The sequence below is a fragment of the Oncorhynchus gorbuscha genome, linkage group LG16 (assembly GCF_021184085.1).
Source record: "Oncorhynchus gorbuscha isolate QuinsamMale2020 ecotype Even-year linkage group LG16, OgorEven_v1.0, whole genome shotgun sequence".
Classification (NCBI taxonomy): domain Eukaryota; kingdom Metazoa; phylum Chordata; class Actinopteri; order Salmoniformes; family Salmonidae; genus Oncorhynchus; species Oncorhynchus gorbuscha.
Genome location: NC_060188.1, coordinates 6,384,685 through 6,528,863, shown reverse-complemented (window position 1 = coordinate 6,528,863; position 144,179 = coordinate 6,384,685). Strand labels below are relative to the sequence as shown.

At 44.8% G+C, this 144,179-nt stretch overlaps 4 protein-coding genes across 5 annotated transcripts in view; all 4 read right to left on the bottom strand.

The window, feature by feature from the left end:
- Nucleotides 1-36,943: 36,943 nt before the first annotated feature.
- Nucleotides 36,944-72,650, bottom strand: cacng1b (calcium channel, voltage-dependent, gamma subunit 1b). The gene is made up of 5 exons (XM_046306805.1): nucleotides 72,266-72,650; nucleotides 42,409-42,483; nucleotides 41,527-41,528; nucleotides 40,019-40,154; nucleotides 36,944-39,806 (listed from the first exon to the last, which is right to left on the bottom strand). The coding sequence occupies exons 1-5, from the start codon at nucleotides 72,504-72,506 to the stop codon at nucleotides 39,565-39,567; spliced, it is 696 nt and encodes a 231-aa protein (XP_046162761.1). The 5' UTR covers nucleotides 72,507-72,650; the 3' UTR covers nucleotides 36,944-39,564.
- A 17,893-nt stretch (nucleotides 72,651-90,543) lies between these two features.
- cacng4b (calcium channel, voltage-dependent, gamma subunit 4b) lies at nucleotides 90,544-110,158 on the bottom strand. The gene is made up of 4 exons (XM_046307007.1): nucleotides 109,599-110,158; nucleotides 92,969-93,052; nucleotides 92,204-92,344; nucleotides 90,544-91,772 (listed from the first exon to the last, which is right to left on the bottom strand). Exons 1-4 carry the CDS (start codon nucleotides 109,819-109,821, stop codon nucleotides 91,237-91,239), a joined length of 984 nt encoding a protein of 327 aa, XP_046162963.1. The 5' UTR covers nucleotides 109,822-110,158; the 3' UTR covers nucleotides 90,544-91,236.
- A 7,587-nt stretch (nucleotides 110,159-117,745) lies between these two features.
- aimp2 (aminoacyl tRNA synthetase complex interacting multifunctional protein 2) lies at nucleotides 117,746-123,119 on the bottom strand. 2 transcript variants are annotated; one of them, XM_046305189.1, is made up of 4 exons: nucleotides 122,846-123,119; nucleotides 121,214-121,429; nucleotides 120,722-120,956; nucleotides 117,746-118,694 (listed from the first exon to the last, which is right to left on the bottom strand). In XM_046305189.1, the coding sequence occupies exons 1-4, from the start codon at nucleotides 122,972-122,974 to the stop codon at nucleotides 118,306-118,308; spliced, it is 969 nt and encodes a 322-aa protein (XP_046161145.1). In that variant the 5' UTR covers nucleotides 122,975-123,119; the 3' UTR covers nucleotides 117,746-118,305. The 2 variants fall into 2 exon arrangements, with proteins under 2 accessions (XP_046161145.1, XP_046161146.1); XM_046305190.1 differs by having other exon boundaries at nucleotides 122,960-123,115.
- Nucleotides 123,120-141,388: 18,269 nt separating this feature from the next.
- The window catches only part of pvalb8 (parvalbumin 8), a 4,721-nt gene continuing 1,930 nt past the window's right edge, over nucleotides 141,389-144,179 (bottom strand). Inside the window, exons 3-5 of the mRNA XM_046305700.1 lie at nucleotides 143,730-143,862; nucleotides 142,263-142,372; nucleotides 141,389-141,741 (exon numbers count right to left, since the gene is read on the bottom strand). Of these exons, the coding sequence (XP_046161656.1) occupies nucleotides 141,716-141,741; nucleotides 142,263-142,372; nucleotides 143,730-143,862 (269 nt within the window). The 3' untranslated portion in view covers nucleotides 141,389-141,715. The remainder of the gene's footprint in view (nucleotides 141,742-142,262; nucleotides 142,373-143,729; nucleotides 143,863-144,179) is intronic.

Here is a 144,179-nt window from a genome sequence, read left to right as displayed (position 1 = left end):
AGACTACTCACCATGTGTCCATAGTGTTTTCAGACAGACTACTCACCATGTGTCCATAGTGTTTGCAGACAGACTACTCACCATGTGTCCATAGTGTTTGCAGACAGACTACTCACCATGTGTCCATAGTGTTTGCAGACAGACTACTCACCATGTGTTTATAGTGTTTGCAGACAGACTACTCACCATGTGTCCATAGTGTTTGCAGACAGACTACTCACCATGTGTTTATAGTGTTTGCAGACAGACTACTCACCATGTGTCCATAGTGTTTGCAGACAGACTACTCACCATGTGTCCATAGTGTTTGCAGACAGACTACTCACCATGTGTCCATAGTGTTTGCAGACAGACTACTCACCATGTGTCCATAGTGTTTGCAGACAGACTACTCACCATGTGTTTATAGTGTTTGCAGACAGACTACTCACCATGTATTTATAGTGTTTGCAGACAGACTACTCACCATGTGTTTATAGTGTTTGCAGACAGACTACTCACCATGTGTTTATAGTGTTTGCAGACAGACTACTTACCATGTGTTTATAGTGTTTGCAGACAGACTACTCACCATGTGTCCATAGTGTTTGCAGACAGACTACTCACCATGTGTTTATAGTGTTTGCAGACAGACTACTCACCATGTGTCCATAGTGTTTGCAGACAGACTACTCACCATGTGTTTATAGTGTTTGCAGACAGACTACTCACCATGTGTTTATAGTGTTTGCAGACAGACTACTCACCATGTGTTTATAGTGTTTGCAGACAGACTACTCACCATGTGTTTATAGTGTTTGCAGACAGACTACTCACCATGTGTCCATAGTGTTTGCAGACAGACTACTCACCATGTGTTTATAGTGTTTGCAGACAGACTACTCACCATGTGTTTAAAGTGTTTGCAGACAGACTACTCACCATGTGTTTATAGTGTTTGCAGACAGACTACTCACCATGTGTTTATAGTGTTTGCAGACAGACTACTCACCATGTGTCCATAGTGTTTGCAGACAGACTACTCACCATGTGTCCATAGTGTTTGCAGACAGACTACTCACCATGTGTTTATAGTGTTTGCAGACAGACTACTCACCATGTGTCCATAGTGTTTGCAGACAGACTACTCACCATGTGTTCATAGTGTTTGCAGACAGACTACTCACCATGTGTTTATAGTGTTTGCAGACAGACTACTCTCCATGTGTTTATAGTGTTTGCAGACAGACTACTCACCATGTGTTTATAGTGTTTGCAGACAGACTACTCACCATGTGTCCATAGTGTTTGCAGACAGACTACTCACCATGTGTTTATAGTGTTTGCAGACAGACTACTCACCATGTGTTTAAAGTGTTTGCAGACAGACTACTCACCATGTGTTTATAGTGTTTGCAGACAGACTACTCACCATGTGTTTATAGTGTTTGCAGACAGACTACTCACCATGTGTCCATAGTGTTTGCAGACAGACTACTCACCATGTGTCCATAGTGTTTGCAGACAGACTACTCACCATGTGTTTATAGTGTTTGCAGACAGACTACTCACCATGTGTCCATAGTGTTTGCAGACAGACTACTCACCATGTGTTCATAGTGTTTGCAGACAGACTACTCACCATGTGTTTATAGTGTTTGCAGACAGACTACTCACCATGTGTTTATAGTGTTTGCAGACAGACTACTCACCATGTGTTTATAGTGTTTGCAGACAGACTACTCACCATGTGTCCATAGTGTTTGCAGACAGACTACTCACCATGTGTCCATAGTGAAGAGGGGTGCATCCCATCACCTGGTGATGTCTGTAGGGTTGTTGCTTAAGCCATGTTCATTCTACACTATTTTAAAGTGGGTGTAGTGACAGAGACTTATTCTATATAAACACAACTACTAATTAGATCAATATCTTTCAATGTCATAAATAAACAACTCAAGATGTTATATTGAAATAAAATAAAAAACATTTACTTTCAAACATGAAGTTTAGGAGTCAAGGTTTGGGACAGTAATCTCTCAATAGAAAAACAGTTGTACTTTGTACTATATTAATTTAACATTATGTTTGTTATTGCCTTTGATTGACAATATCCTGATGTAAATACATTTGGAAACTGTTCACCCAACAGCAGCACATCTATCCCCTAGAGCCTAGACCATTGTTTCCCAATCCTGTTCCTGGTCCTTGTTGTGGTGTTGCGTCCCATATGGCACCCTATTCCCTAATAAAGTGCACTACTTTTGACCTGAGCCCAATGGGCCTCGGTCAAAAGTAGTGTTCTACAATAGGATACCATTTGAGATGGAGCCTGGTGTCCTGGCCAGAGATGACTAATCCTTTAAACTGTGATGGATCTCTTCACTGTGTCGTTCCTCTAGGTACACACACACACACACACACACACACACACACACACACACACACACACACACACACACACACACACACACACACACACACACACACACACACACACACACACACACACACACACACACACACACACACACACACACACACACACACACACACACACACACACACACACACGCTGAATACCGCGCCCTTTATCAGTCACACACACCTTCACCCTTCACACCAACTCCTATTGTTTGAGTGGAGGCACGATTGAGAGATGACAATAACACATTGGAAGATGGAACACCTCTCCAACCTGTAATAGAAGTGTCAACACTGCAAATGAATGCCGCCAAGCCCGCCCTGTTACTGTTGCTAAGGTAGCAGGGCAAAAAAGTACTTTTATAGTAGCTTAGCATCGGTTAGATATCTGAGGTCTCAAATCTTTGGAAGGCGAATGAAAGGAGTGGAATTAATTAAGTAAATGACCTTGATGTGTCTTCTTAAGTGTTTAAATGTTAATTAATACGGAGATATGGAGAGTTCTGTTCAAAAATACACAGAGCATCTGTTTCTGATGAATCGTTTAGCATAATATCTACATACATTGTCCTGCCACAGATATCTATGCATTTCCTAGTTGAGCTGATTTCCCAGTAAAATTCATTAGATGGTAGATTCTCTTTACTTTTATTATTGCATAATTATGATGCAATTGAGCAATTTCTTTAAAGAAAGGAGTCAAAGTAGAGAGGAAGCTTAGCATCATAAGTGTGTGTGTGTTTGCCTGTGTCTGTTTGTGTGTATGTTTGTGTGTGTGTTCGTACATGCATGTGTGCGTGGGTGGGTGCATGAGTGTGTAAGTGCAGTGTGTGTGTGTTAATCTTTATTAAACATGCAGATGTGACCTTTTGAAGAGTGATTGAAGCTAGAAGTTGGCCCTGTTGCCATGGTTACATATCAGCACCCGTTCTAACAGGGAAAGCATCCCTGCTGATTCAGGACCAAAACCATCATAGACAGGGGTCAATCAGAACCTCTATACACAGAGGTCAATCAGAACCTCTACACACAGGGGTCTATCAGAACCTCTATACACAGGGGTCTATCAGAACCTATATACACAGGGGTCTATCAGAACCTCTATATACAGGGGTCAATCAGAACCTCTATAAGCAGGGGTCAATCAGAACATCTACACACAGTTAGATAATAAGAATAACAATGCTGTTGTGAATGCAGCAGGTTAGCCAACCATGTATCACGCATGCCCCCCCCCTCCACACACACACACACACACACACACACACACACACACACACACACACACACACACACACACACACACACACACACACACACACACACACACACACACACACACACACACACACACACACACACACACACACACACACACACACACACACACACACACACACACACACACACAAACAAACAAACATATAGTTAGAGAGCCCAATATTGTCCCCTTTGTAATATATCATGAAACCTGACCTGGTTGCCAGCAAGGAGATATTGCTGCAAGGGAGGTGAGATTTCTCTGAGTCCGAAACCTCGACCCAGGTTGCCTTGGTGATTAAACTAAATCCATTCAATATTGCTGCAATTATGCACTCCTGTTTGGAGAGTGAACCACTTATCATGCTCAGGTGGGACCGCAGATGTGGTGTGGAAACCTCTGGGCCCTCGAGGCCTTTCCATCAGCTCCCTCTGCTCCCCACGCACATCTAAACCCAACTGCAGCTCGCTGGTCTCCATGGAAACATAGATTGCCTCGCATCAGCCTTTCGTTGCAGGCCAGGAAATGTCACCAGCAGACAAGGCCGACCATGTAATCAGTCTGCGTGACTGTTAGACTGTAAGTGGGAGGACTGTGTCTGTGGCTTTGACTGGCTGTGGCTTTGGCTAGCTGTAGCTTTGGATGGCTGTAGCTTTGGCTGGTTGTGGCTTTGGCTAGCTGTAGCTTTGGATGGCTGTAGCTTTGGCTGGCTGTGGCTTTGGCTGGCTGTGGCTTTGGCTGGCTGTAGCTTTGGCTGGCTTTAGCTTTAGCTGTATCTACATCTATGGCTATATCTATGGCTGTAGCTGCATCTACGTATGGTTAGCAAGCATCATACCACACTGCATCACACTGCTGACTTGCTTCTGAAGCTGAGCAGGTTTTTTTCCTGGTCAGTCCTTGGATGGGAGACCAGGTGATGTTGGAGGGCCAATAGGAGGCACCCTTTCCTCTGATCTAAAACAATATCCCAATTCCCCAGGGCAGTGATTGGGGACATTACCCTGTGTAGGGCATTGTCTTTTGGATGGGACGTTAAACGTGTGTCCTGATTCTCTGCAGTCACTAAATATCCCATGGCATTTATTGTAAGAGTAGAGGTGTTAACCCCGGTGTTCTTGCTAAATTCCCAATCTAGTCCTCATACCATCATGGCCACCTAATAATCCCCATTAAACAACTGGCTCATTCATCCCCCTCCTCTCCCCTGTAACTATTCCCCAGGTTGTTGCTGTAAATGAGAATATGTTCCAGTCATTTTACCTGGTAAAATAAGGGTTAAATATGGCTGTAGATGTATCTATGGTTGAAGCTGTGTCTGTAGATGTATCTATTGTTGAAGTTGTGTCTGTAGATGCATCTATGGTTGTAGATGTATCTATGGTTGAAGCTGTGTCTGTAGATGTATCTATGGTTGAAGCTGTGTCTGTAGATGTATCTATGGTTGAAGTTGTGTCTGTAGATGCATCTATGGTTGTAGATGTATCTATGGTTGAAGCTGTGTCTGTAGATGTATCTATGGTTGAAGCTGTATCTGTAGCTGTGTCTATGGTTGTAGATGTATCTATGGTTGTGGTTGTGTCTATGGTTGTAGATGTATCTATGGTTGTGGTTGTGTCTATGGTTGTAGTTGTATCTATGGTTGTAGCTGTGTCTATGGTTGTAGCTGTGTCTATGGTTGTAGCTGTATCTATGGTTGTGGTTGTGTCTATGGTTGTAGCTGTATCTATGGTTGTAGCTGTGTCTATGGTTGTGGTTGTGTCTATGGTTGTTGCTGTATCTATGGCTGTGGTTGTGTCTATGTTTCTAGCTGTATCTATGGTTGTAGCTGTATCTATGGTTGTGGCTGTCTCTATGGCTGTGACTGTATCTATGGTTGTAGCTGTATCTATGGTTGTAGATGTATCTATGGTTGTGGTTGTGTCTATGGTTGTAGATGTATCTATGGTTGTGGTTGTGTCTATGGTTGTAGCTGTATCTATGGTTGTAGCTGTGTCTATGGTTGTAGCTGTATCTATGGTTGTGGTTGTGTCTATGGTTGTAGCTGTATCTATGGTTGTAGCTGTGTCTATGGTTGTAGCTGTATCTATGGTTGTGGTTGTGTCTATGGTTGTAGCTGTATCTATGGTTGTAGCTGTGTCTATGGTTGTGGTTGTGTCTATGGTTGTTGCTGTATCTATGGTTGTAGCTGTATCTGAAGCTGTGTCTATGGTTGTAGATGTATCTATGGTTGTGGTTGTGTCTATGGTTGTAGCTGTATCTATGGTTGTGGTTGTGTCTATGGTTGTAGCTGTATCTATGGTTGTGGTTGTGTCTATGGTTGTAGCTGTATCTATGGTTGTGGTTGTGTCTATGGTTGTAGCTGTATCTATGGTTGTGGTTGTGTCTATGGTTGTAGCTGTATCTATATATGTGGATGTATCTATATCTGTGGCTGTGTCTATGGCTGTGGTTGTGTCTATGGTTGTAGCTGTATCTATGGTTGTAGCTGTATCTATATATGTATCTGTATCTATGGTTGTGGTTGTGTCTATGGTTGTAGCTGTATCTATGGTTGTAGCTGTATCTATATCTGTGGCTGTGTCTATGGTTGTAGCTGTATCTATGGTTGTGGTTGTGTCTATGGTTGTAGCTGTATCTATGGTTGTGGCTGTGTATATGGTTATAGCTGTATCTATGGTTGTGGTTGTATCTATGGTTGTAGCTGTATCTATGGTTGTGGTTGTGTCTCTGGTTGTAGCTGTATCTATGGTTGTGGCTGTGTCTATGGTTGTAGCTGTATCTATGGTTGTGGTTGTGTCTATGGTTGTAGCTGTATCTATGGTTGTGGCTGTGTCTATGGTTGTAGCTGTATCTATGGTTGTGGCTGTGTCTATGGTTGTAGCTGTATCTATGGTTGTGGCTGTGTCTATGGTTGTAGCTGTATCTATGGTTGTGGCTGTGTCTATGGTTGTAGCTGTATCTATGGTTGTGGTTGTGTCTATGGTTGTAGCTGTATCTATATATGTGGCTGTATCTATGGTTGTAGCTGTATCTATATATGTGGCTGTGTCTATGGTTGTGGTTGTGTCTATGGTTGTAGCTGTATCTATATATGTGGCTGTGTCTATGGTTGTAGCTGTATCTATGGTTGTAGCTGTATCTATATATGTGGCTGTGTCTATGGTTGTGGTTGTGTCTATGGTTGTAGCTGTATCTATATATGTGGCTGTGTCTATGGTTGTGGTTGTATCTATGGTTGTAGCTGTATCTATGGTTGTAGCTGTATCTATATATGTGGCTGTGTCTATGGTTGTGGTTGTGTCTATGGTTGTAGCTGTATCTATGGTTGTAGCTGTATCTATATATGTATCTGTATCTATGGTTGTGGTTGTGTATATGGTTATAGCTGTATCTATGGTTGTGGTTGTGTCTATGTTTGTAGCTGTATCTAAGGTTTGTGGTTGTGTCTATGGTTGTAGCTGTATCTATGGTTGTGGTTGTGTATATGGTTATAGCTGTATCTATGGTTGTGGTTGTATCTATTGTTGTAGCTGTATCTATGGTTGTGGTTGTGTCTCTGGTTGTAGCTGTATCTATGGTTGTGGCTGTGTCTATGGTTGTAGCTGTATCTATGGTTGTAGCTGTATCTATATCTGTGGCTGTGTCTATGGTTGTAGCTGTATCTATATCTGTGGCTGTGTCTATGGTTGTAGCTGTATCTATGGTTGTGGCTGTATCTATGGTTGTAGATGTATCTATGGTTGTGGTTGTGTCTATGGTTGTAGTTGTATCTATGGTTGTGGTTGTGTCTATGGTTGTAGTTGTATCTATGGTTGTAGCTGTGTCTATGGTTGTAGCTGTGTCTATGGTTGTAGCTGTATCTATGGTTGTGGTTGTGTCTATGGTTGTAGCTGTATCTATGGTTGTAGCTGTGTCTATGGTTGTGGTTGTGTCTATGGTTGTTGCTGTATCTATGGCTGTGGTTGTGTCTATGTTTCTAGCTGTATCTATGGTTGTAGCTGTATCTATGGTTGTGGCTGTCTCTATGGCTGTGACTGTATCTATGGTTGTAGCTGTATCTATGGTTGTAGATGTATCTATGGTTGTGGTTGTGTCTATGGTTGTAGATGTATCTATGGTTGTGGTTGTGTCTATGGTTGTAGCTGTATCTATGGTTGTAGCTGTGTCTATGGTTGTAGCTGTATCTATGGTTGTGGTTGTGTCTATGGTTGTAGCTGTATCTATGGTTGTAGCTGTATCTATGGTTGTAGCAGTATCTATGGCTGTGGTCGTGTCTGTGGGTGTAGCTGTGTCCATGGTTGTGGCTGGGTATGTGGCTGTCTGTAGCTATGGTTGTGGTTTTGACTGTGTCTTTCGCTGTCTGTAGCTGTGGTTGGGTCTGGGGTTGTGCCTATGGCTGTGTCTGTGTCTGTGTCTGTGTCTGTGTCTGTGTCTGTGTCGGTGTCGGTGTCGGTGTCGGTGTCGGTGTCGGTGTCGGTGTCGGTGTCGGTGTCGGTGTCGGTGTCGGTGTCGGTGTCGGTGTCGGTGTCGGTGTCGGTGTCTGTGTCTGTGTCTGTGTCTGTGTCTGTGTCTGTGTCTGTGTCTGTGTCTGTGTCTGCGTCTGTGTCTGCGTCTGCGTCTGTGCTGTGTTGATGTAGATGAGGGATACTCCTTCTCATGTGGTCACACCTGAGGCCACATAGATTCTCAATCAGGAAACACTGCCTCTCTCTCTCTCTCTATTCAATTCAATTTGTTTTATTGGCATGATGTAACAATGTACATATTGTATATTTACAATATGAAAATAATAATAATCAACATTGTCAACGGGACAACAGTAACAACAATAACCAAGGGTCAAAATAACCTTACATTGAATGATAACAATAAGCATACAGTAGAGGACATGTGCAGGTTGATTGGTCTGTCAGACACTGTGCCTTACCTTATGGCAGGCAGCAATGCAGTGTGCTGCCAACCCACTGCTCTCTGCGTCCTCCCCCAACAGGACCGGTAGCCTACTCTTATCAGAGAGGTCTTTGAAACCTTGAATAATGGTTTCAAATTTGGGGAAATGACACTCACTAATTGTTTTATATATTTTTTACATTTTGTCAGGAAAGGCAGCTCTGTCTCAGGTTCTGCTGTTGTGCAGTGGTTGCACAGCCTTTCCTCTACAGGGAGCCAGGTTTTCCTGTGTCTACCCTTCTCAATGGCAAGGCTGTGCTTGAGCCTGTACTTTGTCATGGTTTTTCTAAGGTCTGTGTCTCTAGAAATGGTCTATGACTCTGTCATACAGTACACACTTTTAGTTTTTGTTGTCCTAGGCTACATGGCTAAAATGCTTGCTCGCTGGCATAACTTCAATTCATGGACAATGTTAGCTAGTTAACATTAGCCTTCTACATCTAGCTACATATAGAACTTCCATCCTCTCAGGCCAGGGGCACAATGTATGAATTAATGGATGGATCAGAATCGCCTTTATAATCATTGGCCAGTACGGAGAATTAAGTAAAACCACAAGTCCAAATCCCTATCTCCATCCATGGCTAATTTAGGAAAGGGACAATTTTAGCTAGCTCGCTAGCCATCGGAGGACAACACAACAAGATGCAACAATTACATCTGTCAATTACATTTTGTTCTCGATGTGATGTGATTGGTGAGAAGCTAAATCCAAGCTGGCTTCCCTTGGTGTGCCAGGACCAATCACAGTTGTGCTCCCTCAGTTTAACTCAATGCTGATTGGCTATTATTGACTACTCTTTTATTTGTATCATTAGAGGTCAAATGCTCGCTGGCTTCCCTTGCATTCAATGCTACGGGCGGCAACAATATCATACTCTTTTGACCAGACAGCATCAGATAGATGGCTACACATATAGAGGCAGAGGGGAGCTGTTTCACTGGCTCGGATGAATTCTCCGGTGAGATACATTCAGCCTCTTCTGAATTGAAGAAAAACTATGAAAACACAAAGAGACAGTTAAATCATTTTATGAAAGTTACGTTATTTTATGTTTAATTATTTTCTTAGTAAATGTTTTGGGGAAGCCTGGCTTCTATTACATTACTCTGGAGGAGGTCAAGCCATTATTACATTACTCTGGAGGAGGTCAAGCCCCTATTACATTACTCTGGAGGAGGTCAAGCCATTATTACATTACTCTGGAGGAGGTCAAGCCATTATTACATTACTCTGGAGGAGGTCAAGCCCCTTTTACATTACTCTGGAGGAGGTCAAGCCATTATTACATTACTCTGGAGGAGGTCAAGCCATTATTACATTACTCTGGAGGAGGTCAAGCCATTATTACATTACTCTGGAGGAGGACAAGCCATTATTACATTACTCTGTAGGAGTTCAAGCCATTATTACATTACTCTGGAGGAGGTCAAGCCATTATTACATTACTCTGGAGGAGGTCAAGCCATTATTACATTACTCTGGAGGTATGTATGCACACACTACTGTAAGTCACTTTGGATAAAAGGGTTTGCTACATAGTATAAATAATTATTATGATTATAATATATGAGTACATTTTTTTCAATTACTTTGGTGCTATTTTCACAAGTATGCGGTTAAGTACAAAGTGTAAACTGGTAACACTGGTTATGACCCCTATCTCATGTTCAAAACCTTTGATTGTTCTTTCATTGGGGTTTCACACATCTTTCACCCCTGAGTCATTCATGCAAAATCAGTTTCAACCGTGAAAAACCATGAGAACATTTCATTTAGTCACCAATACATCAGATAATGACAGGCTCACCATTCAGTCACCAATACATCAGATAATGACAGGCTCACCATTCAGTCACCAATACATCAGATAATGACAGGCTCACCATTTAGTCACCAATACATCAGATAATGACAGGCTCACCATTTAGTCACCAATACATCAGATAATGACAGGCTCACCATTTAGTCACCAATACATCAGATAATGACAGGCTCACCATTCAGTCACCAATACATCAGATAATGACAGGCTCACCATTTAGTCACCAATACATCAGATAATGACAGGCTCACCATTCAGTCACCAATACATCAGATAATGACAGGCTCACCATTTAGTCACCAATACATCAGATAATGACAGGCTCACCATTCAGTCACCAATACATCAGATAATGACAGGCTCACCATTTAGTCACCAATAAATACATCAGATAATGACAGGCTCACCATTTAGTCACCAATAAATACATCAGATAATGACAGGCTCACCATTTAGTCACCAATAAATCAAATCAAATCAAATCAAATCAAATGTATTTATATAGCCCTTCGTACATCAGCTGATATCTCAAAGTGCTGTACAGAAACCCAGCCTAAAACCCCAAACAGCAAACAATGCAGGTGTAAAAGCACGGTGGCTAGGAAAAACTCCCTAGAAAGGCCAAAACCTAGGAAGAAACCTAGAGAGGAACCGGGCTATGTGGGGTGGCCAGTCCTCTTCTGGCTGTGCCGGGTAGAGATTATAACAGAACATGACCAAGATGTTCAAATGTTCATAAATGACCAGCATGGTCAAATAATAATAAGGCAGAACAGTTGAAACTGGAGCAGCAGCACAGTCAGGTGGACTGGGGACAGCAAGGAGCCATCATGTCAGGTAGTCCTGGGGCACGGTCCTAGGGCTCAGGTCCTCCGAGAGAGAGAAAGAAAGAGAGAATTAGAGAGAGCATATGTGGGGTGGCCAGTCCTCTTCTGGCTGTGCCGGGTGGAGATTATAACAGAACGTGGCCAAGATGTTCAAATGTTCATAAATGACCAGCATGGTTGAATAATAGTAAGGCAGAACAGTTGAAACTGGAGCAGGAGCATGGCCAGGTGGAATGGGGACAGCAAGGAGTCCTCATGTCAGGTAGTCCTGGGACATGGTCCTAGGGCCCAGGCCAGTTGAAACTGGAGCAGCAGCATGGCCAGGTGGACTGGGGACAGCAAGGAGTCATCATGTCAGGTAGTCCTGGGGCATGGTCCTAGGGCTCAGGTCCTCCGAGAGAGAGAAAGAAAGAGAGAAGGAGAGAATTAGAGAACGCACACTTAGATTCACACAGGACACCGAATAGGACAGGAGAAGTACTCCAGATAAACAAACTGACCCTAGCCCCCCGACACATAAACTACTGCAGCATAAATACTGGAGGCTGAGACAGGAGAAATACATCAGATAATGACAGGCTCACCATTTAGTCACCAATAAATACATCAGATAATGACAGGCTCACCATTCAGTCACCAATACATCAGATAATGACAGGCTCACCATTCAGTCACCAATACATCAGATAATGACAGGCTCACCATTCAGTCACCAATACATCAGATAATGACAGGCTCACCATTCAGTCACCAATACATCAGATAATGACAGGCTCACCATTTAGTCACCAATAAATACATCAGATAATGACAGGCTCACCATTCAGTCACCAATACATCAGATAATGACAGGCTCACCATTCAGTCACCAATACATCAGATAATGACAGGCTCACCATTCAGTCACCAATACATCAGATAATGACAGGCTCACCATTTAGTCACCAATACATCAGATAATGACAGGCTCACCATTTAGTCACCAATACATCAGATAATGACAGGCTCACCATTCAGTCACCAATACATCAGATAATGACAGGCTCACCATTTAGTCACCAATAAATACATCAGATAATGACAGGCTCACCATTCAGTCACCAATACATCAGATAATGACAGGCTCACCATTCAGTCACCAATACATCAGATAATGACAGGCTCACCATTCAGTCACCAATACATCAGATAATGACAGGCTCACCATTTAGTCACCAATACATCAGATAATGACAGGCTCACCATTCAGTCACCAATACATCAGATAATGACAGGCTCACCATTCAGTCACCAATACATCAGATAATGACAGGCTCACCATTCAGTCACCAATACATCAGATAATGGCAGGCTCACCATTCAGTCACCAATACATCAGATTGACAGAGCGACTTACAAATTGGTGCATTCACCTTATGACATCCAGTGGAACAGTCACTTTACAATAGTGCATCTAAATCTTAAAGGGGGGGATTACTTATCCTATCCTAGGTATTCCTTAAAGAGGTTTCAGCAATTTGATTGAACATGTATCCAAATTGAAAGAGTGATTCGGTGCAGTGAACAAGTTACTTTGTGAATTTGTTTTTCGTAGTCAGTCGATTGAAAGTGTGCTTAGAGTTTTGATGTGTTTTGATTTTTGTGCTTAGAGTTGTGAAAATGTACCACCAAAGTGATAAAATAAATCAAGGTGACAGAAAAGGTGATGGATAACAAGAACAGGCATCATTCTCTCTACCTCGACCCATTTGAGAAGAGAAAAGATAGAAAGTGTAGAGGTGAAGGTGTAAGGGAGGAAGAGAGAGTTGGATAGAGAGACAGAGAGAAGAACTGAGGAAGAGAGGGGCAGCAGAAAATAATGGAGGGGGGGAAAGGAGGGGAGACAGAGAGAGAGACACAGAGCAAGAAAGAGAGACAGAGAGAGAGAGAGAGAGAGAGAGAGAGAGAGAGAGAGAGAGAGAGAGAGAGAGAGAGAGAGAGAGAGAGAGAGAGAGAGAGAGAGAGAGAGAGAGAGAGAGAGAGAGAGAGACAGAGACAGAGCGAGAAAGAGAGACAGAGCGAGAAAGAGAGAGAAAGAGAGACAGAGAGAGAGAGAGAGACAGAGAGACAGAGAGAAAAAAAGAGAGGGAGAGACACAGAGCGAGAAAGAGAGATACAGAGAGAGAGAGAGAGAGAGAGAGAGAGCGAGAGAGAGAGAGAGAGAGAGAGAGAGAGAGAGAGAGAGAGAGAGACAGAGAGAGAGAGAGAGACAGAGAGAGAGAGAGAGACAGAGAGACAGAGAGAAAAAAAGAGAGGGAGAGACAGAGCGAGAAAGAGACAGAGACAGAGAGAGAGAAGAGAGAGAGAGAGAGAGAGAGAGAGAGAGAGAGAGAGAGAGAGAGAGAGAGAGAGAGAGAGACAGAGCGAGAAAGAGACAGAGACAGAGAGACAGAGTGAGAAAGATAGAGGAGAGAAAGATAGAGAGAGAGAGAGAGAGAGAGAGAGAGAGAGAGAGAGAGAGAGAGAGAGAGAGAGAGAGAGAGAGAGAGAGAGAGAGAGAGAGAGAGAGAAGAGAGAGAGAGAGAGAGAGAGAGAGAGAGAGAGAGAGAGAGAGAGAGAGAGAGAGAGAGAGAGAGACAGAGAGTAGAACTGAGGAAGAGAGGGGCAGCAGAAAATAATGGAGGGGGAAAGGAGGGGAGACAGAGAGAGAGACACAGAGCAAGAAAGAGAGACAGAGAGAGGGACAGAGAGAGAGAGAGAGAGAGACAGAGCGAGAAAGAGAGAGAGGGAGAGAGAGAGAAAGAAAGAGAGAGACAGAGAGAGAGAGAGAGAGAGAGAGAGAGAGAGAGAGAGAGAGAGAGAGAGAGAGAGAGAGAGAGAGAGAGAGAGTGTGTGTGTGTGTGTGTGTGTGTGTGTGTGTGTGTGTGTGTGTGTGTGTGTGTGTGTGTGTGTGTGTGTGTGTGTGTGTGTGTGTGTGTGTGTGTGTGTGTGTGTGTGTGTGTGTGTGTGTGTGTGTGTGTGTATTAATACTGTAATACATGGATTAATACTGTAGACGGCTCTCTCCTGGGGGACCCTCGTGACTGGATGGAAATAAGTGTATCGCTTGAGGTCCTCAGACCCCACTGTGCAAAAGTCCAATTAAACACACGGCGGTGGTCTAAAATACTCAAGTAAAAAAACTTTTAAGTACTACTTAAGTATTTTTTTAGGTACCTGAACTTGACTTTACTGTTTATATTTTTGACAACTTTTACTTCACTAGATTCCTAAAGAAATGATGTACTTTTTGTTTTTTACATTTTCCCTGACACCCAAAAGTACTCGTTACATGTTGAGTGCTTAGCAGGACAGGAAAATGGTCCAATTCACACACTTATCAAGAGAACATCCCTGGTCATCCCTACTGCCTCTGATCTGGCAGACTCACTAAACACAAATGCTTAGTTTTTTAATTATGTCTGAGTGCTGGGCCCCTTGCTATCAGTAAATCTTAAAATCAAGAAAACCGTGCCATCTGGTTTGCTTAATATAAGCAATTTGAAATTATTTGTACTTCTAATTTTTCTTTTGATACTTAAGTATATGTTACCAATTGCATTTACTTTTGATACTTCAGTATATTTAAAATCAAATACTTTTAGACTTTTACTCAAGTAGTATTTTACTGGAGGACTTTCACTTGAGTCATTTTCTATAAATAAGGTATCTTTACTTTTACTCAAGTATGACAACCGGGTACTTTTTCCACACACACACACACACACACACACACACACACACACACACACACACACACACACACACACACACACACACACACACACACACACACACACACACACACACACACACACACAAATACATAAACAAGCATGAACACATGCAGGCACACCACACACATGCAGGCACACCACACACACACACAAACAGACACATACATAAACAAGCATGAACACATGCAGGCACACACCAACACAAGTATGTCACGTCCGTCATAAGGAGGAGACCAAGGCGCAGCATGGTAAGCGTATATTCTACATTTATAAAAGAAATGCAGACAGGCAACTAAACATAGAATACGAACCCACCAAATACCCAAGGAATATGGCTACCTAAATATGGTCCCCAATCAGAGACAATGATAAACAGCAGCCTCTGATTGGGAACCAATTCAGGCCACCATAGACATACATATCCCTAGACTTACAAAACCCTTAGATATACAAAAACAACCTAGACCAGACAAAAACAAACATACCCACCCTAGTCACACCTTGACCTAACCAAAATAATAACCAAAAGAAAACAGAGACAACCAAGGTCAGGGCGTGACAGCGTATAACAGCCACTGGAGCTGACTGACTGACCTAATGGTTGTCCTCATCATTTGTCCCAGTAACACAAGCCTGTGCCGATAATGACACAAAGGACTATAGTTCACCACATATCTCCACGCATCTCTTTACAAACCAGAGACAGCAGAGACATTCATACTGTCTCTGATTAAAGAGCTAGAGCTCCCACAGCTCTCATACCAAATAACTGAAAATATATATTTTTCTCCCATGGCTCTCATACCAAATAACTGAAAATATATATTTTTCTCCCATGGCTCTCATACCAAATAACTGAAAATATATATTTTTCTCCCATGGCTCTCATACCAAATAACTGAAAATATATATTTTTCTCCCATGGCTCTCATACCAAATAACTGAAAATATATATTTTTCTCCCATGGCTCTCATACCAAATAACTGAAAATATATATTTTTCTCCCATGGCTCTCATACCAAATAACTGAAAATATATATTTTTCTCCCATGGCTCTCATACCAAATAACTGAAAATATATATTTTTCTCCCACGGCTCTCATACCAAATAACTGAAAATATACATATTTTCTCCCACAGCTCTCATTTCCACACCCTGATCTGTTCCACCTGTCTATGTGATTGTCTCCACCCCCCTCCAAGTGTCGCCCATCTTACCCATTATCCCCTGTGTATTTATATCTTTGTTGTCTGTTTGTCTGTTGCCTGTTCGTCTTGTTCGTCAAGTCAACCAGCGGTTTTATGTCTCAGCGCCTGCTTGTCCCAGTATCTCTTTTTCGTGCCCTCCTGGTTTTGACCCTTGCCTGTCCTGACTCTGAGCCGACCTGTACCTTTGTCCCACCTCTGGATTATTGACCTCTGCCTACCCAGAGCCTGCCTGACCACTCTGCCTACCCAGAGCCTGCCTGACCACTCTGCCTACCCAGAGCCTGCCTGACCACTCTGCCTACCCAGAGCCTGCCTGACCACTCTGCCTACCCAGAGCCTGCCTGACCACTCTGCCTGCCACAGAGCCTGCCTGACCACCCTGCCTGCCCCAGAGCCTGCCTGACCACTCTGCCTGCCCCAGAGCCTGCCTGACCACTCTGCCTGCCCCAGAGCCTGCCTGACCACTCTGCCTGCCACAGAGCCTGCCTGACCACTCTGCCTGCCCCAGAGCCTGCCTGACCACTCTGCCTGCCCCAGAGCCTGCCTGACCACTCTGCCTGCCCCAGAGCCTGCCTGACCACTCTGCCTGCCCCAGAGCCTGCCTGACCACTCTGCCTGCCACAGAGCCTGCCTGACCACTCTGCCTGCCCCAGAACCTGCCTGACCACTCTGCCTGCCCCAGAGCCTGCCTGACCACTCTGCCTGCCCAGAGCCTGCCTGACCACTCTGCCTGCCCAGAGCCTGCCTGACCACTCTGCCTGCCCCAGAGCCTGCCTGACCACTCTGCCTGCCCAGAGCCTGCCTGACCACTCTGCCTACCCAGAGCCTGCCTGACAACTCTGCCTACCCAGAGCCTGCCTGACCACTCTGCCTACCCAGAGCCTGCCTGACCACTCTGCCTGCCCAGAGCCTGCCTGACCACTCTGCCTGCCCAGAGCCTGCCTGACCACTCTGCCTGCCCAGAGCCTGCCTGACCACTCTGCCTGCCCCAGAGCCTGCCTGACCACTCTGCCTGCCCAGAGCCTGCCTGACCACTCTGCCTACCCAGAGCCTGCCTGACCACTCTGCCTACCCAGAGCCTGCCTGACCACTCTGCCTACCCAGAGCCTGCCTGACCACTCTGCCTACCCAGAGCCTGCCTGACCACTCTGCCTACCCAGAGCCTGCCTGACCACTCTGCCTACCCAGAGCCTGCCTGACCACTCTGCCTACCCAGAGCCTGCCTGACCACTCTACATACCCAGATCCTGCCTGCCGTCCGGTACCGTTGCCCCACTTCTGGTTCACTGATCCCTACCTGCCCCTGTTGGATTATTAAACCATTGTTAATTCAACGTTGTCTGCATCTGGGTCTTACCTTCATACCTGATACTCAAACCAAATCACTGAATATATATATATTTTTTTTTTCTCCAACAGCTCTCATACATATGTATATATTCCAGATGTGACTATCTCACCTCCCTTTAATTTTGCATATATTTGATGAAGCCCATTCGAAAACAGTACAGGACTTGAACCAGGAAGTAGGCAGACGTTCATAGGGTATAGAGAATAGTGCCATTGGGATGCAACCTATGGTAGTTGTTCAGCACAAAATGAGGACAATAGCTGTTGTAGCTTAAATGGCTGGCTTATGGTTGGCTGGTTTGATGACTGTAATGTGCTGTTTTCTGTAAAGCGCTGACTGTTGTCTGTTGGAGGCCTCTCATTGACCTACTGTATACTGGGTGTGTGTTGCTGTACTGAGTGTTCTGTCCGTCCTTCCTCCCATCTGTCAGGGGAGCAGCGGGCTGCAGGGCTTCATCTCTGGGCTGACCTGTCCCCAGGCTGCAGGGGTTAATCTCTGGGCTGACCTGTCCCCAGGCTGCAGGGCTTCATCTCTGGGCTGACCTGTCCCCAGGCTGCAGGGCTTCATCTCTGGGCTGACCTGTCCCCAGGCTGCAGGGCTTCATCTCTGGGCTGACCTGTCCCCAGGCTGCAGGGCTTCATCTCTGGGCTGACCTGTCCCCAGGCTGCAGGGGTTCATCTCTGGGCTGACCTGTCCCCAGGATGCAGGGGTTCATCTCTGGGCTGACCTGTCCCCAGGATGCAGGGGTTCATCTCTGGGCTGACCTGTCCCCAGGATGCAGGGGTTCATCTCTGGGCTGACCTGTCCCCAGGATGCAGGGGTTCATCTCTGGGCTGACCTGGACCCAGCTAGAGGCCCCTGAGCTGGACACAAGCTAGGATCCAGGAAGGAACAAGCAAATATGCCTCGTCATATTCATTAGGGTAAAACCTCACAAAATGTGGGTGGACTCAGACTTTGTGATTATGTACACTATGTTGTAATATTTGAAGCAGGGAGGCATGTTTGTGAGGGAGCAATGTCTTACAGGCTTGGTTGCTAATCCAGTCATCTTGAATAGAGCAAGTCAAGTGTGTAAGTCAGCGGAGGCTGCTGAAGGGAGGACAGCTTATAATAGATGCTGGAATGGAGTCAAACATATATGGTTCCATTTGGTTGATACCATTCCACTGACTCCATTCCAGCCATTACTATGAGCCGTCCTCCCACAACAGCCACTTGTGTATGTGCGTATGTGTGTGCTTGTATGCATGCGTATGTCCTTGTGCATGCCAGAACGTGTGTGTGTGTGTGTGTGTGTGTGTGTGTGTGTGTGTGTGTGTGTGTGTGTGTGTGTGTGTGTGTGTGTGTGTGTGTGTGTGTGTGTGTGTGTGTGTGTGTGTGTGTGTGTGTGTGTGTGTGTGTGTGTGTGTGTGTGTGTGTGTGTGTGTGTGTGTGTGTGTGTGTGTGTGTGTGTGTGTGTGTGTGTGTGTGTGTGTGTGTGCGTATGCCTGAGTGTGTGTGCGTGTTTGTAAGAGCCTGTCAATCTGAATCAGCATCGGTACTGATAATGTCAGCTAGAGACCGAACCGTTTTAATCAGTGGAGGACATTGAAGTGGATTGGTGTGAGCGTTTCACTCTCCAGTAGATATTTACTTTAGTGGGAGCATCAATCTGAGCAAGCTGCATTCAACAGCCGTGAGGAGGGAAAATTGTCCATTTTCCAAACAGTTGTCAACTCAGGTGTCAGGTGATAAACATGATAAATACTAGTACTGTCTCTGACTTACGATACTAGTACTCTGTTACGGATACAGGTATCCTGTGTGTGTGTGTGTGTGTGTGTGTGTGTGTGTGTGTGTGTGTGTGTGTGTGTGTGTGTGTGTGTGTGTGTGTGTGTGTGTGTGTGTGTGTGTGTGTGTGTGTGTGTGTGTGTGTGTGTGTGTGTGTGTGTGTGTGTGTGTGTGTGTGTGTGTGTGTGTGTGTGTGTGTGTGTGTGCGTATGCCTGAGTGTGTGTGCGTGTTTGTAAGAGCCTGTCAATCTGAATCAGCATCGGTACTGATAATGTCAGCTAGAGACCGAACCGTTTTAATCAGTGGAGGACATTGAAGTGGATTGGTGTGAGCGTTTCACTCTCCAGTAGATATTTACTTTAGTGGGAGCATCAATCTGAGCAAGCTGCATTCAACAGCCGTGAGGAGGGAAAATTGTCCATTTTCCAAACAGTTGTCAACTCAGGTGTCAGGTGATAAACATGATAAATACTAGTACTGTCTCTGACTTACGATACTAGTACTCTGTTACGGATACAGGTATCCTCTGTGTGTGTGTGTGTGTGTGTGTGTGTGTGTGTGTGTGTGTGTGTGTGTGTGTGTGTGTGTGTGTGTGTGTGTGTGTGTGTGTGTGTGTGTGTGTGTGTGTGTGTGTGTGTGTGTGTGTGTGTGTGTGTGTGTGTGTGTGTGTGTGTTTCTCTCCTTCTCCCCTCACAGGTGAAATCACTCTCTCGTTGTGTATTAACCTCTCTTTTGTTTGAGCACCTCCATAGCACTTTGTCATCACCTGTGAGGATTGTTTTTGCTTATGGTGTTTGCTGGTGGGAAAAGGGGAAACCAAGACAAGTCGCCCATGGGAACACTACCCGTAGGTAGACTTTGTTAAATACACTAGTTAGAACTTGGCGGACCACCCACTGTATTTTTGGTTAGTTAGTTGGCTATTGTTGAAGTAGGCTAGTCTAGCTTAGGGGTGTTTTTGAAGACTTATTGTTTCTTTCCTTGGGTCCAGCTCAGCCCCTTTTCCTGCTCCCCCCATTACCGTGTGTTTTACAATAAACCCTGAGTTTGACGGTAGATTTCAGTTGTCGTGGTTATTTCGTTCTCACTTTTACTTTGTCCCAATTAGAATTTGCATGAGTTATGTTACGGGTCTCATTACCATCCCCCCCCTAGACTGTCGGGCCAAAAGGGATTCGTAACAACTCTCTCTGACTTACGATACTAGTACTCTCTCTGACTTACGATACTAGTACTCTCTCTGACTTACGATACTAGTACTCTCTCTGACTTACGATACTAGTACTCTCTCTGACTTACGATACTAGTACTCTCTCTGACTTACGATACCAGTACTCTCTCTGACTTACGATACCAGTACTCTCTCTGACTTACGATACCAGTACTCTCTCTGACTTACGATACCAGTACTCTCTCTGACTTACGATACCAGTACTCTCTCTGACTTACGATACCAGTACTCTCTCTGACTTACGATACTAGTACTCTCTTTCACGCGCTCTCATTATCTCTCTCTCTCTTTCACACTATCTATCTCTCTCTGGTTCAATTTGTTGACCCTACACTCTGGATGCTGTAGACGTCACAGGCTGTGTCTGCTCCTCTAATTAGTGCGAGATACTCCGCCAGACGACTAGGAATAACCCATAAAACACACACACAAACTCATGCAGGGAGGCATTTACACATACCTGACACACGCACACACAAACACACAAGCAAGCACAAAGACACACACGTTTGTTTTACTATCCTTGTGGGGAACAAACAATTGATTCCCATTCAAAATCTTATTTTCCCTGACCCCTAACCTTAACTCCAAACCCCTAAACCTAACCCCTAATTCTAACCCTAAATGTCCCCACAAAATGTCCCCACTTGTCAGAATTGTCCTTGTTTTACTATCCTTGTGAGGACTTCAGGTTCCCAAAAGGATAGTAAAACACACACACACACACATCTGCCCACGATGTGCTTTCCCAGCCCCGACAAGGCAACAACCAGAGGAAGGCCACAGCAACAGGTCCCGCACCACATATCTGATTTGATTTAACAGTGAAAGCTCTCTGTTGTCATGGCAATGGACATCCTTTCTTTTGTGAAAGGCAAGGCACCTTTTGAAAGTAGAAAAATAAAGGTATGAATGGAGAAACATTGGCACGAGATTGTCTCTTTTACTCCCACATGGGTATTAGTCACTTAGAGAGAGTAGATTAGTTAGCCTGGTTAGTGGAGCTTGATCGTATACTGTACTTAGCACATGAGTTATTCTGCGAAACAAAAACCAAACAACCTCTGTCAATCACTGGTTACGTCCCGAATGGCACCCTATTCCCTACATAGGGCTCTGGTCAAAAGCAGTGCACTAAGCAGTGTATTATTTGGGATGCAGGATGATGATTCTGGTAAGTGGAAGTGAATATGTCCACATTGACGAGGGCAGTTATCAGAAGGCATTATCAAATTCTAATAAAAGCAATATCAACTAGCTCCTCCGCCATCTCCTCCTCCTCCCTTTCCTCCTCTCTCCTCCATCTCTTTCTCCACCTCCCTGTACTCCTTCTCCCTGTGATCCTCCTCCTCTTTTCTCTTCCTCCCTCCATCACCTCATTACCTTCTATCGTTTCATATGTCACCTGAGACGATTTGTTGTGAATACATCTTAGCAATGGCTTCTTATGAGAGCATGACTCAGGAGAGGAAGAGGGAGATGGAGGGGAAAGGGAGCGAGGGATAGGAGAGAGAAGGGGAAGAGAGAGAACGTACATGTGTGGTAAGAGAGAGGAAGACAGAAAAAGAAGTGAGAGAGAGAGAGACTATTATGAGCCGTCCTCCCCTCAGCAGCCTCCTCTGTGTGGGTGCGTGGGTGGATGTGTAATGGCAAGGCAGTTAATCCTCTCACAGTGTGTAATAGAAAAAACATAATCATCAAGCACAAATGGATCTTTCCACAAGGGCTGGATTGAATAACGCCCCCATGCTCATCAGAACATAAACCTTGTTTCCTTTCTGGAACATGTAAGTGCAGCAATCACAGCTCCTTACTTCCACCACTCTTCTCTGTGAAGACTGCGGATGTACAAACTGTTTTAGAAAATTGATTACATTTGAATGGACAGTTTACCAAGAGGCATACAAACACATTAGCCTTTCTGAGAATTCACGGTCGCCCTTAGCAGCCAGTGTGTTTAGGAGGGAGCTTGTGTGTGTGTGTGTATACAGTAAGATGTAAGTCTGTATCTAAAGCGAGTTAGTCCCCCTCTCCTCTCCCACTTTCCTCTGCTCCCTCCTCTTCCCCACCTCCCTCCACTCTCTCCCTCTGGTAGTGCTTCAGTTACTCTCCTGCTCTGACAGATAGAGGGTACTGGACCTACACTGTCACTGTATATACTCTCACACTCTGACAAACAGACGCTCTTTCACCCCTCTCCCCTAACCAGAGAAAAAAGATCCAGTCAGACTACCAAGAAATGTATTGGTGAATTATATGATTCATGTATTGAACTGCATCCATCCATTCTGTCAATGCCTTAGTGTACATAATGGAATGCTGAGTCAAATAGAGCCCATTTCTAAAACCTCTTATAAAGTGGGTTTTGTAGCATAAACCAGGAATTTGATCTTTTTGACTGATATTACGATTGTCTGTTTGTTTCATATCTGCAGAGTTGTTAAAACGCTGTCAGTTCCACTTTAAACTTTAGATCACCGGTTACTTTGTGTGCTAATCATGAAATATTGTTTTGTAATTGGAAGTCATTGTTGTACATTTCAATTGGGAAATGCTTAATGCTTGTTTCTGTATCATAAGCTGCAAGGTCTTTTCCGATGTCATTCTTCAGTGAGCTGCTTCAGGCCTCAACCAGTTGAGAGCTGCAGGCTCTTGCTGCCTGCAGAGGACAGTCCACTGAAACTAGGCTGTGTGCAGCACGAACGGCAATATTTTTCACATACTTTGTGATTGTGTAGGCTACCTTGTGCATGATTTCTCTGTTGCTCTACATCATTGAGAAGTCGTATACCTCCACTACACTACTTTGATATGCATCAGAAGGGATTAAGATGTGGGGATAAGCAATGCCCACTGAAAAACATGGCCTCTCCTACATGAGTGTGCTGATATTATAGTTGCTGTCCTTTAAGAATCCCAAACCTGTCACACACGGAAGGCATATAGGTTGTGAAACTGTTTCATATTACTAGTTAGATATTACTGCATTGTCGGAGCTAGAAGCACAAGCATTTCGCTACACCCGCAATAACATCTGCTAAACACGTGTATGTGGCCAATACATTTGATTTGATTTGACTTTATAGGTTCGCAACTGCACAAACATTTATATTATAGACATAAAGACTGTTAAGATAATCACGTTTCAAGAAAGGAGTGTATATAATTGGCCTGGTCAAAGTGGTTTTATCTGCTGACTGAATGGAAGATGATGATTAGAGGTTTTTTCCGCTGGTCTCGACCGAGTCAAGACCCAGTATAAATGTATCCGACACCCCCGAGACGAGGCCGAGACAAGACCCAGTATAAATGTATCCGACACCCCCGAGACGAGGCCGAGACGAGACCCAGTATAAATGTATCCGACACCCCCGAGACGAGACCGAGACAAGACCCAGTATAAATGTATCAGACACCCCCGAGACGAGGCCGAGTCAAGACCCAGTATAAATGTATCCGACACCCCCGAGACGAGGCCGAGTCAAGACCCAGTATAAATGTATCCGACACCCCCGAGACGAGGCCGAGACAAGACCCAGTATAAATGTATCCGACACCCCCGAGACGAGGCCGAGACAAGACCCAGTATAAATGTATCCGACACCCCCGAGACGAGGCCGAGTCAAGACCCAGTATAAATGTATCCGACACCCCCGAGACGAGGCCGAGTCAAGACCCAGTATAAATGTATCAGACACCCCCGAGACGAGGCCGAGACGAGACCCAGTATAAATGTATCCGACACCCCCGAGACGAGACCGAGACAAGACCCAGTATAAATGTATCAGACACCCCCGAGACGAGGCCGAGTCAAGACCCAGTATAAATGTATCCGACACGCCCGAGACGAGGCCGAGTCAAGACCCAGTATAAATGTATCCGACACCCCCGAGACGAGGCCGAGACAAGACCCAGTATAAATGTATCCGACACCCCCGAGACGAGGCCGAGACAAGACCCAGTATAAATGTATCCGACACCCCCGAGACGAGGCCGAGTCAAGACCCAGTATAAATGTATCCGACACCCCCGAGACGAGGCCGAGTCAAGACCCAGTATAAATGTATCAGACACCCCCGAGACGAGGCCGAGACAAGACCCAGTATAAATGTATCCGACACCCCGAGACGAGGCCGAGACAAGACCCAGTATAAATGTATCCGACACCCCCGAGACGAGGCCGAGACAAGACCCAGTATAAATGTATCCGACACCCCCGAGACGAGGCCGAGTCAAGACCCAGTATAAATGTATCCGACATCCCCGAGACGAGGCCGAGTCAAGACCCAGTATAAATGTATCCGACACCCCCGAGACGAGGCCGAGTCAAGACCCAGTATAAATGTATCCGACACCCCCGAGACGAGGCCGAGACAAGACCCAGTATAAATGTATCCGACACCCCCGAGACGAGGCCGAGACAAGACCCAGTATAAATGTATCCGACACCCCCGAGACGAGGCCGAGTCAAGACCCAGTATAAATGTATCCGACACCCCCGAGACGAGGCCGAGACAAGACCCAGTATAAATGTATCCGACACCCCCGAGACGAGGCCGAGACAAGACCCAGTATAAATGTATCCGACACCCCCGAGACGAGGCCGAGTCAAGACCCAGTATAAATGTATCCGACACCCCGAGACGAGGCCGAGTCAAGACCCAGTATAAATGTATCCGACACCCCGAGACGAGGCCGAGTCAAGACCCAGTATAAATGTATCCGACACCCCCGAGACGAGGCCGAGACAAGACCCAGTATAAATGTATCCGACACCCCCGAGACAAGACCCAGTATAAATGTATCCGACACCCCCGAGACGAGACCGAGACACTCAATAAGTGGTCTCTAGACCAGACTACAACACTGCCATTAGGGGATGGAAATAGCTGCCCCTGTATCAGTGGTTGGTGTAAACATACTCAACAGTGTTCCCTTCTCTCTGCTAGTTCAGAGAGCTGTTTAGCAACCAACCAAGCCACACCAAGATACTCTCCTCTATATGAAGAATGTAGAAGTAGTGTTGTCCTCTTGATGTTTTTGGTCCCTAACCTACAGGTCATATTAGATAGCATGTGACAGTTCGCCCAAGGCCGTGGAGCATTTGATAAAGGCCCAGTGTAGTCAAAAACGTGATTTCCTGTGTTTTATATATATTTCCACACTATGAGTTTGGAATAATACTGTAAAATTGAAAATAAATTATAATAATGACCTTTGTGTAAGAGCTGCTTGAAAAGACTGCCTGAAATTTCAGCCTGTTATGGTGGGATGGAATTATGGCCTTTCATGGTGAACTGTGTTAATAGACCACGCAATAAGAAAGACAGTTCCAACCCTTTCTGCCAATAACAGGACGTTTTCAGTCCCCACTCAGACCACGCCCAGATAGTCCTGGAAAAATTATTTATTGAGAAATTGCTCTTAGCTAAGAAGCTACTCTTATTTATTTTTGACCATACGTACCAATAAGGTACTTCCAGTGTTGGAAAAAGTTTCCAATTATCATACTTTAGTAAAAGTAAAGATACCTTAATAGAAAATTACTCAAGTATAAGTGAAAGTTACCCAGTAAAATACTACTTGAGTAAAAGTCTAAAAGTATTTGGTTTTAAATATACTTGAGTATAAAAAGTACATGTAATTGCTAAAATATACTTAAGTATCATTTCAAATTCCTTACATGAATCAAAGCAGACGGCACCATGTTCTTGTTTTTAAAATGTTGTGATATCCAGGGGCACACTCCAACACTGGTTTAGTGAGTCTGCCAGATCAGAGACAATAGGGATGATGCTCTCTTGATAAGTGTATGAATTGGGCCATTTGTCTCTCCTGATAACCATTTATATTTGTATTTATTAAGGATCCTCATTAGCTGCTGCCAAGGCAGAAGCTACTCTTCCTGGGGTCCAGCAACATTAAGGCAATTATATCAAATGTAAAATATTACATGACATTAAATTTCATAACACTTTTCACAACACATTAAGTGTGTGCTCTCAGGCCACTACTCTACTATCACAAATCTGCAATACGAAATCCATGTGTATGTGTGTATAAAGATAGAGAGGATGGAGACAAAGCCATGGTTCACTGTCAGTCAGAGAGAGAGATAGCTTTGTCTCCACCCTCTCTATGGTTTACTGTCAGTCAGAGAGAGAGAGATAGCTTTGTCTCCACCCTCTCTATGGTTCACTGTCAGTCAGAGAGAGAGATAGAGAGGGTGGAGACAAAGCCATGGTTCACTGTCAGTCAGAGAGAGATAGAGAGAAAAATTGAAACAAAGTGTTTGTTCAGTCTCACTCAGGCCCAAGGGAGAGAGATTAAGAGGGAGAATGATGACACTGAAACAAAGTGTTTGTTCAGTCTCACTCAGGCCCAAGGGAGAGAGATTAAGAGGGAGAATGATGACACTGAAACAAAGAGATAGTCAGAGAAAATGAAGAGATACAGAGATACAGAGAAAGAACAATGAGAGAGGGACAGCAAGAGGGAGAGAGAGTTGGTGTACTGAAGATAATGAGAGAAAGACAGTGAGAGAGAGAGAGCCTAGCCTTGGTATTGAGAAAGGCCACCGTAGGCAAACCTGACTCTCAAGAGAAGACAGGCTATGTGCACACTGCCCACAAAATGAAGTGGGAACTGAGCTGCACTTCCTAACCTCCTGCCAAATGTATGACCGTATTAGAGACACATATTTCCCTCAGATTACACAGATACACAAGGAATTCGAAAACTCTCATATCTACTGGGTGAAATACCACAGTGCGCCATCACAGCCGCAAGATTTGTGTCCTGTTGCCACAAGAAAAGGGCAACCAGTGAAGGACAAACACCATTGTAAATACAACCCAACCAGTGAAGGACAAACACCATTGTAAATACAACCCAACCAGTGAAGGACAAACACCATTGTAAATACAACCCAACCAGTGAAGGACAAACACCATTGTAAATACAACCCAACCAGTGAAGGACAAACACCATTGTAAATACAACCCAACCAGTGAAGGACAAACACCATTGTAAATACAACCCAACCAGTGAAGGACAAACACCATTGTAAATATAACCCAACCAGTGAAGGACAAACACCATTGTAAATACAACCCAACCAGTGAAGGACAAACACCATTGTAAATACAACCCAACCAGTGAAGGACAAACACCATTGTAAATACAACCCAACCAGTGAAAGACAAACACCATTGTAAATACAACCCAACCAGTGAAGGACAAACACCATTGTAAATACAACCCAACCAGTGAAGGACAAACACCATTGTAAATACAACCCAACCAGTGAAGGACAAACACCATTGTAAATACAACCCAACCAGTGAAGGACAAACACCATTGTAAATATAACCCAACCAGTGAAGGACAAACACCATTGTAAATACAACCCAACCAGTGAAGGACAAACACCATTGTAAATACAACCCAACCAGTGAAGGACAAACACCATTGTAAATACAACCCAACCAGTGAAGGACAAACACCATTGTAAATACAACCCAACCAGTGAAGGACAAACACCATTGTAAATACAACCCAACCAGTGAAGGACAAACACCATTGTAAATACAACCCAACCAGTGAAGGACAAACACCATTGTAAATACAACCCAACCAGTGAAGGACAAACACCATTGTAAATATAACCCAACCAGTGAAGGACAAACACCATTGTAAATATAACCCAACCAGTGAAGGACAAACACCATTGTAAATACAACCCAACCAGTGAAGGACAAACACCATTGTAAATATAACCCAACCAGTGAAGGACAAACACCATTGTAAATACAACCCAACCAGTGAAGGACAAACACCATTGTAAATACAACCCAACCAGTGAAGGACAAACACCATTGTAAATACAACCCAACCAGTGAAGGACAAACACCATTGTAAATACAACCCAACCAGTGAAGGACAAACACCATTGTAAATACAACCCAACCAGTGAAGGACAAACACCATTGTAAATACAACCCAACCAGTGAAGGACAAACACCATTGTAAATACAACCCAACCAGTGAAGGACAAACACCATTGTAAATACAACCCAACCAGTGAAGGACAAACACCATTGTAAATACAACCCAACCAGTGAAGGACAAACACCATTGTAAATACAACCCAACCAGTGAAGGACAAACACCATTGTAAATACAACCCAACCAGTGAAGGACAAACACCATTGTAAATACAACCCAACCAGTGAAGGACAAACACCATTGTAAATACAACCCAACCAGTGAAGGACAAACACCATTGTAAATACAACCCAACCAGTGAAGGTGACAAACACCATTGTAAATACAACCCAACCAGTGAAGGACAAACACCATTGTAAATACAACCCAACCAGTGAAGGACAAACACCATTGTAAATACAACCCAACCAGTGAAGGACAAACACCATTGTAAATACAACCCAACCAGTGAAGGACAAACACCATTGTAAATACAACCCAACCAGTGAAGGACAAACACCATTGTAAATACAACCCAACCAGTGAAGGACAAACACCATTGTAAATACAACCCAACCAGTGAAGGACAAACACCATTGTAAATACAACCCAACCAGTGAAGGACAAACACCATTGTAAATACAACCCAACCAGTGAAGGACAAACACCATTGTAAATACAACCCAACCAGTGAAGGACAAACACCATTGTAAATACAACCCAACCAGTGAAGGACAAACACCATTGTAAATACAACCCAACCAGTGAAGGACAAACACCATTGTAAATACAACCCAACCAGTGAAGGACAAACACCATTGTAAATACAACCCAACCAGTGAAGGACAAACACCATTGTAAATACAACCCAACCAGTGAAGGACAAACACCATTGTAAATACAACCCAACCAGTGAAGGACAAACACCATTGTAAATACAACCCAACCAGTGAAGGACAAACACCATTGTAAATACAACCCAACCAGTGAAGGACAAACACCATTGTAAATACAACCCAACCAGTGAAGGACAAACACCATTGTAAATACAACCCAACCAGTGAAGGACAAACACCATTGTAAATACAACCCAACCAGTGAAGGACAAACACCATTGTAAATACAACCCAACCAGTGAAGGACAAACACCATTGTAAATACAACCCAACCAGTGAAGGACAAACACCATTGTAAATACAACCCAACCAGTGAAGGACAAACACCATTGTAAATACAACCCAACCAGTGAAGGACAAACACCATTGTAAATACAACCCAACCAGTGAAGGACAAACACCATTGTAAATACAACCCAACCAGTGAAGGACAAACACCATTGTAAATACAACCCAACCAGTGAAGGACAAACACCATTGTAAATACAACCCAACCAGTGAAGGACAAACACCATTGTAAATACAACCCAACCAGTGAAGGACAAACACCATTGTAAATACAACCCAACCAGTGAAGGACAAACACCATTGTAAATACAACCCAACCAGTGAAGGACAAACACCATTGTAAATACAACCCAACCAGTGAAGGACAAACACCATTGTAAATACAACCCAACCAGTGAAGGACAAACACCATTGTAAATACAACCCAACCAGTGAAGGACAAACACCATTGTAAATACAACCCAACCAGTGAAGGACAAACACCATTGTAAATACAACCCAACCAGTGAAGGACAAACACCATTGTAAATACAACCCAACCAGTGAAGGACAAACACCATTGTAAATACAACCCAACCAGTGAAGGACAAACACCATTGTAAATACAACCCAACCAGTGAAGGACAAACACCATTGTAAATACAACCCAACCAGTGAAGGACAAACACCATTGTAAATACAACCCAACCAGTGAAGGACAAACACCATTGTAAATACAACCCAACCAGTGAAGGACAAACACCATTGTAAATACAACCCAACCAGTGAAGGACAAACACCATTGTAAATACAACCCAACCAGTGAAGGACAAACACCATTGTAAATACAACCCAACCAGTGAAGGACAAACACCATTGTAAATACAACCCAACCAGTGAAGGACAAACACCATTGTAAATACAACCCAACCAGTGAAGGACAAACACCATTGTAAATACAACCCAACCAGTGAAGGACAAACACCATTGTAAATACAACCCAACCAGTGAAGGACAAACACCATTGTAAATACAACCCAACCAGTGAAGGACAAACACCATTGTAAATACAACCCAACCAGTGAAGGACAAACACCATTGTAAATACAACCCAACCAGTGAAGGACAAACACCATTGTAAATACAACCCAACCAGTGAAGGACAAACACCATTGTAAATACAACCCAACCAGTGAAGGACAAACACCATTGTAAATACAACCCAACCAGTGAAGGACAAACACCATTGTAAATACAACCCAACCAGTGAAGGACAAACACCATTGTAAATACAACCCAACCAGTGAAGGACAAACACCATTGTAAATACAACCCAACCAGTGAAGGACAAACACCATTGTAAATACAACCCAACCAGTGAAGGACAAACACCATTGTAAATACAACCCAACCAGTGAAGGACAAACACCATTGTAAATACAACCCAACCAGTGAAGGACAAACACCATTGTAAATACAACCCAACCAGTGAAGGACAAACACCATTGTAAATACAACCCAACCAGTGAAGGACAAACACCATTGTAAATACAACCCAACCAGTGAAGGACAAACACCATTGTAAATACAACCCAACCAGTGAAGGACAAACACCATTGTAAATAAATGTATGTTTTTTTATTTTCCCTTCTGTACTTTAACCATTTGCACATTGTTACAACACTGTATATATATGTAATATGACATTTGTAATGTCTTTATTCTTTTGGAACTTCTGTGAGGGTAATGTTTACTACATTGGTATTGTTTATTTCACTTTCGTTTATTATCTACTTCACTTTCTTTGGCAGTGTAAACCATGTGTTTCCCATGTCAATAAAGCCCGAGAGAGAGAGAGAGAGAGAGAGAGAGAGAGAGAGAGAGAGAGAGAGAGAGAGAGAGAGAGAGAGAGAGAGAGAGAGAGAGAGAGAGAGAGAGAGAGAGAGAGAGAGAGAGAGAGAGAGAGAGAGAGAGAGAGAGAGAGAGAGAGAGAGAGAGAGAGAGAGAGAGAGAGAGAGAGAGAGAGAGAGAGAGAGAGAGAGAGAGAGAGAGAGAGAGAGAGAGAGAGAGAGAGAGAGAGAGAGACAGAGAGAGAGAGAGAGAGAGAGAGAGAGAGAGAGAGAGAGAGAGAGAGACAGAGAGAGAGAGAGAGAGAGAGAGAGAGAGAGAGAGAGAGAGAGAGAGAGAGAGAGAGAGAGAGAGAGAGAGAGAGAGAGAGAGAGAGAGAGAGAGAGAGAGAGAGAGAGAGAGAGAGAGAGACAGAGAGAGAGAGAGAGACAGAGAGAGAGAGAGAGAGAGAGAGAGAGAGAGAGAGAGAGAGAGAGAGAGAGAGAGAGAGAGAGAGAGAGAGAGAGAGAGAGAGAGAGAGAGAGAGAGAGAGAGAGAGAGAGAGAGAGAGAGAGAGAGAGAGAGAGAGAGAGAGAGAGAGAAAGAGAGAGAGATATGAGGTCAGTGGAGAGGATAAAAATGAGGCAACATGCAAACTGGATAATAACTGAAAACGACTTGTAAGGCTATAGAATGTTATAGAAAAACACCACCAACGCAGTCAAAACAAAAACATGGTGGAGAGTAAACATGGAAAGAATGGAGAACCCAACTCTAAAAGAAAACTAAGATAGTGTTTGACTGACATGGACAACCTATTCTCACCAGCCTGTACGGTCAGCGTGCAACTGCTCAAATCTACACATGATCAATTAGGTGTACTTGAGTTATTGTACATATCTCCCCGGCATATGACATTGTTTATGCAGCAGCATACAAGACATTTCTGGACTCACCTCCTTGTGCTGTGCTCACTTGAACAGGAAGGGGGCGCGGCAGTCCTTCGTGGACAAGTTTTGTCATCAAACTTTGTCATCAAAGTCTGGCATTCCCTGGATTTATGGTGCTTTCAAGACAACTGGGAACTTTCAAAATAACAAGGTTGAATCATGATGATTCATTTATCTTTAGGTCGTAGCTCTAGAAAGGGGCCCGAGGTCCCGACATACAAACCGAGTTGGATGACAGTTCAAAACCGATTTCCAGTCGGAGCTCAGGTTTCCCAGTTCCGAGTTAACAGTTGTTTTGAGGGCAGCAGAAATCATGCTGGATTGACCAATGTTGAATGTTTATCATTTTAAGCTTGAAAAAGAGACCCTTAAATCCAGACTTGGGACCACACATCCATGCCTGCAGTTAGCCACGGATTCCTTCCAAACCACTCATTGTTGAACTTACCTGTTTCTATCCAATGGCCGATGAGCACCGGTACGTTTTAGCTATAAGTTCTCTTCATTATTTCTCTTCATATGACGAGGATTGAAAAGGATTTGCCAATAGATTGTCGACGTGATTCATGATGACTGCTAGCTAAGTTTTTGAAAGTATGATGTTGACATGATCAGTCCAATCAAAGCTATTGTACAGATAATGTGATTTGACATAATTTTATCTGTGGCTAATGACCTTGAGCTTTAGGTTGCTTGATGGTTTCAATGTGACTGTTTGTCCTTCTAATGGGGATGTGATATGAAATACAACTTGATGGTTTCAATGTGACTGTTTGTCATTCTAATGGGGATGTGATATGAAATACAACTTGATGGTTTCAATGTGACTGTTTGTCATTCTAATGGGGATGTGATATGAAACACAACTTGATGGTTTCAATGTGACTGTTTGTCATTCTAATGGGGATGTGATATGAAACACAACTTGATGGTTTCAATGTGACTGTTTGTCATTCTAATGGGGATGTGATATGAAATACAACTTGATGGTTTCAATGTGACTGTTTGTCATTCTAATGGGGATGTGATATGAAATACAACTTGATGGTTTCAATGTGACTGTTTGTCCTTCCAATGTTGATGTGACTCGTTCATAGGACATAGGATTTCTCTTGACTATTAAATCCGTACTGTGTACTGTACTGTACCATGTTTTCACACTTGATTTGTTTGAATCCACAGCTAGTTGATACCTGTCGTGTTTCCTGAATAAAAGCATAATCAGCTGAAAGTGAAGCTGATGAATCACCCAAAATAGTTTTGGGACCAACGTCTAAATAATTGAAAAATACAGTACATCAGATCTTGTCTGATTGTTCTCTAACTCCATCAAGAGATCTGAAGTATAGTATTGTGTGTGTGTGTGTGTGTGTGTGTGTGTGTGTGTGTGTGTGTGTGTGTGTGTGTGTGTGTGTGTGTGTGTGTGTGTGTGTGTGTGTGTGTGTGTGTGTACATGTGTGTGTGTGTGTGTTGTGTGTGTGTGTGTGTGTGTGTGTGTGTGTGTGTGTGTGTGTGTGTGTGTGTGTGTGTGTGTGTGTGTGTGTGTGTGTGTGTGTGTGTGTGTGTGTGTGTGTGTGTGTGTGTGTGTGTGTGTGTGTGTGTGTGTGTGTGTGTGTGTGTGTGTGTGTGTGTGTGTGTGTGTGTGTGTGTGTGTGTACGTCCGTGTGTCTCTCAGAATGTGTATCTCTTGTTCAGGTTCTCATATCTCCTCAGTCAGTCTCTGTCAAAGCTAGTCTTTCCACTAAAGACTTCAAACTGCTCTGGTGTCAATTTTGGATCTGTCAAAACCATGTCAGTTGATACCTGAAAAAGACCTGCAGAGTACTTATCACACTCATGGCAATTGGTTTTCTGTGAATCCATTTCTCCCAAACCTCTTTACAAGTTTACATCATGTCTATCTCTGTTACAGATCACTGATGTCTCTCAGCCAGTTAGTTGTGTGTTACCTGACATGGCCTTCTGATTTTACTGAGAAGCTCACTGTGATGCAGAAAGGGCAGCTCGGGCAAATACAAGATGTACAGATTCATCTGTAACTCAGTGTGCTGGTCTACACAGGTTCATCTGTAGCTCAGTGGGCTGGTCTACACAGGTTCATCTGTAGCTCAGTGGGCTGGTCTACACGAGTTCATCTGTAACTCAGTGGGCTGGTCTACACTGGTTCATCTGTAGCTCAGTGGGCTGGTCTACACCGGTTCATCTGTAACTCAGTGGGCTGGTCTACACCGGTTCATCTGTAGCTCAGTGGGCTGGTCTACACAGGTTCATCTGTAGCTCAGTGGGCTGGTCTACACCGGTTCATCTGTAGCTCAGTGGGCTGGTCTACACAGGTTCATCTGTAGCTCAGTGGGCTGGTCTACACCGGTTCATCTGTAACTCAGTGGGCTGGTCTACACCGGTTCATCTGTAGCTCAGTGGGCTGGTCTACACAGGTTCATCTGTAGCTCAGTGGGCTGGTCTACACCGGTTCATCTGTAACTCAGTGGGCTTGTCTACACTGGTTCATCTGTAACTCAGTGGGCTGGTCTACACCGGTTCATCTGTAGCTCAGTGGGCTGGTCTACACCGGTTCATCTGTAACACAGTGGGCTAGTCTACACAGGTTCATCTGTAGCTCAGTGGGCTGGTCTACACCGGTTCATCTGTAACTCAGTGGGCTGGTCTACACCGGTTCATCTGTAGCTCAGTGGGCTGGTCTACACCGGTTCATCTGTAACTCAGTGGGCTGGTCTACACTGGTTCATCTGTAACTCAGTGGGCTGGTCTACACCGGTTCATCTGTAGCTCAGTGGGCTGGTCTACACTGGTTCATCTGTAACTCAGTGGGCTGGTCTACACCGGTTCATCTGTAACTCAGTGGGCTGGTCTACACTGGTTCATCTGTAACTCAGTGGGCTGGTCTACACCGGTTCATCTGTAACTCAGTGGGCTGGTCTACACCGGTTCATCTGTAGCTCAGTGGGCTGGTCTACACCGGTTCATCTGTAGCTCAGTGGGCTGGTCTACACCGGTTCATCTGTAACTCAGTGGGCTGGTCTACACTGGTTCATCTGTAACTTAGTGGGCTGGTCTACACCGGTTCATCTGTAGCTCAGTGGGCTGGTCTACACCGGTTCATCTGTAACTCAGTGGGCTGGTCTACACTGGTTCATCTGTAACTCAGTGGGCTGGTCTACACCGGTTCATCTGTAACTCAGTGGGCTGGTCTACACTGGTTCATCTGTAGCTCAGTGGGCTGGTCTACACCGGTTCATCTGTAACTCAGTAGATACGTACGCTCTGTTGTGATGGGGAACAGGTACGTACTCTCTGCTGTGATGGGGGACAGGTACGTACTCTCTGTTGTGATGGGAAACAGGTACGTACTCTCTGTTGTGATGGGGAACAGGTACGTACTCTCTGCTGTGATGGGGAACAGGTACGTACTCTCTGTTGTGATGGGGAACAGGTACGTACTCTCTGTTGTGATGGGGAACAGGTACGTACTCTCTGTTGTGATGGGGAACAGGTACGTACTCTCTGTTGTGATGGGGAACAGGTACGTACTCTCTGTTATGATGGGGAACAGGTACGTACTCTCTGTTGTGATGGGGAACAGGTACGTCCTCTCTGTTGTGATGGGGAACAGGTACGTACTCTCTGTTGTGATGGGGAACAGGTACGTACTCTCTGTTGTGATGGGGAACAGGTACGTACTCTCTGCTGTGATGGGGAACAGGTACGTACTCTCTGTTGTGATGGGGAACAGGTACGTACTCTCTGTTGTGATGGGGAACAGGTACGTACTCTCTGTTGTGATGGGGAACAGGTACGTACTCTCTGTTGTGATGGGGAACAGGTACGTACTCTCTGTTGTGATGGGGAACAGGTACGTACTCTCTGTTATGATGGGGAACAGGTACGTACTCTCTGTTGTGATGGGGAACAGGTACGTCCTCTCTGTTGTGATGGGGAACAGGTACGTACTCTCTGTTGTGATGGGGAGCAGGTACGTACTCTCTGCTGTGATGGGGAACAGGTACGTACTCTCTGTTGTGATGGGGAACAGGTACGTATTCTCTGCTGTGATGGGGAACAGGTACGTACTCTCTGCTGTGATGGGGAACAGGTACGTACTCTCTGTTGTGATGGGGAACGGGTACGTACTTTCTGTTGTGATGGGGAACAGGTACGTACTCTCTGTTATGATGGGGAACAGGTACGTACTCTCTGCTGTGATGGGGAACGGGTACGTACTCTCTGTTGTGATGGGGAACAGGTACGTACTCTCTGCTGTGAGGGGGAACAGGTACGTACTCTCTATCCATGGGAAAATACAAATAAAGTGATTACGTGGTTCTGTGCATTTAATGCTGTGGTGTTTATGAGTACATGAATCATTCATCAATGAATCCACATGGCACTAATCATTCATAAAGCTCCATTTTATTAAGTTGTAATCAAGTGGGGGAGTTTGATCATAAACACCTGAAGAACTGAAGCTTGGTTTTATCATTATTTTAGACAAACCAAATACTTGTGTGTATGACAGGGATGATGTGTTGGAGGCTGACAGGGTACACTTTAAGAAAATAAGGTGCTACCTAGAACCAGAAAAGGTTCATCCGTTGTCCCCATAGAAGAACTCTTTGAAAATAACTATTATTGGTTCCAAGTGGAACCCTTCCACTAATACCTTTCCACTAAGGTTCTATGTGGAACATTTTCACCACTAACAGGTTCTTAGTAAAACCTCTTTCACTCCAAAGGGTTCTACCTTGAACCAAAAAGTGTTATCTATGGGGACAAACAATGAACCCTTTAAGAACCCTTCTGTAAAGGTACAGAGACATGTGTGCTGCTGCTTGGGTTCACTGCAGACAGAGGCTGCGTACCAAATTGCACTCTACTCCCTATATAGTGGACTACTTTTGGCCATGGACCCCGGTCAAATTGAATGCACTATGAAGGGAATAGGGTGCTACAGCAGCTAGAGGGTTAAAAGTAGAGCGGCGTGTTCTGCTGCCTGGGTCCACTGCAGACAGACAGAGACACAGCCTACTACTTTAAGCTGTCTGTCTGCCGGTGAACATTGGCTCTGAGGGGAGCAGAGCTAGAAATGATTTGTGAGCTCAGTGTGCTGGTTCCCAAATGGCACCAATTGGGCTCTGGACAAACGTAGTGCACTATATAGGGAATAGGGTGCCATTTGGGATGTCGATCAGTGTTCTGCATCCATTACGGCTTCTTCTCACAGAAGCCATGACCTCAAAGACGCCTTGTCTACGGAGCATTTAGAAAACATTTGTCTCTCAATTTAGAACAGATTTCTGAATGAAATAGAAGGGGAAGCGTGTCATGGTGGGTTAGAGATGAAGCTGTGGGGTTTCTGGCTGAGGGAAGGGAATAAAAGGTCTATGTCAAATATATCTCTGCTTAAAGGGGCAATCTGCGATAGCGACATCCGTTATTATGATGATTAATTCCCATTGAAATGCCTCATTAGCTTGGTTCAACTGTCATACCACATCAGAACCCAAAATATAAGCTTTTTTTCACTCCAGAGAGAGAGAGAGAGAGAGAGAGAGAGAGAGAGAGAGAGAGAGAGAAAAAATACAATATGAGGAGAGGTACACAATCGGAGATATTGCCATTCAGTGAAGACAATGTATCTGTCCAATAATCACTGCGGTGGGCTTGAATGTTTTGTGTTCAAGCTAGATTGCAATGGATTGTTTGATGAAGCCACTATTGAACAAAAACCAACATAATATCTATCATCTTCATAGGCCCATGTTTAAAACATACAAGTACTGTATACACACTGTACATTCTAGGTTTCCTCTGTAAACAACAAGCAGCAGTGTAGCTCCCTAACTAATACAGTAGATCTGTGTACAGGCATTGCACTGGAGCTTCAATACGGTTTCATCCATTGATACATGTTAAATAAATACACATTGTTTGTAGCTGCCTGAAGGGGTGAACATTTACAATGCAACGTTCATTAAAGCATTAACTTATTTCATTACAAAAATGTAGATTGCTAGAGCGGAAATGTATATTAGAAGTGTACAAGACAGCTCAAACTATATTAAATTACAGTAGTAGCAGCTCACTATGTTGCCATGTTCTTTAGCTCTTTCTGTCTCTGTGGTCATTTTATAGCAAAAGCCACATTTTAATACTGTACATTATAGGTGCGTTCGTGAATTCACTTTAGAGTGTCAGAGTGCACTCGGAGTGTGCTCACCCTTGCAGAGCTGCTATTAGTGCTAGAGTGTTTCCATGTTATCAAGAGGGTTAGTGACTGTAACTGTGTTACTGGCAACAATTTAATTCAGTTTTTTACCCGATGTTTACTTAAATCTGTCATAGCAACCGAGTTTAGGCAGTTCGTAAATTCATAAATTATTCTGCGCTCTGGCACTCTCCAACCAGAGTGTTCTGAAATCGAAGTAAGTTGCCATGGTGAATTTACTAACGCACCCTATATAAGGGCAGTCCTCAAGTGCCACAGTGTCTGTTGCTTAGTAACGGATGATATGGACCAGGAGAGCGGACACTCTGTAATCAATGATAGAAATGTATCAGTTAAGGACCAAAGAAAGGAAAACCTGTGGCCCTCGAGGAACTGCTCAGAGATCCTGCCTTAGATCTTTATCTGTACACTTAAAACCAAGCAGTGTAGTGCAGTGTTTCCCCTTCTACTATTACTTAGGCGGGGTGCCCCACTCTCATTCATCTGTATCCTTAACTCTGTTGCCCCCACCACCAGCCTCAATTTAGCTTATCTTCAGTTGGATTCTATAAAAACATGTATGGTTTTGGCAGCCTTTGTTGAAGATTCCCCTGGTCTAGACTAGTCTGGTCTGTTCTAGTGGAGTCTACTACCAGTCTAAGGGCTCCATGGAGTCTGGCTCTGCGTCCATACAGGTCTCCCAGGGGTTGATCTGGGCAGGTCTAATCTGATCTACTGCTAGTCTAAGGGCTCCATGGAGTCTGGCTCTGCATCCATACAGGTCTCCCAGGGATTGATCTGGGCAGTTCTAATCTGATCTACTACTAGTCTAAGGGCTCCATGGAGTCTGGCTCTGCATCCATACAGGTCTCCCAGGGGTTGCGTGGCATCTGGGGCATGGAGATGATCAACAGGCTGAGACCACTGAAGACCAGGAGGACGAAGGAGGTGCAGGCACATTCAAACGACCAGGAGTAGTAGTACTGTTCCCAGACGGTCTCCTCGCTGTCAATCATCCGCTTGGTGGAGTTCCGCATCACCTCAACAGAGATGATGATGCAGAAACCTAGAGGGAGAAGGGTTACAGGTGAGGATGGATGGATGGGCAGACGGACGGACAGATGGAGAGACGGAAAGGACAAACTAATTAACAAAGTAACGAACAAATGAACAAATATCTGATGAACCTGGATGGACAGACAGAAACATGTATAATGTTCGTTGTAGTCATGCCTGATGTATGACGTGAATATCTCAGTCAAAGTAGATGTGTCTGACCTGCGAAGGCAAAGAACATCCCAGCAGGCCTCAGCAGGTAGTCCCTCCCCTTACCGAAGGAGCACACGACACACAGCAACCCCAGGGTCATAAAGGCCAGGCTGAACACAGCAATGGCCGCTGCTGAGAGGTTGTACTGAGAGAGAGAGAGAGAGAGAGAGAGAGAGAGAGAGAGAGAGAGAGAGAGAGAGAGAGAGAGAGAGAGAGAGAGAGAGAGAGAGAGAGAGAGAGAGAGAGAGAGAGAACCTGGATTTTTTTCAGTAGAGAGAAAATGTTCTGGAATGGGGAGATACTACCTCAACTTGTCCAAAAAGAACACATATTCCCATTTTTCTGTTGCAAAATGTTTTGCTACGTTTAACATTGTTTATGACAGTGATAATGAGTCAACTTTGAGGTTTTGTATTGTAATGTTGTGTATTGTAATGCTAGAAAGAAGGATCTTCAAGTCAAGCATTTCAGAGGATCAGGGGCCTTCAATCTGTTAATCTTTCCATCTTGATTTCAAACAGAAAATCATTCAGTTCTTACTGTAACCCATCTCCCATTCTAAGGCATTGGAACTCCCACTAACCCATCCCCCCTCCACTTAACCTTAATCAGCATGAAGAGAATACAGCAGAGAGCCCTCTTGAACAGTGTCTTCGTTAACCATCACTGACTATATAGTTAGCCTGGTTGAACCAGCAGACTGAATGGTGCGACCCCCACTGTTTCACTGAGCTCAGCATTCAGTCTGGTTTAACCATGCTACAATACACTAAAACCGTCTATTAGCACTGCTTCTAGGAGAGGAGTGATGACGAAAGAAGCCTTGTCTCCAGGTGACTCATCCGACTCTCCTCTCTAACCCCCCTCCAATCCTCCAGGCCCATTGTACAGATTACGATAAGCCAGGGCTCACTTTCCCGTCGTAACGCCCTGACTGAGCAGCAGGAGAGCATGGAGCATGAAATAAGCGTTATCGTTCCACTCAAGTAGCTACTTTTGTCATGGTTTGTCTATGGAGAGACACAGAGGGAGACATACAATCTGTGTCTACATGCATAACCTCAGACGTTACGGTGGGCTGCCTCTGCCTGTGATACCGACCTGCTAGGGATTCTTATGGAAGCGTCCCAAATGGCACCCTATTCCTTATATACAGTAGTGCCCTACTTTTGACTAGAGTCCGTAAAGAGACATTTGGGACATAGGCACAGCCAATAGGTCCACAGGTCAAAGGGACGTTTTCAACTAAATTCACACAAGCAGGGATGAGAGGGGACGGAAGCAACCTTTCCTCCGTTAAAAGCGGTGCAGAATCCTGATTTCAACCAATCAGTGTAACGTCTGCTTCCAGCTCACACTCTCAAACACATAGATCCCCTGAACGCAGCTCACTCTCCAGATCCCAATCACCTGAATTCTGATCATCTGTTCACACACCTGTATGTCAGTATCACACACTATTTAGTTCAGTTATTTGCACCCAATCATTGTGAGGTATTGTTTGTTTCGTGACACACTTCTATATGGCGCTCTGGTTTCCCCATAATGTCCTCCTCCTGTGTATGATAGTGTTGCCTGCCTCCCTCAAAAGTTACTTCACCTTCAACCAGTAAATTCTGCTGATGGCTAGCCATGCTAACTTTCTACCTGTCTGTCTTAATGAGTGTTGTCATGCTTACAGCATACTCTGCACTCAACAATGTATATTTGTAAGGGGTCTGCAGTAGTCTCCTAGAATTGCATCTGTTTTGAGGAGAGCAATGTGAGATGCAGAAAGATCTAGTTTTTTCCCCTGACGCGGGGATAATAACTAATAGCAGGCACACACACGTGTGTGTGTGTGTGTGTGTGTGTGTGTGTGTGTGTGTGTGTGTGTGTGTGTGTGTGTGTGTGTGTGTGTGTGTGTGTGTGTGTGTGTGTGTGTGTGTGTGTGTGTGTGTGTGTGTGTGTGTGTGTGTGTGTGTGTGTGTGTGTGTGTGTGTGTGTGTGTGAGAGAGAGAAAGGGAAAGGGAAAGGGAAAGGGAGAGAGAAAGTGTTAGCCAATCACAGAGTGTACCATTCATGTCTGTGTTTTGACTGAATGTGTTTTATTGTCATGCTGAGAACCCAATGAGCAGTCCCATAGACACATAGTATACATCTCATTCCTATTCACCATGCCTCCCCCTCAACAGCATAGGCCCCTCATTGCTTGAAAACAAGGATTAACAGTTCTGATATTTAAGGAAATGCACCATATTTGAGGGAATTGTACTCATGATTACTCAATTTACAACTCAAAACTCAATTTGTAAATTGATTAAAATCGCCACAGTGGTGAATCTGACCGAATGTATTTAAAAAAATGTTGCACTGTGGCTCATTCACCGGAAGCCTGTAACGAAGGAGAGAGAACTCACCTTTCTGAGTTTTGGCTTCGAACCCTTTGGCCTCTTCTTCCTTAGTGAAGTGTTTGAAGTAGGAGCAGTTCTTGGCTGCGGAGGGAAAGAGATGAAAACATTTATTGAAGTCAGCCTCCCAATGCTCCAGCACTACCAATGAGCCTGGCAGCCATTTTATTTTTTCAAAGACCACTTCCGTGGTTGCCGTCACACCGTGAGGTCTTCTAGGCAGAGAGCTCTGTAAATCTCATTATTAAAATCCATTTGGGGGGTTTGACTCCTCTGGGGGTTGATCACTTACATCTTGTGATCTTGACTCTCAAAGTTGAAGAATTGGGATGAAAAGTCTATATTTTTGGCTTCTAGCTAGCTGGCTGTTTGGATTGAAATGGTTATTGTTTCATCTGTCAGGAAGAATAACAACAGGTACAGCATGCTGTGTCCAGAGATGACAGAAGAGTTTGGATCATTTCATCATGAATAAACATTACTTCAAAAAATGTGCCTAAAATCCCCTGTTTCTGTGTCAAACGTTTTTAAGTCCATAACCATGTGTGTGAGGTTTTTACTTTTGTTTCAAAGTAGATTTATTTAAGAAAACCAAGAAACACTCTGCGTGGCCCTGATTTAGCCCACTGCAGTAAAAGTTTAACTGCTGCCAAGATGTGGAGGCTTTCGTGCGCTTTTCACCAGCCGTGGCATCACCCAAGGTGGGTGCTATATGATTGGCAATGTAAGACCAGTATCTACGGAGGAGCGGGTCCTATTGCAGACCAGTACCTACAGAGGAGCGGGTCATGTGAAGCACCAGTACCTACGAAGGAGTGGGTCCTATTGCAGACCAGTACCTATGGAGGAGCGGGTCCTATTGCAGACCAGTACCTACGGAGGAGCGGGTCCTATTGCAGACCAGTACTTACGGAGGAGCGGGTCCTATTGCAGACCAGTACCTACGGAGGAGCGGATCCTATTGCAGACCAGTACCTACGTAGGAGCGGGTCCTATGGAAGACCAGTACCTACAGAGGAGCGGGTCCTATTGCAGACCAGTACCTACGTAGGAGCGGGTCCTATGGAAGACCAGTACCTACAGAGGAGCGGGTCCTATTGCAGACCAGTACCTACGTAGGAGCGGGCAGACCAGTACCTACGGAGGAGCGGGTCCTATGGAAGACCAGTACCTACGGAGGAGCGGGTCCTATTGCAGACCAGTACCTACAGAGGAGGAGCGGGTCCTATGAAGACCAGTACCTACAGAGGAGTGGGTCCTATTGCAGACCAGTACCTACGGAGGAGCGGGTCCTATTGCAGACCAGTACCTACGGAGGAGCGGGTCCTATTGCAGACCAGTACCTACAGAGGAGCGGGTCCTATGGAAGACCAGTACCTACAGAGGAGTGGGAGAAGACCAGTACCTACGGGTCCTGGAAGACCAGTTGCAGACCAGTACCTACAGAGGAGAGGGTCCTATGGAGGAGCGGGTCCTATGGACCAGACCAGTACCTACGGAGAGGAGCGGGTCCTATTGCAGACCAGTACCTACGTAGGAGCGGGTCCTATGGAAGACCAGTACCTACGGAGGAGCGGGTCCTATTGCAGACCAGTACCTACAGAGGAGCGGGTCATGTGAAGCACCAGTACCTACGAAGGAGTGGGTCCTATTGCAGACCAGTACCTACGGAGGAGCGGGTCCTATTGCAGACCAGTACCTACGGAGGAGCGGGTCCTATTGCAGACCAGTACCTGCAGACGGAGGAGCGGGTCCTATTGCAGACCAGTACCTACGGAGGAGCGGGTCCTATTGCAGACCAGTACCTACGTAGGAGCGGGTCCTATGGAAGACCAGTACCTACAGAGGAGCGGGTCCTATTGCAGACCAGTACCTACGTAGGAGCGGGTCCTATGGAAGACCAGTACCTACAGAGGAGCGGGTCCTATTGCAGACCAGTACCTACGTAGGAGCGGGTCCTATGGAAGACCAGTACCTACGGAGGAGCGGGTCCTATTGCAGACCAGTACCTACAGAGGAGCGGGTCCTAGGAAGACCAGTACCTACGGGTCCTATGGAAGACCAGTACCTACGGAGGAGCGGGTCCTATTGCAGACCAGTACCTACAGAGGAGCGGGTCCTATGGAAGACCAGTACCTACAGAGGAGCGGGTCCTATGGAAGACCAGTACCTACAGAGGAGTGGGTCCTATGGAGGACCAGTACCTACGTAGGAGCGGGTCCTATGGAAGACCAGTACCTACGGGAGGAGCGAGGAGCGGGTCCTATTGCAGACCAGTACCTACGGAGGAGCGGGTCCTATTGCAGACCAGTACCTACAGAGGAGCGGGTCGTGTGGAGGACCAGTACCTACAGAGGAGCGGGTCCTATGGAAGACCAGTACCTACAGAGGAGAGGGTCCTATTGCAGACCAGTACCTACAGAGGAGCGGGTCCTATGGAAGACCAGTACCTACAGAGGAGCGGGTCCTATGGAAGACCCAGTGCAGACCAGTACCTACAGAGGAGCGGGTCCTATGGAAGACCAGTACCTACAGAGGAGCGGGTCCTATGGAAGACCAGTACCTACAGAGGAGCGGGTCCTATGGAAGACCAGTACCTACAGAGGAGAGGAGCGGGTCCTATGGAAGACCAGTACCTACAGAGGAGTCCGGGTCCTATGGAAGACCAGTACCTACAGTAGAGGAGCGGGTCCTATGGAAGACCAGTGGAGGACCAGTACCTACAGAGGAGCGGGTCCTATGGAGACCAGACCAGTACCTACAGAGGAGCGGGTCCTATGGAGGACCAGTACCTACAGAGGAGTGGGTCCTATGGAAGACCAGTACCTACAGAGGAGCAGGTCCTATGGAGGACCAGTACCTAGCGGGTCCTATGGAAGAGAGGAGTGGGTCCTATGGAAGACCAGTACCTACAGAGGAGCGGGTCCTATGGAGACCAGTACCTACGAGGAGCGGGTCCTATGGAAGACCAGTACCTACAGAGGAGCGGGTCCTATTGCAGACCAGTACCTACAGAGGAGCGGGTCCTATGGAAGACCAGTACCTACAGAGGAGCGGGTCCTATGGAAGACCAGTACCTACAGAGGAGCGGGTCCTATGGAAGACCAGTACCAGAGGAGCGGGTCCAGAGGAGCGGGTCCTATGGAAGACCAGTACCTACAGAGGAGCGGGTCCTATGGAAGACCAGTACCTACAGAGGAGCGGGTCCTATGGAAGACCAGTACCTACAGAGGAGCGGGTCCTATGGAAGACCAGTACCTACAGAGGAGCGGGTCCTATGGAAGACCAGTACCTACAGAGGAGAGGGTCCTATGGAAGACCAGTACCTACAGAGGAGCTGGTCCTATGGAAGACCAGAGGAGCGGGTCCTATGGAAGACCAGTACCTACAGAGGAGCGGGTCCTATGGAAGACCAGTACCTACAGAGGAGCGGGTCCTATGGAAGACCAGTACCCAGAGGAGCGGGTGGAAGACAGTACCTACAGAGGAGCGGGTCCTATGGAGGACCAGTACCTACAGAGGAGCGGGTACTATGGAAGACCAGTACCTACAGAGGAGAGGGTCCTATGGAGGACCAGTACCTACAGAGGAGAGGGTTCTATGGAAGACCAGTACCTACAGAGGAGCGGGTCCTATGGAAGACCAGTACCTACAGAGGAGCTGGTCCTATGGAAGACCAGTACCTACAGAGGAGAGGGTCCTATGGAAGACCAGTACCTACAGAGGATTGGGTCCTATGGAGGACCAGTACCTACAGAGGAGCTGGTCCTATGGAGGACCAGTACCTACAGAGGAGCGGGTCCTGTGGAGGACCAGTACCTACAGAGGAGCGGGTCCTATGGAAGACCAGTACCTGCAGAGGAGAGGGTCCTATGGAAGACCAGTACCTACAGAGGAGTGGGTCCTATGGAGGACCAGTACCTACAGAGGAGCGGGTCGTGTGGAGGACCAGTACCTACAGAGGAGCGGGTCCTATGGAGGACCAGTACCTACAGAGGAGCGGGTCCTGTGGAGGACCAGTACCTACAGAGGAGCGGGTCGTGTGGAGGACCAGTACCTACAGAGGAGCGGGTCGTGTGGAGGACCAGTACCTACAGAGGAGTGGGTCCTATGGAGGACCAGTACCTACAGAGGAGCGGGTCCTGTGGAGGACCAGTACCTACAGAGGAGCGGGTCCTATGGAAGACCAGTACCTACAGAGGAGCGGGTCCTATGGAAGACCAGTACCTACAGAGGAGCGGGTCCTATGGAAGACCAGTACCTACAGAGGAGCGGGTCCTATGGAAGACCAGTACCTACAGAGGAGCGGGTCCTATGGAAGACCAGTACCTACAGAGGAGCGGGTCCTATGGAAGACCAGTACCTACAGAGGAGCGGGTCCTATGGAAGGCCAGTACCTACAGAGGAGCGGGTCCTATGGAAGACCAGTACCTACAGAGGAGCGGGTCCTATGGAAGATCAGTACCTACAGAGGAGTGGGTCCTATGGAGGACCAGTACCTACAGAGGAGTGGGTCCTATGGAAGACCAGTATCTACAGAGGAGAGGGTCCTATGGAAGACCAGTACCTACAGAGGAGAGGGTCCTATGGAAGACCAGTACCTACAGAGGAGAGGGTCCTATGGAAGACCAGTACCTACAGAGGAGAGGGTCCTATGGAAGACCAGTACCTACAGAGGAGTGGGTCCTATGGAAGACCAGTACCTACAGAGGAGTGGGTCCTATGGAAGACCAGTACCTACAGAGGAGAGGGTCCTATGGAGGACCAGTACCTACAGAGGAGAGGGTCCTATGGAGGACCAGTACCTACAGAGGAGAGGGTCCTATGGAGGACCAGTACCTACAGAGGAGCGGGTCCTGTGGAGGACCTGACCGTCGGAGAAGCAGATGTGGTGCCCTGATTAAGCACTACAGATCTATTGGTCAGATTGTCTTTGTTTCTCTCTGGCTGGACCATCGATGTCCCCTCCCCTGAAGGTACACTGCATTTCCAATACAAACTGCCTCAACTCACAGCCTTTCATCACAAACCAAATATAGACATTCAATCTCCATCTCTACTATCTCAATTTAAATGTGTTGTTTTCGGTTTTGATTTTTATGCACTATGAGATTATTTTCTGAAAATTAAATAAATAATTATTTTTATTAAACCCATAGAAAATTCAAATCCAATTTGAGATCTCTTCTTTATCACCTCTAATTCGCATAGCCAACATTTTTGATTATTTTGTCATACTCATGTTACTTTGATTACTTGATTACTTTGTCATTCTCATGTTTTGCTCCTCATTATTAAAATCCATTTGGGGGGTTTGACTCCTCTGGGGGTTGATCACTTACATCTTGTGATCTTGACTCTCAAAGTTGAAGAATTGGGATGAAAAGTCTATATTTTTGGCTTCTAGCTAGCTGGCTGTTTGGATTGAAATGGTTATTGTTTCATCTGTCAGGAAGAATAACAACAGGTACAGCATGCTGTGTCCAGAGATGACAGAAGAGTTTGGATCATTTCATCATGAATAAACATTACTTCAAAAAATGTGCCTAAAATCCCCTGTTTCTGTGTCAAACGTTTTTAAGTCCATAACCATGTGTGTGAGGTTTTTACTTTTGTTTCAAAGTAGATTTATTTAAGAAAACCAAGAAACACTCTGCGTGGCCCTGATTTAGCCCACTGCAGTAAAAGTTTAACTGCTGCCAAGATGTGGAGGCTTTCAGAGGAGCGGGCGCTTTTCACCAGCCGTGGCATCACCCAAGGTGGGTGCTATATGATTGGCAATGTAAGACCAGTATCTACGGAGGAGCGGGTCCTATTGCAGACCAGTACCTACAGAGGAGCGGGTCATGTGAAGCACCAGTACCTACGAAGGAGTGGGTCCTATTGCAGACCAGTACCTATGGAGGAGCGGGTCCTATTGCAGACCAGTACCTACGGAGGAGCGGGTCCTATTGCAGACCAGTACTTACGGAGGAGCGGGTCCTATTGCAGACCAGTACCTACGGAGGAGCGGATCCTATTGCAGACCAGTACCTACGTAGGAGCGGGTCCTATGGAAGACCAGTACCTACAGAGGAGCGGGTCCTATTGCAGACCAGTACCTACGTAGGAGCGGGTCCTATGGAAGACCAGTACCTACAGAGGAGCGGGTCCTATTGCAGACCAGTACCTACGTAGGAGCGGGTCCTATGGAAGACCAGTACCTACGGAGGAGCGGGTCCTATTGCAGACCAGTACCTACAGAGGAGCGGGTCATGTGAAGCACCAGTACCTACGAAGGAGTGGGTCCTATTGCAGACCAGTACCTACGGAGGAGCGGGTCCTATTGCAGACCAGTACCTACGGAGGAGCGGGTCCTATTGCAGACCAGTACCTACGTAGGAGCGGGTCCTATGGAAGACCAGTACCTACAGAGGAGCGGGTCCTATTGCAGACCAGTACCTACGAGGAGCGGGTCCTATGGAAGACCAGTACCTACAGAGGAGCGGGTCCTATTGCAGACCAGTACCTACGAGGAGCGGGTCCTATGGAAGACCAGTACCTACGGAGGAGCGGGTCCTATTGCAGACCAGTACCTACAGAGGAGCGGGTCATGTGGAAGCACCAGTACCTACGAAGGAGTGGGTCCTATTGCAGACCAGTACCTACGGAGGAGCGGGTCCTATTGCAGACCAGTACCTACGGAGGAGCGGGTCCTATTGCAGACCAGTACCTACAGAGGAGCGGGTCCTATTGCAGACCAGTACCTACGTAGGAGCGGGTCCTATGGAAGACCAGTACCTACAGAGGAGTGGGTCCTATGGAGGACCAGTACCTACAGAGGAGCGGGTCCTATTGCAGACCAGTATCTACAGAGGAGAGGGTCCTATGGAAGACCAGTACCTACAGAGGAGAGGGTCCTATGGAGGACCAGTACCTACAGAGGAGCGGGTCGTGTGGAGGACCAGTACCTACAGAGGAGCGGGTCGTGTGGAGGACCAGTACCTACAGAGGAGCGGTTCCTATGGAGGACCAGTATCTACAGAGGAGAGGGTCCTATGGAAGACCAGTATCTACAGAGGAGAGGGTCCTATGGAAGACCAGTACCTACAGAGGAGAGGGTCCTATGGAAGACCAGTACCTACAGAGGAGAGGGTCCTATGGAAGACCAGTACCTACAGAGGAGTGGGTCCTATGGAAGACCAGTATCTACAGAGGAGTGGGTCCTATGGAAGACCAGTACCTACAGAGGAGTGGGTCCTATGGAAGACCAGTATCTACAGAGGAGAGGGTCCTATGGAAGACCAGTACCTACAGAGGAGTGGGTCCTATGGAAGACCAGTACCTACAGAGGAGAGGGTCCTATGGAAGACCAGTACCTACAGAGGAGTGGGTCCTATGGAAGACCAGTACCTACAGAGGAGAGGGTACTATGGAAGACCAGTACCTACAGAGGAGTGGGTCCTATGGAGGACCAGTACCTACAGAGGAGCGGGTCCTATGGAAGACCAGTACCTACAGAGGAGAGGGTACTATGGAAGACCAGTACCTACAGAGGAGTGGGTCCTATGGAAGACCAGTACCTACAGAGGAGCGGGTCCTATTGCAGACCAGTACCTACAGAGGAGCGGGTCCTATGGAAGACCAGTACCTACGTAGGAGCGGGTCCTATGGAAGACCAGTACCTACGGAGGAGCGGGTCCTATTGCAGACCAGTACCTACAGAGGAGCGGGTCATGTGAAGCACCAGTACCTACGAAGGAGTGGGTCCTATTGCAGACCAGTACCTACGGAGGAGCGGGTCCTATTGCAGACCAGTACCTACGGAGGAGCGGGTCCTATTGCAGACCAGTACCTACGTAGGAGCGGGTCCTATGGAAGACCAGTACCTACAGAGGAGCGGGTCCTATTGCAGACCAGTACCTACGTAGGAGCGGGTCCTATGGAAGACCAGTACCTACAGAGGAGTGGGTCCTATGGAGGACCAGTACCTACAGAGGAGAGGGTCCTATGGAAGACCAGTATCTACAGAGGAGAGGGTCCTATGGAAGACCAGTACCTACAGAGGAGAGGGTCCTATGGAGGACCAGTACCTACAGAGGAGCGGGTCGTGTGGAGGACCAGTACCTACAGAGGAGCGGGTTGTGTGGAGGACCAGTACCTACAGAGGAGCGGTTCCTATGGAGGACCAGTATCTACAGAGGAGAGGGTCCTATGGAAGACCAGTATCTACAGAGGAGAGGGTCCTATGGAAGACCAGTACCTACAGAGGAGAGGGTCCTATGGAAGACCAGTACCTACAGAGGAGAGGGTCCTATGGAAGACCAGTACCTACAGAGGAGTGGGTCCTATGGAAGACCAGTATCTACAGAGGAGTGGGTCCTATGGAAGACCAGTACCTACAGAGGAGTGGGTCCTATGGAAGACCAGTATCTACAGAGGAGAGGGTCCTATGGAAGACCAGTACCTACAGAGGAGTGGGTCCTATGGAAGACCAGTACCTACAGAGGAGAGGGTCCTATGGAAGACCAGTACCTACAGAGGAGTGGGTCCTATGGAAGACCAGTACCTACAGAGGAGAGGGTACTATGGAAGACCAGTACCTACAGAGGAGTGGGTCCTATGGAGGACCAGTACCTACAGAGGAGCGGGTCCTATGGAAGACCAGTACCTACAGAGGAGAGGGTACTATGGAAGACCAGTACCTACAGAGGAGTGGGTCCTATGGAAGACCAGTACCTACAGAGGAGCGGGTCCTATTGCAGACCAGTACCTACAGAGGAGCGGGTCCTATGGAAGACCAGTACCTACAGAGGAGAGGGTCCTATGAAAGACCAGTACCTACCGAGGAGCGGGTCCTATGGAAGACCAGTACCTACAGAGGAGAGGGTCCTATGGAGGACCAGTACCTACAGAGGAGAGGGTCCTATGGAGGACCAGTACCTACAGAGGAGAGGGTCCTATGGAGGACCAGTACCTACAGAGGAGAGGGTCCTGTGGAGGACCTGACCGTCGGAGAAGCAGATGTGGTGCCCTGATTAAGAAACTACAGATCTATTGGTCAGATTGTCTTTGTTTCTCTCTGGCTGGACCATCGATGTCCCCTCCCCTGAAGGTACACTGCATTTCCAATACAAACTGCCTCAACTCACAGCCTTTCATCACAAACCAAATATAGACATTCAATCTCCATCTCTACTATCTCAATTTAAATGTGTTGTTTTCGGTTTTGATTTTTATGCACTATGAGATTATTTTCTGAAAATTAAATAAATTATTATTTTTATTAAACCCATAGAAAATTCAAATCCAATTTGAGATCTCTTCTTTATCACCTCTAATTCGCATAGCCAACATTTTTGATTATTTTGTCATACTCATGTTACTTTGATTACTTGATTACTTTGTCATTCTCATGTTTTGCTCCAGAGAAACAACCATGTATAATCTTAGATTTGAATCACTCTGATCAAAATATGTCTAAATTCTCTTAATCAAAAAAAATTATCTTTAAAAAAAGCATACCTGTATGTATCTCCCTGGACTGAGTGATGGAGAGGTATGGTCTGTTTCCTATCTCCCTGGACTGAGTGATGGAGAGGTATGGTCTGTTTCCTATCTCCCTGGACTGAGTGATGGAGAGGTATGGTCTGTTTCCTATCTCCCTGGACTGAGTGATGGAGTGGTATGGTCTGGTTCCTTTCTCCCTGAACTGAGTGATGGAGAGGTATGGTCTGTTTCCTATCTCCCTGGACTGAGTGATGGAGAGGTATGGTCTGTTTCCCATCTCCCTGGACTGAGTGATGGAGAGGTATGGTCTGTTTCCTATCTCCCTGGACTGAGTGATGGAGAGGTATGGTCTGTTTCCTATCTTCCTGCACAGAGTGATGGAGAGGTATGGTCTGTTTCCTTGGGCAGAGTAATGGAGAGGTATGGTCTGTTTCCATGGACAGAGTGATGGAGAGGTATGGTCTGTTTCCATGGACAGAGTGATGGAGAGGTATGGTCTGTTTCCATGGACAGAGTGATGGAGAGGTATGGTCTGTTTCCATGGACAGAGTGATGGAGAGGTATGGTCTGTTTCTATGGACAGAGTGATGGAGAGGTATGGTCTGTTTCCATGGACAGAGTGATGGAGAGGTATGGTCTGTTTCCATGGACAGAGTGATGGAGAGGTATTGTCTGTTTCCCTGGACAGAGTAATGGAGAGGTATTGTCTGTTTCCATGGACAGAGTGATGGAGAGGTATGGTCTGTTTCCCTGGACAGAGTGATGGAGAGGTATGGTCTGTTTCCCTGGGCAGAGTGATGGAGAGGTATGGTCTGTTTCCCTGGACAGAGTGATGGAGAGGTATGGTCTGTTTCCATGGACAGAGTGATGGAGAGGTATGGTCTGTTTCCATGGACAGGGTGATGGAGAGGTATGGTCTGTTTCCATGGACAGAGTGATGGAGAGGTATGGTCTGTTTCCCTGGACAGAGTGATGGAGCGGTTTGCATGTATAGACCAAGGAAACCCCTCTTCCTCTCTCCCTCTATCCCCTCCTCTACCTATCTCCCTTTCTTGCTCCCTCCCTTTCCCCTTTCCCCTATCCTCTGCTCCCAGCTAGATATCATATGGTACAAGCAGCTGAATGTTGTCTCTTTAACCAGCTAGATATCATATGGTACAAGCAGCTGAATGTTGTCTCTTTAATGCAGCTAGATATCATATTTTACACACAGCTGAATGTTGTCTCTTTAACCCAGCTAGATATCATATTGTACACACAGCTGAATGTTGTCTCTTTAACCAGCTAGATATCATATTGTACACACAGCTGAATGTTGTCTCTTTAACCAGCTAGATATCATATTGTACACACAGCTGAATGTTGTCTCTTTAACCCAGATAGATATCATACTGTACACACAGCTGAATGTTAGCCTGGTCTCAGACCTGTTGGTGCTGTAAAGCCAACAATTGTGGCCACTGTGGTACAGGAGCACAAACAGGTATGGGATCAGGCTACATGTATACCTCTCCTGGGACTGGAACTAGGAGAATGACTAAACATACTCAACTGTTTAAAGTAGAGAAGGTAAAGAAAGGCAGTTTCATCAGGCTATAGAGCCCTCAAACTCACCTCTGAACCTGGAAGCCAGTTCCGCTGTGTTTTTTTATTGTTGCTCTCCAACCAGGGACTGATTTAGACCTGGTAAACCAGGTGTGTGCAATTACTTATCAGGTAGAACAGAAAACCAGCAGGCTCCGGTTTTTGTAAGGTAAGTGATGAATAGCCCTGCTCTAGAGGCACCCTTGCTTTGTGTTGCCAACCACTGAGAGAGATACTCTTTGCCAATACAAGAGCACTCAACACATATACTGTACATAGGCTGTGAAGACTCACATGCTGCTGATATGTGAGATTCTGGGGATAATATTTGGGGCCGTATCATTGACCTTGTGGTTAATAAGGGAACTTCATTCCAGTGAAGTAGGCAATTAGGAGGTGGTCTCGCCTGTCAGTTTCGGTTTTCATTCCTCCATTAGACCTCATCCTCTTCTTTCTCTATCCTCCCTATTCATCTTCCTCTGTTTCTTCTACACCCTTCTCCAGGCTGTATCATATCCGGCCGTGATTGGGAGTCCCATAGGGCGGCACACAATTGGCCCAGCGTCGTCCAGGTTTGGCCGGGGTAGGCCGTCATTGTAAATAAGAATTTGTTCTTAACTGACTTGCCTAGTTAAATAAAGATTTAAAAAATATAATCCTTCTTCTCCTCCCCCTCCTATCCTCCCGATATTCCTCTTCATCTCCCTCTTCCCCCTCCTTCCCGCATCCTCCCTTCTTCTTTCTTTCCTCTCCTCCTCATCCATCTACTTCCTTCATCCTCTTCACTCACCCTTCCTCCTCTTCACTTGTCCTTAACCCTCTTCACTCATACTACATCCTCTTCCTCTGCCTCTGCCTCTCTCCACAATGGATGTGGTGTCCTAGACATGAGGTAATGGTCTTCAAAATGAATGGACTTTTAACAGGAGGTTTACTTGTGTTTTCTACTCTTTCCAATCAAAGAGGAAAGAAGTCCACTACCTTTCTGCCCTCAATTTAACCCCTGGAAATGGCTTCCTTCTGGTAGCAGTGCTTAAGGGGAGATGGCCTTGTCAACAGGAGAACAGTGGCTGTATGCGAGGGAATGGTGAGGGGAAAATGGTTATTTTTAAGTCCAGGTGCAGAATGACTATCAGATTCTGGGTCAATGTGAATCGGGGTGCTTTTAAAAAGGCTGACCCGCAGCAAGCATTCATAACTGGGTCGCAACGGCCTAGGATGGTACTCAGGGGTGTGTGTGTCTGTGCATGTGCGTGCGCGCGTGTGTGTAATTTTAATGGCATGACCCTGCTCAGAGAACAAAGTTACAATCTATGGTTTAGTTCAAAATAAAAACAAGTCCCATTACTACAGTTGTCCTGTTACTATCTTACTTTATCACCACCACGGTCATCATTACCATCACCACCACCACCACCATCACCCACACCGTCACCATTACCACCACCACCAAAATCACCGTCACCATCACTGAATCCACACACCTGCCAGGTTGTTTTCTGAATGCTACAGTATGTTGCTCACACACACACACACACACACACACACACACACACACACACACACACACACACACACACACACACACACACACACACACACACACACACACACACACACACACACACACACACACACACACACACACACACACACACACACACACAACCCCCTGCTGTCAGCTAGTCTTGGCTCCGTGCCAAGAACCAGGACAAGCAACCACAAAGCGGAAACACAGATTAGGTGTTTAAGTGCCAACGTGTTTGCTCAAAGCTACATCTGGGCATTTAAAGAAACTCACCACTTTAGCCCTCACTCACCCTCAACTGAGGAGGCTGAGAAACTGGTGTGAAATTGGGGCCCACTGTCTCATGGCACGTGGGGTGAAGGTGGATGTGGAGGGGGAGGGGGAGGGGAACAAGGATCTGGAGGCAGGGAGGTTCTGTCTACCTGACTGTCTGGGGGAAGGCTTACCTTTTGGAAAGCTGAGGATGAGGGAGGGAGGGAACTGCTAGGGAGAAAGGTACGGGGAGGGAGGGATGGAGGGAGGGAGGGAGTGAACTGGTAGGGGAAAGGTACAGGAGGGAGGGAGGGAACTGGTAGGGAGAAAGGTATGGGGAGGGAGGGAGGGAGGGAGAAAGGTGAACTGGTAGGGAGAAAGGTACGGGAGGGAGGGAGTGAACTGGTAGGGAGAAAGGTACAGGGAGGGAGGGAACTGGTAGGGAGAAAGGTACGGGGGGGAGGGAGGGAGGGAACTGGTAGGGAGAAAGGTATGGGGAGGGAGGGAGGGAACTGGTAGGGAGAAAGGTACGGGGAGGGAGGGAACTGGTAGGGAGAAAGGTACGGGGAGGGAGGGAGGGAACTGGTAGGGAGAAAGGTATGGGGGGGAGGGAGGGAACTGGTAGGGAGAAAGGTATGGGGAGGGAGGGAGGGAGAACTGGTAGGGAGAAAGGTACGGGGAGGGAGGGAGGGAACTGGTAGGGAGAAAGGTACGGGGAGGGAGGGAACTGGTAGGGAGAAAGGTATGGGGAGGGAGGGAGGGAACTGGTAGGGAGAAAGGTATGGGGAGGGAGGGAGGGAACTGGTAGGGAGAAAGGTACGGGGAGGGAGGGAACTGGTAGGGAGAAAGGTACGGGGAGGGAGGGAGGGAACTGGTAGGGAGAAAGGTATGGGGAGGGAGGGAGAGGAACTGGTAGGGAGAAAGGTATGGGGGGGAGGGAGGGAACTGGTAGGGAGAAAGGTATGGGGAGGGAGGGAGGGAACTGGTAGGGAGAAAGGTACGGGGGGGGAGGGAACTGGTAGGGAGAAAGGTACGGGGGAGGGAGGGAGGGAACTGGTAGGGAGAAAGGTACGGGAGGGGGAGGGAGGGAGAGGGAGGGAACTGGTAGGGAGAAAGGTACGGGGAGGGAACTGGTAGGGAGGGAGGGAGGGAGGGAACTGGTAGGGAGAAAGGTATGGGGAGGGAGGGAGGGAACTGGTAGGGAGAAAGGTATGGGGAGGGAGGGAGGGAACTGGTAGGGAGAAAGGTACGGGGGGGGAGGGAACTGGTAGGGAGAAAGGTACGGGGAGGGAGGGGGAGGGAACTGGTAGGGAGAAAGGAACTGGTAGGGAGGGAGGGAGAGAACTGGTAGGGAGAAAGGTACGGGGGGGAGGGAGGGAACAGGTAGGGAGAAAGGTATGGGGGGGAGGGAGGGAACTGGTAGGGAGAAAGGTATGGGGAGGGAGGGAGGGAGGGAACTGGTAGGGAGAAAGGTACGGGGGAGGGAGGGAACTGGTAGGGAGAAAGGTGGGGAGGGAGGGAGGGAACTGGTAGGGAGAAAGGTACGGGGAGGGAGGGAACTGGTAGGGAGAAAGGTACGGGGGAGGGAGGGAACTGGTAGGGAGAAAGGTATGGGGAGGGAGGGAGGGAACTGGTAGGGAGAAAGGTACGGGGAGGGAGGGAACTGGTAGGGAGAAAGGTACGGGAGGGAGGGAGAGGACTGGTAGGGAGAAAGGTACGGGGGGGGAGGGAACTGGTAGGGAGAAAGGTACGGGGAGGGAGGGAGAGAACTGGTAGGGAGAAAGGTACGGGGAGGGAGGGAACTGGTAGGGAGAAAGGTACGGGGAGGGAGGGAACTGGTAGGGAGAAAGGTACGGGGAGGGAACTGGTAGGGAGAAATGTACGGGGAGGGAGGGAACAGGTAGGGAGAAAGGTACGGGGAGGGAGGGAACTGGTAGGGAGAAATGTACGGGGAGGGAGGGAACAGGTAGGGAGAAAGGTACGGGGAGGGAGGGAGGGAACTGGTAGGGAGAAGGACATTAGATACTCTAGTGGTGCAGGACATTAGATACTCTCGAGGTGCAGGAGGTTAGATACTCTAGTGGTGCAGGACATAAGATACTCTCGTGGTGCAGGACGTTAGATACTCTAGTGTTGCAGGACGTTAGATACTCTAGTGGTGCAGGACGTTAGATACTCTAGATGTGTAGGACATTAGATACTCTAGAGGTGTAGGACGTTAGATACTCTAGTGGCGCAGGACGTTATATACTCTAGTGGTGCAGGACATTAGATACTCTAGAGGTGTAGGACGTTAGATACTCTGGTGGTGCAGGACATTAGATACTCTAGAGGTGTAGGACGTTAGATACTCTAGTGGTGCAGGACATTATATACTCTAGTGGTGCAGGACGTTAGATACTCTAGTGGTGTAGGACGTTAGATACTCTAGTGGCGCAGGACGTTAGATACTCTAGTGGTGTAGGACATTAGATACTCTAGTGGTGCAGGACGTTAGATACTCTAGTGGCGCAGGACGTTATATATTCTAGTGGTGCAGGACATTAGATACTCTAGAGGTGTAGGACGTTAGATACTCTGGTGGTGCAGGACATTAGATACTCTAGAGGTGTAGGACGTTAGATACTCTAGAGGTGTAGGACGTTAGATACTCTAGAGGTGTAGGACGTTAGATACTCTAGAGGTGTAGGACGTTAGATACTCTAGTGGTGCAGGACGTTAGATACTCTAGTGGTGCAGGACGTTAGATACTCTAGTGGTGCAGGACGTTAGATACTCTAGTGGTGCAGGACGTTAGATACTCTAGAGGTGTAGGACGTTAGATACTCTAGAGGTGTAGGACGTTAGATACTCTAGTGGTGCAGGACATTAGATACTCTAGAGGTGTAGGACGTTAGATACTCTAGAGGTGTAGGACGTTAGATACTCTAGAGGTGTAGGACGTTAGATACTCTAGAGGTGTAGGACGTTAGATACTCTAGAGGTGTAGGACGTTAGATACTCTAGTGGTGCAGGACGTTAGATACTCTAGTGGTGCAGGACGTTAGATACTCTAGTGGTGTAGGACGTTAGATACTCTAGAGGTGTAGGACGTTAGATACTCTAGTGGTGCAGGACGTTAGATACTCTAGTGGTGTAGGACGTTAGATACTCTAGTGGTGCAGGACGTTAGATACTCTAGTGGTGCAGGACGTTAGATACTCTAGTGGTGCAGGACGTTAGATACTCTAGTGGTGTAGGACGTTAGATACTCTAGTGGTGCAGGACGTTAGATACTCTAGTGGTGCAGGACGTTAGATACTCTAGTGGTGTAGGACGTTAGATACTCTAGTGGTGCAGGACATTAGATACTCTAGAGGTGTAGGACGTTAGATACTCTAGTGGTGCAGGACGTTAGATACTCTGGAGGTGCAGACAGTATCGTCAGTGGAAGAGGAGAGAGAGTGTTAAGTGACACACACAGCGTTTGATTTCCTCCCTGACATCGCTCGTCCATATGTATATAGTCTTAATTCATTCCTACTTAGATTTGTGTGTCTTGGGTGTAATTTTGTGGATATTACTTGTTAGATAATACTGCATTGTCGGAGCTAGAAGCACAAGCATTTCGCTACACCCGCAATAACATCTGCTAATCACGTGTATGTGACCAATACAATTTGATTTGATTTGAGCTGCCGGGGATGGGCAAAATTCACAGGAGGTATGTTTTTAAATGAATTTGATCAAGCTTTGTAGCCTATTGACCCCTTCTTGATGGATGAATACATTTAAATAAAATGAATTGTTTCTCTGTAATAACTAGTAATTTAATTAAATTGGCTTTAGCTAGCCAGCTAGATAGTTATGAGTTTGGGGAATTGGGAACCTAACTATGAAGCCATTTCAGGCTGTCATATAAAATAATGGGTGTATGACACCCTGTCTACATCACTTGCCACAACATGGCTTTTTGATAGCGTATTTAGTTCATCCCAGTTTACACTACTGTAATGAATTTCCTCCTCTTCTTCCGAAGAGGAGAGGCGAAACGGATCAGAGGACCAATACGCGGTGTGGTAAGTGTCCATGGTTCTTTTTAATACGTTAAGGTACACATGAACAACTGACTACAAAAAAACAAGAAATGTGAAAACTCAAAACAGTCCTATCTGGGACAGAGACAGGAACAATCACCCACAAACACACAGTGAAACCCAGGCTACCTAAGTATGATTCTCAATCAGAGACAACTAATGACACCTGCCTCTGATTGAGAACCATACTAGGCCGAAACATAGAAATACCCAAATCATAGAAAAACAAACATAGACTGCCCATCCAACTCTTGCCCTGACCATACTAACTAAATACAAAACACAGGAAATAAAGGTCAGAACGTGACAACTACAGTGTCAAGACCAAGGTGCAGCCTGAGTAGAGTTCCACATTTGAATGATAGTGAAACTTCCAAAAACAACAAAGATGTAGCGATCATGAAATACGTAGCGCATAGAGTCACTCATCAAAAACAATATCCCAAATAGCAGGTGGGGAAAGGGACACACTAAGTATGATCCCCAATTAGAGGTAACGATTATCAGCTGCCTCCAATTGGGAACCATACACACACCAACATAGAAATATAATACCTAGAAACCCCCTAGTTACGCCCTGACCTATTACACCATAGAGAAACCCGAGGGCTCTCTATGGTCAGGGCGTGACATACAGTTATAGAACACCAGAGTTGAGAGACATTACAAATCCAAAACACTGAGGTTGAGAAACACTACAAATCCAAAACACTGAGGTTGAAAAACACTACAGTTATAGAACACAGAGGTTGAGAAACACTACAGTTATAGAACACTGAGGTTGAGAAACATTACAAATCCAAAACACTGAGGTTGAGAAACACTACAGTTATAGAACACTGAGGTTGAGAAAACACAGTTATAGAACACTGAGGTTGAGAAACACTACAGTTATAGAACACTGAGGTTGAGAAACACTACAAATCCAAAACACTGAGGTTGAGAAACACTACAGTTATAGAACACTGAGGTTGAGAAACACTACAGTTATAGAACACTGAGGTTGACAAATCCAAAACACTGAGGTTGAGAAACACTACAGTTATAGAACACTGAGGTTGAGAAACACTGTTATAGAAACTGAGGTTGAGAAACATTACAAATCCAAAACACTGAGGTTGAGAAACACTACAGTTATAGAACACTGGGGTTGAGAAACATTACAGTTATAGAACACCGGGGTTGAGAAACACTACAGTTATAGAACACCGGGGTTGAGAAACACTACAGTTATAGAACACTGAGGTTGAGAAACACTACAGTTATAGAACACAGAGGTTGAGAAACACTACAGTTATAGAACACAGAGGTTGAGAAACATTACAAATCCAAAACACTGAGGTTGAGAAACACTACAGTTATAGAACACTGAGGTTGAGAAACACTACAGTTATAGAACACTGAGGTTGAGAAACATTACAAATCCAAAACACTGAGGTTGAGAAACACTACAGTTATAGAACACTGAGGTTGAGAAACACTACAGTTATAGAACACTGAGGTTGAGAAACATTACAAATCCAAAACACTGAGGTTGAGAAAAACAGTTATAGAACACTGAGGTTGAGAAACACTACAGTTATAGAACACTGAGGTTGAGAAACACTACAGTTATAGAACACTGAGGTTGAGGTTGAGAAACAGGTTGAGAAACACTACAGTTATAGAACACAGAGGTTGAGAAACATTACAGTTATAGAACACAGAGGTTGAGAAACACTACAGTTATAGAACACCGGGGTTGAGAAACACTACAGTTATAGAACACAGAGGTTGAGAAACACAAATCCAAAACACTGAGGTTGAGAAACACTACAGTTATATGAGAAACACTGAGGTTGAGAAACACTACAGTTATAGAACACTGAGGTTGAGAAACACTACAGTTATAGAACACTGAGGTTGAGAAACACTACAAATCCAAAACACTGAGGTTGAGAAACACTACAGTTATAGAACACTGAGGTTGAGAAACACTACAGTTATAGAACACAGAGGTTGAGAAACACTACAGTTATAGAACACTGAGGTTGAGAAACACTACAGTTATAGAAAATCCAGTTAAAACACTGAGGTTGAGAAACACTACAGTTATAGAACACTGAGGTTGAGAAACACTACAGTTATAGAACACAGAGGTTGAGAAACATTACAAATCCAAAACACTGAGGTTGAGAAACACTACAGTTATAGAACACAGAGGTTGAGAAACACTACAGTTATAGAACACTGAGGTTGAGAAACACTACAGTTATAGAACACAGAGGTTGAGAAACACTACAGTTATAGAACACTGAGGTTGAGAAACACTACAGTTATAGAACACAGAGGTTGAGAAACAACAGTTATAGAACAAAGGTTGAGAAACACCAGTTAAAACACAGAGGTTGAGAAACACTACAGTTATAGAACACTGAGGTTGAGAAACACTACAGTTATAGAACACAGAGGTTGAGAAACACTACAGTTATAGAACACTGAGGTTGAGAAACACTACAGTTATAGAACACAGAGGTTGAGAAACACTACAGTTATAGAACACAGAGGTTGAGAAACACTACAGTTATAGAACACAGAGGTTGAGAAACACTACAGTTATAGAACACCGGGGTTGAGAAACTACAGTTATAGAACACCGGGGTTGAGAAACTACAGTTATAGAACACCGGGGTTGAGAAACACTACAGTTATAGAACACCAGAGTTGAGAAACATTACAAATCCAAAACACTGAGGTTGAGAAACACTACAGTTATAGAACACAGAGGTTGAGAAACACTACAGTTATAGAACACGGGGTTGAGAAACACTACAGTTATAGAACACCGGGGTTGAGAAACACTACAGTTATAGAACACAGAGGTTGAGAAACATTACAAATCCAAAACACAAACACACAGTTATAGAGGTTGAGAAACACTACAGTTATAGAACACTGAGGTTGAGAAACACTACAGTTATAGAACACAGAGTTGAGAAACATTACAAATCCAAAACACTGAGGTTGAGAAACACTACAGTTATAGAACACAGAGGTTGAGAAACACTACAGTTATAGAACACAGAGGTTGAGAAACACTACAGTTATAGAACACAGAGGTTGAGAAACACTACAGTTATAGAACACCAGAGTTGAGAAACATTACAAATCCAAAACACTGAGGTTGAGAAACACTACAGTTATAGAACACAGAGGTTGAGAAACACTACAGTTATAGAACACAGAGGTTGAGAAACACTACAGTTCCAGAACACCGGGGTTGAGAAACACTACAGTTATAGAACACAGAGGTTGAGAAACACTACAGTTATAGAACACAGAGGTTGAGAAACACTACAGTTCCAGAACACCGGGGTTGAGAAACACTACAGTTATAGAACACAGAGGTTGAGAAACACTACAGTTATAGAACACAGAGGTTGAGAAACACTACAGTTCCAGAACACCGGGGTTGAGAAACACTACAGTTATAGAACACCGGGGTTGAGAAACACTACAGTTATAGAACACAGATGTTGAGAAACACTACAGTTCCAGAACACCGGGGTTGAGAAACACTACAGTTCCAGAACACAGAGGTTGAGAAACACTACAGTTATAGAACACAGAGGTTGAGAAACACTACAGTTCCAGAACACCGGGGTTGAGAAACACTACAGTTATAGAACACCGGGGTTGAGAAACACTACAGTTATAGAACACCGGGGTTGAGAAACTACAGTTTGCACCCATCTCCATTTATCCAGCTGTGTCTCATCCTGATCTAATTGCCTTGCTCAGGGACTCCAAAAATACATTTACATTACATTTACATTACATTTAAGTCATTTAGCAGGCTCTTATCCAGAGACTTACAAATTGGTGCAATCACCTTATGACATCCAGTGGGACAGTCACTTACAATAGCATCTAAAACTTAGGGGGTGGGGTGAGAGGGATTACTTAACCTATCCTAGGTATTCCTTAAAGAGGTGGGGTTTCAGGTGTCTCCGGAAGGTGGTGATTGACTCCGCTGTCCTGGCGTCGTGAGGGAGTTTGTTCCACCATTGGGGGGCCAGGGAAACAGTTTTGACTGGGCTGAGCGGGAGCTGTACTTCCTCAGTGGTAGGGAACAGGCCAGAGGTGGATGAACGCAGTGCCCTTGTTTGGGTGTAGGGCCTGATCAGAGCCTGGAGGTACTGAGTTCCAGAGCACCATGGTCTTGTAGCGGATGCGGCTTCAACTGGAAGCCAGTGGAGAGAACGGAAACGTGAGAGAACTTGGGAAGGTTGAACACCAGACGGGCTGCGGCGTTCTGGATGAGTTGAAGGGGTTTAATGGCACAGGCAGCCCAGCCAACAGGAGTTGCAGTAATCCAACGGGAGATGACAAGTGCCTGGATTAGAACACACTCTGCGGATGTTGTGCATGAAACAGGAACGGGCCACCGCCTTGATGTTAGTTGAGAACGACAGGGTGTTGTCCAGGACACGCCAAGGTTCTTGGCGCTCTGAGGACACAATGGAGTTGTCAACGTGATGGCGAGATCATGGAACGGGCAGTCCTTCCCGGGAGGAAGAGCAGCTCCGTCTTGCCGAGGTTCAGCTTGAGGTGGTGATCCGTCACACACTGATAGTTGCCAGACATGCAGAGACACAGCCACCTGGTTGAAGAAACACTGCATAGCAATGATAAGAGAGACCATGTGAGGTTAACAGAGCCAAGTGACTTGGTGTATAGCGAGAATAGGAGAGGGCCAAGAACAGAGCCCTGGGGACACCAGTTGAGAGCGCGTGGTGAGAACACCGCCACGCCACCTGGGGAGCGACCTTGAGCAAAACATGCCCAACTCGGAGAGGGTGGAGAGGAGATCTGATATAGAACGATAGATCTAGAAGGATGAGAGCAGAGGAGAGAGAGTTAGCTTTAGCAGTGCGGAGCGCCTCCGTGATACAGAGGAGAGCAGTCTCAGTTGAGTGACTAGTCTTGAAACCTGACTGATTTGGATCAAGAAGGTCATTCAGAGAGAGATCGGGAGAGCTTTATCCAGTTCAAGAGTTTTGGAGAGAAAAGAAAGAAGGGATACTGGTCTGTAATTGTTGACATCGGAGGGATCGAGTGTAGGTTTTTTCAGAAGGGGTGCAACTTGCTCTTTGCGGTCAGGGATGAGTTGATGAGCAGGAGAAGGTCTCCGGAAATGGTCTGGAGAAGAGAGGAGGGGATAGGGTCGAGCGGGCAGGTTGTTACCCGAGATTTCATCTCAGAGCACAGGGTAGGGCAGTTAGCAGAACCAGCGGTGTCGTTTGACTTAGCAAACGAGGATCGGATGTCGTCGACCTTCTGTCGTACTACCCTCCTGAGAGTTAAGCCAATAACCATCTGGTCCCTTCCTTCCAAATGAACAGGTAATTCAACTGCCTACTATCTACTGTCTATCTGTCTGTGAGCCACTTACATTCCTCCCAACACACACACACACACCACAGAGATACACACACACACACACACACACAGAGAGATAGAGCGAGAGAGAGAGACACAGACAAAGACACACACATGAAAGCATCCATCACTCCAACAATATGCCCCTAGTGTTATTTCCTGGCTGACGTGATGGTGGTGTTCATTAAAGTGTTTGTTTTATTTAAAACCAGTCAAGAAGTCATGCGTCATTTATAGAGAAGGCCGTTTTCAAATGTCATCAAGGCATCTTGTTGCGGAAGACAAATGCCTTGTAATTACGGCGGTAAATGACAAAAGTGTACGGCGAACAGGAGTGAACGGAAATGAACGGGAGCGCATGCCACGCGGTGATCAGCTCCAATCGGTTTGGAATGCAGAGCATGTTATTAAGGTGAGTCACCCTGACTCCCACCACGGGTAGACATTTAGGCGTGTATGATCCTGTGGTGTTTTTCACACAATGTAATATTCTTTGCTGTGTTGATGTATTCTGCCTCACACCCAACCCCTGTCCAACCCCCAGCCCCAACAGTGTGTCTTAATGAGCAGCTAACACATAACATCAGGTGACTGTGTGGCTGGAAACCTGGATAAATCCCATTATGCCTCACTCTCACTAACAGCCCGTAATCTAACAGGAGGATGACGAAATGTGGCCTGTCTCTAAGGGCGCTTGCTGTGTTCTACAGGAGCACCATCGAGAGCCTACTGACCGGGCTGTATCACAGCCTCGTACGGCAACTACACGCAACACACTGGCCAATAGCTTCTAACCCCAGACCATCACTAGTCAGCTACCTGAATTTCACTGTACCCTGTAATACATCTGTAACCCTGTACATGTGACTATTAAATTAATCTAATCTAGTAGCTTAACCACTGATCAAAACATTATGGACTAAATGTTCAATTCCTGTTGCTGCAGGATTATTTTTGATGTGACAAAATAGGTCAGATTATGATCCTACATCAAAACAAATCAAATCAAATTTTATTTGTCACATACACATGGTTAGCAGATGTTAGTGCGAGTGTAGCGAAATGCTTGTGCTTCTAGTTCTGACAATGCAGTAATAACCAACATGTAATCTAGCTAACAATTCCAAAACTACTACTTTATAGACACAAGTGTAAGGGGATAAAGAATATGTACATAAAGATATATGAATGAGTGATGGTACAGAGCGGCATAGGCAAGATACAGTAGATGGTATTGAGTGCAGTATATACATATGAGATTAGTATGTAAACAAAGTGGCATAGTTAAAGTGGCTAGTGATACATGTATTACATAAGGATGCAGTAGATGATATAGAGTACAGTATATACGTATACATATGAGATGAATAATGTAGGGTATGTCAACATTATATTAGGTAGTATTGTTTAAAGTGGCTAGTGATATATTTTACATAATTTCCCATCAATTCCCATTATTAAAGTGGCTGGAGTTGAGTCAGTGTGTTGGCAGCAGCCACTCAATGTTAGTGGTGGCTGTTTAACAGTCTGATGGCCTTGAGGTAGAAGCTGTTTTTCAGTCTCTCGGTCCCAGCTTTGATGCAACTGTACTGACCTCGCCTTCTGGATGATAGCGGGGTGAACAGACAGTGGCTCAGGTGGTTGCTGTCCTTGATGATCTTTATGGCCTTCCTGTGACATCGGGTGGTGTAGGTGTCCTGGAGAGCAAGTAGTTTGCCCCAGGTGTTGCATTGTGCAGACCTCACTACCCTCTGGAGAGCCTTACGGTTGTGGGCGGAGCAGTTGCCGTACCAGGCGGTGATACAGCCCGACATGATGCTCTCGATTGTGCATCTGTAGAAGTTTGTGAGTGCTTTTGGTGACAAGCCGAATTTCTTCAGCCTCCTGAGGTTGAAGAGGCGCTGCTGCACCTTCTTCACGATGCTGTCTGTGTGGGTGGACCAATTCAGTTTGTCTGTGATGTGTACGCCGAGGAACTTAAAACTTACTACCCTCTCCACTACTCTTCCACCAATGTGGATAGGGGGGTGTTCCCTCTGCTGTTTCCTGAAGTCCACAATCATCTCCTTAGTTTTGTTGACGTTGAGTGTGAGGTTGTTTTCCTGACACCACACTCCGAGGGCCCTCACCTCCTCCCTGTAGGCCGTCTCATCGTTGTTGGTAATCAAGCCTACCACTGTTGTGTCGTCCGCAAACTTGATGATTGAGTTGGAGGCGTGCGTGGCCACGCAGTCGTGGGTGAACAGGGAGTAGAGGAGAGGGCTCAGAACGCACCCTTGTGGGGCCCCAGTGTTGAGGATCAGCGGGGTGGAGATGTTGTTGCCTACCCTCACCACCTGGGGGAGGCCCGTCAGGAAGTCCAGTACCCAGTTGTACAGGGCGGGGTCGAGACCCAGGGTCTCGAGCTTGATGACAAGCGTGGAGGGTACTATGGTGTTGAATGCCGAGCTGTAGTCGATGAACAGCATCCTTACATAGGTATTCCTCTTGTCCAGATGGGTTAGGGCAGTGTGCAATGTGGTTGAGATTGCATCGTCTGTGGACCTATTTGGGCGGTAAGCAAATTGGAGTGGGTCTAGGGTGTCAGGTAGGGTGGAGGTGATATGGTCCTTGACTAGTCTCTCAAAGCACTTCATGATGACGGAAGTGAGTGCTACGGGACAGTAGTCGTTTAGCTCAGTTAGCTTAGCTTTCTTGGGAACAGGAAAAATGGTGGCCCTCTTGAAGCATGTGGGAACAGCAGACTGGGATAGGCATTGATTGAATATGTCCGTAAACACACCAGCCAGCTGGTCTGCGCATGCTCTGAGGGCGCGGCTGGGGATGCCGTCTGGGCCTGCAGCCTTGCGAGGGTTGACACGTTTAAATGTTTTCCTCACGTCGGCTGCAGTGAAGGAGAGGCCGCAAGTTTTAGTTGAAGGCAGTGTCAGTGGCACTGTATTGTCCTCAAAGCGGGCAAAAAAGTTATTTAGTCTGCCTGGGAGCAAGACATCCTGGTCCGTGACGGTGCTGGTTTTCTTTTTGTAATCCGTGATTGACTGTAGACCCTGCCACATACCTCTTGTGTCTGAGCCGTTGAATTGAGATTCTACTTTGTCTCTATACTGACGCTTAGCTTGTTTGATTGCCTTGCGGAGAGAATAGTTACACTGTTTGTATTCGGTCATGTTTCCAGTCACCTTGCCCTGATTAAAAGCAGTGGTTCGTGCTTTCAGTTTCACGCGAATGCTGCCATCAATCCACGGTTTCTGGTTTGGGAATGTTTTAATCGTTGCTATGGGAACGACATTTTCAACGCACGTTCTAATGAACTCGCACACCGAATCAGCGTATTCGTCAATGTTGTTGTCTGACGCAATACGGAACATATCCCAGTCCACGTGATGGAAGCAGTCTTGGAGTGTGGAATCAGATTGGTCGGACCAGCGTTGAACAGACCTCGGAGCGGGAGCTTCTTGTTTTAGTTTCTGTCTGTAGGCAGGGATCAACAAAATGGAGTTGTGGTCAGCTTTTCCGAAAGGAGGGCGGGGCAGGGCCTTATATGCGTCGCGGAAGTTGGAATAGCAATGATCCAAGGTTTTTCCAGCCCTGGTTGCGCAATCGATATGCTGATAAAATTTAGGGAGTCTTGTTTTCAGATTAGCCTTGTTAAAATCCCCAGCTACAATGAATGCAGCCTCCGGATATATGGATTCCAGTTTGCAAAGAGTCAAATAAAGTTTGTTCAGAGCCATCGATGTGTCTGCTTGGGGGGGGAATATATACGGCTGTAATTATAATCGAAGAGAATTCCCTTGGTAGATAATGTGGTCTACATTTGATTGTGAGGAATTCTAAATCAGGTGAACAGAAGGACTTGAGTTCCTGTATGTTGTTTTGGCCACACTGTCTCTCTCTCTCTCTCTCTCTCTCTCTCTCTCTCTCTCTCTCTCTCTCTCTCTCTCTCTCTCTGTCTCTGTCTCTGTCTCTGTCTCTGTCTCTGTCTCTGTCTCTGTCTCTGTCTCTGTCTCTGTCTCTGTCTCTGTCTCTGTCTCTGTCTCTGTCTCTGTCTCTGTCTCTGTCTCTGTCTCTGTCTCTCACTCTCACTCATTCAATTCAAGGGCTTTATTGGCATGGGAAACATGTGTTAACATTGCCAAAGCAAGTGAGGTAGACAACATACAAAGTGAATATATAAAGTGAAAAACAACAAAAATTAACAGTAAACATTACACATACAGAAGTTTGAAAACAGTAAAGACATTACAAATGTCATATTATATATATACAGTGTATATGTAACAATGTACAAATGGTTAAAGGACACAAGATAAAATAAATAAGCATAAATATGGTTTGTATTTACAATGGTGTTTGTTCTTCACTGGTTGCCCTTTTCTCGTGGCAACAGGTCACAAATCTTGCTGCTGTGATGGCACACTGTGGAATTTTACCCAGTAGATATGGGAGTTTTCAAAATTGGATTTGTTTTTGAATTCTTTGTGGATCTGTGTAATCTGAGGGAAATATGTCTCTCTAATATGGTCATACATTGGGCAGGAGGTTAGGAAGTGCAGCTCAGTTTCCACCTCATTTTGAGGGCAGTGAGCACATAGCCTGTCTTCTCTTGAGAGCCATGTCTGCCTACGGCGGCCTTTCTCAATAGCAAGGCTATGCTCACTGAGTCTGTACATAGTCAAAGCTTTCCTTAATTTTGGGTCAGTCACAGTGGTCAGGTATTCTACCGCTGTGTACTCTCTGTGTAGGGCCAAATAGCACTCTAGTTTGCTCTGTTTTTTTGTTAATTCTTCACTCACTCTCTCTCTCTCTCTCTCTCTCTCTCTCTCTCTCTCTCTCTCTCTCTGTCTCTGTCTGTCTCTCTCACCTCTCTGTCTGTCTCTCTCACCTCTCTGTCTGTCTCTCTCACCTCTCTGTCTCTCTCACCTCTCTGTCTCTCTATCTGTCTCTCTCACCTCTCTGTCTGTCTCTCTATCTGTCTCTCTCACCTCTCTCTCTGTCTCTCTATCTGTCTCTCTCACCTCTCTGTCTCTCTCACCTCTCTGTCTCTCTATCTGTCTCTCTCACCTCTCTCTGTCTCTCTATCTGTCTCTCTCACCTCTCTCTCTGTCTCTCTATCTGTCTCTCTATCTGTCTCTCACAGTTCTCTGTCTCTCTATCTGTCTCTCTCACCTCTCTCTCTGTCTCTCTATCGGTCTCTCTCACCTCTCTGTCTCTCTCACCTCTCTGTCTCACCTCTCTGTCTCTCTCACCTCTCTCTGTCTCTCTATCTGTCTCTCTCACCTCTCTCTCTGTCTCTCTATCTGTCTCTCTCACCTCTCTGTCTCTCCATCTGTCTCTCTCACCTCTCTGTCTCTCTCAACTCTCTGTCTCTCTATCTGTCTCTGTCTCTCTTATCTCTCTGTCTCTCTCACCTCTCTGTCTCTCTATCTGTCTCTGTCTCTCTATCTGTCTCTCTCACCTCTCTGTCTCTCTCACCTCTCTGTCTCTCTATCTGTCTCTGTCTCTCTCACCTCTCTGTCTCTCTCACCTCTCTGTCTCTCTATCTGTCTCTGTCTCTCTATCTGTCTCTCTCACCTCTCTGTCCCTGTCTCTCCCTCACAGTTAAACCTGTCTCTCTCTCTCTCAATTTCAATTTAAATGACTTTAGTGGCATGGGAAACTTATGTTAACATTGCCAAAGCAAGTGAAATAGAAAATAAACAAAAGTGAAATAAACAATCAAAATAATAGTAAACATTACACTCACAAAGTTACAACAGAATAAAGACATTTCAAATGTTATATAATGTCTATATACAGTGTTGTAATGATGTGAAAATAGTTATAAATAAACCTAAATATAGGATGTATTTACAATGGTGTTTGTTCTTCACTGGTCGCCCTTTTCTTGTGGCAACAGTTCACAAATCTTGCTGCTGTGATGGCAGGGTGTTCTGCATGCAGAGTCTCAATTTGGTCCCATTTTGTGAATTCTTGGTTGGTGAGCAGACCCCAGACCTCACAACTATAAAGTGCAATGGATTCTATAACTGATTCAAGTATTTTTAGCCTGAACCTAATTCGTATGTCAAATTTTATAATTTTATGTTCCTTTTTCATGGCAAAGAAAACCCTCTGTCTCTGTCTCTCTGTCTCTCTCTCTCTCTCTCTCTCTCTCTCTCTCTCTCTCTCTCTCTCTCTTCTCTCTCTCTCTCTATATGCCATTTCTATATATCTCTCTCTCTCTCTCTCTCTCTCTCTCATACATTCTACGTATCTCTCCGGGATCGAACCCTCTCTCTCTCTCTCTCTCAACTCTCTCTCTCTCTCTCTCTCTCTCTCTCTCTCTCTCTCTCTCTCTCTCTCTCTCTCTCTCTCTCTCTCTCTCTCTCTCTCTCTCTCTCTCTCTCTCTCTCTCTCTCTCTCTCTCTCTCTCTCTCTCTCTCTCTCTCTCTCTCTCTCTCTCTCTCTAATTCAATTTCAATTCAATTCAATTAAGGGCTTTAATGGCATGGAAAACATATGTTTACATTGCCAGAGCAAGTGAAACACACATAGTTAAATCTGTCTGTCTGTCACACACACATGCACACAGTAACTCTGGGGGGCTGTCTGTCTGTCATGCACACACAGTAACTCTGGGGGCTGTGTGTGTGTGTGTGTGTCTATTTAAGTGGAAAAAACATGTATATATATGTCACTCTCAGCTCTCTCTCCTCTACCCTCTGACATCTGCAGAGATGGAAGTGGAGAGGGGCAGGTCTACTGTACGCTCAGACAGAAAAGCAGGGGGAGAGTCCCTGAATCCCTGACAAGTTAGCCAAATTCTAATTGGAAGGCCGCATATTGGTAACGACCCCCACCAGCCCGTGTAACCGCTCACCCTTACTGTAGCTCACTAATAGAGACAGATATGGTCAATCGCCCCTTGCCTCTGGGGAGACACTACTAGACAGAGAAAGGGGTTAACCGTGTTCTTTTAGCCTCAGAAGAAACAGGGTTAGAAACAAACACCTTCCTGGCAAGCAGACATTAACACAGAGACAGGAGAGCAAAGAGACATTTACTGCTCTGCTAGTTGTTCATCTCTGTCTGTGTCCCAAATGGCACCCTATTACCTATGTCGAACTGTCAATCACACTGCACCACCTGCAGGTTGGCATTTATTGGGATGACTCATGTACTGGAGGCAGCTCTGCAGAGTGGTCACCAGCTGGCATAGCCACAAAGTCATAAATTCAATTTGAAACCTAACCCTAACCTGAACCCTAACATAAACCACACTGCTAACCTTATGCCAAACCCTAACCTTAAATTAAGAAAAAAAAGCTCATTATAGTTTTCATACATTTTTACAATATATAGCCAATTTAGACTTGCTGGCCAAACAAGTGATCACTCAGTTCTGCCTCCAGGACAAGATTAATCCCAATAAACATCAACCTGCGTACCACCTGGAGGATATACAGTAAAGGACCCCTAGCTCTGGGTAGACTCCCTGACCCTAACAGAGACGGAGGGTAGAAGCAGCCCTTACCTCCGGGCAGACTGATGGGGCCACAGCCCTGGCCCTCAGGGTCCTCCTGCACCATGAAGATGGTCTTCATGCAGAGCTTCCAGAGGCCAAAGTGGGCCGTCTCACAGGTGGCGTTGAACTTGTCGAACGGCGGGCTCAGTACAGTCCAGTGGTCCGTCACCATGGCAGCCAGCATGCAGGAGATGCCCACCAGGATGACGAAGAATGTGATCTTCACCTTGGTCTTCTTCTCCTCCAACATGGTGCTGAGAGAGTGTATGAAGTGTGTGTATGTGGTTGTGTATTATAGTAAAGGTCCCTGTGAGATTGTCTAGCTCCTAGAAAGGAGTATTAAGAATTAGTCTTCTCCAGCAGCCTCAATAAACCATGAAATATCTCCTCTCTCTCTCTCTCTCTCTCTCTCTCTCTCTCTCTCTCTCTCTCTCTCTCTCTCTCTCTCTCTCTCTCTCTCTCTCTCTCTCTCTCTCTCTCTCTCTCTCTCTCTCTCTCTCTCTCTCTCTCTCTCCAGTTCTCTCCATCCACAGATCTCTGCTTTTGCTGGAAGAAAGGGGCCAGATAACAGTGCCCTAGATTCCGACTCTCCCTCTCAGGAACATGTTTACAGTGTTTAGCCCGAGTCTATACAGCACTGCTGTGAAGGATGTGAAATATTTGCCAACTTCGACCAGTCTGAGCTACTTGGGGTCAGGGGTTATGTGCTGTGATGGGGTACGATGGAACCAGACGGGTTGAGGGCTCGACCTGGTTTAAGCTTTCATACGACATTGACGATTCAGAATATTGTACACATTCTGTAGATATTGTTGTTCGAGATACCCTTGAAATCAAATGTGAATATTTAGAACATGTTCTTTTTAATAGATTCCCGTGTTATTTCTACCTATCAGAATGTGTCTTGTTGCTCTCTGGTTCCATTTTAAGGGGCTCATGGGAGAGTTCCTTTTTTACGAGCTGATCTATTTCTCCACCAATCACTGAGGGACCTGAGACACGGGGGCCCCACCTGACTGCTGCACCCAATCCAAATTTGGGAAAAGGAAGGATATATTTAAATCTAACAGAGGACTACAGAGGACTAAAGATAATATATATTTACACCTTAATAGTTGACAGTGAAGGAATCATGAAAGGATTGTATTTAATCCACTGTCTAGCGATATACATCCTTTGTTATTCAAGTACATCCACTCTGCAGATGAATGGGTTAAGTCCTTGAAAGGGCATGTAGTTGTATAGCAACAGGTGTCTCCACATGTTCCTCTGCTGATTCATATTATTTTGGTTGTTGTGTTTTAAGTGTCTGCTATTCTATATGTATAGCTGCTTGAAGATGCTACTAAATCCACCATTTATACTATACTGGAATATAAATGGAATGAATCCTCAGACTAAATAGTGAAAAAAGAGATTATCTTGGACTTAATGAATGAAACAGAATCAGAGAGAATGTGTGATGAAATCTTCCTCCACCATGAAGATGGTCTTCATGCAGAGCTTCCAGAGGCCAAAGTGGGCCATCTCACAGGTGGCGTTGAACTTGTCGAACGGCGGGCTCAGTACAGTCCAGTGGTCCGTCACCATGGCAGCCACCATGCAGGAGATGCCCAACAGGAGGTCGAAAACGTGATCTTCACCTTGGTCTTCTTCTCCTCCAACATGGTGCTGTGAGTGTGGGGTGTGTGTGTGTGGGTTCAGTGGGTGTGGGTGGGTTCAGAGGGTGTGTGTGGGTTCAGAGGGTGTGTGTGGGTTCAGAGAGTGTATGGGTTCAGTGGGTGTGGGTGGGTTCAGAGGGTGTGTGTGGGTTCAGAGGGTGTGTGTGGGTTCAGAGGGTGTGTGTGGGTTCAGAGGGTGTGTGTGGGTTCAGAGGGTGTGTGTGGGTTCAGAGGGTGTGTGTGGGTTCAGAGGGTGTGTGTGGGTTCAGAGGTTGTGTGTGGGTTCAGAGGGTGTGTGTGTGGGATGAAACAGAATCAGAGTGTGAAATAGTAGAATCGTCATTAGACACCTTTCATACTGTATTTCAATGTAAGACATGAGGGTACAGATGTCTGGGCTTTTTATAAACTACTGTGCCTAACTTTAGGCAGGATCCATTTTCTGTAGTGTCAAGTCTCTCACAGCCCGCAGTTTTAACACAATAAATGGAGGGTGACGATGTGACAAAAGGGGAAAAGGGCACACTCTGCGGTGTGTGTGTGTGCGTGCAATTGTGTGTGTGTGCAATTTGTGTGTTTATGTGCACGTGCACGAATGTGCGTGTATGTGCTTAAAAAGCCGCAGAGAATCATAATGTTTCACACTTACAGAAAAAGAATGCACTCTGATAGAACTAGCGTGCTCTTCAGAAGTACAATCAGAAGCCTACTGAACCAGCAGATGGACAGTAATCAGCAACACTGGAAGACAAACTAAGGCCCATGGAGTTGAATCAAGACCTTTGTGTTCATTAGCACTTTTGTTCACCTGGATTCATTCTCTGTGAAACCTCTCTCTTTCTCAACCCAACCCCAAACCTCCTCCCACCCTTCTTGAGAGAAAGATTAGCAATTTCTCTCTCTCTTTTGAGCTCTCTCCCTTTCCTCCTCTCACTTTCGCTCTCTTTCTCTCCCTTTCTCTCTCTCTCCTCCCTCCCTCCCTCCCTCCCTCCCTCCCTCCCTCCCTCCCTCCCTCCCTCCCTCCCTCCCTCCCTCCCCTCTCTCTCTCTCTCTATCTCTGATGACATGTCAGTTGGGAGACCTTTCTATATTTGTAATAATGGTATATTTCTGTGCCGCCTGTCTCCCCAACTAACCTCCTATCTGTTTCGGTGTAGAATCAAACACCATCCACCTGCGGTGTCGCCAAGCAACAGCCAACAGCGACAACACATGTCCCCAGCATCCCTGGCAATGATGATCAACATCATCACACCACAGAACCTCTGTCAACCTGTGAAGGATGAGAAACAGTGAATAGGCTCAACACCGTCCGGCAGGAGACCGTCTGTCTCTGTCTCTCACCTGGGAGTGTTACTCAGTGAACTCCGAGGCCATTTTCCTTTAATAGCGGATCTCCTTAATGTTCTCCCTTAATCGTTTCTGAGTTATCCATTTTTTTCTTTCGAAAAAAAAAGCCTTAATTGGTGGCTCATTTTACCCAGTGCAGATCATAATTTTAGGGCCTTCTGAGGGAGCGATTGTATTTTTTTGCTAATGACAGACAACATTACTCAAGATAAATTAGATTAGCCCGGCCCCAGGCCATGTCTAGGAGGGTCATGTTAATACTCAGCTATCATACAATGAATCAACAAGCGTTTATAGTGCTAGTTTACACTAATGTGCCACGGATCAGAACAGAATTCAAAACAGGAACATTATGAGGTGCAATTATGCAATCATGAGGGCTGGCAGTTAATGAGTGCAATATCATACAAAAACTCAATTAAATGTAAATGTTCAAGGGCTCGCATCGCCTTGGTAGTCTGGTATCAGATATTCATATCCAAGGATCATTTCCCCTGCTAGATCAATTGCGCTGATGCCTCTTTATTATAAATTACATTCTACAACATCAGTAAATGTGAACTAGACAGTGAGGAAGAGTGTCAATCCACTATGGTGTTCATACAGTTTCTACGTCTATTGCAGTGAGTGTTAATCCACTATGGTGTTCATACAGTTTCTACGTCTATTGCAGTGAGTGTCAATCCACTATGGTGTTCATACAGTTTCTACGTCTATTGCAGTGAGTGTCAATCCACTATGGTGTTCATACAGTTTCTACGTCTATTGCAGTGAGTGTCAATCCACTATGGTGTTCATACAGTTTCTACATCTATTGCAGTGAGTGTCAATCCACTATGGTGTTCATACAGTTTCTACGTCTATTGCAGTGAGTGTCAATCCACTATGGTGTTCATACAGTTTCTACGTCTATTGCAGTGAGTGTTAATCCACTATGGTGTTCATACAGTTTCTACGTCTATTGCAGTGAGTGTCAATCCACTATGGTGTTCATACAGTTTCTACGTCTATTGCAGTGAGTGTCAATCCACTATGGTGTTCATACAGTTTCTACGTCTATTGCAGTGAGTGTCAATCCACTATGGTGTTCATACAGTTTCTACATCTATTGCAGTGAGTGTCAATCCACTATGGTGTTCATACAGTTTCTACGTCTATTGCAGTGAGTGTCAATCCACTATGGTGTTCATACAGTTTCTACGTCTATTGCAGTGAGTGTCAATCCACTATGGTGTTCATACAGTTTCTACGTCTATTGCAGTGAGTGTCAATCCACTATGGTGTTCATACAGTTTCTACGTCTATTGCAGTGAGTGTCAATCCACTATGGTGTTCATACAGTTTCTACGTCTATTGCAGTGAGTGTCAATCCACTATGGTGTTCATACAGTTTCTACGTCTATTGCAGTGAGTGTCAATCCACTATGGTGTTCATACAGTTTCTACGTCTATTGCAGTGAGTGTCAATCCACTATGGTGTTCATACAGTTTCTACGTCTATTACAGTGAGTGTCAATCCACTATGGTGTTCATACAGTTTCTACGTCTATTGCAGTGAGTGTTAATCCACTATGGTGTTCATACAGTTTCTACATCTATTGCAGTGAGTGTCAATCCACTATGGTGTTCATACAGTTTTTCTACCTGTGTTTCTATTGCAGTTAAAGTGAGTGTTAATCCACTATGGTGTTCATACAGTTTCTCACGTCTATTGCAGTGAGTGTCAATCCACTATGGTGTTCATATTCAGTTTCTACATCTATTGCAGTGAGTGTCAATCCACTATGGTGTTCATACAGTTTCATTACGTCTATTGCAGTGAGTGTCAATCCACTATGGTGTTCATACAGTTTCTACGTCTATTGCAGTGATTGTCAATCCACTATGGTGTTCATACAGTTTCTACGTCTATTGCTTCAATGAGTGTCAATCCACTATGGTGTTCATACAGTTTCTACATCTATTGCAGTGAGTGTCAATCCACTATGGTGTTCATACAGTTTCTCAACCTCTCGTCTAATTGCAGTCATTCTTCAATCCACTCAATGGTGTTCATACAGTTTCTACATCTATTGCTCTCAGTGTCAATCCACTATGGTGTTCATACAGTTTCTACGTCTATTGCAGTGATTCTTCAATCCACTATGGTGTTCATACAGTTTCTCCGTCTATTGCAGTGAGTGTCATTCCACTATGGTGTTCATACAGTTTCTCATCTAATTGCAGTGAGTGTCAATCCACTAATGGTGTTCATACAGTTTCTCAACCGTCTATTGCAAGTGAGTGTCAATCCACTATGGTGTTCATACAGTTTCTACATCTACCTCTCCTCTCATTTGCAGTGAGTGTCAATCTCATTCTTATGGTGTTCATACAGTTTCTACATCTATTGCAGTGAGTGTCAATCCACTATGGTGTTCATAACAGTTTCTCATTCGTCTATTCAGTGAGTGTCAATCCACTCTCATGGTGTTCATTCTTTAAGTTTCTACATCTATTCTTCACCTCTCCTCTCATTCTTCAACCTCTCCTCTCATTCTGTAACCTCTCCTCTCATTCTTCAGTCAGTGTCAATCCACTATGGTGTTCATACAGTTTCTACGTCTACCTGTGTTTACCCTTTTAGAACAGTTAAAGGTCGATTAGAATCTTAGATAACATGATTTTTCCACTGGAGTAATGGAACTGTAAGCATTTTTCTCCAAATAAAGTATTTTCAGTTGATTGATTGGCTATAGATTTGATGCGCAGATCCTTCACAATTTTGTATGAATAGGCATTTCAAAGACCACATCACGCCTCTGAATGTCTCCTTCTATTGTGAAAGGTCAATTACAACGTCATGGGATTGCATCATCATGTGGTGTGAACGGCCTCCCAACAGAAGTTGGTCATTTGACACGCTGCTTTTTCGGCCACTGGTGATTGGCTAGTTTCAGAGACAGGTCTGACGTCACAACTGAGGTCATCTAAACTCACTGCCTCCGACTCCATCTGCAGCCTGTGACTCCTCTCATTCTTCAACCTCTCCTCTCATTCTGTAACCTCTCCTCTCATTCTTCAACCTCTCCTCATTCTTTAACCTCTCCTCTCATTCTTTAACCTCTCCTCTCATTCTCATTCTTAACCTCTCTCTCTCTCATTCATTCAACCTCTCCTCTCATTCTTCAACCTCTCCTCTCATTCCTCTCCTCATTCTTCAACCTCTCCTCTCATTCTTCAACCTCTCCTCTCATTCTTCAACCTCTCCTCTCATTCTTTAACCTCTCCTCTCATTCTTTAACCTCTCCTCTCATTCTTTAACCTCTCCTCTCATTCTTTAACCTCTCCTCCCATTCTTCAACCTCTCCTCTCATTCTTTAACCTCTCCTCTCATTCTTCAACCTCTCCTCATTCTTTAACCTCTCCTCTCATTCTTTAATCTCTCCTCTCATTCTTCAACCTCTCCTCTCATTCTTCAACCTCTCCTCTCATTCTGTAACCTCTCCTCTCATTCTTCAGCCTCTCCTCTCATTCTTCAACCTCTCCTCTCATTCTTCAACCTCTCCTCTCATTCTTGAACCTCTCCTCTCATTCTGTAAACTCTCCTCTCATTCTTGAACCTCTCCTCTCATTCTTTAATCTCTCCTCTCATTCTTCAACCTCTCCTCTCATTCTTCAACCTCTCCTCTCATTCTTCAACCTCTCCTCTCATTCTTCAACCTCTCCTCTCATTCTTCAACCTCTCCTCTCATTCTATCACTCTGTTATTTTATTCATGCTTTTATAGAACAATGTAGGGAAGGACAGGAGGGGAAATGGTTCAATTGATTGATTGGTCCAATGTGGTTGGTATGTTGATTGAGTGAATCCAACCACCACATCACTTTCCTTTATATGACACTGCCCACCGAGCAAAAACTGGTTGAATCAACGTTGTTTCGACATCATTTAAAAACAATGTGATGACATTGAACCGATGTGGAAAACTGATTGAATTTGCAAAAAGGAATTTCATATTTTTTTCACCAAACTTTTAACCTAAATCCAATGACATCGTGAAATATTTTGTTGATTTCACATTGAATTCACTTTAGTTGAAATGTAAATCAAAATTAGACTTTGAACTGACGTCTGTGCCCAGTGGGTGACTGATCTGAAACCAATCAGTTGATTGGTGGAAATGGAGCCACTCTTTGTTAGTTTTTGTCTGTGGGCCAAGGTGACTGTGTTTTAACATTTTGATCTAAGAGCAGTGCCATTCCTTAAAAACAGGTATATCCATGTACCTCTGCAAACAATGTCTCAGAGCAGAGGCCAAAGTGAGTCATATTTCACTCTAAAATGACAGAGTTTGGTTCTGAACAAACCAAGTAAAAAGACTATAAAAAGTGTCTTCAACCCACTGGGTGCCTCAGCTGCAAGCACACTCTGCACATGATCAAACAACCATTTATATGTCAGGACAAGAGTAGGGGTACTCAACTTAACCATGTATATGTCAGGGCAAGAGTAGGGGTACTCAACTTAACCATTTATATGTCAGGACAAGAGTAGGGGTACTCAACTTAACCATTTATATGTCAGGACAAGAGTAGGGGTACTCAACTTAACCATTTATATGTCAGGACAAGAGTAGGGGTACTCAACTTAACCATTTATATGTCAGGACAAGAGTAGGGGTGCTCAACTTAACCATTTATATGTAGGGGTACTCAACTTAACCATTTATATGTCAGGACAAGAGTAGGGGTACTCAACTTAACCATTTATATGTCAGGACAAGAGTAGGGGTACTCAACTTAACCATTTATATGTCAGGACAAGAGTAGGGGTACTCAACTTAACCATTTATATGTCAGGACAAGAGTAGGGGTGCTCAACTTAACCATTTATATGTCAGGACAAGAGTAGGGGTACTCAACTTAACCATTTATATGTCAGGACAAGAGTAGGGGTACTCAACTTAACCATTTATATGTCAGGACAACCATTTATATGTCAGTAGTAGGGGTACTCAACATTTATATGTTAACCATTTATATGTCAGGACAAGAGTAGGGGTACTCAACTTAACCATTTATATGTCAGGACAAGAGTAGGGGTACTCAACTTAACCATTTATATGTCAGGACAAGAGTAGGGGTATGTCTCAAACCATTTATATGTCAGGACAAGAGTAGGGGTACTTAACCATTTATATGTCAGGACAAGAGTAGGGGTACTCAACTTAACCATTTATATGTCAGGACAAGAGTAGGGGTACTCAACTTAACCATTTATATGTCAGGACAAGAGTAGGGGTACTCAACTTAACCATTTATATGTCAGGACAAGAGTAGGGGTACTCAACTTAACCATTTATATGTCAGGACAAGAGTAGGGGTACTCAACTTAACCATTTATATGTCAGGACAAGAGTAGGGGTACTCAACTTAACCATTTATATGTCAGGACAAGAGTAGGGGTACTCAACTTAACCATTTATATGTCAGGACAAGAGTAGGGGTACTCAACTTAACCATTTATATGTCAGGACAAGAGTAGGGGTACTCAACTTAACCATTTATATGTCAGGACAAGAGTAGGGGTACTCAACTTAACCATTTATATGTCAGGACAAGAGTAGGGGTACTCAACTTAACCATTTATATGTCAGGACAAGAGTAGGGGTACTCAACTTAACCATTTATATGTCAGGACAAGAGTAGGGGTACTCAACTTAACCATTTATATGTCAGGACAAGAGTAGGGGTCAGGACTCAACTTAACCATTTATATGTCAGGACAAGAGTAGGGGTACTCAACTTAACCATTTATATGTCAGGACAAGAGTAGGGGTACTCAACTTAACCATTTATATGTCAGGACAAGAGTAGGGGTACTCAACTTAACCATTTATATGTCAGGACAAGAGTAGGGGTACTCAACTTAACCATTTATATGTCAGGACAACTCAACTTAACCATTTATATGTCAGGACAAGAGTAGGGGTACTCAACTTAACCATTTATATGTCAGGACAAGAGTAGGGGTACTCAACTTAACCATTTATATGTCAGGACAAGAGTAGGGGTACTCAACTTAACCATTTATATGTCAGGACAAGAGTAGGGGTCAACTCAACTTAACCATTTATATGTCAGGACAAGAGTAGGGGTACTCAACTTAACCATTTATATGTCAGGACAAGAGTAGGGGTACTCAACTTAACCATTTATATGTCAGGACAAGAGTAGGGGTACTCAACTTAACCATTTATATGTCAGGACAAGAGTAGGGGTGCTCAACTTAACCATTTATATGTCAGGACAAGAGTAGGGGTACTCAACTTAACCATTTATATGTCAGGACAAGAGTAGGGGTACTCAACTTAACCATTTATATGTCAGGACAAGAGTAGGGGTACTCAACTTAACCATTTATATGTCAGGACAAGAGTAGGGGTACTCAACTTAACCATTTATATGTCAGGACAAGAGTAGGGGTACTCAACTTAACCATTTATATGTCAGGACAAGAGTAGGGGTACTCAACTTAACCATTTATATGTCAGGACAAGAGTAGGGGTACTCAACTTAACCATTTATATGTCAGGACAAGAGTAGGGGTACTCAACTTAACCATTTATATGTCAGGACAAGAGTAGGGGTGCTCAACTTAACCATTTATATGTCAGGACAAGAGTAGGGGTGCTCAACTTCTTGGAAATCCTTATCTGTTGCCCAACATGGCCTAACTGTTGTGCTGTTGTCTTCGGGTCGGGCAGTCTGGTAGCAGTTGTTCTTTCTCTAGTCACTTCTCCATAATGTTTATCAGTGACCTCCTGTTCACCTTCCTCAACATACCTGGGTCATATACTCTGTTCCCCTTTTCTCTCACAGTAACTTTCCATTCACAAAGTTCTGCTTCACCCTTCATTGACCTCTAACATGTTGATTTCTTGTTCATGAAACATAATCAATCAGTTCTAATGTGGTGACAGGAAGAAGCAGACGCAATAAAGCACAAGGGGGTGTGGTATGTGGCCAATATACCACAACCACCGGAGGAGCTTTATTGTTATTATAAACTGGTTACCAACGTAATTAGAGCAGTAAAAATACATGTTTTGTCATGCCCGTGGTATATGGTCTGAAATACCAGACCTGTCAGCCAATCAGCGTTTAGGGCTTGAACCACCCAGTTTATAATTCAAGTTAGAACCCAACAATCACATGAAGTAGAGTTAAAGGGGCACTTCAGATTCTTTAAGGAGCACAGTTCCATGTCGTGTTCAGTTACGGATCCTTCTGGAAGGCATATATTGTGAAGAGCAGACATGTCTTTCTTGTGGAATATATCAGCTCCATTACATCTATCCTGTTAAAAACATTACACCTGCATTATTTTCCTGGATTGATTATATTTCCCCTGACAGTGTGATAGAAGGACATATTGTTAGCATGTGCACTGCTGCTTGTATTGAATGCAATATGACTGATGGATATTTGTTAGCATGTGCACTGCTGCTTGTATTGAAAGCAATGTGACTGATGGATATTTGTTAGCATGTGCACTGCTGCTTGTATTGAAAGCAATGTGACTGATGGATATTTGTTAGCATGTGCACTGCTGCTTGTATTGAAAGCAATGTGACTGATGGATATTTGTTAGCATGTGCACTGCTGCTTGTATTGAAAGCAATGTGACTGATGGATATTTGTTAGCATGTCTGCTTGTATTGAAAGCACTGCTGCTTGTATTGAAAGCAATGTGACTGATGGATATTTGTTAGCATGTGCACTGCTGCTTGTATTGAAAGCAATGTGACTGATGGATATTTGTTAGCATGTGCACTGCTGCTTGTATTGAAAGCAATGTGACTGATGGATATTTGTTAGCATGTGCACTGCTGCTTGTATTGAAAGCAATGTGACTGATGGATATTTGTTAGCATGTGCACTACTGCTTGTATTGAAAGCAATGTGACTGATGGATATTTGTTAGCATGTGCACTGCTGCTTGTATTGAAAGCAATGTGACTGATGGATATTTGTTAGCATGTGCACTGCTGCTTGTATTGAAAGCAATGTGACTGATGGATATTTGTTAGCATGTGCACTGCTGCTTGTATTGAAAGCAATGTGACTGATGGATATTTGTTAGCATGTGCACTGCTGCTTGGAAGAATGTTACATTTATGTGAAATCTGGAGAAAAAGCATCTGGAAGTTACATACTGAAACAACAATCATAAAGTTAAACATTTACCAAACAGAGAGAAAGTAACTTTTGAGGAGTTGTTATATTGCACCGAGCCAGGACAAGTGATGAGTGTTAGGTCAGCCTGTGGAAGAAAGATTTCTTATCTTATCTTACCTTTTCATGTCCATAACGTCCTTGTCAAGGTCATTAAAACATACAAATGATTGACCATTTACTGGAATATAGAATACAAAGAGTTTCACTGCAGAGATTCAAACATCTCGTGTCAACCTTCAGTACAGGTCAGTGATTCACTATTTGACAGGCTGTGCATTTGTATGCCTGTCTTTGGACCAGGCTTAGTAAGACCTAGATCCTTGTTGAAATAAGACCTTTCTTGACTAAGTTACTTCTAATCTTTAAATGTGTGAGGTGAACCTTTGCCACCGTTCTCTCTCGTTATAGATATGGGGTGTGACTGTGACTGTGAGAATAAGAAAGGATGGCTGGTTGGTGTCTCTTTTTCACTTTGCTGGTGTTGATCCCCTCGCCCCTCAATCCCATCGCTCCATCATACAATTCATCCTGGGGTAGCCAATCCATCGCTCCATCATACAATCCATCCTGGGGTAGCCAATCCATCGCTCCATCATACAATCCATCCTGGGGTAGCCAAGCCATCGCTCCATCATACAATCCATCCTGGGGAGGCCAATCCATCGCTCCATCATACAATCCATCCTGGGGAGGCCAATCCATCGCTCCATCATACAATCCATCCTGGGGTAGGCCAATCCATCGCTCCATCATACAATCCATCCTGGGGTAGCCAAGCAATCGCTCCATCATACAATCCATCCTGGGGCCAATCCAGCTCCATCATACAATCCAAGCCAATCGCTCCATCATACAATCCATCCTGGGGTAGCCAAGCAATCGCTCCATCATACAATCCATCCTGGGTAGCCAAGCCATCGCTCCATCATACAATCCATCCTGGGGTAGCCAAGCAATCGCTCCATCATACAATCCATCCTGGGGTAGCCAAGCAATCGCTCCATCATACAATCCATCCTGGGGTAGCCAAGCCATCACTCCATCATACAATCCATCCTGGGGAGCCAAGCAATCGCTCCATCATACACAATCCATCCATCCATCGCTCCATCATACAATCCATCCTGGGGTAGCCAAGCAATCGCTCCATCATACAATCCATCCTGGGGTAGCCAAGCCATCGCTCCATCATACAATCCATCCTGGGGTAGCCAATCCATCGCTCCATCATACAATCCATCCTGGGGTAGCCAAGCCATCGCTCCATCATACAATCCATCCTGGGGAGGCCAAGCCAAATCGCTCCATCATACAATCCATCCTCCCCACAACTATGCAAATGTGATTTCAAGTGATGAACTGTTTCCATAGAACAAAAATCTGCCTTTGGATGTGGAGACCAGGCATGTCTTTATTTGACACTATGAAATGTTGTTCTTACACTCCAAGCCGTTCGCACTGGACATGGCCCCAGATTCTGTTGATGACAAATATGAAAGTTGCACAAGAAAATGTACACTAAAGCGGCCAAGTGTCTCAAAGTTCGATGAAGCCTGGAAGATAGCCGAACAAAAAGCAAAGTCACCTAAACGTGGTCTGAACAGAGAGCATTCTGATGCTATGTATTTATACACAAATAACAAACCCAAAACCAAATCTAAATCACAACAAAGTGGTTAGAAATGGCAAATCACTTCTATCTGACGGATGCCATTCACACCCTTAAACTAAGTCAAACAACATGTAGGACCACCTACCGCAGAACTGCCATGTCTTTTAATCAGTGTTGTTGACAAAGAGATCCGTTTTGGTTCTTTCACCTCAAGCTATCAACTCAAAACCTTCTACATTTTCGGTAACGTTTCCTGCTTTGAGATCAAAACATGTTTCGGGGGTAACCTGACATATTACTCTGCCTATGTAAATGAGAGTGAGGTTTTAATTCTGCCCTATGAGGTATTCAAAGTCACTGAAGTCCAGAAGAACCAGTGGTGTGAGGTTGTCTACAAGGTAGAGAGCACTAGATCTCAGAGCAACCTGAATTGTAGATTGCTAAATGGAGTGGAATCAACCCAGAGGTAGCTTTTTTTTCCATTCAGCAGAATATCAGAGGAGCCTGCAGGCTTCATAATGCTCCATTGTATGTTCATATTTACTGTATATTACTGATCATTCCCCAGCAATGTACAATGATACGTCATCTGAAAGAAAGAAAACAGTTTCATCTGATTTGTGCTTTTAAAAAGGTACAGCTCTCAGATCAATAGTAAAAGCCTGTTGACAACCTGCATTGCTTGTTCAGTTATGATTGGTGTTTTATGTTCCTGACATTGTACAGTTCATCTGTGGATAGAAAAAAGAACGAGGCTTAACATGAATTGCAGCTTCTATTGAAACCAATAAATAAAACATAGAGAATGAATGCATGAATACTGACACTTTGTATGTGCTATTATGCCTCTGCATTAGATTTGAGATGTGATACGTTTTATACTTGTCTAGCCTGAAAGAGAATAAACAATAGGGAAGCTGAAGGGAATCAGACACAATAGAATGACAGACCAAACAAGAGGTTGTACCCCAATTTGATTTATTCTCATTCATATTAACAACTTTATGTTGACTGTTGGATGGAGACTGAAAGAAATATAGAGAACAGCAATATCAGCTAACGGAGATGTGATGAGAATAAGCAAGTAGTTCCTCAGAGTTAGGAGAGGAGAAGAGTACAGGTGTGTGTGTGTTTTATTGTTATTACAGCAAGGTTCAATAGTAGTCCTGTTTAGAACATTGAAAGCACATTAAACTGTTGAACACAGAGTCATAGAAAAGATGTGTTCCTCTCGAATGTGTTTTCAGTTGTCACGAATATTACCGAAGGTGGCTCCCCTTCTTGTTCGGGTGGCGCTCGGCGGTCGTCCTCGCCGGTCTACTAGCTGCCACCGATCCTTTGTTCTGTGTTCGTTTGGTTTTGTCTAATTGGTTTCACCTGTTCATTGTTTGGTTGTTAGGGTGGGGTTATTTAAGTTCGTTCAGCCCTCTTCTGTTTGTGCTTGTTCTCCTGTATGTCTGAGAGGTGTTAGTGTGGGGTTATTTAAGTTCGTTCAGCCCTCTTCTGTTTGTGCTTGTTCTCCTGTATGTCTGAGAGGTGTTAGTGTGGGGTTATTTAAGTTCGTTCAGCCCTCTTCTGTTTGTGCTTGTTCTCCTGTATGTCTGAGAGGTGTTAGTGGTTTTTGTTGGGTTTTCTCGCTGTCCTAGTATTTCACATCAGGGGACTATTTTGTTTTATAGTTACACCTGTGTTGGGTTACTATTTTTGTTCCTGTTAATTTTTGGACATTAAAGCGTGTTTTTCCCGAATCCTTTGCTCTCTGCGCCTGACTCCACACCCATTCACTCATTGACTGTTACATCAGTGTATTAAATGGTATCCCAGACAGGAACAGTGGTATCCACCTCCATGAGTAAAAAGCGACCGATGCAACAAACTATCAAAGTATTTTGACCGTCTTCACATCTTGTTTGATATATTATTCTATTAAAAGATGTGAATTCAGCAATACTCTCTCTATACATGGTTTGTGTTGGCTTGACTTATGTATATACATTTTCACATTTCAAACCACCACACGTTTGTTTCCAACTGTAACCGATGAGTAAGAACAGAGTTAGAACTACTCTCAATGGCCCACAATGATATCAGCATTTCCTGTTTACGGTGGCCCCTCAGGGACAAACATCCACTTTGAAATCCCCCGCACATAGTCCAGTTCTCTTCCTCACAACAATGGCAATGAAGCAGTGAATCATTTAATCTCCAAACCTCAAGGGGTTGAACTGTAGAAACTATAATGGAATAGGAAATATTCCATTATAGTTTCTACAGTTCAACCCCTTGAGGTTTGGAGATTAAATGATTCACTGCTTCATTGCCATTGTTGTGAGGAAGAGAACTGGACTATTTCCTGAGAAATGAAAATGGAAGAGAAGTTTGGAGGACAATGATGCCATGTATGACTGGAGCTTCAGGTTACAGATGTGGACTGTCACAAGGCCTCTCGAGAGATGGCTCACTTTCTTTTCTCCCAACCTTCAGATCGACTTCTCTGATCTGCACTGGATGGTGGAGATCTAGAAAACATCTACCCAGACAGAGAGCAGAAATACAGGTAGGCAAGCAGACAGACAGACAGACAGACAGGTAGCCTTTCAGCCAATTCATTCTCTGTCGGTCCTCGATCCTTATCCAATCAGCTGCCTGGCTGTTGAAAAGCTGAAAGACGTCCTGTGCGCTCTCAATTCCTGGGCGAGTCGGGTTTTGTTAGCTGCTCTTTTGCTGTGACCAGTGCCCCCACAATGTCAAATCTCAGTAGGGTTTTTGATTAGGACACTGAAGGAAGGGGACTGACAGAAATAAATAAAGATTGCAGAATGTCCATAGGTGTTCCACTGACAATATCAGGTCGGCCATATTGGACTGGACTCTATGGGGACTGAGCAGTAGGAATGATCTTTGACACAGAGATGTCATGAGATGAGATGGGGATGAATTGAGATTGCTATAGGATGAAGGGTATCAGAGATAAGTTTTAAGACAGCTGGTTAGACTTAGCAGTTATGGTTGAAATGTCATCAATCCAGTATCAAATTTAAAAAATAATTAAACATACACTAAGTGTACCAAATATTAGTAACAGCTTCCTAATATCAAGCTCCACCCCCTTTTGTCCTTTTTGAACAGCCTCAATTCGTCAGGGCATGGACTCTATAAGGTGTCGAAAGCGTTCCACAGGGATGCTGGCTCATGTTGACTCCAATGCTTCTCACAGTTGTCAAGTTGCCTGGCTGGTTGACCATTCTTGATACACATTGGAAACTGTTGAGCATGAAAAACCCAGCAGCATTGCAGTTCTTGACACAAACCGGTGTGCCTGGCACCTACTACCATCAAATACACCTTTGTCTTGCCCATTCACCCTCTGAGTGGCACACATACACCATCCATGTCTCAATTGTCTCAAGGCTTAAATCCTTCTTTAACTTGTCTCCTCCTTTTCATCTACACTGATTGTAGTGGATTTAACAGGTGACATCAATGAGGGATCATAGCTTTCACCTGGATTCACCTGGTCAGTGTATGTCATGGAATATTGTACATTCAGTGTATACACATTCAAAGGTGCTATTTCCCTTCTAAACTTGAAAATGTACAACAACACATTCTTAATCCGGAAATTAGCAGTCGTTTGGATGTGTTTTTTTTATATAACAGATGATAGAAGTGTCTAGAATTAAATGACTATGGTTGCAGGAAAAAAGGGGCATGATATAACATACAGTGGGGCAAAAAAGTATTTAGTCAGCCACCAATTGTGCAAGTTCTCCCACTTAAAAAGATGAGAGAGGACTGTAATTTTCATCATAGGTACACTTCAACTATGACGGACAAAATGAGGAAAAAGATCCAGAAAATCACATTGAGGATTTTTTATGAATTTATTTGCAAATTATGGTGGAAAATAAGTATTTGGTCAATAACAAAAGTTTATCTCAATACTTTGTTATATACCATTTGTTGGCAATGACAGAGGTCAAACGTTTTCTGTAAGTCTTCACAAGGTTTTCACACACTGTTGCTGGTATTTTGGCCCATTCCTCCATGCAGTTCTCCTCTAGAGCAGTGATGTTTTGGGGCTGTTGCTGGGCAACACAGACTTTCAACTCCCTCCAAAGATTTTCTACAGGGTTGAGATCTGGAGATTGGCTAGGCCACTCCAGGACCTTGAAATGCTTCTTACGAAGCCACTCCTTCGTTGCCCGGGCGGTGTGTTTGGGATCATTGTCATGCTGAAAGACCCAGCCACGTTTCATCTTCAATGCCCTTGCTGATGGAAGGAGGTTTTCACTCAAAATCTCACAATACATGGCCCCATTCATTCTTTCCTTTACACGGATCAGTCGTCCTGGTCCCTTTGCAGAAAAACAGCCCCAAAGCATTATGTTTCCACCCCCATGCTTCACAGTAGGTATGGCTGCAACTCAGCATTCTTTGTCCTCCAAACACGATGAGTTGAGTTTTTACCAAAAAGTTATATTTTGGTTTCATCTGACCATATGACATTCTCCCAATCTTCTTCTGGATCATCCAAATGCTCTCTAGCAGACGGGCCTGTACATGTGCTGGCTTAAGCAGGGGGACACGTCTGGCACTGTAGGATTGAGTCCCTGGTGGCGTAGTGTGTTACTGATGGTAGGCTTTGTTACTTTGGTCCCAGCTCTCTGCAGGTCATTCACTAGGTCCCTCCGTGTGGTTCTGGGATTTTGCTCACCGTTCTTGTGATCATTTTGATCTTACGTGGAGCCCCAGACCCGAGGGAGATTATCAGTGGTCTTGTATGTCTTCCATTTCCTAGTAATTGCTCCCACAGTTGATTTCTTCAAACCAAGCTGCTTATCTATTGCAGATTCAGTCTTCCCAGCCTGGTGCAGGTCTACAATTTTGTTTCTGGTGTCCTTTGACAGCTCTTTGGTCTTGGCCATAGTGGAGTTTGGAGTGTGACTGTTTGAGGTTATGGACAGGTGTCTTTTATACTGATAACAAGTTCAAACAGGTGCCATTGATACAGGTAACGAGTGGAGGACAGAGGAGCCTCTTAAAGAAGAAGTTACAGATCTATGAGAGCCATAAATCTGGCTTGTTTGTAGGTGACCAAATACTTATTTTCCACCATAATTTGCAAATAAATTCATAACAAATCCTACAGTGTGATTTTCTGGATTTTATTTCTCATTTTGTCTGTCATAGTTGAAGTGTACCTATGATGGGAATTACAGGCCTCTCTCATCTTTTTAAGTGGGAGAACTTGCACAATTGGTGGCTGACTAAATACTTTTTTGCCCCACTGTAACTCTAACCCCTAACCTTAACCCTCACCTTAACCAAACCCCTAACCTAACCCCTAACCTAACTACAACCAATTAAGTTTAACATGGGTCCGCTGGTCAGTCATGTCCCTTTAGTTTTTCCCAGATACAAAATAATGGCTTTGTTGAGAACTCAATCCTTGTATTTTATTTCTCTATTAAACTGACAGTGACACACAGTAGCTACTAACAGATAACACAGAGACACAGAGCTGTACTCCAGTAGGCTTTACAGTAACATGCAAAGGTGACAGAGGGCTTCAGGTTGGACAATACATTTAGCGGAACTACGTTCGATACCTAAAGCAGGTCAAATAGTGTGAAATGTTGTACATTGAACAATTCACTCAACAGTTTCCCAACACACATTGGCAATAAAAATCCATCGACAAGAGGACATTCCACTCTCTTCTCTTTTACGCTGTTCAAGGACACATTTTAAAGGGAATGGTTTTCTTGTATGTAGTGTACGATACAAACAATGATGGTGACTAGTCTGTTGCAGTCAAAAAGCACAAAGGAACACCAGGAAAGAAGCAAGCACTCTTTATGTCCAGTGACCCTTAGAAACCATGTCACGGGCAACATTTTCTAACCTTATATCTCTGTCCATGTCCTCAGTCCTCGTCCTCATGTTGTTTTTCACTGAGGAGGGGCTTTGTCTTTTCACTGGCTCCGTCTCTTTCCCTGGAACTACGGACTCTGACTCTGATACTCCAGTGTGACAGGCTACCATGGGGTCCTCCATCCCCAAAGGCCCACCTCCAACCTCCATCCACATCAAGGGGGCCTCCTCACTCCACCGGCCCGTCTAAAGCTCTTCTCACACGGGCGTAGTCCGCCGGTTGACCCCGTCCTTCAGGTCATTGGGGAAGCAGTTGTGCAACTGCAGGAAATCGCCTGAGCCGTGCTCGGGGCTGTATGCGTTCTCCGTCATGCCCCCTTTCAGACCCCCCTCACGGGTCAACGTGTACATGGTCAATTCTCCCAACGGCCCCGTTGCTGAGGTCCCACCCTTCAGCCTCGCCGGCGAGTGCTCCTGCGAAGCGTCAGAGGAGCGGGAGCTGGAGTGGGGCGTCCGCCGGCGGAAGCGGTAACTGGGTATGCGTGAGTAGGGTGAGGAGGAGGACATGGAGCGGATGAAGTCGCGGCGAGCGTGGAAGCGGACCTCCTTGTTCTTCTCGATGTAGATGTTGACAGCCAGGACGGCCACCATCTCGGCCACGATGAAGGACAGAGCTCCGAAGTAGAAGGACCAGCCGTAGCTGTAGGTGTTCTTCTTGTCCTCATCTCGCTTGTCACTGGGGTCGCCGGCGTTGCTGGAGATGTAGACAATGATGCCAATGATGTTACTCAGGCCTGAGAGCGTTATGGAAAGACCGAAACACAGAGAGAGAGTGTATATGAGGGAGACACCGAAACAGAGACAGAGAGAGACAGAACATCAGACAATCTCTCAGCCCCATTGGTTTTCCTATCAGGCTTCAGCCCTGACTTGAGGAATGTGTAATCAGACCTCTGGATAATACTAGTCATCAGTCAGAGATCCCAGAACACATCTTCTCTCTGGTCTGATGAGTAATGAACAGTCTTAATGATCGGTGCCACTGACCTCCCCAGCCCTAACACACTGCTCTAATGTACGTAGAGGACAGCTCATGGCCTTCTCCGCCTGCGCTGTGAATGGACTTCACAATTCAGACCGAGCATAGGTAACTGATGAGGGTGTGTGTGTGTGTGTGTCAGGCCCTGAAGGGTGTGTGTCAGGCTCTGAAGGGGGCAGGGCTTACCTGCGGCTACGAACAGGATGCCGGCGCTAAGCAGGATGCTGTTCCTGTTGCTATAGATACGTCCCACGGCCAAACACAGCCCCCCCAGCATCAACAGACAGGTGCTGAGGATAGGAAACACACTGGACGCCCGCACAATACCTGGAGTAGAGAGAGGTATGGTTAGTCTCACACACACACACATGCGCACACACACACACGGACACACACACGGACACACACACTCATGCACGATTAACAGTCAGAGGAAAAACTCCCTGCAGCTTTTTTATGTACACACTGAGTGCTACTGTGGGTTTTAGATATTGAATAACATCACTCTTTAAAGTCTATTGTCTTGGGGGAATATAAGAAAAAATACCCATAACTTTAAATGACGAGCAGTAACAACAGTTAGGATTACTACACACACAGTCACGAGGTCTGAACATTTATTAGAAGAGAAGTGAAGAAGAGAAGAGAAGAAGAGAAGAGAAGAGAGAGAAGAGAGGAGAGGAGAGGAGAGGAGAGGAGAGGAGAGGAGAGGAGAGGAGAGGAGAGGAGAGGAGAGGAGAGGAGAGGAGAGGAGAGGAGAGGAGAGGAGAGGAGAGGAGAGGAGAGGAGAGGAGAGGAGAGGAGAGGAGAGGAGAGGAGAGGAGAGGAGAGGAGAGGAGAGAGAGGAGAAGAGAAGATAGGAGACAAAAGGAGAAGAGAAGAGATGAGACGAGACGAGAAGAGAAAAGAAGTGAAGAGAAGTCAAGAAGAGAAGAGACAATGACCACTCACGCAGGAGATATTCTGAGCTGTCTGTGTCATAGTCGTTATCATCTGGGAAGTGGTTGATACGGTAACAGCTCCCTACGTTAATCCCTGCAGGACATTGGAAGAAACATTGCATTGCATTTACACACAGTGACTGAAACAGCTGAGGAACAGACCTCAGTTATTAACTTACATCGTCGATCAAATCAAATCAAATGTATTCATAAAGCCCTTTTTACATCAGCAGATGTCACAAAATGCTTATACAGAAACCCAGCCTAAAACCCCAAACAGCAAGCAAAGCAGATGTAGAAGCATGGTGGCTAGGAAAAACGCCCTAGAAGGCAGGAACCTAGTAAGAAACCTAAAGAGGAACCAGGCTCTGAGGGGTAAACAGTCCTCTTCGGGCTGTGCCGGGTGGAGATTATAAGAGTAAATGGCAATTAAGGCTAGATCGTTCTTCAGTCACAATGGTTGTAGAGGGTGCAACAGCACATCTTCAGTAAATGTCAGTTGGATTTTCCTAGCCGAGCATTCCGAGGTCAAGACAGTAGGTGCGGTAGAGAGAGAGCGAAAGAGGGAAGGAGGGCACTAGAGAGCGTGAGAGAGGGTCGAAAACAGTAGGTCCGGGACAAGGTAGCACGGCTGGTGAACAGGTCAGGGTTTCATAGCCACAGGCAAAAAGGCAGAAACTGGAGCAGCAGCACAACTAGGTGGACTGGGACTGCCAGGAGTCATCAGGCCAGGTAGACCTGAGGCATGGTTCTAGGACTCAGGTCCTCAGAGAGAGGGAGTGAGAGTGAGAGGGAGAGTGAGAGTGAGAGTGAGAGGGAGAGGGAGAGGGAGAGGGAGAGGGAGAGGGAGAGGGACACACAGAGACAGAGAGAGATACAGAGAGAGAGAGAGACAGAGAGAGACAGACACAGACACAGAGAGCCAGAGACAGACAGAGAGAGGGAGAGAGAGATGTAAGAATTAGAAGGATCATACTTATTAAGTTCACACAGGAAACCAGACAAGACAGGAGAATTTTACCAGATAGGACAGACTGACCCTAGCACCCCAGCACATAGACTATTTCAGAATATACACAGGAGGCTGAGACAGGGGGGTCAGTGAATATGATCAAATTGGGGTTCTAGTCAAGATTCTAGCAGTCGTGTTTAGCACTAACTGAAGTCATTTCCAGGAGAGGCTTCGTTACTGCTACTTGTATTGAGTTTGATACAAATTATGTTCAACATAGGAGGGCCAAGCACAGGAAGTAGCTCTTTCAGTGGTTTAGTTGGAATAGGGTCCAGTACAGTGACGTGTATTCATGGCTGCCATTTTCTTTTTTCAATTTGCAACAGGCTGAATGTATCTCACAAGAGAAAGCCTCCGAGCGACACAGAGTCTCTCTGTTTCTCTACGTGTAGGTCGACTATGTGATGCTGTCTGGTCCAAACCAATATGACATTGTTGCCTTCTTTAGCATTGAATCCAAGGGAAGACAGCAAGCATCTGGCCTCCATTGACAAAAATAGTATACAAAACTAGCCAATCATTGTTGAGCTGAACTGAGCGACCTCAGCTGTGCATGGTCCAGGTGCATTAAAAAAGTGTTAACTCCTATCAAATACCATTGAGAGCATACGTCATTGACAGAAAAACTTGAATTGTTGCATTTTGTTGTGTTGTTTTTCTCCGGTAGCTAGCCAGCCAGCTAGCAATAGTTGTTTAGTGGTCCCGAAAATGACAGAAACATTAACTTGCTTGACCATTCTGTAGGTCATGTAACTGTTTGTTACTGTTCCAGGAATATGCTTTGTGGACTTCACTGGACAGAGGTGGCTTCCTCAGTGATTTTATCCACTCACTGCTTCTGGTCCAGTCAGCAGCTGGAAGGTTTAGAGGCCATGACTATTTTGGTGAATGTGTCGAGAGATACAGGATAAAATAACTTGAGTGTCTCCCATTGATCCTAGGTCCTGGCAGAACTGTGCAGACAGAACAACTGAGTTTTGGAGAAATAGGCAGATTCAAAGAGGAGTCCGTAATATACTTTCTAATGATCATGATCTTTTAATCTAAGAAGTTCATGAATTCATCACTGCTGAAGTGAAGGCCAGCCTCTCTTGGGGAATGCTGCTATTTAGTTAGCTTTGCAACAATATCAAAAATACATGTTGGATTTATACTCCTCCATCAGGTTGGAAAAGTAGGCTGATTGAGCAGCAGTGAGGGCTCTTCAATATTGCACAGTACTTTTTATATTTACACACAGTGTGTGAAGAATCTGAGGGACTGACCCCGGTTCATTTCTTACACATTAGACTAATACAGTACTTGAAGATAAGGGCACCAGGGGGACAATATAAGAGAATAGAAAATGGCATCACATTTAAAAAATGTATTGCCTTCCTCCTATTGAAAAGCTCTAGATTCTCATAACTTAGTGATGAATAGCACTGTAGGACACAGTAGGACTATATATTTTATTCATCCACTATAACAAGCTGGTTAACACTGAGATATTCATCCACTATAACAAGCTGGTTAACACTGAGATATTAATCCACTATAACAAGCTGGTTAACACTGAGATATTCATCCACTATAACAAGCTGGTTAACACTGAGATATTCATCCACTATAACAAGCTGGTTAACACTGAGATATTCATCCACTATAACAAGCTGGTTAACACTGAGATATTCATCCACTATAACAAGCTGGTTAACACTGAGATATTCATCCACTATAACAAGCTGGTTAACAATGAGATATTCATCCACTATAACAAGCTGGTTAACACTGAGATATTCATCCACTATAACAAGCTGGTTAACACTGAGATATTCATCCACTATAACAAGCTGGTTAACACTGAGATATTCATCCACTATAACAAGCTGGTTAACACTGAGATATTCATCCACTATAACAAGCTGGTTAACAATGAGATATTCATCCACTATAACAAGCTGGTTAACACTGAGATATTCACCCACTATAACAAGCTGGTTAACACTGAGATATTCATCCACTATAACAAGCTGGTTAACACTGAGATATTCACCCACTATAACAAGCTGGTTAACACTGAGATATTCACCCACTATAACAAGCTGTTTAACACTGAGATATTCACCCACTATAACAAGCTGTTTAACACTGAGATATTCACCCACTATAACAAGCTGTTTAACACTGAGATATTCACCCACTATAACAAGCTGTTTAACACTGAGATATTCATCCACTATAACAAGCTGGTTAACACTGAGATATTCATCCACTATAACAAGCTGGTTAACACTGAGATATTCATCCACTATAACAAGCTGGTTAACACTGAGATATTCATCCACTATAACAAGCTGGTTAACACTGAGATATTCATCCACTATAACAAGCTGTTTAACACTGAGATATTCATCCACTATAACAAGCTGGTTAACACTGAGATATTCATCCACTATAACAAGCTGTTTAACACTGAGATATTCATCCACTATAGCAAGCTGTTTAACACTGAGATATTCATCCACTATAACAAGCTGGTTAACACTGAGATATTAATCCACTATAACAAGCTGGTTAACACTGAGATATTCATCCACTATAGCAAGCTGTTTAACACTGAGATATGAAGCTCATGGAGAGCTTGTTCAACTGAACTTCATCTTCTCCTTGGAGGCAGAATACATTATTCCATTACTCCCCCTCTTGGCTCGTTACACTGGTGTCAGAAGTGGGATTGGGAGGAAATGGAAAAGAATGTGAGGAATGGTTTGTCCTCAGATCTAGATGGACCCATGTATGTGTTCAACACGACAAGGTGATGTTTGTCTCACCTCAACCCATTACCTTCTCCCTATATTGGCTTTAGATAAAGCAGCAAGCAGCCGATGAGAACCTCATGTAAGGTGAGGTGAGGCAATGGTTATTGGTTATGACTTTCAAAAAGGTGCAGTCAATGCCCTGGGTCTCTCTGGGGCTTGCAAATTAAGATTCCAGCTCATTGCACAACACATAAATCGTGGGCCACCACAAAGCCAATTTGAGTGCTGGAGGAACAACACACACACACTGATATTACACCGTATTTCGTGCATTTCAGTGCATGTCCAAATTCATCTGAGGTGAATCCCTGAATGGTTGAGCTCAGGGAAAACAACCACCTTACTGGAACAACAAAGGAGTGGGCTCTCTGATGGCTTTAAGTACCTGTCTGAGGGTGAGGGTCTGTGTGTGTGTGTGTGTGTGTGTGTGTGTGTGTGTGTGTGTGTGTGTGTGTGTGTGTGTGTGTGTGTGTGTGTGTGTGTGTGTGTGTGTGTGTGTGTGTGTGTGTGTGTGTGTGTGTGTGTGTGTGTGTGTGTGTGTGTGTGTGTGTGTGTGTGTGTGTGTGTGTGTGTGTGTGTGTGTGTGTGTGTGTGTGTGTTGGGTAGGGGAGAGACCTATTGCTGTAATATTGTACACACTCAGGGGGGAGGGAGGGAGGGAGAGGAGGAGGGGGAGGGAGGGAAGAGGGGGAGGGAGGGAGGAAGAGGAGGAGGAGGGGGAGGGAAGAGGGTGGAGAAGGGAGGGAGGAAGAGGAGGAGAGGGAGGGAAGAGGGGGGAGGAGGAGGAGGAGGGAGGGAAGATGAGGAGGAGGGAAGAGGAAGGGAGGGAAGAGGACGAGAAGGTTCATGGATACATAATGTTGTTGTGGTATTGCTGTTCAGCCAACCAGCCACTTACCATCTCTGCCTCGGGCTGGGCTGGACTGTACCTGAGTTTATTTGCAGTGTTGAGCACAGCCAGCACTCAGCAGTGTCACTGTCAACAGTTACTGTGGTGTGTGTTTTTGCTGTGTTTGTGCTTGTGTGCTTGCTACATGTGTGCACTCATGTCTTGAACAAATGTTGTAAGATTCCATGGAGAAACCCTTTAACCATGGTGTTGTTGTGGTATTAACCATCTATTTCCGCCCTCAGATCCCTAATGGCTCAATACCTGTGACAGGTTGACGCAGTTTCCTCCCGACTGTATAAAAGCCTTATTACGTGAGTAACCACCAAGAAGGAACCTAACAGCTAGTCAGAGACCCAGGAGACCCTCTCTGTAAACTCAGGGTAACTCACAGAGCAGGGGCCTTGAGACACACACATAGCCATTAACTGGGTCTGCTTTAATTAGGACCGTAAAATCACACAGTCTGTCTGTATGTTTATATGCCAAATAAACACCTCATGTAACTGATAATTGTCCCGAAGAAGAGCATCATTACCCAGTAGTGGTGCGTGGGTAAAATCCCGGGGGAAGCCAATCTCCCCAGAAAAGCCAGATTTCCACATATACTGTATGTTGTGATAATTGCATTGTTTGCTCTATAACCTGTTAGTTAATGTGCCTTGCCACCGTGATACACTATACTGTATATACAAGAGTATGTGGACACCCCTTCAAATGACTGGATTCGGCTATTTCAGCCACACCCGTTGCTGACAAGTCATTTTGTAAAATATCTGCCCTGCTAGAGCTGACCCGGTCAACTGTAAATAATGTTATTGTAAAGTGGAAACATCTAGGAACAACAATGGCTCAAGCGCGAAGTGGTTGGCCACATAAGCTCACAGAACGGGACCGCCGAGTGCTGAAGCACGTAGTGCATTAAAATCATCTATCATCGGTTGCAACACTCACTATCGAGTTCCAAACTGCCTCTGGAAGCAACGTCAGCACAAGAACTGTTAGTCGGGAGCTACCTGCCCGACTGCATAGTGCCAACAATAACGTTTGGTGGAGGAAGAGTAATGGTCTGGGGCTGTTTTTCATGGTTCAGGCCCCTTAGTTCCAGTGAAGGGAAATCTTAACTCTACAGCATACAATCACATTCTAGACAATTCTGACTTTGTGGCAACAGTTTGGGGAAGGCCCTTTCCTGTTTCAGTATGACAATGTGCACAAAGCAAGGTCCATACAGAAATAGTTTGTCAAGATTGGTGTAGAAGAACTTGTCTGGCCTGCACAGAGCCCTCACCTTTGGGAAGAATTGAAACACCAACTGCGAGCCAGGCCTAATCGCCCAACATCAGTGACCAACCCCACTAATGCTCGTGTGGCTGAATGGAAGCAAGTCCTCACAGCAATGTTCCAGCATCTAGTGGAAAGCCTTCCCAGAAGAGTGGAGGCTGTTAAATCAGCAAAAGGGGGACCAACTCCATATTAATGCCAATGATTTTGGAAGGAGATGTTTGACGTGTCCACATACTTTTGATCATAAAGGTTTAAAGGCAGAGACAATAAGAAGACAGAGGAGCAGAATAAATTCAACCACACCTTTGTTTTATCACAAAACCGGCAGTAACCTCTGTCCAGTGAAGTCCACAAAGCATATTGCATGTATTGTAACAAACAGTTACATGACCTACAGCATAGTCAAGAAAGTTCATGTTTCCCACATTTTCAGACTTCTAAATAACTATTGATTTAGAACCACAGAGAGTTACAGCAAGTTGCAAAGAAACAGGAGCTGCCTCCACTATTCTAGGACCATTTACACTTCATTTACACTTCAACATTCCAACATCATCAAATCACCTCTGCTTAGTCTAATACAGTGACAACTACAGTCCATGGTTCTGATTTCTGTGTGTGTGTGTGTGTGTGTGTGTGTGTGTGTGTGTGTGTGTGTGTGTGTGTGTGTGTGTGTGTGTGTGTGTGTGTGTGTGTGTGTGTGTGTGTGTGTGTGTGTGTGTGTGTGTGTGTGTGTGTGTGTGTGTGTGTGTGTTTTTTCCTAGGCAACTAAAAGATACCAAAAACAATTTAGCACAATGTGTGTGTGTGTGTGTGTGTGTGTTTGTTTTCCTAGGCTACCTGGCAACGTTAGCTAGTTAACATTAGCCTTCTACATCTAGCTACATATTGAACTTCCATCCTCTCAGGCCGGGGCACAACAATGTATGAATTAAGGGTTGGGGGAAGCCTGGCTTCTCTTAGCATCCATGAAAAAACGTGTTTTGTTCTTTCTAACAGAAGAGATGTTTGGACATGACAATGACATTGCTAGAATGGACGTAATGGGTGAGCAGTCATTTATTTATGTCCAGCATTTCCCATCTCTTGCCTCTTCCCTCCTCACCCATTTCATCTCATCCCATCCCCCGTCCTCCCTCCCCCATAGCATCTCACTCAGACCCCAGCTCCAACCTCCCCAGTCTGTCTGCCGCCATGGCCCCTTCCACCTGTGTGTGTGTGTGTGTGTGTGTGTGTGTGTGTGTGTGTGTGTGTGTGTGTGTGTGTGTGTGTGCGTGCGTGCGTGCGTGCGTGCGTGCGTGCGTGCGTGCGTGCGTGCGTGCGTTTGTGCGTGTGTGCCGGTCTGTCTAGGGGAAGAGGGAAAGAGAATATTGCATCTGATTTGTAATCCGATTAGAGACTGAGGCTCCTGGGCTTGTGATTTACGAGCGGTCGTTATCAGTCTAATGTCTAAGGTGTGCGTGTGTGCGTGTGTGAGCAAGAAAGAGACAGACAGACAGACAGACAGACAGACAGACAGACAGACAGACAGACAGACAGACAGACAGACAGACAGACAGACAGACAGACAGACAGACAGACAGACAGACAGACAGACAGACAGACAGACAGACAGACAGACAGACAGACAGACAGACAGGCAGGCAGGCAGGCAGGCAGACAGGCAGACAGACAGACAGTGTGAGAGGAAGACCAGACCCTGAGCCCTTCCTGGGAGACCACCGCTGGGCACATCCTCTCCATGGCAACCCCAGTTCTGTTTCAACAGTCTGATTTCCATAATGTCTCTAAGGACGCCTTTGACATCTTCATTGGCAACCACCGACAGACAGCCTGTCACATGGCTCCCTGTCAACAGCCCCCTAACCCCTCAAGAAATATATCCCCCAACACACACACATCTGTCTATACCTGTTGTTTACGAAGCATGTGTCAAATACATTTTGATTTGAAACACAAAACACAGATATTACATAATGTACCCCCACACACACATGCATGCCCTGTGAGTGGAACAGCTATCACAGCACAGCATTGCTGTGGGTGACAGGATGATGTACTTTGCCATTATTGTGAATTAACTCAGCTCAGCCAATAACGCGAGAGCCTCAGTGGAATAGACCAATCGCATTACAGTATCACAGCATCATATCCTACACTCTCTCAGCTCTCCCTGGTGTCTACCCTGCCTTTTTCCTATCCTCAAGACATATCATCTCTCCAGTTGAATATTTTAATGGGCAGATTAATTAAGGATACCCTCCAAATGAACATCAATACATATATCTGTAATATATAGCAGCATTAATACAGCCTGGGGGCTATTATGTAATGGTACATGAGGTGGCTGCATAGGTCAGTCAGTGAATGTAAGGCAGAGTCCCAAATGTTATCTTATTTCCTTTATAGTACACTACTACGCTACTTTCAACCAGGGACCATATGGCTCTAGTCAAAAGCAATGCACTATATAGGGAATAGGGTGCAATTTGGGACTCAGCCTTACATTCACTGACTGTACTATACAGCCGCATAGTATACCATTACATCATCAAAAGGGGCCAGTGAGGCTGTGGGTTGGAGTCTATCAGGGGGAGTAATCTGGTTTTATATCGCTGTAAACAGATAGGACACTGTTCCCCAGCCTATAAAACAACCAGACACTGTTCCCTGGTCCTCTCAGGTGGCAGCATAGAAATGTAATTACTAGAAGGGACAATTATTCTGTGATGGGTGGTCCAGCTCCCAGTGGCCATATTAATCTGTTTCTATGGTAGTATAGGCAGCTGGGAGTGCTGAAGGCTGGGATCGCTAGGGGTGCAGACTGGCTTCCTCTCCTTGTCTCCTTTCCTTCATCTTCACCAATGTGAATACTGGGGTGCATCTCAATAGGCTAAAGTGGCTTTCTCTCCTTGTCTCCTTACAATGTGATAAAACTGGATAGGTTAAATTCACCGGTAAGTATCCTCCATTTCGCATTCAAACCTGTGTTTTCAGATCAGTACAACTGAATGAGAGGAGGTGAGGATGAGGTGAGGAAGCCGCTTTAGACTATTGCGATGCACCCAGCATCTCCATAGATCCAGCCCACCCACATAATAAGCTGGCTCTTAGGTTTGGGCTTCACAACTAAATATAGGAATAAATTAATCATTCAGTAATGATAGAGTTTGAGTGGCAGTTCACCGATTGAAATGTCACCCGAGTGTAATTTGTAACACATGTAACCAAGCAGCGCTCCGCCTGATTTTGTACTCCGTTGGCCTATAGTTAGTCATCAGGGTTCAAATGTTATGGCGTTGTCCCCTTATTGGCTCAATAGACCCCCATATAAACTCAGCAAAAAAAAGAAACGTAACTTTTTCAAAGATAATTCGTACAAATCCAAATAACTTCACAGATCTTCATTGTAAAGGGTTTAAACACTGTTTTCCATGCTTCGGTACATCCGATCGGTACATCCGAACATCACACCTGCGGGACAGGTACAGGATGGCAACAATAACTGCCCGAGATACACCTGGAATGCACAATCTCTCCATCAGTGCTCAGACTGTCCGCAATAGGCTGAGAGAGGCTGGACTGGGGGCTTGTAGGCCTGTTGTAAGACAGGTCCTCACCAGACATCACCGGCAACAACGCCGCCTATGGGCACAAACCCACCATCACTGGACCAGACAGGACTGGAAAAAAGTTATCTTCACTGATGAGTCACGGTTTTGTCTCACCAGGGGTGATGGTCAGATTCACGTTCAACGTCGAAGGAATGAGCGTTACACAGAGGCCTGTACTCTGGAGCAGGATCGATTTGGAGGTAGAGAGTCTGTCATGGTTTGGGGCGTCATCGGACTGATCTTGTTGTCATTGCAGGCAATCTCAATGCTGTGCATTACAGGGAAGAGATCCTACTCCCTCATGTGGTACCCTTCCTGCAGGCTCATCCTGACATGACCCTCCAGCATGACAATGCCACCAGCCATACTGCTCGTTCTGTGCATAATTTCCTGCAAGACAGGAATGCCAGTGTTCTGCCATGGCCAGCGAAGAGCCCGGATCTCAATCCCATTGTTACTTTTGATTTTGACCCCCCTTTGTTTGATGACACATTTGTGCATTTCTGTTAGTCACATGTCTGTGGAACCTGTTCAGTTTATGTCTCACTTGTTGAATCTTGTTATGTTCATACAAATACTTACACATGTTTGATGAAAATAAAAGCAGTTGACAGTGAGAGGACATTTTTGTTTTTGCTGAGTTTAGAAGGACAGAAGAAGAGAAGAGATGTGTAAAAGAGAGAAGAGTATGAGTGAGTGAAGCAAAGAGAAGAGAATAGGAGGGGTGGGGAGGGGAGGGGCAGAGCTGAGGGCAGCATGCAAGAGGAGAGGAGAGGAGAGGAGAGGAGAGGAGAGGAGAGGAGAGGAGAGGAGAGGAGAGGAGAGGAGAGGAGAGGAGAGGAGAGGAGAGGAGAGGAGAGGAGAGGAGAGGAGAGGAGAGGAGAGGAGAGGAGAGGAGAGGAGAGGAGAGGAGAGGAGAGGAAAAGGTAGAGATGAGAGAAAAACAGAGGAGAGCAGAAAAGTGGCAGAGCTGGTGGAAGTGAGAGCCCGGTGGCTAATTAGCACCCTTGTGGCCTATCGGCTGACACATTTTAATTACAGACCTGTGGAACATGCTGAGAATGCCAAGCGAGATTCAAAATAAGCTAATTGGGAGTGCAATAGTGAGAAAGGAGCTGTCCAGTGCTGAAATTAAACTAACAAAAGACAAGGGTTTGATTTCAGCACCGGACAGCTTCTTACTCTCTGCTACAGCTAATAGCAGAGATGGCAGGGACGCTGATGGGCGGGGATGCTGGACAAAAGGGATTCTTCTTCTGCTGACAAATGTATTCAAAGACTTACGGCACCACACACTGTGGACAGCCCTCAAGCTCTCTGCTCTGTCTGCGAATGGAACCAGTGATTGGAACACAAAGTGCTTGTGGAATAGTGATTTCCAGAGCACTAAATTATGAATTTCTGAAATTACAATCACAAAGGAATAGAATTAAAGATGGCCATTGACCAATCTGAAGATAGAATTTGTGAAACAAGCCGCTAGGCTACATGCTGCTTTTACATTTTTATCCCATGAATCTACATGTCAAAATAATGAACACTTCCTGAGAAGAACACTGAGAAATGAGCTGTCCAGTGCTGAAATGAAACTAGCACAGAGGCTAATATGAACACATTAGTGGGCTGTGTTCATGCTAATAGGGCTTGCTTATGTGCCACTTTAATTTCAACACTGGGCAGCTCAAGATTCACTCTGCTCAACAAGTGCTTACTGTCCACATGTTTTAGATGTGTTACAATGTGTTTCGACTGTCTGGTGTCACAGCCGCTGACTCCCAGAGAGGCTACATATCTCACACTTAATGTACGGACATTGAAGTTGGATTGTGAGGTCAGGTGACAAATAGATTTTTGCACTGACTACACTATCAGTTTCGAGTTTTCATCACAGATAGAACTAGGAAGCCATATATTTCACCGGATGTATAAATGTGAAGCATCCGGTTGCCATTTTCACTCACTACCAAATATGGTGATGAGAGGAAGCCCAGTGGCCCACATTCTGCTAATTTTCTCATTGATGAAACATTTGATCTTCATACAGTTTTCTTTTTCCAAACTACAATCTATAACAATCAGAGTGGACTGCATATTGTAGATGTTACCCATTCCCAAAGTTTCAAAAAATTTGCAAGGGCGAATTGCACACACAAACTTCACCGAGTAGGCATTCCCTAGCAGAAATATGCAAATAAATATTGGAAAGCGCCAATAGGATCTCACTAGCTCGTCCTTGGCTCTGCCCACCGCCTTGCTTGTTCTGCCCACTATGATTAATTTGCTCCGATGAAAACGACAGACTTTAGTCTATCTTGGGTTAGTAATAAAAACTCTTAGTTTATATTGTCACAAGTAGGCCTACAGTGAAATACTTTTCTTGCTTTCTCTTTCCCAACAATGCAGCAATCAAGAAGTAGTGTAAAAAATAAATACAAATTCAAGTCGAACCAAAACACATGAGAATTAGAAACAAGTTCAACACGAGAAAGTTAGTAAGCTATATACTGTACAGTGTCAATTCCAGGGTCAGTTCCAATACCATATTTACAATGTGCAGGGATACTGGAGTGGAAGGGGTAGATATGTATAGAGAGAGGTAAGGTGACTAGGCATCAGGATATATGATAAACGGAGTAGCAGCAGAGTATATGATGGCTATTTTAAGTTCTGTTTTTATTGTCATGTGCACTAGTACAGTGAATTGGACTTTCTTGCTTGCTCTAAGATCTGGCATGCGTCAACAACGCCTGGGCACAGTCTCTTCCTCTTGTGTTCTTATCTACTGATTATTGTCCCCATGACAACCGTGGGACACTTGTCCACTCAAATGGCGTCTGGTGTGTATGCTCTCTCTAATTCTCTCTTTCTCTCTTTCTTTCTCTCTCTCGGGGGACCTGAGCCCTAGGACCATGCCTCAGGACTACCTGACATGACTCCTTGCTGTCCCCAGTCCACCTGGCCATGCTGCTGCTCTAGTTTCAACTGTTCTGCCTGTGATTATTATTATTTGACCATGCTGGTCATTTATGAACATTTGGACATCTTGGCCATGTTCTGTTATAATCTCCACCCGGCACAGCCAGAAGAGAACTGGCCACCCCACATAGCCTGGTTCCTCTCTAGGTTTCTTCCTAGGTTTTGGCCTTTCTAGGGAGTTTTTCCTAGCCACCGTGCTTCTACACCTGCATTGCTTGCTGTTTGGGGTTTTAGGCTGGGTTTCTGTACAACACTTTGAGATATCAGCTGATGTACAAAGGGCTATATAAATACATTTGATTTGATTTGATTTTGATAGTGGTACATTAATCTGTTATATACATTTTGATTCAAATGTCAGAAAGATTGTCTGAATAAATAGCATTTCTAGCCATAATGTACTGTAGGTAGCCTATGTATAGTCTATTCAGATATACAGTACTGTGGATAGGTCTATTTATAGTCTATTCAGATATACAGCACTGTAGACAGGCCTATTTATAGTCCATCCAGATATATACAATAACTGTGGAACCTCTGTATGTTCAAGAACTGTAGCAAACAAACACAGCAGTCAAAAATATAGAAACGCTTGTTTAGTTTTTTCCCTTTTCTTGATGACTTCTGGTTTCTGTTTTCTTTAGGCTACTTATAGAGCTAGCTGCATACTGCTCCATTCAGCTTTCAGCTATATAATACAAATGAAACGTGGCTAAACTAAACTATCCTAAATAAAAAAGACATACAGACTGGATTCTCTTTTCAGACTTTTATTTTGCTATATGTGTAAAAATAAAGGTTACAACTAAATCTTGTAAGGAAAAAAAGTGTCTGTCTTGCTTGTCTTTAGGTGACAGAGGTGTACTGGCTGGACATCTCCCAGCTGTATGTGTTATAGTACACCTGTGGTGGCGCATAGCAGCCGCAGCAATAGGCCATGGGCTGTACAGTCGCCCATGTGTATGTCATCTGGATCTGCTCGCTGATATCATAACCCGATGTCTGCACCGACCCGGAGTCGGTTGCACGCGCTCCAGGGGTCTCAATGATCTCGAGGGTCTCTGAGATCTTGTTAGCTGCTGCGGCGGTGCCACGGTTACCAGGAGACGAGGCGATGGCCGTGGCAAGTCCATTCGCAATGGTTGTACCAATGGCAGCAGCGGCGAGGTCACAGTTGATGGCTGAAGCAGTAGTCACGCGGAAATCACCTGAGCCCAGCCGGGTCTCGAGGTTCTGGATGGCTTTTGGAGCGAGTTTCTCCGCGGGGCTAGTATTGGGAATGGGGCTCCAATCCCCGGCCTCAGGTCGAAGGCTCAGTCCTTGGGCGGTTGCCACCGCTCGTTTCAAAAGCTCAGTTAATTGTCGAGACTTCACTCTCTTGTCCATTTCAATTGCCATCTTGATTGACAGGGTCACGGTGTCAACTAAGTCGATGTGGGTGTCCATGTCTGATGGATTTATGATGGTTGATGGACGATGCAGCGCTTTTTTAGGTTTTGGAACGTGGCGTCATAATGGATGCGAACATTTCGTCACACGTTCACATCATTCATACACATCAAGCACTATTATCTTAATATAATAATAATATATGCCATTTAGCAGACGCTTTTATCCAAAGCGACTTACAGTCATGTGTGCATACATTCTACGTATGGGTGGTCCCGGGGATCGAACCCACTACCCTGGTGTTACAAGCGCCATGCTCTACCAACTGAGCTACACAGGATGTCTTATGTTTACACTGAATATATAGGCTATTTGCAGAGCTGAAAGAAACGCCAGGGAATAGGATGTTGAAAAACGACGGGGATATATTAAAAAATCAACTAGGTTGTCCTAATTAAACTATCATGGCCTGTAATATAATTGATAGCCTACAAAACCACGGATGTGTTGAAGAGCTATACCAATCACAGAGCTATACCAATCACAGAGCTATACCAATCACAGAGCTATACCAATCACAGAGCTATACCAATCACAGAGCTATACCAATCACAGAGCTATACCAATCACAGAGCTATACCAATCACAGAGCTATACCAATCACAGAGCTAAACCAATCACAGAGCTATACCAATCACAGAGCTAAACCAATCACAGGCCTGCCATCATCCATGCTCAGCAAACCTCCTCAGCCTTTCCTTTTCCAGCTGTTCTTTTCCTATAGAAAGCAGTGCAATAAAACACTCATGCAATGACAGCACTGCGTGATAACCACATCAGATACTGCACTCCGGCTGCCAAGTCATTTGTTTTCTCTGATGGGCCTGTCCAAGCCACGCGAAGGGGGCCCGAGCCACGCCTGACTTTCAAAAGATGACCTGCATCAGGCGCATCGTGGATATCTGTGGTGTGGAGCGGACATGGATAGATCAGGAAAGATTACTCATTTGTGTTGGAATAGGAGCTGAACACACAGAAACAGACATAGGCCTACCTTTTGGATTACATAAATCGATTATGCCGCCGAAGCTTCGTCTAAAATAACCTGGCTAATCTTGGAAACTTTTCTAGCTTTTTCAAATTGATAGTGTGTTAAACTGTTGTCCATATTTATCATTTCAACAGTGTTGCTTATTAGCAAATACATTCACTATCAGGAGGCCAACATCTTGTAAAATGATGGGTTCTGGCTTTAGTCTACGTCAAACATTCTGGCCGCGCAGTTCAGCACCACGGGCAGCTGCTCGAGCGCTATGCTCCGTCTGCGACTGGAACACAACAAAGTACTTCTAGAATAGTGTCTTCCCGCGCACTAGATTATACATCTACTTGCTAGTGATATCCACACCCCTCTGCACACGTATTCTCAAACCATTACTGACAGGATTGAGGTCAGGAGTGACTGTGGGTTGACTGAAGGGACACTTGACTTGCAAATTGGGGTTGTAAGCCCTAAGGTTCCACGAAGATAAGACAACCTTGTCATATAGGCTAGAATAAATCCCAAAGCCTTGGAAAAAGTACAGGTTAAAGTCAGTGATTTGTTGGACTACAATGCCAGCAGCTTTGTTTCACCCACTTAAGCTAAACCACCTCAAACTATTACGGAACATTATGTTATTCAAGTAGAGTTTGATACAAGAACCTAAAACCTTGAAAACGTCTTAATTCCAATGGTTCTAAAAGGCTAACAGCAGTGGATGAATGGTAATATATTGTTGCCATTGCCTCCGCCTCTGACCAATTAGACTACGAACCATGTAGGCCTATTGGGGGCTCTGGTCTATACACGACTTATTATCAAAATACTTCACATAAAACTACATTAAGCAAGCATGTCTAGCTATACCTATACAAAATACATGCATTTGTACATCTTTAATGGCATAAGAACATCATATTTTACTTTGCTTGGACAATGAGATCTCTGTGCAGATTCCTCTTTATTTTTATAACCTAGTCTCTCATGTTTCCATAGCAATTGGAGAGACGTTGCCAAGCAACACCCTCAAATACAATAAAGACGTGAATGAAGGCAGAGCTCGTCCTGAAGGCAGGACTCATAAAGGTCTACAGAGCGTCTTTAAGTTTAGGAAACAGCAACAGTGTAGTGAAAATATCAACCAACTTCACTCTGTCAGTGATTTATAAACTTTTTAAACAAGTGTGTTGATTAACTTGTTTTCTCCATAATCCACTCATAGAATTATGGCGCCGCTTCAGATATAAACATATTCCCTGTATTTAAACTAGATCATTCTTACGGCCAACACCTGCGGCGTTTAATGTATTTGTCATGCTCATATCACTGCCAAACAGTCCTTATTAAAGACTACACTATTTACTCTCACCTTGTTTGGAGCGCGTAAAAACGCACCCTTTGACGGCGTTAAGTCTCTTCCTCTCTCTTAGCGAAGAGAAGCCAATACAGTTGACAGTAGAAACAAAACAGCCCCTCTATGAGACAATTACCTTCTTCCTCCAAATATGTAACATGAAGCCAAATACTTCCCTTTTCAATATATTAGGCTACCCATAAGCACCCTTTCTCCACATGAACTCAACATGACCAAAGTATAATAGAAAGAGTAACCTATTTCAGCTTGCCTTACCTTCAATACAACATATTCTCCACAGCCCAGAGTGCGTAAGATCTCCCCTTGCCTTCTTGGGTTGTGACTGGGTGTCATCCGTACTGGCATTGGTTGCGTTGCATATGTATGCCCGTGAGTACAGCCAGTAGTCCGTCCCGATGGCTATGGTCATGAGGCTGAAAGCGGCGAAAGCCCCCACGGTAGCCAGCAGTGTCTGAACCCCACGGTCACACCACGCCATGGCGCTTCATATTATTCAACAGAGCCCGGTCTACACACACCTGGAGAGCGTCACGGCGCGGCGGGTCATCTGGTCATACCGCATGTCCACTGCGCTTTGCTCGCCCCTCTCTCCTCTCCAAGGATCTGAGACGTGGGCTACGTGTTGACTATGGGTGACACCGGATCACAATGTTCACATGGGGCTGTAGCGCTCACTCCGTGTGACAGCCAGCTTGAGTGATCCGAACGGGAGAGAAATCGGTGTCCACACTGATCTGACGCGCGCAGACAGCCCACATGTTTGGCCATTCATAGTTTCTGAATCGCCTGATATTTAACCGCAGGTTGATTCTATGTTCCTGGTTTGCTCCTGCCCTATATTGCTTTATCTTGGCCAGGTCCCAATTGTAAATGAGAACTTGTTCTCAACTTGCCTACCTGGTTAAATAAAGGTGAAATAAAAATAAAATAAAATATACCAACTTTTATTGGAATCAGAACCTGTCAATATCACTGATCTATGGAGAGATGTCACTAGGAGGGGAGGGGCTGCAGAGAAATAATGAGTTAGGTATAGATATCTCTCTCTATGGTCTACCTCTCAAACCAGCTTAAGCCTGGCTCATGTGTCAAAGACATGGAGACCTGAATTACCATCCTAAACCCCAGATATCACCCAGATACGTGGTGCTTACCAGTATTGTCTTAGACCTACTCTCACTACTTACTGCTGCCCTCAATGCCACTGTAAAACGAAAATGGCAACAATCACTCATTTTATTCTTGATTATAATTTAAGCTAAACAGACTGGATAGCCCAAGCCCTCTGTACAGGCTGTTAAAAATGCACTTAGATGTTTACTGAGTACATGTTACTATCACGGACACTATAAATCACAGCAGGCAGTAGGTCACCACTGTTCTTCACATGTAGCCTGAGGCCTATATGCTATTATAGGTATTGATGAAACAATATTACAACCTCATGCCACATTAACCTTTGGAGAAGACTAGAGACAAGCCAATAAGACACAGCCTGCATCTCAAACGGCACACTATTCCCTTTTAATTGCACTACTTTTGACCAGGACCCATAGGGCTCTGGTCCAAAGTAGTGCACTATATATATAGGGAATATGGTGCCATTTGAGATGCACAAAGAGCTACCTGCCTGTGACAATGACTGATACTGTATGTAGGCACAGCATATAACAAGAGGCAGTAAAAGTGACAGTGGCCAGAATTTACAAGCTATTGTCCCTCTGTGAAGGAGCTACAGGAAGCACCATCCACCCCTGAAGTCATGCTGGGCTTCTAATTGGTTGACTTCCACCAGGCCCAGTAGATGTAGTCTGTGGGGTCAATAGTTTGTGTGTGTGTGTGTGTGTGTGTGTGTGTGTGTGTGTGTGTGTGTGTGTGTGTGTGTGTGTGTGTGTGTGTGTGTGTGTGTGTGTGTGTGTGTGTGTGTGTGTGTGTGTGTGTGTGTGTGTGTGTGTGTGTGTGTGTGTGTGTCTGACACGATGGTCGATCACTTACTGGAGTCTGAAGAGAGCCGAGAACAACTACCCGTTGCAGCTTATGAGCGTTTACTATAGTCAATATGGAAGCAAACCCTGTGGCAACGGAGAGTCAGTTAATTGTGTGGCTGGCTGTAAGCTTTACAGCAAATTATTAAGGCCAGGAGTCTTTTATGCCCATGTGACCTGATCAAGAAAAACTCCCGGGTCCTTATTCAAAAAGTGTCTCCGAGTAGGAGTGCTGATCTAGAAACAATTCCCCTGTCTGTGATCAGTAGATGGTTTTGTGTCTTTATGTCACTATTGTCACACTCATAAGCATGTTCCCTCTAGGGTAAGTGTCCCAAATGGCACCCTATTCCCTTAATAGTGCACTACTTTTCACGAGGGCCCATAGCAATTTGTAGGGAATATGCTGCCATTTCAGAGTCTAATTCACCTTGGAGAATTGTTCAACTGAGCATCGCTTTTCATATAATCTATCCCCTTATCCTCCACTCTTTCCTTTATTCTTTCCCATGTAGTTCTGTCCACCACACTCCCCAACATTTACTGTTCTATTCTCCTCCCTCCACCTCTCTCTGCTGTTTTTCTGTGCTTCAGTCGACCCCTCCCTAATTCAACCATACCACATCACTCCCCTCCCACAACCATACTCCACAGTGAGTGTGATCATACAGCTGACAAATAGCTTTAGTAAACATGGAACAGCAATATCCATGGCTGTATGAACACCGTTAAATTCCAGTTTCAAGACTGAGGAACACAAAGACGAACATATGAATGGAATCATAACTTTATATGACAGGCAGTAAATCAAGTTATTTTCTTCTCATATCCCCCCCAAGACAGACTATACAGAGTGATTTCATTCAAGACCTAAAACCCACAGTAGTGTGTACAGAAGAACCTCAGCAGCAGGGAATCTTTCCTCTTACTGCCGATCGTGCCAGTGTGTGTGTGACCGCCTTCAGTGTCTCCTCAGTGTATTCTGAGCCTCACAGCAAAGCTGACAGACAGGAGGTTTGGTCTCATCAGGCGATCGCCAAGAGACTCCCTACACTTCCCTGACTCCTGTTCAATTTGAATGCCCAGTCAGACAGAGGCAGATAGACAGAAGGCAGGCAGACAAAGACAGACGGGTGGGCAGATAGACAGATGAACAAATCATCTTTATTCTGCAAATATATTCACATTCTGTTAAAGGTCCCCAAAGCACACACATCCCTGGGTCGCTCCTCTTTTCAGTTCACTGCAGCTATCGCCTGGAACAAGCTGCAACCAGCACTCAAACTGGACAGTTTTATCTCCATCTCTTCATTCAGACTCAATCATAGACACTCTTCTGACAGTTGTGGCTGCTTTGTATAATGTATTGTCGTCTCTTCCTTCTTGACCTTTGTGCTGTTGACTTTGCCCAATGTTTGTACCATGTTTTTGTGCTGCTACCATGTTGTCATGTTGCTACCATGCTGTGTTGTCATGTGTTGCTGCCTTGCTATGTTGTCTAAGGTCTCTATGCAGGGTTGTCTCTCTTCTTGTGATGTGTGTTTTGTTCTATATATATATATATATTTTTTTTTTATCCCAGGCCCCTGTCCCTGCAGGAGGCATTTTGGTAGGCAGTCATTTTAAATAAGAATTTGTTCTTAACTGACCTGCCTAGTTAAACAAAGGTTAAATAAAATATAAATATTTGCATGTACAGGAATATGACTCGGTGAAATGGTGCTACCACAAACAAACAGATGACAGCTTTGCACACTCTTGCCATTCTCTCAAATCAGCTTCATGAGGTAGTCACCTGGAATGCATTTAAATGAACAGGTGTGCCTTGTTAAAAGTTAATTTGTGGAATTTCTTTCCTTCATGCGTTTGAGCCAATCTGTTGTGACAAGTTAGGAGTGGTATACAGAAGATAGCCCTATTTGGTAAAAGACCAAGTCCATATTATGTCAAGAACAGCTTAAATAAGCCAAGAAAAAACGACAGTCCAACATTACATTAAGACATGAAGGTCAGTCAATCCGGAAGATAAAGAACTTTGAAAGTTTCTTCAAGTGCCGTCGCAAAAACCATCAAGCACTATGATGAAACTGTCTCTCATGAGGACCACCACAGGAAAGACCCAGAGTTACCTCTGCTGCAGAGGATACATTCATTAGTAACCAGACTCAGATTGCAGCCCAAATAAATGCTTCAGAGTTCAAGTAACAGACACATCTCAACATCAACTGTTCAGAGGAGACTGTGTGAATCAGGCCTTCATGGTCGAATTGCTGCAATGAAACCAGTACTAAAGTACACCAATAATAAGAAGAGACTTGCTTGGGCCAAGAAACACGAAATCTGTCCTTTGGTCCGATGAGCCCAAATTTGAGATTTTTTGTTTCCGACCGCAGTGTCTTTGTGAGATGAAGAGTAGGTGAACGGATGATCTCTGCATGTGTTGTTCACATCGTGAAGCACGGAGATGGTGTGATGGTGCTTTGCTGGTGACACTGTCTGTGATTTATTTTGAATTCAATGCACGCTTAACCAGCATGACTACAACAGCATTCTGGAGCGATACTCCATCCCATCTGGTTTGTGCTTAGTGGGACTATAATTTGTTTTTCAACAGGACAATGACCCAACACACCTCCAGGCTGTTTAAGGGCTATTTTACCAAGAAGGAGAGCGATGGAGTGCTGCGTCAGATGACCTGGCCTCCACAATCACCCGACCTCAACCCAAATGAGATGGTTTGGGTTGAGTTGGACCGCAGAGTGAAGGAAAAACAGCCAAAAAGTGCTCAGCATATGTGGGAACTCCTTCAAGACATGAAAAAGCATTTCAGGTGAAGCTTGTTGAGAGAATGCCAAGAGTGTGTAAAACTGTTATCAAGGGTGGTTACTTTGAAGAATATTTTGATTTGTTTAACATTTTTCGGTTACTACATGATTCCATATGTGGCATTTCATAGTTTTGATTTCTTCATAAATTATTCTAGAATGTAGAAAATAGTATAAAATAAAGAAAAACCCTTGAATGAGTAGGTGTGTCCATACTTCTGACTGGTACTGAATGTAAACTCAGCAAAAAAAGAAAGGCCCCTGTCTTTCAAAGATCATTTGTAAAATCCAAATAATTTCACAGATCTTCATTATAAAGGGTTTAAACACCGTTTCCCATGCTTGTTCAATGAACCATAAACAATTTATGAACATGCACGTGGTCGTTAAGACACTAACAGCTTACAGACGGTAAGCAATTAAGGTCACAGTTATGAAAACTTAGGACACTAAAGAGGCTACTGACACTGAAAAACACCAAACGAAAGATGCCCAGGGTCCCTGCTCATCTGCGTGAATGTGGTTTAGGCATGCTGGACTGCAGATGTGCAGATGTGGCCAGGGAAATAGATTGTACCGTGAGAATCCTAAGACAGCGCTACAGGGAGACAGGACGGACAGCTGATCGTCCTCGCAGTGGCAGACCACGTGTAACACCTGCACAGGATCGGTACATCCAAACATCACACCTGCGGGACAGGTACAGGATGGCAACAACTGACCGAGTTACACCAGGAACGCACAATCCCTCCTTTTATTTTTTATTTTACTAGGCAAGTCAGTTAAGAACAAATTCTTATTTTCAATGGCGGCCTAGGAACAGTGGGTTAACTGCCTGTTCAGGGGCAGAATGACATATTTGTACCTTGTCAGCTCGGGGATTCGAACTTGCAACCTTACGGTTACTAGTCCAACGCTCTAACCACTAGGCTACCCTGCCGCCCCATCAGTGCTGACTGTCCGCAATAGGCTGAGAGAGGCTGGACTGAGGGCTTGTAGGCCTGTTGAAGACAGGTCCTCACCAGACATCACCGGCAACGATGTCACCTAAGGGCACAAACCCACCGTTGCTGGACCAGACAGGACTGGCAAAAAGTGTTCTTCACTGACGAGTCACGGTTTTGTCTCACCAGGGGTGATGGTCGGATTCACGTTTACCGTCGAAGGAAGGAGCGTTATACCGAGGCCTGTACTCTGGAGCAGGATGGATTTGGAGGGTCCGTCATAGTCTGGGCCATTCCCCCTAGAAATGTCCGGGACCTTGCAGGTGCCTTGGTGGAAGAGTGGGGTAACACACACAGCAAGAACTGGCAAATCTGGTGCAGTCCATGAGGAGATGCATGGCAGTACTTAATGCAGCTGGTGGCCACACCAGATACTGACTGTTACTTTTGATTTTGACCCCCTTTGTTCAGGGACACATTATTCAATTTCTGTTAGTCACATGACTGTGGAACTTGTTCAGTTTATGTCTCAGTTGTTGAATCTTGTTATGTTCATACAAATATTTACACATGTTATGTTTGCTGAAAATAAACGCAGTTGACAGTGAAGAGGTTTCTTTTTTTGCTGAGTTTACATGAATGTTTACTGAATGTCTTTTGGAAAAGTATCTACAGTAGAAACCTGCTGGATTATTCTGTTCCCACCTCTTGGCATACTGCGTTATATGAACTGATCTGTGAAAAGCCTGGAAGGGCAAAAAATGAGTTTGTCAAGCCTTAGTAAATGACTCACCTGCCACCTATTGGACAGATGGGTTACTACTGAATAATTCACACTTTTAGCTATCCAGATTCATTTGGTTTAAATCAGTGGTACACTTAAGTACTTAAATCGGTTTTTGGGGTATCTGACAACTTTTACTTCACTTCCTTTCTAATGAAAATAATGTACTTCACATACATTTCTCTTCACACCCAAAAGTACTAGTCAGTGGTGGAAAAGGTACCCAATTGTCATAGTCAAGTACAAGTAAAGATACCTTCATAGAAAATGACTCAAGTAAAAGTTACTCAGTAAAATACTACTTGAGTAAAAGTTAAAATATTTGGTTTAAAATATAGTTCAGCATCAAAAGTAAATGTAATTACAAATATATACTTAAGTATCAAAAATAATGATACAAAAGTATTTACTTAATAAGGAATTTGAAATGAGTTATTACTTTACTTTTGATAATTAAGTACATTTAACCAATTACATTTGATACTTAAGTATATTCAAAACCAAATATTTAAAAAACATTTAAAAACTTTTACTTAAGTAATATTATTCTGGGTGACTTTCACTTGAGTCATTTTCTATTAAGGTATCATTACTTTTACTCAAATATGACAATTGGGTACTTTTTCCACCACTGGGTTTAATATAGAACAACGTAATATAGAAAATAACATTAAGAGTCTTTGAAGAATATAGAAATACCATTATGTGATGACATAACAAGTGTTTCAGCCAGACCGTACAATCTGTTCCTCTTCTTAGCGTTTGTCACACCATCTGTGAAACCCCAGACAACCTACTGCAGTAGTTAGTGCTTGCTTTACCAAACTAATTTACAATAGATCAGATGTGGCATTAAGTTCATATTGATCTCAATCTAAAATTGATTGTGTAGCTCAATTAAGTTACTTTAAGATGATGCAGACATGAAGCGGAAAAAAAAACAAATATATTAGATGTTGACTTGCATTGGATTTGTGCCACAGAGACAGTGACCAGGTAAACCACAGCATAGATTCATGTCTGACCTTGTCCATAGACTGCTGGTATGGTAAGGAAACCAGGGGCGCAACTTTTACAGCGGACAGGGGGGGGAGATATGGCCCCCCAACACGTTCTGAAATAGCATTTTTGCCCCCCCCAGTTTTATAATTGGAAAGTGATACAAAACGAGGCCTGGATGAAACCAAGAGGTCCTTTTGTAATGCGGGTGAAGTATCCCTTCAAGGTCATTCTGTGTGTAACACTTACACTGAGTGTACAAAACATTAGGAACACCTTCCTAATATTGACTTAGCCCCTCTTCTGCTCTTAGAACAGCCTCATTTCATCAGGGCATGGACTCTACAAGGTGTCGAAAGCCTTCCACAGGGATGCTGACCCATTTTGACTCCAGTTGGCTGGATGTCCTTTGGGTGGTGGACCATTCTTGATACACACGGGAGACTTTAGCATGAAAAACCCAGCAGCGTTGCAGTTCTTGACACAAACAGGTGAGCCTGCCACCTACTACCATGTCCTGTTCAAATGCACTTCAATATTTTTGTCTTGCCCATTCACTCTCTAAATGACACACACACTTCATGTCTAATTGTCTCAAGGCTTAATAATCCTTCTTTAACCTGGCTCCTCCCCTTCATCTACACTGACTGAAGTGGATTTAACAAGTGACATTTCACATGGATTCACCTGGTCAGTCTCATGGAAAGAGCAGGTGTTTCTGATGTTTTGTACAGCTACACTCATTGATGTCACAAATTAACAGTCTCATTCTTTCTCAGGTTATATAAGTGAAGTAGGGTTCAAGCGATGAACGAAAGCTGAAACTAACCATACATACTGACAAAAGAAACAGAGGAAACCACAGTTCAAAGTTTGATCCAAAGTGGACATTTTAGTGATTTAAGAACAAAAACGCTACAAAGTTTTACTTTTCATACTGTAGATACCACATCAGTAGGTCCTGTTGCGTCACATTCAACCGCTTCTTTAGTTAAACAGCAAGTCACACCCCATTACCACGCCCCCACACACACACCCATCTGTGTAGATCATCTTGTTAGGCACGAGGGAGGGAGAACTGTGTTTACAGCTATCTATATCTGTTCAGTCATTGCAAAGCTTAGATACACAAGTAAGGGAGTAAGGGAGCATTTCTAGAGTATTGGGATGTGACAGGTGTATTCAATTATTCCCTTTTCGTTCTGAGCACAGTGCAGAGATACAGTTAAACCCCATAGGCTGGGCCCTGGTGGCGCTCCAGCTAGAAGTCACCCGTACACAGATCTAGGGTCAGACTACTACTTCACCCCAAAACCTCTATTCCCAACAAGGGGACTGGGGCAATATCTGACTCTGGATCAATGACTAGTGGGTATCTTCTACCTACTCCATTGAAGCACCCTGAGATCTGATAGGCAGCTGTGGTCACTGCAGTAGAGGTTTGGCGGGGCCAAAGTGGCCCAGGTTCTCACATGCTTTAAGCCAGCGCTGGACGTTGGCCGGAGAGGAGGCGGCAGGGCCTGTCTGGAGGACGCAGCAGTAACAGGCGATGTCAGCCAGCGAGAGCTCGGGACCGGCCAGCCAGGGGTCGCGACCCAAAGTGCTGTTGAGGGCGCGGAGGACTGCCGACCGCTCCTTAGCGCTGCCCTCAGCCAGCTGGAAGAAGGCTGTGTCCACCCAACTGTCCACCAGTGTAGCCAGGGCGGGGTCGCTGGGGTAAGGGGCAACGAGGCGGAACAAGAAGCGCGCCACGTTGGCCTCGCCCTCGATGGGGCACATGTTCTGAATGCTGAACTTCATCTGCAGCTTGGAGACTAGAGAGAGAGAGGGCGAGAGAGAGAGAGGGCGAGAGAGAGAGAGGAGGGGGCGAGAGAGAGAGAGAGCGAGAGAGAGAGAGAGAGAGAGAGAGAGAGAGAGAGAGAGAGAGAGGGGCGGGAGAGAGAGAGAGAGGGGCGGGAGAGAGAGAGAGAGAGAGAGCGAGGGGGGGCGAGAGAGAGAGAGACGGGGCGAGAGAGAGAGAGAGGGGAGAGAGAGAGGGGCGAGAGAGAGAGGGCGGGAGAGAGAGAGGGGGAGGAGAGAGGGCGAGAGAGAGAGAGGGGGCGAGAGAGAGGGGAGAGAGAGAGAGGGGCGAGAGAGAGAGAGAGAGAGGGCGGAGAGAGAGAGAGAGAGAGGGCGAGAGAGAGAGAGAGAGGGCGAGAGAGAGGGCGAGAGAGAGGGCGAGAGAGAGAGAGAGAGAGAGAGGGCGAGAGAGAGAGAGAGAGAGAGAGAGAGAGAGGGCGAGAGAGAGAGAGAGGGCGAGAGAGAGAGAGGCGAGAGAGAGGGCGAGAGAGAGAGAGAGAGGGCGAGAGAGAGAGAGGGCGAGAGAGAGAGAGAGAGGGCGAGAGAGAGAGAGGGCGAGAGAGAGAGAGAGAGAGAGAGAGAGAGAGAGAGGGAGAGAGAGAGAGAGAGAGAGAGAGAGAGAGAGAGGGCGAGAGAGAGAGAGGGCGAGAGAGAGAGAGAGAGGGCGAGAGAGAGAGAGGGCGAGAGAGAGAGAGAGGGAGAGAGAGAGAGAGAGAGAGAGAGAGAGAGAGAGAGAGAGAGAGAGAGCGAGAGAGAGAGGGGAGACGAGAGGAAGAGAGGGGAGAGAGAGAGAGAGAGAGAGGGAGCGAGAGAGAGAGAGAGAGCGGAAGAGAGGGGAGACGAGCGGAAGAGAGGGAGAGAGAGAGAGAGGGCGGAAGAGAGGGGAGAGAGAAGAGAGAGAGGGCGGAAGAGAGGGGAGAGAAGAGGGGAGACGGGCGGAAGAGAGAGGGCGGAAGAGAGGGGAGAGAGAGAGAGGGCGGAAGAGAGGGAGACGGGCGGAGAGAGAGAGGGCGGAAGAGAGGGAGGCGGAAGAGAGGGGAGACGAGCGGAGAGAGGGAGAGAGAGAGACGAGAAGAGGAGACGAGCGGAAGAGAGGGGAGACGGAAGAGAGGGGAGACGGAAGAGAGGGGAGACGGAAGAGAGGGGAGACGGAAGAGAGGGAGAGAGAGGGGAGACGGAGAGGGGAGGCGAAGAGAGACGGAAGAGAGGGGAGACGGAAGAGAGGGGAGACGGAAGAGAGGGGAGACGGAAGAGAGGGGAGACGGAAGAGAGGGGAGACGGAAGAGAGAGGGAGACGGAAGAGAGAGGGAGACGGAAGAGAGAGGGAGACGGAAGAGAGAGGGAGACGGAAGAGAGAGGGAGACGGAAGAGAGAGGGAGACGGAAGAGAGAGGGAGACGGAAGAGAGAGGGAGACGGAAGAGAGAGGGAGACGGAAGAGAGAGGGAGACGGAAGAGAGAGGGAGACGGAAGAGAGAGGGAGACGGAAGAGAGGGGGAGACGGAAGAGAGAGGGAGACGGAAGAGAGAGGGAGACGGAAGAGAGAGGGAGACGGAAGAGAGAGGGAGACGGAAGAGAGGGAGACGGAAGAGAGAGGGAGACGGAAGAGAGAGGGAGACGGAAGAGAGAGGGCAAGGGATGAGAGGAGAAAGGTACATTTTCTCCAAAGATAATCTAAATAGGTGTTAAAAATGTTGAAAGCAGCTAACAACAAAAGGACACATTGTCTATACATATGAATAGTAAATGGTGAGCGATACTAGTATGTCTGACATCACATCTCCCTAACCTAGCCCAGTCACATCAGTTCAAAGCTAGGAGACATTCCTAGCCATACCCTGTCTCTCACTCCACTACTCTTTCTACCCCCCTCTCCCAACATTCCCCTCTTTTTCTACCCAGTATCTCCACCCCCTTCACTTAACCCAATCTGCCCACCCACAGTTCCCACTCTAAACTTTCTACTCTTTTACTATCCTGTCTCTGACTACCCCCAACCCTCACCATCTTTCCATATAAGGGTGAAGCCCAGCTGGAAACGCTGGCGGACGTAGCTGTCTGCGTGGCGCGGCCCCAGGCAGGAGAGCAGCTGCGCGGGCACACCAGACACTGATGAGTGGACATGCACACTGGAGAGCACCCGGTAGCGCTGGCACAGCATTGCGTGGAGCACCAGCAGAGTGAGGGGTGGTCGTGCCGGATTGGCGTTGATCACAATGTCCCGGAGGGCACCAAGGTCCTAATGGGTACAGGACAAATTATGATGATACCCTCTTAAGGAGTTTCCAACAAACTTGAGTCGTGGCACAGCCGAAATAGACAAATTATGTGGCGTATTGACGAAACTCAACTTAATGAATTGCTATTCCTATAAGATCTCTAACAGACAAAAGCTCTACTCCTATAAGATTTCTAACAGACAAGAGCTCGATTCCTATAATTGACAAGAGCTCTATTTCTATAAGATATTTAACAGACAAGAGCTCTATTCCTCACCTTGCCCAGTAGGGAGTCCAGGTCTGCAGTGCCACTAAAGGATGTGGCTGTGGGACTCTGGGAGAGAGAGGTCACAGTCTGGTCCAGGTCAGCGTCGGGTGTGGTCACGGTCTTGGCCAGGCCATCCACAGCAGCCTTCAGTTCATAGAGCCTGCGCATGATCTTATCCTGACGTACCTCCAGGTCTCTGAACGCAGGGTCCACCTCTGTCCCATTCTACAGGGGGGAGGGGAGAGCTATGGTTAACACAGATATAGTACATTGAGACAAACACTTGATTTTATGCTGACGCAGCTCCAAAGCCTGTACTGCAGGGTCCACCTGTCTGACAAAAAGAGAAAGTAAACACACCCTGCCACAAACAAACATGCCCATGCTGCCCTCAGGGCCCTGTGAAGGAAATGTGTTAACACAATACATACATGATCATTCATGTTAAGTCCAATGTTCCCTCCAAGCTGCAGGCAGGCACGCAACTCCCCCGGGATTGCCGATAGATTGAACTTCTCAACTTTCTAGAGTTTTCCCTGTTAGTTAACACTATCAACGTTTCTCTTTACATTTACATTACATTTAAGTGATTTAGCAGACGCTCTTATCCAGAGCGACTTACAAATTGGTGCATTCACCTTATGACATCCAGTGGAACATTCACTTTACAATAGTGCATCTAAAAACTTTAATATAATAATAATAATAATATAATAATAATGTGGCAATTGTCATCGAATCAACACAATGTTAGCAACTTTCAGTGCAACATTGGCTAGGCCTTTGTCACACTGAGGGACTATGTAGTCAGGCAGATAATTGTTTGAGGGGGACTGAATGTGAAGGGATTGATTGCCAAGAAATAATTTCCTGAGGAAATCTTTAGGTGAGCTGTCAACAAAACACCAAACATGAAAACAGTAATGTGTCATTGACTCGTTCTTATAAAGTAGCTAGATAATGTGGTCGGATGATTGTAAACAGGGAGTCATTGTTGATCAGGATGAATTCAGAGCCATTCCTATAGCCAGCTAGCAACATTATAATATTAGGCTCGGCTATGGCTGAATCCATTAGCCTACATACCATCACATAGAAAAAGGCTACTAGAAATGACAGCACGTCTATATAACCTAGTTGTTCATTATACTGTATAATGACATGTTTTTGTTGCTGTCTCGCTAACGTTAACTAACTACAGTAGTAAATTAAAGGCAGTCAGTTACACCCACCCATATCATCCATTCAGTCTAGCACACAAAATGTCTGACCTGGGCCAATCATATGCTGGCTGCTAAAATCTAACTAACTCTGTAGTTGAAAATATACGTTCGGAGTACTGGTAACGTCCTTTCACAAATTCTGGGGGGCACAACCAAAACATCTAGCTACAGTAGTTAACTCAAATTACGTTAGTCAGCCACACATTGCATCAGCCGAATAGGAGATTGGTCGGGTTGAAGCTAGGCTAACGTTAGATAATTTTCTGGCAAATGATCTAACTGTTGTTGTTGTGGGGCTATGTAACGTTAGCTCATTTTTGACGGCAAAATGTCACATTTATTAGCTGGCTTGTTAATTCATGACATTAGTGATATTAGCTAGTCCATTTATGGTCGGATTTCAAATAACGTTAGTTACCTGAAGCGCATGTTCCGAGCAGCCACTTGCACTTCTCTGCGCGTGGATATTCGGCAACTTGTACATGCAGGTTGGCAAATCAGTCTTTATGTCATCCCCAAAGACGGGCTTTACCTGGTACATGGGCATATTGTTGGGTGGTTAGTGCCCTCCAAAAGAACCAATAACAACCGATATTCCAGCAACAGCTGACTTCTGGGGACGTTATCAGACCGCTGCAGCTACGTGCAGCCTGCGACCGAAAGGAAGGATGCCCGACTCAGTGTCTTACGTCACATCCGGTGAAAGTGATTCGCTCAGAGAGGATGTTAGTTGATGTTAGTTGTTACCGACATCTTTGATTTGATCAGGTCCATCCGGACCAGGTATGGTAAAACCTTCTCCCTATGCAGCTAATGACTAGTCCTAGTCTAATATACTGTAGCTTCTGCAGTTATTGCTTAATGGTGGCGACGCGTCATTCAGGGCAGGTGGGAAGACAACCAGTTTAACTTTTTTTTTTTTAAGTATATAAATATATATATATTAAAGTCCCCGAGCTTTTCATATGAAGAGAAATTATAGATAAAAATGTATTGGTGCTCATCGGCCATTCAACATAAACATTACACAGCAAGTTGGAAATCGCAAATTCAACAATAAGTGCTAAGGGGGTCACTGGCGCCGGAGGAGATAGCTGCCGTTTTACGGGCTCCTAACAAATTGTGCTATTGTGTGTGTTTTTTCACGTTATTTGTAACTTATTCTGTACATAATGTTTCTGGCACCATCTATTATAGCCGAGAAGAGCATCTGGATATCAGGACAGTGATTACTCACCTCGTACTGGACAAAGATTTTTTTTTCCTTAACGAGTCGGACGTGAAGGATTTACTTCAGACTCCCGACAAGGACCAAATCCCCGTCATTCTCATGAAGAAGAGACAGAGATATTGGGGACGTTGGTCGGGGTGCCTTGTAAGGATCCGCCTCTACCATCAATCTTTTTAGCCAAAGAGCAATCATTTCATAATAAAATGGATTATATCCAATCAAGACTATCTTACCTCCGGGACATTAAAAACTGTAGTATCTTATGTTTCACCACGTCGTAGCTGAACGACTACATGGATAATATACAACTGGCTGGGTTTTCGGTGCATTAGCAAGATAGAACAGCTGCCTCCGGTAAGACAAGGGGTGGCGGTCTGTGTCTATTTGTAAATAACAACTGGTGTACGAAATCTAATATTTAAGGAAGTCTCAAGGTTTTGCTCGCCTGAGGTAGAGTATCTCATGATAAGCAGTAGACCACACTATTTACCAAGAGTTTTCAGCTCTATTTTTCGTAGCTGTCTATTTAACAGCACAAACCGATTCTGGCGTTAAGACCACAGTCAACGAGCTGTGTAAGGCCATAAGCAAATAAGAAAAAGCTCATCCAGAGGCGGCGCTCCTAGTAGCTCGGGGACTTTAATGCAGGGAATCTTAAATCCATTTTACCTCAATTCTACCAGCATGTTACATGTGCAACCAGAGGAAAAAACTCTAGACCACCTTTACTCTACATACAGAGACTGTATGACCACCTGATTCCTGCTCACAAGCAAAAACTAAAGCAGGTAGTACCAGTGACTCACTCAATCGTAAATGTTTAGATGACGCCTGTGCTAAGCTACCGAACTGTTTTGCTAGCACAGACTGGAATATGTTCCGGGATTCTTCCGAAGGCATTGAGGAGAACACCACATTGGTCACTGGTTTCTTCAATTCATTTTTTATTCAACCTTTATTTAACTAGGCAAGTCAGTTAAGAACAAATTCTTATTTAAAATGACGGCCTACCGGGGAACAGTGGGTTGACTGCCTTATTCAGGGGCAGAACGACAGATTTTTACCTTGTCAGCTCGGGGATTCAATCATCTTGGGTTACTGGCCCAATGCTCTAACCACTAGGCTACCTGGCGCCCCCTGCTGCCCCATCAATAAGTGCATTGATGACATCGTCCTCACAGTGACCGCACCTACATACCCCAAACAGAAGCCATGGATTACAGGCAACATCCGCACTGAACTAAAGGGTAGACCTTCTGCTTTCAAGGAGCAGGACTCTAACCCGGACGCTTATAAGAAATCCCACTATGACCTCAGATGAACCATCAAACAGGCAAGCGTCAATACAGGATTAAGATTGGATCGTACTACACTGACTCCGACGCTTGTCGAATGTGGCAGGGCTTGCAAACTATTACGGACTATAAAGGGAAGCACAGCTGCACGAGCCTACCAGACAAGCTAAATTACTTCTATGCTCGCTTCGAGGTAAGCAAAACTGAGGCATGCATGAGAGCATCAGCTGTTCCGGACGACTGTGTGATCACGCTCTCCGTTGCCGATGTGAGTAAGACCTTTAAACAGGTCAACATTCACAAGGCCGCAGGGCCAGACGGATTACCAGGATGTGTACTCCGAGCATACGCTGACCAACTGGCAAATGTCTTCACTGACATTTTCAACCTGTCCCTAAATGAGTCGGTAATATTAACATGTTTCAAGCAGACCACCATAGTAACTGTGCCCAAGAACACCAGGGTAACCTGCCTAAATGACTACCGACCCGTAGCAATCGCATCTGTAGCCATGAAGTGCTTTGAAAGGCTGGTCATGGCTCACATTAACACCATTATCCCAGAAACCCACTCCTATTTAACACCATTATCCCAGAAACCCACTCCTATTTTAATTCCGCGCCAACAGATCCACAGAGGATGCAATCTCTATTGCACTCCACACTACCCTTTCCCACCTGATCCTCAACACGGGGGCCCCTCAGGGGTGCGTGCTATGTTCCCTCCTGTACTCCCTGTTCACCCATGACTGCATGGCAAAGCATGACTCCTACACCATCATTAAGTTTGCCAACAACACAATAGTGGTAGTCCTGATCACAGGCAACGATGCGACAGACAATAGGGAGGAGGTCAGAGACCTGGCATTGTGGTGCCAGGTAAACAACATCTCACTCAAAGTGATCAAGACAAAGAAGATGATTGTGGACGACAGGAAAAGGAGGACCGAGCACGCCCCCATTCTCATCGATGGGCTGTAGTGGAGCAGGTTGAGAGCTTCAAGTTCTTTGTGTCCACATAACCAACAAACTATCATGGACCAAACACACCAAGACAGTTGTGAAGAAGGCACGACAACGCCATTTTCCCCCCCGGTTGACTGAAGAAATGTGGTCCTCAGATCCTCAAAAAGTTCTACAGCTGCACCATCGAGAAAATCCTGACTGGTTGCATCACCGCCTGGTATGGCAACTGCTCGGCCTCTGACCGCAAGGCACTACAGAGGGTAGTGCGTACGGCCCAGTACATCACTGGGGCCAAGAATCCTGACATTCAGGACCTCTATACCAGGCGGTGTCAGAGGAAGGCCCTAACTCCAGCCACCCTTGTCATAGAACGTTCTTTCTGCTACCGCACGGCAAGCTGTTCCGGAGCGCCAAGTCTAGGTCCAAAAGGCTTCATATCAGCTTCTACTCCCAAGCCATGAGACTCCTGAACAGCTAATCAAATGGCTATCCAGACTATTTGCATTGCATGTTTTTTTAAAGGCAGTAAATGAGGTTGAATTAACTGTTTCGCTGCCAGACAAGGCTCCGCTGATGTTGTGGTGGTAAAGATTCACTCCATGGTGCTGAAAACAAAGCTCTGCTGTTGGAACAGCTTTATGTAGGCCCGAACAGTTTGTGTGCACCGTTTGTCACCGTTATAGTGCAATGAATGTATTGTTTAGTGTTGTGTTGTGTCTTTGCTGGCATGCATAAAAAAAATGTTTAGTTTGCCCCACCAAGATTTACATGCTAAAATCACCACTGATTCTCAGGAGGAATCCTGAAATACTGTTCTACTGCACTCCATCATGCCTCCATTAGGGGGCCTCCTACCACCAGGAAGACATCTGGAGAAGTAGGGAAAGGCAAAGGTGTCAGCATACCACATAGAGATAGATAGAGGACTCATCTTTATATCTGTGCTATTATAGTGTCTGTGACAGCATGGGCAGTTTGATTGAGGCTACAACCCATAGGAAGCCCCACCCAGTTGACTACTTTGACTACTTTAAAATGGTGGAAGCATGGTGGAAGCACTCAATGGCAATGTCCATGCTAAAACGGTTTAAATCCATGATGAGTCCTCAATCTCTATGGCACATCTCTGATAGACTCCTAGACATCTCATCATTAGAGTCCACAAGCCCAGTCCCCCTGTATATGTGACCGGACCAGGAAACACTCTAGGCCCCAGCTGAATATTTCTGGACATGTGGAGTTCAGCAGAGCCTGGAATCATCCATCCCATTTGTTAATTTGGCATAATTTGTATCTCGCAGTAGGCTAAACACAGAGGTAGAAAAATAAGAGGTGTGTGTGTAGGTGTGAGTGTGTGCGTGTGTGTGCATGTGTGTGTATTTGAGACCGAAGGACAATATCACCTGTCTTCAATGACAAGGTAGTCTGCGTTTATTATTGTTGAGACTAGGTGCAGACAGGACAGGTGTACAGTGAGTTTCTAAGCACGTGTATGTGGTGTGTACACACAAAAGGATGAATGTGTGTCTGTCTGTCTTCCTTTTTCCAGTTAGTCTTCCTGTATACTGTATTTGCTCAGTCCAGCTGTCTTCCATAGTAATAATAAGATAGGCATTTAGCAGTTTTTTTAATCCAATGTGATTTACAGGACTGTTGACATTGACAGTCATACAGCATCCACACAGACACATATATACGGATACACACACACACACACACACACACACACACACACACACACACACACACACACACACACACACACACACACACACACACACACACACACACACACACACACACACACACACACACACACACACACACACACACACACACACACACGGGGACTTGTATGGGTTTTTGTGTATGTGCACGTTCACAGTAAAGGTTGAATGTGTGACTTTCTTTTCTACTGTTTCTAAGCTGTGTGTGTGCGTATACAGTATGTCACATTTATTCAGTATATGTGGCCCATGCGGGACTCAAACCCTGGTTTTGCCAGCACCATGCTCTACCCACTGAGCCATTGGATCTACATGTTTAGGGCTATGGGATGGTTTCTAGTGGCAGAACCCAATAGAAAAAAACAGAGTGGTTTTATTTGAATAGCTATGCAAATGTCAACGTACCAGAGTCTGGTCTTGTGGTAGTGCTGCTGCCGGACCACACATACCCGCTGGCAGTGGGGTTACGAATCCTACCTCTGTCTCCCTCCGTAGAATTAGCTTTCTCTTACTTCCACAAAGAATTCCAGGAAGTATGCAACAAGCATGACCCTTTCAAACAAAGCATAGTTAAGGGCAGAGACAACCCTTGGTTCTCAGGTGAACTAGCTAAAATCATAAGGAAATGGAATACTGTGTGGGCTAAAGCAAGAAGGTCAGATTTGGCTGATGATTGGATGGCTTTTGTCCTACCTGTTTTGGAAGGAGGTGTTCCCATTCTATAGAGTAACTATTGGCCCATATCAAAATGGTCTGTTAAGGCAAAAGTAACATAGTTCCTAGTCAATAAGCAGCTTAAAGACTACCTCCAGGAAAACAATATTTTGAGTGGTTTGCAATCAGGTTTCAGGGCAAGCCACAGCACTGTTACAACAACATGTATGGTTTTGGATGATATTCACTGTGCTCTGCATAAGAAGTTGCATTGTGCCATGTTAATAGATTTGTCAAAGGCATTTGACACTGTGGACCATACTGTATTGGTGCAGAGACTGAAGTGTATTGGGATTACCGGTCATGTTCTACAGTGGTTTGTGAACTACATGTCAAATAGAACCCAGTTTAATAATAAGGCAGGTGTTCCTCAAGGATCAATTGTAAGTCCCCTGTTGTTCATTATCTACATAAACAACATTGGGAGACATATTGAGACAGTTGATGTAAAATTGTAGTGCGGATGACAGTGTTCTCATTTCAAGTGGAAGCAGTTTGACTTTGGATTTTGTAAAAGCTCAAACAGCTTTTAACATCATTCATCATAATCTGTAGGATTTGAAGCTTGTTCTGAATTCCTCTAAAACAAAATACAATGGTATTTTCCAATACTAAACTCTCTGAAAACCATGCCATTACTACCTTGGAAGGAAATTCAATAGAGCAAGTCAAGACGTAGAAATATCTGGGAGTTTGAGTGGGTGAGAAGCTGAGCTTCATTAATCATGTTGAGAACCTGGTAAAGAAGATCAAGTTGAGAATAGGTTTTTATTACCGGCATTAGGCTTGTTTTTCTTTGGAGGCCAAAAAAAGAGCTGTACATTCCTGTCTGTCTTGGACTACAGTGATGTCATTTATATGCAGATCTCAAACACAACCCTGAAGGCACTTGATTCCGTGTACATGCAGCTCTTAGGTTAATTACCAACCAAAAGCTTCTGACACACCACTGTGATCTCTATAGTGCTGTTGGCTGGTCTTCGTTGACTCTATGTAGGCTCAAACATTGGTCTACTATGATCTATAAGGCAGTTTTGGGAAAACTGCCACTTTCTCTCTGTTCTTCTTTGATAAGGTCAGAAAAGCAATACCAATTATGGTCTCACTCCTAGTTACTTTTAACCATTTCTAAAATCAGAATGGCTCATGGCAAAAAGTGTTTTAGCTACTCAGCTCTGTAGTCTTGTAATCCTCTCCAGACCAGCTTGAAATCCCAGGAGCTTGTTTCCCTGGAGGAGTTTAAAAGTTTGGTTGACTCACGTTACCGAGGAATGTGATTGTCATTCGGACTTGATGCGGTGATACATATGATAGATTTTTTAAATCTATGACGCTTGCATGATTTTGTAATTGAAAAAAAAGATGGTGTCTGTCAGTTGTTACATATTTGTCTAAAACATTGTTCACCCCTGCTGTTGTCTTGGTTGGACCAGGTATCTCTTGAAAAATAGATTTTTATCTCAGTGAGACTAACCTGGATAAATGAAGGTTAAATAAAAATCTGTCTCCCTTTCTACTGTCTCTGTCCTTTGAAAAAATAAAATACTTAAAAAGACATATTAACAAAAAACAAGGTACTGTCCCAATTATTTAATGAATTAACTGTATGTACTGTAAGTTGCTTAAATAAAATATTTTAAGAACAAGAGATAACTTGATTAAATTATTTGGAAACCCAATCGTTCCCCCACTCCAGGAATGACCTGAAAGCAAGCAGCAGAGACAAGAGAGCTGGCACAGCATTAGACCCAACAGCATCTCCTCTAACATGTTACACCTGTTTGGTTCACCTTCCTCCCCTCACTCCCCTGTCAAGGGACCTCTCTGTCTTAGTGGACTGAGTCCTGTTACACCGTACATCATGACACCATCACCCTACATACCATACCTTACGATATCCATGGAATTTCATTTTGTGAAGCCAGCATACAAATACACAAACCGATACAATACACTATAATACATTAAAACTGGAAAACACTGGAAAGATAATAATTATTCAATTTCTGCAGTCTACTGTCCGACCATGTATTGTGCCTACATCTGTCCTATGTCCCACTGTTCAGCATTCTACATCTGTCCTATGTCCCACTGTTCAGCATTCTACATCTGTCCTATGTCCCACTGTTTAGCATTCTACATCTGTCCTATGTCCCACTGTTCAGCATTCTACATCTGTCCTATGTCCCACTGTTCAGCATTCTACATCTGTCCTATGTCCCACTGTTCAACATCCTACATCTGTCCTATGTCCCGCTGTTCAGCATTCTACATCTGTCCTATGTCCCACTGTCCAGCAGCCTGATGGCCATTGGAATGAAACTTGCCTTGCTCCTATTCTTGCTGAACAGTGACAGGGCAGAATCTCAAAACATTGTGCAAGATTGTGTGTAGAATCCTCTACGACGTGTTTGGCCTTGTCCCTTGTGGACCCCAGGAAGAGTAGCTTCTGCTTTTTCAACAGCTAATGGGAATCCTAATAAAATACCCCCCAAAAAGACCTTACCTGTCTATTATAGAGGCCCTGAAGCACCCTGCACTGCAGCCCACAGAGCTTGGACCCAAGGTTCACAGTCCTCTTGAGGATGCCCTTGTTGGCTGCTGACAGCCCAGTGTACCATCCCAGGAAACAGACAGTCTGCACACTCTCTATATGACAGCTGTGGTAGTTGGAGAGTATCTGGGTGTTGACATTCAGTTGTCTCAGTCTGTGCATTAGGTGCAGCCATTGTTGAACATTTTTATAGATTTTTATTGAGTGTTAGCATTAACACTTCTTCCTCAAAGCAAAGAACAAGAGAGAGATTTAATTAAAATGAACAATTGAGATTGGTGTTCCCACAGCTTGTTAGGCTTGAATAATTGACGTGGCTGCTGAGTTCCTGGAGGAGAGAGAGAGAGAAATGGAGAGAGACTGAGACCAGGGAGCCCATGTGCTTTGGTAATGGTGGGATCTAGTTATACTGGGGCTAGAACCTGAGACTAGCAGCGTGAAACCTGACAGGGTGCTGTAAATCATGTAGGGACAAGGGCGGAGAGGGAAACAGAGCCCAGGAGGTGGCCAGTAGAACTAGAGGCTAATGTGTCAGTTAGATATCTGCTAGAAGGCCAGTAGAACTAGAGGCTAATGTGTCAGTTAGCTATCTGCTAGAAGGCCAGTAGAACTAGAGGCTAATGTGTCAGTTAGATATCTGCTAGAAGGCCAGTAGAACTAGAGGCTAATGTGTCAGTTAGATATCTGCTAGAAGGCCGGTAGAACTAGAGGCTAATGTGTCAGTTAGCTATCTGCTAGAAGGCCAGTAGAACTAGAGGCTAATGTGTCAGCTATCTACTAGAAGGCCAGTAGAACTAGAGGCTAATGTGTCAGCTATCTACTAGAAGGCCAGTAGAACTAGAAGCTAATGTGTCAGTTAGCTATCTGCTAGAAGGCCAGTAGAACTAGAAGCTAATGTGTCAGTTAGCTATCTGCTAGAAGGCCAGTAGAACTAGAAGCTAATGTGTCAGTTAGCTATCTGCTACTCACACTTACTGGCACTGGCTGCTCGCTGCCTAGCCAGCACAGCAGGTACTAACACTACTGTATCATTCACTTACTGGGTCACACAGACTTGAAGAAATTATTTGAAAAACTAGAGAAAAAAATAGGCCAAATAGAGTGGACAATGGATACATCTTTGCTTGATATTTTCTAGGCTAGACTAGAGCTTGTTGCACTGTCAGAGGGACCAGGGGTTGAATTGGGTAAAAATGAGTTAGAAATTGACTTTCACGGTCTCATAGGGAGATAGAGGTTTAGTCATTGGAACTCTCATTCAAAAATCATCTTGTAGAGTATGGTACCCATATTAGGGCAGCCTCAGTCTCAGCGGGTTGTCCTACTATGGATACTGTAATGGCCTAGAGCTACATTTTGAGGGAATATGCAACACTTATAATCAATGTAATCCCTTAATTGTAATAGAGCACATAAGTCCCAGTCCTTCATCGAACCTATAGTAAAAGGAAATGGTTTAATCAGACATATACTGTTGTTGATCGGCAATGTTGGACAACTGCTGCAATGTTGCCTTCTGCAACCTCTTAAAGGGATATATTTAGTCCACATATGACACATACAAGTGAGTAAGTCTATGATGTCCTTGAAGCGTCAGGAGGACTAAATGACGAAACACACTGTACCAACAAACAGTTCAATGCTGTGGGTGTTCGCCCTATTGCCTCTGACGAGAACATCGACCATCATTTTCTGTTCATTCATTAATGATTCTACGTGTTGAGTGACACCCAGCATGTGGACACTTTACAAAGAGTCATCCTGCCACTTGTAATCGGACCCTCTAACTTAACTGTTACACTCAAATTGTTACCTATACACACATAATGATTAGGTGCACGTTAGGACATGTCTGCCAACACCTCTTGTAGTTAAACCCAGACAGCACGGGCCTCCTAAAATGGCCTCCATTAACTAACGACTAACCAGTCAAATAGTGGACTGTCTCTCAGTATCTGATGCTGCTCCCTCATTTGGAAAAGTCCAAAAAGTGCCAGTCTTCCTGTACACAGCAATACCATTAACTCATTGTCAGGTTGGACCTTTACAGCACCTTTCATATTGAGGCGTAGTCTCGTCTACAGTACAACCATGCATTATCACTCATGCAATTTGGCTTTAGTCTACTTACTGTAGTCTAGCCTTCTATTACAACCAATCACCTGTTCTCACTATTCTTGATGACTGATCAAGTTTTCTAGCACTGGCCAGTGGAGGCTGGTGGAGGGAGAAATTGGGAGGAGGTGCTCCCTAATGTTCCCCTCCCCCAGCCTCTACTGGAGTAGGAATGGTACAACACTTTTTAAAATGTATTTATTAAAGGTGCAACATGCAAAAATTGTAAATAGTAATAGTTTGCTTAATTTGATTTTATGTGACAAAACAAGCCGTCATTGTGTAGAGAATCATTGTACCATCTATACCGCTGTGAAATATATTTTCCTAATTCGAACCCCCGAGCTGACAAGGTGAAAAATCTGTTGATCTGCCCTTGAGGAAAACACTTAATCCTAAATGCTCCAGGATCGCTGATCCCTGGCCGTGAACCCACTCGGGGAGATTTGGATATGCAAAAAAAACAAAAAGAATGATGTCACGTCTCAGACTCGTACAGGTTACCTGCTTGTAAATGCAGTGAAGCAGGACCAATATAAGCACTACCCTATTTGACCATTGAGATCACAAGAGGCTTTTTAAAAACTTTTATGGCGTTCATCCCTGTATAGACAAGTATCGGGTGACTTCCACAGACTAGAATTGGTTCCCAATAGAGACAAAGAGGAACAGCATGAGAACAAGAAAGAAAAAAATAAAATCTGTGTTTTTCTGAATGTTGCGCAGCACTGACTGAGTAAACAGCGACTTGGGAACTTGCACAGTGCAGGGGGACTTGAACATCCACCTCCATGGGTATCCATGGGTATTGCCTGTTTTGTTCCCACCAGCCACTGCATCAATTTGTTATCAGCGGTGGAGGATGGGTTGCACATTAAAGTTTCAGATAGACTTAATCAGTAAGGTGAGGTATGACCTTTTTGGTGACAATGAAGCGAAGGCATAAATTATTGAACCATTGCCTGTGAGGCAAGCAAGGACTGTATAGGCTGTGTTAGAGTCAGACCAAGTCTCTTCAGACCTACGTCCAGGCCTAATGCATTGTGTCAAGTCCAGGGTGTCAAGCCTGTGTGTGCTCGGTAGACCAACTTATCCCATCTCGTAAATGTATTTTGGTCAACATTAGCCTACCCTTACAAGCATTATTGGAGAAGCCAGTCAAATCTCCCTGAAGGGCAGGCTTGAGGTTCAACCTACTAACCCTAGACAAGGAATCAGGCACATGAATCGTAGGGGTCAGGACAGATAAAATGCTGTTTGGTTGTGTTGGGTTTTCAGATTCAGAACTTTCAGGTAGAAATTATATAATTTGATATTGTGCCTCATAACCCTACAATAATATAGATTGCGTCACAATATGGGGTGGCAGGTAGCCTAGTGGTTAGAGCGTTGGCCTTGTAACCGAAAGGTTGCTAGATCGAATCCCTGAGCTGACGAGGTAAAAATCTGTCGTTCTGCCCCTGAACAACGTTAAACTACTGTTCCTAGGCCATCATTGTAAATCATTGTTAACTAAATGATCCATTTTTGTTAAAGTTCCCCTTTAACTCGAAGCACATAGAACACTTCAAATCAACTTTTCAGCTGCAAAAGATGCTTGTGCAGCAGACACAATTCAAACTTGGCTGTTTTCAAAAGTTTCAGTCTCTGTTTTTATGGGGGAATTGACAGCATCTTTCAGCCTATAAATACACATACAACTCAAGACTTCATTCCCCTTTATAAAGCATATTTCTTGGATCTTCACAGAAATTCCCTCAGTTCTGCTATGTGATCCAAGGGCCTTTAAAAGCGGGGCTGCCGCCAGTTGCCCATCCCTGGCTTAGTTTTAGCCAAAATAACCTTATCTAAGACACCAATTATAATCTAGTTGCTGTTTTAATACTGTACAACTGAACACATGTAGGATATATGTCGATGACCCTTTCCTTTCATTTGTCTCCGCAAAATATTGTAGGAAAAGCCCAGTGTAAACTGAATACACTGAAGTCCAAATAACATTTCATGTCGTGCTTTTGAATCTAAAGTCAAACAAACATCGTTCAGTGAGCCACATCCATCCACCTTTGTATCAGCAAAGGATTGTGTTTGCTGACTGACATTTTCTCCACATTTGCACTGTCTGTGTCTACGTAGCCCTGGGCATTATCTCACCATCACAGTTGCCTCTCTCTCTCCCTCCCGCTGCCCTTGAGCCATGATAATCGGCAGAGGATGGGGTGCACATTAAAGTTTCAGACAGACTTAATCAGTAAGGTGAGCCTGACACTCTTTTCTTGGTATGAAATTTTGGTGACAATGAAGCGAAGGCATCAATTATTGAACTGTTGCCTGTGAGGCAAGCAAGGACTGTATAGGCTGAGTCAGAGACCAGGCCTCTTCATGGTGTCGAGTCCCCGGGACTATATGTGCCCTCCCAGTAGACCCACTTATCTCATATCCTAAATGTCTTTTGGTCAACAACGTTAGCCTACATTTCCCAGCATCATTGGAGGAGACAGTCACATCTCCCTGGAGGGCAGACTTTGAGTTTCAACCTACTAACCCTTGACAGGGGGCTTGTTCAACATTGCAGCTGACAGTGCAGGTGACTGCCGACTGACTGATCTACAAATACCCCATTGCATCATAAATAACTAGTCATTATTATTTGTAGATCAATCAGTTACCATTTACCCACAATGCATTATGGATTTGATGCTCTCGAACATGGCCACTGTCTTTTGGTCAACATTAACCAACATTTCACAGCATCATTGAAGAAGCCAGTCAAATCTCCCTGCAGGGCAGGCTCTAGTTTCAATCTACTAACCCTAGACAGGGAATCAGTCACATAGATCATAGGGGTCAGGACAGATAAAATGCTGTTTGGTTGTGTTGGGTTTTCAGATTCAGAACTTCCAGGTAGAAATTACATAATTTGATATTGTGCCTCTAACCCTACAATAATATAGATCGCATCACAATATCAAATGATACATTTTCGTTAAAGTTCCCCTTTAACTTGAAACACGTAGAAATCTGTAACTTCAAATCAGTAACTTCAACAAATTAAACTTTTCAGCTGCAAAAGCTGCATGTGCAGCAGACACAATTCAAATTTGGCCTTTTTCAAGCGATTCAGTTCATCTGTGCTTTTATGCAGGAATTGATAGCATCTTTCACAGCCTATAAAGATGAATAAAACTCAAGGGTTCATAACCTTTTGTTAACCACATTGCTTGGATCTTCACAGAAATCCCCTCAGTGATGCAATAAGTGGCTATAACCTATTGACCTTTTGGTGCGTTGTATTGAATAATTAAAGGGATACTTCAGGATTTTGGCAATGGGGCCATTTGTCTACTTCCACAGAGTCAGATACCATGCCAAAATCCAGAAGTATCCCTTTAAATCTGTCCTTACAGTGTGTGCACACATACAGACACAACACCCCCTCTTTAGCCTGTCATAATCACAGGCTACTGACCAAAATGTGTACCTGGAACAAAAACATGAATGAATCCTAGCTCAGTGTTTAACATAGAGTAACAACAACATTGTTGGCCTCGGCCAGTGAGTGAGTCTACAGTCTCCTATAATGTAGGACAGAGGGCTATACTTTTATTGAAGATATTTAAGAATGATTAGCCTAGATTTAGCCACAATTACATTATCTGAGAACAAACAATCTAATTGCTGTGTTAATACAACTAAAGGTGTGTAGGACATGCTCCAACTACATGTGTGGATTAGCCTGTTTTGTCATTTGTCTCCGCAATATATTGTAGAAAATATATTTATTGTCATGCTTTTGAATCTAAAGTCAAACAAACATCGTTCTGTGAGCCACATCCATCCACCTTTGTATCAGCAAAGGATCTTGTTTGCTGACTGACATTTCCACCACATTTGCACTGTCTGTGTCTACTGGGCATTATCTCACCATCACAGTTGCCTCTCTCTCTCTCTCTCTCCCGCTGCCCTTGAGCCATGATAATCTGCCTGTCACATGATCTTGTTCCCCTGTCCCCATGCAGCAGGCAGAGCGGTTCTAGGTCCTGTTCATTGGGGCATGCAAAGGAAAACATTTTTGCAACGGAAAAGGGAACTAAGCATTTACCATTGGACAGGTTCAGTCTGTTTTCTTCTGTTTGGTGATTAATGACCATGACCCTGTTGTGTTCTATTTCCTTTCTGTTTATCAGTCATGGCTGCTGACCCAACAGGGGTCACCGCTCGGTTCCATTGTGTTCCCCACCCGGCAGCTTGTGTTACCCACTGGCTTCCCCAACCTTGTCCCCCTCCCCCCGACCTGCACTTCCCTGAGCACTTACAGTATAGGGTCGCAGATTGAAAGGCAAGTCACAGAAGATGACTCTAATGCTGTCTCTCTTTCTTTCTTTCACACTGCACGCATGTATGCACAGGCACACACACACACCATTCTCTTGTTCTCTGTGTGCGTCTCCTGTGGTCCTGGAGAGCAGATTCTGATAAGGTGGTGTGATCCTTTGAAATAAAGAGTACAGCTCACTGTCCTACTGTAAGTGATGTACTGTATGTCAAAGACTGTTCTCTCTGTTACCGCACGGCAAGCAGTACCGGAGAGCGCCAAGTCTAGGTCCAAAAGGCTTCGTAACAGCTTCTATCCCCAAGCCATAAGACTCATGGACAGCTAATCAAAGCCCCCCCTCTATTTTATGCTGCTGCTACTCTCTGTTTATTATCTATGCATAGTCACTTTAACTCTACCTACAAGTAAATATTACCTCAATTACCTCCACTAACCGGTACCATCGCACCTTAACTCTGTACCCCTGTATAAAGCCTCGTTATTGTTGTTTTACTGCTGCCGTTTAATCATTTCTTACTTTTTTCTATTTTTCTTCAAACTTCTTAAAGCGTTGTTGGTTAAGGGCTTGTAAGTAAGCCTTTCACTGTAAGGTCTACACCTATTGTATGGGCATGTGCATGTGACAAATGAAATGTTATTTGATTCTATTTTTTATTTGATTTTATGTTTGGACTGATTGACATGTATCCGGCTTATATACTGTGGTTATAGTAGTAACTTCCTGGTCAAAACTAGCCTACAACTAGAAATATCTGGCTTGATCCCATTGCTGCACTCTAATTACAGTACAGTGTAGTGGCATGCCCATAATTTCATTAGAGATTAAGTACAGTTTGAGAGTGCAGCAGCTGGCGAATGAGTAGCCAGGTGTGGGTTTGTAGGGCTTGGTGTTATGGTGCTCCCGTGTCCTTAGAAGCCAATCTAAACAGACTGTTGGGAACAGATCAGGAATGGGATGGGCAGAGAACACAGATACAGACTGTTGGGAACAGGTCAGGAATGGGATGGGTAGAGAACACAGAGACAGACTGTTGGGAACAGGTCAGGAATGGGATGGGTAGAGAACACAGAGACAGACTGTTGGGAACAGGTCAGGAATGGGATGGGTAGAGAACACAGAGACAGACTGTTGGGAACAGGTCAGGAACAGAGAACACAGAGACAGACTGTTGGGAACAGGTCAAGAATGGGATGGGTAGAGAAACAGAGACAGACTGTTGGGAACAGGGAATGGGATGGGCAGAGAACACAGAGACAGACTGTTGGGAACAGGTCAGGAATGGGATGGGCAGAGAACACAGAGACAGACTGTTGGGAACAGGTCAGGAATGGGATGGGCAGAGAACACAGAGACAGACTGTTGGGAACAGGTCAGGAATGGGATGGGCAGAAAACACAGATACAGACTGTTGGGAACAGGTCAGGAATGGGATGGGTAGAGAACACAGAGACAGACTGTTGGGAACAGGTCAGGAATGGGATGGGTAGAGAACACAGAGACAGACTGTTGGGAACAGGTCAGGAATGGGATGGGCAGAGAACACAGAGACAGACTGTTGGGAACTCAAGAATGGGATGGGGAGAACACAGAGACAGACTGTTGGGAACAGGTCAGGAATGGGATGGGTAGAGAACACAGAGACAGACTGTTGGGAACAGGTCAGGAATGGGATGGGTAGAGAACACAGAGACAGACTGTTGGGAACAGGTCAGGAATGGGATGGGCAGAGAACACAGAGACAGACTGTTGGGAACAGGTCAGGAATGGGATGGGCAGAGAACACAGAGACAGACTGTTGGGAACAGGTCAGGAATGGGATGGGCAGAGAACCTGTGTGTTATAACATGATGTGGGAGTCCTCTCTTTTCCTGATGGTGCTTTATTATTTTACTGTACAAGTTATTGTTATTATTATTTTATGCCATTCTACAGTCTACCAGAACATGATCAGTTATTTTAATATTACTGTATTTGAGATAAGAACCAGAAATGATCCATTATTACCAAATACTGTACTTTTGTATTTATCAGGCAAATTACAGGACTGAAAAAGCATTAACCGTGTTTCCTTGACATCTTGTGTCTGCGAATTAGTTATATGTACAGTCACAGGATCTAACAGATACTCCCCGTGTAAAGCAGGAATGAAGTCTGATGAAGCATGGTGCCCAAGCCAGTGTCTATTGTAGCCCACATGCAGAATACCACGGTGTGCCTGACACTGGGTCTCCAATGGTCTGGTACTCTGGTCTGGTCTCAATACAAGGGTGTGAACTATGTTCTGTCAATGGCTGCGCTCTATAATGGCTAGGTTCTCTCCTCAATGTTTAGGTTTCTGAGCAAAAACGTGTCATTTAATGGCGAGGCTCTAGTATTTGGGTGTCTGCTTTACTGTAATACAGGGTGTTGTTTCTTTGTGGTTACTAGTTCTAATCCAATGTGCCTCTTAAATGTGGAGATTAAGTTGAATGCATGCAGGTGCACAGAGCAGTGACAAGTTCTCACAAGTAATCATTTATCTTTGAGTGTCAACACTGCTTGTAGGTACAAACCTAATCGAAGAGCGTCTCACGCCTACTGTATCTGTTAAGCAAATAATACACAATAACATAGAATTGAACTGTCTCACACCATGTCAATACAATTTTGGGCCAAATCCTAACATTTCAACTCAAATCATGTATTGAGGTCAGGGGGAGATTGACGTGAATCCTGTGCACATAGAGTATCTTCATGGATTCGGTCCTGTGTACATTCCCTCCTATCTGTGGCCCTATAAATCAAATCATATCAAATCACATTTTATTGGTCACATACACGTGTTTAGCAGATGTTATTGCGAGTGTAGAGAAATGCTTGTGCTTCTAGTTCCAACTGTGCAGCAATATCTACCATGTAATCTAACAATTCCACAACTACCTAATACACACAATCTAAGTAAAGGGATGGAGTAAGAATATATACATATAAATATATTGATGAGCAATGACCGAGCGGCATAGGCAAGAAGCGGTAGATGGTATAAAATACAGTATATACATATGAGATGAGTAATGCATATATACCATTCTATTACACTAAGTATGTCAGACAGCTTTATTACAAAGCTTAGGTCAGGGTGTCACACAATCCTGCCATGGTGACCCTCAGGTGTCTATCATGGTCACCTCCTCAGGTCCCCCCCCCCCTAATCACACACACACACACTGTCCCACATCTCCTCACATCTGATACCAACTTGTCTGTCAATCAACCCACTGCTGATTGTTGCTGAATTGGATAAGGCGAAGAGAAGCCTAAATGAAATGTTTTAGACAGGTGTCATGACGTTGCCCTGTTGGGTGAGGTTTATGACCCGTCAGACACGACACAGGTGAGGATGTTACTCAGATTGCTTACCGAGAGGAACGATTTGCTGTGTGCAAGATTAAAATCAGTATGTGAATGTACATCTCAAAATGTTCCCACTGAGATTTTAACTTGGGTACACCCATCCTAAGGATTCCCCCCAATTCTAGCGCCAGTCTGTTTGTGCTATCATACCAGCTCCGTGTCACTTACTGGGATGCCAACCCGTATGGCTTGACAAGGACAGAAATGGAGTAGGCAACAGCACAAACAGATCTGGGACCAGGCTACCGTAATTCCACCTGTGATTATACTGTCATTGGCTATTGTTAAACTTTCTCACTGAGACCCAATTCAATCTTATCTTTCAAGAGCTTCTGTTAGGCAGGAATCATGTTTTGTATAGATATAATGAACTGCTTTGAGACTGTGAACTTAAATAAAATAATAATCATTATAGTTCACAGTCTCGAGGCATTTCATTACATCTGTACAGAACAAGAGACACTGAGGCTGAAACAACTCCTGCTGAAACTGTCCTAATATGGACACTACTGTACAATACTGTGCACACTGTCCAATAGGGTTATCACTTTGTATGGCATTTTATAGCAACACTGTGTGGCATTATATCAGGACAATTCATATTTGAGTAAAAAGTCAATAACCAAGGAGAAGATTCTAGAATGAATTTTATTATTTTATTTTCTCAGTAATTTGGTAAGTGATACATTTTGGGCAATAATATAATGACCTGTCTAAAACGTATGCAAAAAGCAAAAATAAAAATCAGTGAGTTGTAGGTAGTCTGAACCGGAGGCTTGCAAAAAAGGATAAATGTTTCAAAATAGATTGACAGATGGAAAAGTAAAGTTATAAATCCTAGTGCTGGAGTGGGGCGAGGAGAAAGAGGTATGGAGGGTGTTGTACTGGTATTCAGGATAGGACCATGGCCTGGAACTCTGTGGGCAGAAAGAGGTATGGAGGGTGTTGTACAGCTATTCAGGATAGGACCATGGCCTGGAACTCTGTGGGCAGAAAGGAAAGACAGGAAGATAAATAATTAGCCAGAATATGAGAGAGAAAAGACACGTTAGGATTGGCTCTTTGGTTTGGGACATAGTGACATCTCAACTAACTCAATGAATGCATTTGGGACATAGTGACATCTCAACCAACTCAAGGAATCATTGCAAGGATGCACATTTGAGAATATTTGACCAAGACACTACACTACATATTGTAATTTAGACTGCAATTGACAGAGGAGGTTCAATGTAGAACTGTAAAACGTATTTATATTACCCATTGGCAATTACCATTCTGTAATCTGCTTACTATCATAATGCAACCAGATTCAGACCTGTACAATCTCAACTGATTTGGTATCGAATGAGATCACTCCTTCAAACTTCCATCGACATAATCAAACATCACTCTCATCCACCTCTTCATCACCGTCATCATCAGCAACAACAACATCATTGTGATCATCATCATCTTTATCATTTTCATCATCATCATCACCAAACTAGTGTAAGATACACACCATCTGCTCCAATCATGCCGTCGCTGTCATCATCAGCAGCAGACATGAAGGCCTTGGTCTCTTTTTCAGTCAGGACACGGGCCCCGGGGTTGAACCTCTGGAGGAAGAATCTGAGACGGACACACACACCCCGAGACCACTAACATACTGTGCTTACTTTGATGTGGCTATTCTACACAGTTGTCATGACCGGCAACTCTGCAGCAGAACCCTTCAGATATTGAGGAAGTAGTATTGTCTGGGTAACAAAGAAAAACCAATCAGACATTAATGATGAATGGATATTGTTTAATCCATATATCTTAGACAGACTATGGTGGTCACCCTTTTAAAAGAGGATTTTAACCTCAAGGATCTGTCCTGGAAAGAAGAACAAATAAAACATCTTTAGGAGTTGTAGAGGACATGCTTACTGAAAGCAGGCTTAATATGCCGTCATTACAGTGCAAAAGGCACCTATGACCCCCAGGACTCGTGAATGAACAAAATAATGATAATTGACCATCTCTTGATGGGGCGGCACTAGTAAAGATGTGCTAGTTTACAAAACCTATCTTCAAGAAGTAGCCTACTTTCAAGCAAAGTTAGGTTGACGTTGATTGGGATAAGTCCTTGAGGCAGAACTGAGCAATTTCCGCTAGATGGGCCAGCTGCAAAGTCAAAATTGTTTATATTGTAAAAATGCATAAAAACAAATATTTGCTTTTAGGGCCTCCAGAGTGGCGCAGCGGTCTAAGACCCTGCATCGCAGTGCTAGCTTCATTACTACAGATCCTGGATCGATACCGGGCTGTGTCGCAACCGGGAGACCCATGAGGGCGACGCACAATTGGCCCAGTGTCGTCCGGTTAGGGTGGGCCGGGTGCATGCACGCTGACACGGTTGCCAGGTGTACAGTGTTTCCTCCGACACATTGGTGTGGCTGGCTTCTGGATTAAGCGTGCATTGTGTCAAGAAACAGTGCGGCTTGACAGGGTTGTGTTTCGGATGACGCACAGCTCTTGACCTTTGCCTCTCCCGAGTCCATATGGGAGTTGCAGGAATCGGACAAGACTGTAACTGCCAATTGAATATGTCGAAATTGGGGAGAAAAAGGGGTAAAAAATAATAATAAAATAAATAAATGTGCTTTTTGTCTTGATTTAAGGTTAGGGTTAGGCATTTGGTTAGCAGTGTGTTAGGGTAAAGGTTAGAGTTAGGTTTAAAATCCGATTTTATGGCTTTGTGGCTGTGCAAGCTCGTGACCACTGCAGAGCTGTCTCCAGAACAAGATTCGTGACAGAAAACACTAAATGACAGGTAGCCTAACACGTTTAGGGCCAACAGATGATACATTTTGATATAGGCCTATGCGGCATCAATAACAATATATAGGCTATTTTCTTTCGGCCTAAATATTGTAGTAGAAAAAACACAAAGATTGTAGTTTATCACAAACTAAAAGTCCAACAATTGTAACCGACTCACTTGAGTTCCTCCTCCTCAATGAAGCCGCTGGCGTCGTTGTCCAGGATCCCGAAGACTTTCTTCACCTCCGCGGGACTCTTTTTGGTCAAACCACACTGCTGGAAGAACTTCTTGCAGTTGAAGGAGTCCGGTGCTGATGGGGTAAGGATGACACGAGAAAAAATGAACAGGCGTGTTCGGCCTTAGCTCTGGTACAGGTCGTTAACGAGGAAGTGGAGGTGGGGCTTGTAGAAGAACGCGAACACGAACCCTAACCTTTACCCTTTTAGCCACCTATCCACCTCGTTAGAATTAATTACATTTACATTTAAGTCATTTAGCAGACGCTCTTATCCAGAGCGACTTACAAATTGGATATCATATGTTTTGCAATTCCTAACATATTGTACGTTTTGCAAGTTCGTAACATATAACACGAATTGCAATTAATAACATATCATATGAAATAGT

Bases quoted from the DNA above. Each gene is read 5' to 3' on its own strand.
- cacng1b (XM_046306805.1), bottom strand. From the start codon at position 72,506: ATGTTGGAGGAGAAGAAGACCAAGGTGAAGATCACATTCTTCGTCATC. The intron at 42,484-72,265 runs GTAAGGGCTGCT...TTCCCTCCGCAG, and splicing joins CCCCATCAGTCTGCCCGGAG to CCAAGAACTGCTCCTACTTC. The intron at 39,807-40,018 runs GTCAGACACATC...TTCTCCCTCTAG, and splicing joins GATGTTCTTTGCCTTCGCAG to GTTTCTGCATCATCATCTCT.
- cacng4b (XM_046307007.1), bottom strand. From the start codon at position 109,821: ATGGCGTGGTGTGACCGTGGGGTTCAGACACTGCTGGCTACCGTGGGG. The intron at 93,053-109,598 runs GTAAGGCAAGCT...AATGTCCTGCAG, and splicing joins GAGAATATGTTGTATTGAAG to GGATTAACGTAGGGAGCTGT. The intron at 91,773-92,203 runs GTAAGCCCTGCC...TAACGCTCTCAG, and splicing joins CATCCTGTTCGTAGCCGCAG to GCCTGAGTAACATCATTGGC.
- aimp2 (XM_046305189.1), bottom strand. From the start codon at position 122,974: ATGCCCATGTACCAGGTAAAGCCCGTCTTTGGGGATGACATAAAGACT. The intron at 120,957-121,213 runs GTGAGGAATAGA...TGTACCCATTAG, and splicing joins TGGACTCCCTACTGGGCAAG to GACCTTGGTGCCCTCCGGGA. The intron at 118,695-120,721 runs GTGAGGGTTGGG...CTCTCTCTCTAG, and splicing joins CACCCTTATATGGAAAGATG to TCTCCAAGCTGCAGATGAAG.